The sequence below is a fragment of a genome, unplaced genomic scaffold, assembly GCF_019419815.1.
Source record: "Pyrus x bretschneideri cultivar Hongxiangsu unplaced genomic scaffold, Pyrus_bretschneideri_v1 Contig1, whole genome shotgun sequence".
Lineage (NCBI taxonomy): Eukaryota > Viridiplantae > Streptophyta > Magnoliopsida > Rosales > Rosaceae > Pyrus > Pyrus x bretschneideri.
The window spans coordinates 8,408,742-8,525,364 of record NW_025999390.1 but is presented as its reverse complement, the minus strand read 5'-3'; the positions used below and the strand labels follow the sequence as shown (position 1 = coordinate 8,525,364).

The 116,623-nt window shown below is 36.4% G+C and overlaps 14 protein-coding genes, 1 long non-coding RNA gene, 1 other non-coding gene and 1 pseudogene across 22 annotated transcripts; 8 read left to right on the top strand and 9 right to left on the bottom strand.

The window, feature by feature from the left end:
• The first annotated feature begins 20,193 nt into the window (after positions 1-20,193).
• LOC103967940 (cation/H(+) antiporter 15-like) lies at positions 20,194-23,781 on the top strand. Its single transcript, XM_048585222.1, has 3 exons — positions 20,194-20,299; positions 20,389-21,128; positions 21,772-23,781. Exons 1-3 carry the CDS (start codon positions 20,194-20,196, stop codon positions 23,095-23,097), a joined length of 2,172 nt encoding a protein of 723 aa, XP_048441179.1. The 3' UTR covers positions 23,098-23,781.
• Positions 23,782-24,498: 717 nt separating this feature from the next.
• On the bottom strand, positions 24,499-29,581 carry LOC103967925 (annotated as a pseudogene).
• A 5,370-nt stretch (positions 29,582-34,951) lies between these two features.
• LOC103967926 (diacylglycerol kinase 2) lies at positions 34,952-40,948 on the bottom strand. Its single transcript, XM_009381256.3, is given in 9 exon segments — positions 34,952-35,332; positions 35,851-35,988; positions 36,579-36,743; positions 36,838-36,957; positions 37,093-37,169; positions 37,243-37,609; positions 38,543-39,034; positions 39,036-39,766; positions 40,578-40,948. Coding segments are annotated over 8 exon segments (2,127 nt in total). The 5' UTR covers positions 39,654-39,766; positions 40,578-40,948; the 3' UTR covers positions 34,952-35,182.
• A 1,124-nt stretch (positions 40,949-42,072) lies between these two features.
• LOC125476931 lies at positions 42,073-45,692 on the top strand. Of its 2 annotated transcripts, XR_007258216.1 has the most exons (3): positions 42,097-42,660; positions 43,465-43,525; positions 43,629-45,692. It is a non-coding gene; the product is annotated as an uncharacterized LOC125476931 (long non-coding RNA). The 2 variants fall into 2 exon arrangements; XR_007258215.1 differs by having other exon boundaries at positions 42,073-42,660; positions 43,465-45,692.
• Positions 45,693-47,064: 1,372 nt separating this feature from the next.
• On the top strand, positions 47,065-51,357 carry LOC103967927 (putative SWI/SNF-related matrix-associated actin-dependent regulator of chromatin subfamily A member 3-like 1). The gene is made up of 3 exons (XM_009381257.3): positions 47,065-48,689; positions 49,466-49,757; positions 50,443-51,357. The coding sequence occupies exons 1-3, from the start codon at positions 47,130-47,132 to the stop codon at positions 51,243-51,245; spliced, it is 2,655 nt and encodes an 884-aa protein (XP_009379532.2). The 5' UTR covers positions 47,065-47,129; the 3' UTR covers positions 51,246-51,357.
• A 1,203-nt stretch (positions 51,358-52,560) lies between these two features.
• On the top strand, positions 52,561-53,002 carry LOC103967928 (histone H4). The gene has a single exon (XM_009381258.2). The coding sequence runs from the start codon at positions 52,576-52,578 to the stop codon at positions 52,885-52,887; it is 312 nt and encodes a 103-aa protein (XP_009379533.1). The 5' UTR covers positions 52,561-52,575; the 3' UTR covers positions 52,888-53,002.
• A 2,033-nt stretch (positions 53,003-55,035) lies between these two features.
• Positions 55,036-55,124, top strand: TRNAY-GUA. The gene is given in 2 exon segments: positions 55,036-55,072; positions 55,089-55,124. It is a non-coding gene; the product is annotated as a tRNA-Tyr (tRNA).
• A 75-nt stretch (positions 55,125-55,199) lies between these two features.
• On the bottom strand, positions 55,200-61,115 carry LOC103967929 (fatty acid amide hydrolase). Of its 2 annotated transcripts, none has more exons than XM_048583601.1 (19): positions 60,543-61,115; positions 60,106-60,215; positions 59,701-59,761; positions 59,148-59,344; positions 58,773-58,902; positions 58,382-58,459; positions 58,101-58,248; positions 57,756-57,868; positions 57,398-57,473; positions 57,222-57,293; positions 57,091-57,139; positions 56,811-56,885; positions 56,582-56,662; positions 56,350-56,453; positions 56,165-56,257; positions 55,999-56,067; positions 55,842-55,906; positions 55,631-55,692; positions 55,200-55,518 (listed from the first exon to the last, which is right to left on the bottom strand). In XM_048583601.1, the coding sequence occupies exons 1-19, from the start codon at positions 60,643-60,645 to the stop codon at positions 55,357-55,359; spliced, it is 1,848 nt and encodes a 615-aa protein (XP_048439558.1). In that variant the 5' UTR covers positions 60,646-61,115; the 3' UTR covers positions 55,200-55,356. The 2 variants fall into 2 exon arrangements, with proteins under 2 accessions (XP_048439558.1, XP_048439562.1); XM_048583605.1 differs by having other exon boundaries at positions 56,811-56,882.
• Positions 61,116-67,719: 6,604 nt separating this feature from the next.
• Positions 67,720-71,963, bottom strand: LOC103967930 (filament-like plant protein 3). 3 transcript variants are annotated; one of them, XM_048583599.1, is made up of 5 exons: positions 71,617-71,963; positions 70,848-71,099; positions 70,318-70,498; positions 68,516-69,840; positions 67,720-68,201 (listed from the first exon to the last, which is right to left on the bottom strand). In XM_048583599.1, exons 2-5 carry the CDS (start codon positions 70,956-70,958, stop codon positions 68,037-68,039), a joined length of 1,782 nt encoding a protein of 593 aa, XP_048439556.1. In that variant the 5' UTR covers positions 70,959-71,099; positions 71,617-71,963; the 3' UTR covers positions 67,720-68,036. The 3 variants fall into 3 exon arrangements, with proteins under 3 accessions (XP_048439556.1, XP_009379536.1, XP_048439554.1); XM_009381261.3 differs by having other exon boundaries at positions 70,848-71,002; positions 71,617-71,962; XM_048583597.1 differs by lacking the exon at positions 71,617-71,963 and having other exon boundaries at positions 70,848-71,491.
• A 1,661-nt stretch (positions 71,964-73,624) lies between these two features.
• On the top strand, positions 73,625-77,780 carry LOC125480871. The gene is made up of 4 exons (XM_048592121.1): positions 73,625-73,761; positions 74,983-75,105; positions 75,186-75,275; positions 75,449-77,780. The coding sequence occupies exon 4, from the start codon at positions 75,771-75,773 to the stop codon at positions 77,640-77,642; it is 1,872 nt and encodes a 623-aa protein (XP_048448078.1). The 5' UTR covers positions 73,625-73,761; positions 74,983-75,105; positions 75,186-75,275; positions 75,449-75,770; the 3' UTR covers positions 77,643-77,780.
• A 2,394-nt stretch (positions 77,781-80,174) lies between these two features.
• LOC103967931 (TOM1-like protein 5) lies at positions 80,175-88,915 on the top strand. Of its 2 annotated transcripts, none has more exons than XM_018642251.2 (11): positions 80,175-80,503; positions 80,681-80,756; positions 81,623-81,736; positions 82,396-82,474; positions 82,709-82,807; positions 82,897-83,010; positions 84,115-84,272; positions 84,785-84,860; positions 87,131-87,216; positions 87,998-88,159; positions 88,333-88,915. In XM_018642251.2, exons 3-11 carry the CDS (start codon positions 81,636-81,638, stop codon positions 88,688-88,690), a joined length of 1,233 nt encoding a protein of 410 aa, XP_018497767.2. In that variant the 5' UTR covers positions 80,175-80,503; positions 80,681-80,756; positions 81,623-81,635; the 3' UTR covers positions 88,691-88,915. The 2 variants fall into 2 exon arrangements, with proteins under 2 accessions (XP_018497767.2, XP_009379537.2); XM_009381262.3 differs by having other exon boundaries at positions 81,618-81,736.
• A 91-nt stretch (positions 88,916-89,006) lies between these two features.
• On the bottom strand, positions 89,007-94,596 carry LOC103967934 (probable glycosyltransferase At5g03795). The gene is made up of 4 exons (XM_048583576.1): positions 94,222-94,596; positions 93,846-94,099; positions 93,325-93,673; positions 89,007-89,747 (listed from the first exon to the last, which is right to left on the bottom strand). The coding sequence occupies exons 1-4, from the start codon at positions 94,555-94,557 to the stop codon at positions 89,079-89,081; spliced, it is 1,608 nt and encodes a 535-aa protein (XP_048439533.1). The 5' UTR covers positions 94,558-94,596; the 3' UTR covers positions 89,007-89,078.
• An 815-nt stretch (positions 94,597-95,411) lies between these two features.
• LOC125477395 (probable glycosyltransferase At5g03795) lies at positions 95,412-95,945 on the bottom strand. The gene has a single exon (XM_048584608.1). The coding sequence runs from the start codon at positions 95,943-95,945 to the stop codon at positions 95,412-95,414; it is 534 nt and encodes a 177-aa protein (XP_048440565.1).
• A 1,908-nt stretch (positions 95,946-97,853) lies between these two features.
• Positions 97,854-99,343, top strand: LOC103967943 (TOM1-like protein 5). The gene is made up of 3 exons (XM_048584082.1): positions 97,854-97,985; positions 98,769-98,930; positions 99,106-99,343. The coding sequence occupies exons 1-3, from the start codon at positions 97,963-97,965 to the stop codon at positions 99,341-99,343; spliced, it is 423 nt and encodes a 140-aa protein (XP_048440039.1). The 5' UTR covers positions 97,854-97,962.
• Positions 99,344-99,453: 110 nt separating this feature from the next.
• Positions 99,454-103,396, bottom strand: LOC103967933 (probable glycosyltransferase At5g03795). The gene is made up of 4 exons (XM_009381265.3): positions 102,964-103,396; positions 102,605-102,858; positions 102,083-102,431; positions 99,454-100,470 (listed from the first exon to the last, which is right to left on the bottom strand). Exons 1-4 carry the CDS (start codon positions 103,312-103,314, stop codon positions 99,802-99,804), a joined length of 1,623 nt encoding a protein of 540 aa, XP_009379540.2. The 5' UTR covers positions 103,315-103,396; the 3' UTR covers positions 99,454-99,801.
• Positions 103,397-104,139: 743 nt separating this feature from the next.
• On the bottom strand, positions 104,140-108,710 carry LOC103967932 (probable glycosyltransferase At5g03795). The gene is made up of 4 exons (XM_009381264.3): positions 108,382-108,710; positions 108,042-108,301; positions 107,313-107,661; positions 104,140-104,837 (listed from the first exon to the last, which is right to left on the bottom strand). Exons 1-4 carry the CDS (start codon positions 108,661-108,663, stop codon positions 104,169-104,171), a joined length of 1,560 nt encoding a protein of 519 aa, XP_009379539.2. The 5' UTR covers positions 108,664-108,710; the 3' UTR covers positions 104,140-104,168.
• A 1,333-nt stretch (positions 108,711-110,043) lies between these two features.
• Positions 110,044-115,973, bottom strand: LOC103967935 (DDT domain-containing protein DDB_G0282237). Of its 2 annotated transcripts, XM_009381268.3 has the most exons (12): positions 115,875-115,969; positions 115,682-115,743; positions 114,862-115,037; positions 114,424-114,596; positions 112,972-113,393; positions 112,842-112,902; positions 112,353-112,699; positions 111,792-112,228; positions 111,522-111,687; positions 111,281-111,442; positions 111,094-111,182; positions 110,044-110,489 (listed from the first exon to the last, which is right to left on the bottom strand). In XM_009381268.3, the coding sequence occupies exons 3-12, from the start codon at positions 114,972-114,974 to the stop codon at positions 110,339-110,341; spliced, it is 2,121 nt and encodes a 706-aa protein (XP_009379543.2). In that variant the 5' UTR covers positions 114,975-115,037; positions 115,682-115,743; positions 115,875-115,969; the 3' UTR covers positions 110,044-110,338. The 2 variants fall into 2 exon arrangements, with proteins under 2 accessions (XP_009379543.2, XP_009379542.2); XM_009381267.3 differs by lacking the exon at positions 115,682-115,743 and having other exon boundaries at positions 115,875-115,973.
• Between the last annotated feature and the right edge of the window lie 650 nt (positions 115,974-116,623).

Below are 116,623 nucleotides of genomic sequence, written 5' to 3'. Positions count from 1 at the left end.
ATACTTCATGTGCCATGCTCTGGTATTCTGCTTCAGGACTTGATCTAGCAACGACCTTTTGTTTCTTAGTACGCCAAGAGACTATATTTCCTCCAACAATAACAAAGTATCCTGATGTTGATCATCTGTTAGTTACACCACCAACCCAATCAACATCAATGTAGCCTTCAACGTCTAGATGATCATATTTTGAAAACATTAATCCCTTCCCAGAAGCTGACTTTAAATATCTCAAGATATAGTTTACAGCATCCATGTGTGTTTCACTTGGTGCATGCATAAACTGGCTCACCATGCTAACTGCATATGTTATATTTGGTCTAGTATGTGCAAGATATATTAATTTACCAACAAGTCGTTGATATCTCTCTTTGTTGGTAGGTATATGATCAGGATATTTACCAAGTTTATGATTTTGCTCAATTGGGATATTTGCTGGTTTGTTTGATAGCATCTCAGTTTCTGTCAAAATATCAAGAACATATTTTTGTTGTGATAGAAATATTCCTTGTTGTAAGCAGGCCAACTCAATGCCCAAGAAATACTTTAAGGCACCGAGATCTTTCATCTCAAATTCACTTGCGAGATACTTTTGTAGTGTTGCCTTCTCTTCTAGATCATTTCATGTAACCATCATGTCATCCACATAAACAATAAGAGCAGTAATTTTACCTTTCTTATGTTTTAATAAAAGATGATCTGAGTTGCTTTGCTTGTATCCGAAAATTTTCATTGATTTGGTAAATCTCCCAAACCAAGCTCTTGGTGATTGCTTTAAACAATACAACAACTTTTTTAGTTTAGAAACGTGTTGGTCTAATTGGGATCCAACTTGCATCCTAGAGGAAGCTCCATATAAACTTATTTTTCTAAATCTCCATAAAGGAAAGCATTTTTGACATTGAACTGTTGCAAAGGCCAGTCAAGGTTTGTTTCTAAGGATAAGAGTACATGAATAGTGCTGATCTTAGCTACAGAGGCAAAAGTCTCTCCGTAATCAATGTCGTATGTCTGGGTGTAGCCTTTTGCCACTAGTCTTGCTTTGTATCACTCAATAGTGCCATATGCATTGAATGTTCCACCTGCAACTAACCAACTTTTGATTGAGTGTCATAGCATCAAATAACCAACTTTTGACTTGGCAATTTTCAGCTCGCCACTTGTTATACAGTGGGTCTGTTACTGCAGGGTGTTTGGTATCACCGCAAACGTGCCCATATTTTTCTCGACCAGCAATTTTCATCCCTATGACTTGATGCCATAGAGAATAGTCGTCATCATCAAGTTTAATTCCTGCAGAGAAATTGGAATTATCACTTTGAATGGTGACAACTTGTGTGGTGGAGTTTGATTCACCTAGTGTGAAGGACTGATTTGTTGGGTTTGATACTTCATCATCACTAGCCATTGTGTAGGCTTAGGATCAGTGAAGTTGAAATAACAGATAAAACTGATATGAGAAAAATGAAGAATAACTTGCTTATGATGGTGATCGAGATATGACTATGGCGGAAGCTTTTTCTGGTTTTGAGGTTTAAGGTCAGTCATGATCGACTGCTCTGATACCATCTCAGAAATAATGGGTTGTTAGTTTGTTTTCATTTTATTACATTGGCTCCGTAAGGAGCTCTTTATATTACAACCTACACAACTAATATCTAAAATCATTAACTACATGTTCCCACCTCACTTGACAGCATTTATGTGAATAGTAATTAACATTGACAATTGCCATGTCCATGTTGACAGACATCAGTTTTTTCTGTTGACAATAGCAGCTCTAGCAGCTCTTGTTGACACTAATTACAATTAAAAATTACATCTCTATAAAACAAACCATAATTACAGAGAAGATTTTGAATTATTTAATTTTTATTTAACACACACAACTTGATCAGACAGGTGTAACAAAATTCATCAAGCCGAGGCTGATTGATGGAAGAAATATAACAAATTCACCATGACGAGGTTGATTGGTGGAAGAAATATAATTAACTCGATGACTGCCATAAGAAAGTTAAGGTTCCATCGTAAAATCAATTAGCAATATGAAAAGTAGCCCAATTACTTATAAGCACATTCAAAGTCCCTTGTTTCTCCGATACGGAATTCATACTCTCAACACGTCATCTCACATGTGAAGAGTTTTCAATCCTAACACGTGGACAACACAAACAAAATAACGTGGAGTTCGTATGAATGTTGGGCTTCACACGAGAGATAACTTGTTTTATAACAATGTAGAAATATGACTCTTTATGAATTTTGGTAAAGTATTACCATATATAGGGTTACGTCAATCTCTGTTAAGTAGGAATCATACATTAATTACAATTACAAATTGAATTACTATAATACAAACAACTATTGCGAAGAAGATTCCAAATCAATTAACTTTAGTTTAAAAGATTATATCGAGTAATTAATATAGAGTACAAGTTCAATACGGTGTATTCAAATTTATAAAGGAAAACTACTGAAAATGACTTGAAAACTTTAAATGTTAGCCAAAATTTATCTAATAATTTTATTAAATGGTGAGAACAAAATTCAATACTAAACCAATCTAATTAAAATGGTCCCAACACTAAGTTCCCAATTTTACCTTGACGACAAGCTTTTGTCCGATTAATATCACTCTTCATTTATGAATCTCTCTATTATTCTGTCTCCTCCATTTCTTACGAAACGACAAGGAAACTGAAATCCCGTTGGCCCTCCCCTTCCTCTCGTCGACTAAAGATCAAAGTGGAGATTCTGATTCTTCTTCTTCTTAGTTAATCTATTAGTAAACAGAAGTTTGTTTCGGCCGTTGATTTCAGCGGCAGCTACTAGTTGGGCGTCGTGGGCGAGCTAAGTTGGGATTCGACGAGATCGATGGCGATAGGGCTGATAACTGATGGAGACTCGAAGATCAACTGTCGCATCTTAGCCACGACAAAGAGATATGTTATCTACGGTGATGAAAATTAGAGAAAATAATAATTTTCAAAAATTCAGATTCCAGAAAACGTGTAATGGGTTGTAAAGGGTATTTGCTGGATGTGACTTTTGGAAAACATATTTATGTTGCATACCAGCTTGTAAGGTCATCTCCAACTGAGGGCTGACTAGAAGCCAGATGGCTCGTTTTAGTCCTGTCACAAAAAACCGTCTCCAACTAAGGGCCAAATGGCCAAACATAATTTATTATTTAAAAACTACAACTTAAATTCAAATCCAACGGCTAAGTGACGTCAGCTAGCTGTTGGATTTGAATTTTTTTTTTCTGTAAATAGGGTGGATATTGGGTTATAATTCACACAACTTTGAATTCAATCTATTTCAATCTCTTTCAATTCAAGTTTGTAATGAATTCCAATTGGGGGTCCTCATCTAATTCCAAATTGGAAGAAAAATGGGCGCAAATGAGACGAGAAGATGAAGAGTTTGATGAAGAAGTTCAAGTAAGGCGCAACAAACAAAATAGAGCAGCAACCATGGCTGCGGTCAAGGTGTGTTAGCCAATTGAGGAACAACCTCAATGGGGTAGCTCTATTGCTGGTCGCTCTTACAAACCACGAAACAGAGCGATGACGCATGCCAATCTGATGAACAACTACTTCAACCCCAACTCGGTGTACACATAAAAGGATTTCAGATGTCGCTTCCGGATGAGGCATTATGTCTTTAAGCGTTTACTTCGTGATGTCCAGCAGGTCAATCTATACTTTCGACAGAAGCAGGACAGAGTAAGCCGCCCTGATTTCTCACCTTATCAAAAGGTTACTGTTGCACTCTGAATGATGGCCTATGGCTCCTCAGCTGATTCGATTGATGAAACCCATGGTATGTCTAAGTCTACATGCCTTGATAATCTTGAACAATTCTATGACACAATTGCTCAGGTTTACAAAGACGAGTACCTCTGCGAGCCAAATCAAGAAGATCTAAATCGGCTCATTCGCAAAGCTGAAGACCGTGGGTTTTCGGGCATGATAGGGTCATTAGACTGCATGCATTGGGATTGGAAGAATTGTCCCACCGAATCACAATGAGGCTTTAGCGGAAGGTCGAGAAAACCAACTGTTGTGTCAGAAGCGATTGCCTCATATGACACATAGATCTGACATGTTTTCTTTGGAGTCTCTGGATCCCAAAATGACATTATAGTTCTTGGGCGTTCACCCATCTTTAATTGCCTGACGGAAGGTAAAGCACCTCAACTTGACTACTACATCAACGACCATCAATACAATATAGGGTATTACTTGGCAAATGGCATCTACCCAAAGTGGGCGACACTTATCCAAGCAATTCCAAATCCTAGGAATGACGCGGAAAAGTTGTTTACCTTACACCAAGAGGCATACCAGAAAGATGTTGAAATAGCTTTCGGTATTCTACAAGCACGGTAGAAAATCATCAGTGAACCGGCAAGAGGGTGGAGTCGAGAAAATTTGAACTCCATCATGATGTCTTGCATCATATTACACAATATGATAGTGGAGGATGAGTGAGATAGGTATATTGATGGAGAGTCTGATGACGACCAAGACAATCCAAATAGGTCAAGAAGGGCTTGTGCAAAAATATATAATGGGCCTAATTTGCCTTTTTATCCAAGAAATGGTAGTATCTCTATAAATGAGTACATGAGGCGCTATAGAATGATACGTTTTCATGCCACAAACAACTACCTACAACAGGATCTTGTTGCACATCTTTGGGCAAAAAAAAGCATGGAGTAGGCGTTTAAGTTTTATATTGTTAAATGTTTTTTTTATGTTGTATAATTTTTATCTTGGTTAATGTTATTTAATGTTGCTTCATATTGTTTAATGTTGTTTCATGTTACTTAATTTAATTTAATGTTGTATAATGGCTTAAAAAGTTATGGGAAAAAAATAGAATTAAAATCTAAAAAAAAATATGAAGCAAATTTTGTGAAATAGGAAAAAAATAGAATTTTAAAAAAATATGAAACAAATTTTGTGAAATAGAAGTTATAGGAAAAAATGGAATTTAAAAAAAATAGGAAACAAATTTTGTAAAATAGAAGTTATAAGAAAAAAAATAGAATTTAAAAAAATATGAATTTTTTTTTTTTGTAAAATAGAAGTTATAGGAAAAATTTTGTAAATAAAAAAATAAAATAAAACTGTAAAAAATAAAAAATAAAAAATAACGGCTAGCTGATGTCAGCTAGCCGTTATATTCAAAATTTTCCATGCTATTTGTGTCGGTTATAACCGACAATATTTCTTTTATTTATGTCGGTTATAACCGACAGCAAAACCAACAGTTTTTAAAAAAATTCCAGCCAACCCTTTGGTGCTTTCAAATTCTGTGAGGCCCACAAGCCCTCTGGCCTAGCCCTCGGTTGGAGACGGTTTTCAGGCTATTTTCGACCCTCTGGCCCTCTGGACCCTTCGGTTGAAAATGACCTAACTTTTTGCACACGCACATTGATTTCCACATATATGATCGATGTATTTAGTGTGTGTGGCATGGTTGATGTATGCAGAATCTTAGTTACTAGCTAGGCCATCTCCAACTGAATAAGGATCAGATGGTTCTTTTTGTCCTTATAGCCCTCCAATAAATTAATATTTTAATGAACAATGTAGGACTATATTTCTTACCAACTTCAATCGAGGGGTCATAAGCCAAATATAGCCCTGTGAAAAGAAAAAATCATCTCCAACCGAGGGAGATGATTACTAGAGGGCTATAAGGACAAACATAAATTATGTTTAGCCATAGGGCCAAACATAATTTATTATTTTAATTGAATTACTATGATTACTTAAACTAAATTACCTCAATCATTAAGGAACCAGCAATAGGGTGGAGTCAAGAAAATTTGGACTCCATCATGATGTCTTGCATCATATTACACAACATGACTGTGGAGGATGATCGAGATGGGTATATTGATGGAGAGTCTGATGACGACCCAGAGGATCCAAATAGGTCAAGAAGGGCTCGTGCAAAAATATATGATGAGCCTAATTTGCCTTTCAATCTAAGAACTGGTACTATCTCTTTAAATGAGTACATGAGGTTGTAACAACCCAAAATTTATTTCGAAAGATAATTACTAAGATATGCCTAAAATTAAACCCTTGTGTATTTGCTACCAGTCACAACAATTCTTTTATTTGAATTTGATTATTCACAAAATCTTTAACCAAATCTATTTACCAATAACATAAGATTTATTTTTAAACTAATCACCAAATTTCTTTTCTTAGACAAATTTTCAATAAAAGGTTACTCTCAGTTATTTTATGGCTACATCTAACCTTCTTGTTAGACTACCTACGTACCTTACGAAGGGATCAAGCCAATCGTAGTTCACAATTCATTTTTAATCCATTTTCGAAAATATTCAAATAACAAAAATATCCAACATTAGTTTTAATAAGCGAATGGATACCAAATACATATATTAGAATATCAAAATTTGCATAAAAAGGCAGTATCGGCCTATTAGCCACGCGCCGCTGCAGGTGGCGGTTTCCGAAGAACAGAAATCCAGTTTTCCGACGAACTTCAAAAATTACCAAATTTTATAGGGTTATAGAACACAACAAGGGGAAGACTTTTTATACTTAAGCCGAATGATAATTCGGCCAGGAATTACCTGAAATCTGGTAGGGATCACTAGAAACCCTCGAAATGGGTTCCTTTCAATTCGACAATTTCTGAGCTCTAACGCCTTACATCTCGGTTGGGATTTGTTACTGAGTTCGAGGTGAGTGAACTAATGATGGTGGTCAACGATGGAAAGCGCGGAAACGGTAGAATCGACGTTGTGGCTTTGGGACACCCACGATGTAAGTTCGTCGTGAAATAATACCAAATCAACTTGATTTTAGGTGGAAAATTGAATAGGGAGTAACGCCCTGATGATTGGTGGTGGTAAATCATCTCAATTCGTTGGAAAATCAACGAATTTCACCGGAAAATATACCGTGTCGCAATGGGGGAAACAGGTCGCCCCGATCACCTGGTTTCCCCCTTCCTCCTTTCCCTCCTTTCTCCCTTCCTGATTGGCCCGTCCAATCCCTCATTTCCCTCATTTATCTCCCTCCCTCTTCATCACAGCTACACATGTGGCATCTTAGATTTTGTTGGATTTGTAACACCCCGCCCCTGAAATACTTATTTTCGGGAAATAATTTCGATGATAGGCCCAATTTAAACTCTTGTCTAATTTACTACCATTAATCGTTATTCCTTACTTCAATTCCTTAATTCCTCACAAAACTATATCCCTATTTTAATTATCAAAACATATGATTAAATTATCAATTGAATTCCCAAATTTCTTCTATTAAAACAACTTCTCAACAAAATATTAATTCTCGATTGTTTAGGGCTGCATCTAACCTCTGTTAGACTACCTACGTACCCTTAAGAGGGTTCAAGCCCTTCATAGTTCACCATTCACTTCCTAACTCATTTCCGAAAAACATTCAAGTGACTAACAATCAATAACTAGGTTCAAACAAGGGAGTCACACCAAATGCATATCAAATATGGATTCAGAATATCGAAATTAGCTTAAAAAGACGGCATTAGCTCACTGGCCACGCGCCGCTGCAAGTGGCGGTCGACCGCCCCAACTCTCCGAAAAATTTCACTATTTCTAAAAATTTCCAAAATTTACAAAAATACAGAGAAAGTGAAAGGGAACAACTTTTATACTTGGGCCAAAGTCCAATTCGGCCGGAAAACACCTTAAATTGCCCATGAACCGTCGGAAACCCTTAATTTTGGGTGTTCTTAATTCGACTCCAAAACAACTCCTACACCTCAACCAATGCTTGGGCCTTGCTTACGGGGTTAAGGGAAGTCTATTGGTGGTGGGGATTGATGGTAATCGTTATCGGAATCACCGAAAAATGGTGAAACCCGCCAAACAAACCAGAATTTTGTGGCTTCAAATTTTAAAATTGGGTTAGAAATTTAGAAATATAACACCTCAGGGACGTTGGGCTCATCAAGATCTTTCCATGGACACCAAGATCACCCAAAACAAAGGTCAGATGAGGGAAATACAGCTGGGTCAAAATTGATGGTTCACGGGTCGAAAACGACCCGTCTCCTCCCTCATTTCCTCCTTTCTCTCCTTTCCTGATTGGCTCTCTCCCCTCCCTTTTCTCTCCCACACTTTCCTTTCCTCCCTCTCCATTGCTGCCATTTGGAAGTTTCTAAAGCTTTTTTTATTTTTTATTTTTTTTATTTTTTAACCTTCTTTCTTCTCTCATTTTCTTCTTTTCTAATTGGTACCTTTCCCAAAGTAATGGGAACCCCTAAAGTATCAAATTCCTATTTTATTTAAGAAACTTCTAACGTCCATAACTTCTTCTTTCTCGTCTCGATTCACGAACGGCCTTCGTCTACGCACTCGTGGTGTCGAGCTCAATTCGAAAACATTAAGAGTGACACCCGAAGGTCTACGGATTTTAAATAATTAATTTTCAATCTTCAAACTTCGTAACTAGTTTAATTAAAATCTAATTTCAAATAAATTAATATAAATTCTCGAAACAAAACTTTAAAATTTCTCAATTCAATTTTTTTTCATAACCATAAATCGATTATTTTCGATTTTCTTCACATATTCATATATTTAAATTTTCAGGGTATTACAAGATCCTTCCATATAAGTGGTCAAATAACCATTTTGCCCTTAATTTTGCTCGTTTGTATCTTCTTTGTTATAACTCCGTTTCATGAACGGTTTTCGCCTACACGCTCATGAGATCGAGCTCTATCCAAATATGCCAAGAAATACGACAAAACCTATAAGGATAAAATACATCCTTGTATAATTAAGTTTAGCCAACTAGGGGCATTTTCGTCCTTTCACTTTTCAAAAAATTATTCGCCGTAATTATAAATGTGTCATAACTACAAATATGACAACCAAAATACTTAATTTAATAATAACATCCAGGAATGAGATTTCACATTTTCCCCCATTTAAATTTCAATAACCAATTACATACTTCAAATAATCAGGATGTTATAGAGGCGTCATAGGATGATACGTTCCATGCCACAAACAAATACCTACAATAGGATCTTGTTGCACATCTTTCGGCCAAAAGAAGCATGGAGTAGTCGTTTAAGTTTTATGTTGTTAAATGTTTTTAAAAATGTTGTTTAAGTTTATGTTGTTAAATGTTTTTTTTTTATGTTGTATAATTTTTATGTTGTTTAATGTTACTTAATGTTATTTAATGTTGTTTAATATTGTTTAATGTTCTTTCATGTTACTTAATTTTATTTAATGTTGTTTAATGGCTTAGGAAGTTATAGAAAAAAAATAGAATCTTTAATAAAAAATTTGTAAATAAAAACAAAATCAAATATAATGGCTAGCTGACGTCAGCAGGTTACCGTTACATCAAGTGTGTTTGCAACCCGGTGAGGTCCATAAGCCCTTTGGCCTAGCCTCTCAGTTAGAGATGATTTTCGTGTCTTTTCGGCCTTTTGACCGGATCGGTTGGAGATGACCTTAGTCTTTCAAGTGTGTCTTATGCTGAATCAATTTTGACTTGAGTTGCCGCTGGCCGTTTCATAGACTTTATACATTTAACTAGTGATAATGGGTCTTATTCTAACACTATAACTTATGGCATTAAGGCACCTAAATTAGGTCTTTATCTTGCCTTGCCCCAGTTACTAGCCTTATTACCTTGCTTTGTTTCTGCACTTGAATAACGGATACAACAATGCATTTATTCTACGAGTAAAGAGTTTGGGCTAAGCATATGAGTGCAAATGAGCGTGGTCACGTATAGGGCTGGAAAAAAAAAAACCGAATTTCCCGAACCCAACTCGAAAAAAAACTGAACTCAAAAATCCCGAAACTTCGGTAACCCAAACCGAAGTAGTCCGAAACTTTCGGTATGGGATTCTGTTTCATTAAACCTTTAGTTCGGTAATCCTAAACTGAACAACTATATTAATAAATAATATGTATTTAATTTAAATTAGAAATTATAAACTATTTGGACCGTTGGATTGATTGAGATTTAATCTCAACCGTCCAATCTAAGTTATAGTGTTTCACACTCTCGCTCTCTCAAATTTCTCATCGAAGCCTCAACCCTCAACCCTTTCATCTCTCTCGAGTTCTCACTTCTTCACCTCTGTTCTCTTCTCTGCCTCTACATTTCTAAGGTCAGTGGCTACGACTACTACCATAACAGTTGCCTCTTCATGTCCTGCTGTTGTTGCCCTTTCTTCCTCTCTTCTTCCTCCTCATTTGTATCTTTTCAATTCCCAAAACCCCAAAATAGCTATTCTTTCATCTGCGTCGTCTCTGCTCAACCCAAATCCTCCGTTCCTCGCTACAAGCTTCGCTAACCTGCCATCACCGCATCAGAGCAAAAACCTATCCTTCAGGTCTTCATGATTAATTATGTGGTTTTTTTTAATGGCTTGTAGTCTTTTCTCAAAAAAATTAAATAAATAAATAAAAAATAAAAAATAATAATAATAATAATGGGTTGTAATTTGATTCTTTATTTGATTTGAATTTTGTTTTGGGATCTGTTTGTTTGATCATTTTGAGCTTTTTACAGAATTTTTATTTTTAGTTTTGTTTTGAATTGCAGAGTGATGGTGCAATTTGGCTTCATATGAATTGGATTTGGGCATGAAGGATCAATCTCGATCCGTCCTGATATCCTGAAAAAAATTTTGGGCTTCCCGAAGTTCGGGAATCTCAGAAATTCGGTTCGGTTTCGGATTTGAAATCCCGTTCCGAAATATTTCAGTTTGGAAATCAGGATGGTGGTTTCGGTTCGGTATCCCATACTGAACCCTAGTCACGTATAATGTCAAACAAAACTCATAAAACTGTGGTTTTGTAAAATATAAAATAAAATGAAATATTTTCTTTCTAACGAATACTATTTTAAAAGGTTCCCACAAATTAAAGCATCAACTTAAGAATCTTGCTGGCAATTTTGTCAAGGGAGAAAAGATAGCAAGCAAGAAACTTGGTGTGTAGTTTAAACTTTAAGATCTGGCTTTCCTTATCAACGTTGTAATTGTATCACATATGCTTAAATTAGTTTTAGAACATACTTTACAAAAATGGTTGCTATTAAATATTCACATCAAGGTTGTGGCACATCACCTCAAGGTTGTGGCACATCACCTCAAAGGTTTGTTCATGCATATGTATTTCATGTTTAACATCTGATATATTTTGACTAGTGACCTTGTCGCGTCAAAATTTCTCGTTGTTGTCCAGCTAACTGAGCACGCAATTTAAGATAGTCCACATGCAAAATTTCTCGTTGTTTGTAGAAATCAAAGGTTTTGTTTTAATAGGATTAGAGGATTTCATTTCCTTTTTAAAGAGAAAGTTTATAATTTTGTGAGGGTTTGTTTTTCCTCTCCATCTTATATCTCCCTAGGAGCATCAAGCATTCTTTCTAGGTAATATTCTTCTTTGAATATTTATACTTCTTTGAAAATGCTTGTTTAAATCTTCTTATATGCTCAATTGTTTTGGCTAGGAAATTTTACATTTTCAAAGAGTTTTTAAAACCTTGGATTGCCTCTTGTGTTCGTCATCAGAAACCCTAGTCATAAAGCCATCTTCATGCATTAAACACCCAATCATTGTAGAATAGGGTTGCATGTCATTCATGGTTTTGTTTTAATTTTATGGTCAAGTTCTTCAAGTTTCATCTTTAAACTGACCCGTTTTTTGATTCTTGTCAGTTTCTTCTTTCAACTGTTTGACTTAGAGAAACTGACTGGTCATTGAATCCAGACTTGATTAGATCATTATCATCATATCATTTTGCATTTGTTGGTATTGGTCTCGATGCCACAAGGTGAAGAGTTCAGGATGAACTGTCATCTTGTGAAGACTAGAGACAACTCCATTTCGATGCCACAAGGTGATGACCTCATGAGGAGCAACCACTTCGTAAAGACCGAAGGAATCCTTAACTCGTGCAAAATAAGGTTTCACAAAAGTAAAGCTGATTTGTCAATTAGATCTAGAAATTGAGCTTTGTGTGGATCTTTGTATAAACGTTATTTGCATTAGTGTATTTGACTCAATGAAGGATACCTCATTTTTTTACCTTCCATCTGGTACCAATTTCACAAGGTTAGATTTTATCATAAACCAAATGAAATTTAGATGCAAAAGTTTAATTGAGGATGAACATGAACATGAATTGTTGGATTTTATGTTGGAAATATTGGCGATATGGATGCTACTTCTCCAACAACAAATCACATAAGATAAATATTAGTTTATGATACTTTTCGTAGCCATAGTTAATTACTTAAAATAAATGAACAGAATAATATACTCATCTTTTATAGGGTAGAAACCGTTCTTTGTCAATCCTTGATTAGAACAAGATTTTTAGGTTCAGAAGTGTAAATTCATTGTCTTTAAGAGTAGATTTTACTCCCCTAAGACAATGTCTCGGTGTAACAGGTTATGGCGCCCATCCCTTCCAGATACAACAACCTATGATCCTCACAATAGTTGGATCAAGTGAACGACTTGATTCTTTCCCTTGGCATATAAGAGGTGAAAATTATGATAGCATTTAAGAGAGTACAAGAGATTAGGAAATGAGAGGATGGTAGGATTCTTTTCAACTTGGTGAGGTTTGTAGGAAAGAAAAAAGATTACTCCACACTAATTCTTAGCTTAAGCTTCAGTGAGAGGATAGGACAAAGTAGGCTATAATTAGGCGTTCAAAAAAAAAAAAAAAAAAAAGTAGGCTATAATTAACAAGGTCACGTTGGCCAAATAATAGGAATTCGAAGAGCATATCGCACAATCAAATGCCAACATTATAAGCCCCTTTAAATGCATCAGTTTTGATTTTACAAATAAAAACTGAAATTAGGACTTTAAAACAAATTGAATAATATTAAAGTGACCAATGACAATGAAGAGTTGTATTTGAAATACCCAGTAAAAAACTTCCAACATTTTATCCTCACCACGTACTATGAGTTTTGTTTCCAGTGATGAACATGAACCTATTTTTTAGATTGGAATTTGTGATATTACTAAATTTGGATATATGGGTTTTGTTTTCTAAGTAAAAAATTAATGTGAAGTTTAGTTTTATTTGGCTTTTTGAGCATATATCAAATGATTTTTTGGTTTTTCGAGATTGCATGACAGATTAATCAATGAAGTCTTGGAATTTTTTTTGTTGATATGTTAGTCCCTTGCAACTGTTATTACATTGCTTGTACTCGTTTTTAGGTGAGTGAAAATATCTGCAGGTTGGTTCATTGGAACTGATTATTCTGGTTCTGGCACAATCTGAAATTTAATTTAGTAGTATGTGATACTAATAACTCACACTATTTTTGAAACTAAATCAAAATAATCTACTTTATTTTTAGAACTAACAAAATAACTCACACTATTTATGAAACTGAAATAAAATAATCTACATTATTTTTTAAGTTAAAGCAAAATAACACACACTATTTTTGAAATTGAATCAAAATAAACCAACAAAATAACAAACACTAATTCTAAGACTGAACCAAAATAACTTATAATATTTATGAAATTATAAAAAAATTACCTACTATTTTTAAAAACTGTACCAAAATAACTCAAATTATTTCTAAAAACTGAATCAAACTAACTTATACTATTTCTGAAATTGAACCAAAATAACTCATACTATTTCTAAAATTATAGCAAAATTACCCACACTATATCTAAAAATTGAATTAAAATATCTCACAATATTTATGAAATTATAGCAAAATTACCTACATTATTTCTAAAAATTGACCAAAATAGCTCACATTATTTCTGATATGAACAAAATAAATAATATTTCTGGAACCACATCAAAATAACAAATACTATTTTTGAAACTGAATCAAAATTAACTCACACTATTTCTAGAACTACAACAACATTACACAATATTTTTGAAACAAAATAACCCATAATATTTCTAGAACTACATCAAAATAATCCACACTATATGTGAAACTAAACCAAAATAACTCACACTAATCTGAAAGGGAACAAAATAACAAATACTATTTTTAAAATAAAATCTAATGAAATAACCGGTCTTCGATCATGAAAAGCAAAATGAAGGAAAAGCAGAAACTGGTCTTTCGGCCTAACAAAACCTCTCCACACGTAGAACAGCATGAAGGGAAAGCATCTAAATTCCAATCCCGACTGGATGCGAGTGTATCTTAGCAAGCAAGAAAGCATACAATGGGAACATACTACCACAATTCTCCCTTTGGTAGGCCACCACCTAAGGCAAGGTGTAATGTAAAGCAGCTACTAGGAAAATTTTCACAGAAATGATTGTCTTCGAATTCATTCCTCTTAATTCATAAAGTTTGTAGATTTAGATCAGTAAAATTTTGATCTTACAGCTAAATTATTATAATTTTTAAAGTAAATTTATTTTTGTAGTTGTTTAATTAAACTTCAATGATTTAGATTTGTCCTTAATGAATTACAAAGAAGGAATGCGAAACGATCATTTTCAAAATTCACTGCAAAACGACAGAGTTTGAAATAATCTACATTAATAGCGATGTGATATGACCAGTAGATAAAGAAGCACATGGACCAAAGCTCGACCAACACTTCCTTATCCTGTAATCAAATAAACCAAATCAGCTATTTATAATGAAAACGACTGAAAAAACTTGAAAACTTTAAGTTTTAAAGATAAGGGTAATATAAAAGGTAAAGTAATAGTATTAGGATTGATTTTTTAATGTAAAAATATGATTTCTCGTTAAAGTAAACGGACTATGATTTTGTTAAAACTTCTCTATTTATATGATATGACATGACGAATAATTAATGAAGAAATTTTCAATTTTCAATTTTATTTGATATTTAAGTTTTAATGAGGTAATCGCATACTTATAAACTAGACTTTACGCATGTGCTCACGCGCGTGCAAAATATATTTTTTGAATTACAACGCGTTAGATGCGATTTACACGTTTTAAATGTATTTATATATGTAAATTAACAAAAGAAAATTAAATATTTGAAGTAAATGAATAATTTTCGATCATGCTAGAATAAACCCCTCATAAACCAATTAAAATCGTTAAATTAACATAATAAAAGCGGTGTGGATAAAATTTACATTAGGAATAGAGAAAATAATATTTAATAAACAATTAATTGAATTACATTATTATTAATCAATTATGAGGCTAAGCGCACTCCCTCCCTTTAGTATAGATAATATTATTTGTTAAAAAAAAAATCATTTGACAATTAATATAATCACAATATTATCCGCGTACGAAAGACTTTTTTTATAAAAAAAAAATGATCATTTGACAATTAATTAAATCACATTATTATACGCGTGCGAGAAATTTTTTTTAATAACCGACACTTTGCATTTTTAATTAAAAATTGAGAAATAATATTTAGGGTTAATATTTGTTTACTATCCTGAAGTTCCATAGTTTTCAACATTTAGTACATGAAGTTTTTTTATTCTAGAGTCATACCTCAAGTCTTAATTTTAGGACAATTTCATACCTTCGTTAAATTTTCTGTTAGAATTTCTATTAATTTGTGACATGACGTTTACATGAATAATAATTGGAAACCACATATCAATATAAGCCCATTTCAATATTAAAAAATTCAAAAAAAAAAAAAAAAATGAAAAACCATCGTCTCCTCCCTCATCCTCCTGGACCCTCTCCCTCCCTTTCCCCCCATCTGCACCCTCCCTTCTGCCTCATTTTTTTTTCTTGAACTCGACGCCGCCGATTTGCAGTCGGGTGAAGAGGTGAAGCGCAAAGCCCTTTATCCAACCCAGGAGCTGGGTGGGACAAAACGATGGCATTTAACTAGTGGAGGACTCCAGATCTGAGAAGCAAGTCGAGGTCGGAAGCTGATTGGAGAGGGAAGACGAAACCATATCGAGGTCGCTCTGCATCAGGAGCTTCCCGCCGACGACTCGGCGTCTGTACATTGGTCAGCGACGGCAGTGAGGCGCTGGAGAGGAATTGAGGTAAGAGGGTGCGGAGGAGGGGGTTCTGGGCCCGTTGGGGGGAGTCGGAGATGTCAGCTTGGAGTGGAGGGCGGTCCAGCGGCCGACAAAGGAGCGAACGGTAAGGGAGGAGCAGAGGAGGAGGGACAGCGTGGAGTTGATGAGGTCGAGGAGGGTTTGGAGTGGGTTTGCGGTGGCGGGGCGCGATGCATTTGGGAAATAGGGGGCCAGATTAGAACCGGGTCGGGAGGGTGAGTGCATGGCGATGAGGGAGGGGACGATGGGTTTTTTCGTTTTTTTTTTTTTTGAATTTTTGAATTTTTTGAATTTTTTAATATTAAAATCGGTCTATACTGACATATGATGCCCAATTATTATCCACATACGTACTGTGTCATTAGTTAGCAGAAGTTTTGACGAAAAACTTAACGGATGTACGAAATTGTTCCAAAATTAAGACTCGAGGTATGAGGTTGGAATAAAAAAAATTTATGTAACAAATGTTGAAAATCACGAAACCTCAGAGTAGGAAATTAAGATTAACCCTAATATTTAATAAACAATTGCGTGCTAAATGCATTTTTTTAATCGTTACCCGTGATTTATACATTTTAAATGTTTTTGTACATTTGTTTATTTTTTTTCTTTCTTCCGTTTCATTTTTTATTCTTTTCTCTCTTCCTACTTGTATTTATATTATATTTTATGATAGCCAAATTACCCTTACTGCAGTCAATTTTGCTGTCGTATTTCTTGTGGCTGAGGGGCATTTTGGTCCAACCATGCGTGGCCCCAAATTTTGGCTGCATATGCACTGTTCATCCCAGCTAAGACAAAATTATTTAAAAATAAATTTACCAAATTACCCTTGGATTATTTTATGCATTTATATTTCATGCTTTGAAATTTTTTTGGTCGAGGTGTATTTTCGTCCAATTATTTTTTGTCATCCGCATTGACACTGTTTTACACTGTGCGCTTTTCCACTGGCTTTCTATACATATAAGATAAGATAAGTGCAGGTTTATTTCTAACCGGATGAGGTTTCTGTCAAGGGCATGGGTTGGAGAAAAAAATTAGAGAACTTTAAAGAAAATCTCATAGTACTGTTTATTTTAAAGAAAAATCATATTTTTACACTAAAAAGTCAATCATGATACTATTCACTTTATCCTTTATTTTGTCCTTATCGTTAAAACTCAAAGTTTTCAAACTCTTTTCATTAATTTTTCTAAAAAATTATTGATTGTTAGGCTTTTAATTCAACTCGTGTCTTTTAATGTTTGTTGGGCATATGACAAATGAATAGTTTTGTTCTTATGATTAAATTTTACATTTTTTTTTTGTTAAATAATAGTTTATGGTGATTTTTGGTTAAATTTAACTTAGTCCAATTTTTTTTTATTAAAGCTCCCAATTTAAAGAACTAATGTGAATGTTTACTATAATAGGGATGTGCTATCCACACACTCTTTTTTTTATTTCTCATACACTTCTTATTAATTTATGTCCTTTAATATTCTTCAATTCACTCGATCCGATGACTGAAAATTAAAAGAGTGAGTGAGAAGTAAAAACAGATGTGTAAATATCACACTCCAATTAATATTAGTCAAAATAACATTATGAAAACCTAGATATATATAAAATGGATGACTTTGTGTTACTAGCTCTAACTTTATCTAGTGTACAAATGACTGAAAACAAGAATATATCATTTCGTGATACTATTCTAGTATTTTTTTTAATTATCTATAGGCTATAGTAAGTTAGGATATGTCAACGTTGACTAGGGAAAATAAGGACCCTGTTTGCGGGCTGGCACCAAATTTTAGTTAGGACTTAGGAGTCATACAAACCTATTGAATTAATTGTATGCATGAAAACCCCAAAAGTGGTCTATCCTGGATTAAGAAGAATATGGCAACCAAATTAAGCGGAAAACCATACGTTACAGCTAGCTTAGCTGCAGCTAAACAACTAATCAACTAACTGAACTAGTTGCTAAACTCCCGAAACTACAATTATTTTCAAGTGTACTTCCTATTTAATTAGTATTGAGCGCTTGTCTTCGATGCTTTTTCTTTCTTTCGTTAGTTCTCTGTGTTTGCTTTTGCCTTGGACCAATTGCAAATGATGAAACCCTAGCTAGCTAATTAATCTCTTGAATTTAATTAGAGAACAGATTTCATAGTAATTAATAATGGATTCTCCGGTTCAAGAACATGGGAATGGTTGGCAAATCTAGAAACTATAAGGGTCTGTTTTAATAAAACGTTAACACACACCACTAGATTGTGGAAGGCTAAAAAATGCCTTGCTTTCAACTCTTCCTCTCTTCTTCATCCAACAATCTGTCATCATGTCCGTTTGTTACATTGTCAAGCTTCTCCTTCCTCCTTTCCACCAACCTCGTATCATTTCTCACATTATTGTAAGTTGTAATTCTCTCTTCTTCTCAATATATTATCTCTACACATGTATGTGTGTGTGTGTTTATCTCTCCTCGATTTATTTTTTTTTTTCTACTGATCTGCATTCACTCTAGATCCGTGGCAACCGCAAGATACCAATCTGCATCATTACGTATTCATGCATGCACCTTTCATAATGTTAGAGAGATTAAATTTGGAAACTAAATTTGCAAATTAAATGATATGTCACCAATAGGAATAAACACGTTTATCAACATTTAAGTAATCAACTAATCATCAACTTCCATGTCATTTAATTTTCAAAACTTTGTCTTCAAATCTAATCTTCCTAGCATTACCCTTTTTTTTTTTATGTGACATGCTGATGCAGGTAGTATTATTAGTGCTACCACGTACTTACGCTATCAAAAGAGTTAAATCCTTACGATAGAAAATTAGCATGTATATAATTTAATGAAAATGAATGAATATACTAAGCACTCATTAATCATATTGAAAGGGTGGTGTGATTTTGGGTCCATCTGTGTTTGAGGAAACGACGTTCTAATGCGACTGTGTATTTCCATTCAAATGCACGATGACCACATATATACTTTTATTTTATGGCGTGTCATGTAACATATTTTAAGAACTTAAATTTAGTATTTCTATCATTACAAAAAAATTGATTACGAAGAACCGCATCTGTTTAATTTAGTAAGTTTCACAACAAAGATAGGTTAGGACAGATCAACGTCTTCGTTGACTTGGTAAAATGAGGAATGTACCATGTGTACTTGCCTCTTTAATTAATTTGTATTAAGCTTTCATTAGCTGTCTTTTTGTTTGCTTTTCTCTTCGATCCCAACTAATAAGGAGCTGGCTACGATGAGAAGGAAATAATATTATGGTTATGGTTGGGGTATATGTCTATACCAGTTTCAAATGATGAAAACCTAGCTAGCCGTACGTAGGTAATGGCTGCTCGGGGTCAACGACGGGGCAATGGTTGGGTAGTACTGGAGGCGAATGTAGAAACTATAAGGGTGTGTTTTAATAAAACTTTGACACACACCACTGGCTTGTGGAAGGCTGAAAATGCCTTGCTTTCAACTCTTCCTCTCTTCTTCATCCAACAAGCTGTTATCATGTCCCTTTGTTACCTTCTCAAGCTGCTTCTTACACCTTTTCACATTCCTCGCGTTATTTCTCACATTATTGTAAGTTGTAATTCTCTCTTCTTTTTAATTATCTCTTAACGTGTGTGTGTATTTATATATGTCATATGCATATATATATATATATATATATTATGCGTGAGGCAACATACATATCCTGAAGAAAGTTGAGTTTTCACCATAAAATCAATTGACAATATTAGGAGTAGTTCAACGTCTTATAAGTATTTGCAAGGTTTCTCCTTTCACCAATATGTGGATTCTTTTACTTTCACATCTTCATATATCCTACATTAATGTGTCATGCATGCACGCACTTTTCATTATTTTCTTTTTCTACATGCTGGCAGTTTGTATTGTTGGTTCTAGTTGTACGTACACTATCAAGAGAAAGTCCTTAATTTAAATAGAAAATTATCATTTTATTTATAAATTTAATGTAAATGAATGAATACTAATTGAAGCACTCATTAATCATATTGAAAGGGTGGCGTGATATTGGGTCCATCTGTGTTTGGGGGCACGGCGTTCGCTCGCAACTACGTATTTCCATTCAAAAGCACGTTGACCATAGAGACAATGGCCAATCTGGGGTTGATTTACTACATGTTCGTCCTGGGTTTACAAGTGGATTTCAAGCCAATATTCCACGCTAGAAAAAAAGTTTTGAGCATTGCCGCTGCTGGTATTCTTTTTCCCCTACCTTTTGGCTATGCCTTGTGCAGAGTCCTAACACGACAGGAGGATGGCCTTACTACTGCTACTAAACTAAAGGCTCGTACGTACGGTCCTATATTCTGGGCATCATTCTTGCCTCCACCAACTTCGGGGAACTCGCCGGAGTACTTGCACACGTGAAGCTCCTTCACTCTGACGTTGGACGAACGGCCTTGTCTGTAAGTGTTATCAGCGATCTCATCTGTTGGATTCTTCTTGTGGGCACAGTGGCCTCAACAAGTGACGGTTATCAAGTTTATACGGTCTTATCCACCTCCGCATTAATAATATTTTTAGTTTTTGTGGTTCGTCCTACCTTGTCATGGATGTTTTCTAACACCAACAACGCTTCTAACGACAACAGTACTTCATTCTACGACATGGATCCCCAAATAAGCTTCATTCTAGCCGGGGTTTTATTTTTTGGGTACTTAAGTGATGCATGCGGGGCACACTCCATTCTCGGGGCTTTCACAATGGGAGCCATAGTGCCAAAGGGAGAGCTCAAAAACGCAATTATACAGAAGGTTGACGACTTTGTGTCAAACATTATGATGTCCCTCTTCTTTTTAGTGCTTGGGATGAGAACGCATGTCCAAGAAATCATCCTTGACAAAAAAGACATACTATTTGTCTTGCCAGTTATTGTTTTGGCTTCGCTTGCTAAACTTGTTGTAACCTTCGTCGCTGCTATCATTAACAAAATGCCAATGCGCGACAGTTTCGCCCTCGGACTTGTCATGAACACCAAAGGCGTACTCTCACTAATAATCCTCAATTCTGGCAGGGACTTAAAGGTATGAATATGCATTCGCGCTTATATATAACTGGTTATCCTCAATTCTGGCAGCCACTAATTTTAGATTTTTCCTCTTGAGCAGAACTCTTTTTCAACAGGTTTTGATTGTTTACATTAATGCAAGTGTATGGGATTTGATTAATTCCTCTTGTTCATAGAATTTTAACAAAACATTTTTCATATATATGTAGCAATTTGATTTTTGTGACTGGTTTATAGATTATAGGTATAGTGTTTGATTAACGTTGGTACATATATAATCCATTTAATAGGAGTCAAACTCATGAGATGTGTTACCCATGTAATACATTTAATAATTCAACTGACCCTTATTATTAGATTCAAATTTTCCAGTTCACTATTTGAATTTTTTACTTCAATTAACGAGAATCAAACTCAAAATTTCCGATCAATTGATGAAGACCTCAAAAAAGACTATACAAGTCTCTATTTTCTTATAAAAAAAACCGAGGATTTAGTTTAATATGTGAGAAATAAAAACGGCTATATCATAAACACTTGAGGTCCAACAACATTGATGATTGACGACAATTGTTGATTTGAATTCCTTTTGTGCATTATTTATCAAATTGTAATGTTTGTCCCAGTCAATCTTATATGGCTGCATATTTGAATTTTAGGTTTTGGACCACCACACATTTTCAGTCATGATGGCTGCAGTTTTTGTAATGACTGCTGCGGTTGGACCCATTTTGAACCTGATCTACAAGCGCAATGGGACATCTAAGCAGTACAAGCATAGAAGCATAAGAAGCATTCAACCAAACTCGGAGTTTCGAGTCCTTACTTGCATCCATTCGACAAGCAATGTTTCCGGCGTCATCAACCTCTTGGAGGCTTCAAATCCCACGAAGCAATCCCCAATTTCTGTATTTGCCGTCCACCTGGTGGAGCTAAGAAGTCATGCTTCGGCCATGCTCATAGTGCACGACACATGCAACTTGAATAGGACAACCAGTGCGAGCAGTACGACTAAAAATCAAAATCACGCAAATCATGCGCACTTTTCGACATCGTCTAACAACATTGTTGCTGCCTTTGAAAAATTTGAGAGTGAGAGTGAAGAAGGCAGCGTGTCTGTCGAGGCACTAACGACGGTGTCTTCTTACAGCACTATACACGAGGACATTTGCAACCTTGCCGAGGAAAAACAGGCAGACCTTATAATTGTTCCTTTTCATAAGCAATCCACCATTGACGGAGGAATGGACAGTGGAAACGCTAGTGTTAGAGACGTCAACAGGAACCTTTTAGAGAATGTACCCTGTTCTGTGGCTGTCTTTGTGGATCGTGGCCTTGGCGATTTATCTGAAACTAAAAATGGAATTAACGGTCAAGGGCACCGTCACCACCGCTGTTCCATGCTTTTTATTGGCGGCCCAGACGACCGCGAGGCATTGGCTTATGCGTGGAGGCTGGCTAGCAATCCTATTCCAAACCCTAATATCAGGTTAACTATTGTACGATTCATTGTCGGTAAGGATGCAACAGTTGGTTCCGATCTCCTTCTCAGTAACGATAAGAATAACGGTGACCATCACGAGGAAGAAGACAATAAGATTTTGCAGGACGTAAAGGGAAACGAGAAAGAGAAGCAATTGGATGACCAATGTATAGAGGGCTTTATGCTCAATGCTAAGAATCATCCTTACATAAAACTAATTACGGAGGTAGTGAACAATGGAGAGGAAACTCTCCAACTATTAAGCGACATGGCAAGTGACTATGATCTTTATATTGTGGGAAGAGGGCAAGGAGTTTCCTCACCACTCATCACTTTTGGGCTATCTGAGTGGGGTGACTGTCCAGAGCTAGGACCTTTGGGAGATACGTTGGTGTCGTCTAGATTTGTTGCCAATGCGTCGATTATCATTGTGCATCGAGGTGCTTCTCTTGTGGATGAATCCACTGATCAACATCTTACCCAGCAGTCTATGCATGCATGACACGGCATTTTCTAAAATATATAGTGCATCAAATTGCTTTATCTCGAGTCTTTGTAAACCCTAAAAGTCGTTGAGTTGGTGATATGAAGATGATGGTTTCGACTTTCGAGTGTGTGTATATATAGCATAAAGGAAGTTTTAATGCAAAGTACTTCAGACAATTAATAATAAGGAAAAAAATAATGGAACGTAACAAATTATTAAGTTGAATTTTGGGGACACAATGATAGTATAGTTATTAAGTTAAAGTTTCTTTATAATCAAAAATTTATGAAGAAATAGTTTTCGGTGCCACCAAACTTCAATGTATTTACAATACTGCCAATATTTCTTGTCCTTGTGATTAAAGAAAGTTTTTTTTTTTTTTTTTTAGCAATAATGTGGTTCAAATTCGCCTTTGACGACTTACAATACTAAGTGACATTAAAGAAAGTTTCTCACACCCCAAACCGGGGGACATGAAATACTATAACTTTTTATATCTATGGATGCATCCAACTTCTCCTCACTGTCTAAGAGTTTGAATCATACACACAACATCCCCTACTAAACATGTCTAACAAGAATGGTGATTTTATTCCAGCAAATCACCCTCTAATCTTACAAATACACAAGTGTAGTATAATCTTGAAATTTACTTGTGTGTTTGTTTTATGCCATGGCAAAACTCCCTCCTTCTGCGATTGTTCTCTGCAAAGTTTTTTTAATACAAATATCACAAAGAACATACGAAATTCAAATAGAAACCCTTTATTGCATAATAACACAAAATGGGAACAATTCGGGTTTCAGGAATTGAAAATTGAAAGGTCAAGAGGTGGGAGAGACCCGGTGTTTTTGTTGGGGGGCGGCGGGGGCGGGGCGCGGCGAAGAATTACCATTTAATAGATACGTTGAGAGTAGAGTTTAAGATCGGAGAACCTAGCCGTTGGCGTGTGGGGGTTCTTTCCGACTTGGGGGACCGGCTGATGGCTTCACCACAGCAATTCACTTTTTCAAGGGTCGAAAAGACTTATAAAAACATTTCAGCCTTTTGTTGGCCATCCCAGGAATCAAACACAAGACGTGTAATTCTCACTTCAAATGACATTGTGTTATTGGATCGGGATGTCACAGTGATGGTTGTAGCTGGTCCGTCTAAGTCCTTAAGTGTAGGTGGATCTATATGGAAGTTTAGCCTTTTTTATTAAACACAAATTTTATCCCAACTTTTTTAATTTATGATAATTGTAACTTAAGGACTAATGTTGGTAGTCTGACGAGGTCCAATTTTACCAATGTGTGATTTATTCCTAGTGTTTCTTTCGGTCTAGAAGACTAAGAGAAAAACGTCTGTAGACGTGTCTGCAAGGCCGTTGGATTAGGGAAGAGAGCTTAGACGAGTGTGGAAGGGAAAAGATAGAAAAGAAATGGGACTTCCATATCAACTTTTGGCTCAAATGATCATTCATATGTTGGTTACAATTTCTATACAAGAATAGTATTTTGGCTATTCTTACAAATTTTCCAGTGTACAATTGTCTACAGAATAATATCCTCAACTAGTATTATACACAAGGTCAAAGCTGATACAAACGTTTAATACAGTCTTTGCATTGGTCTCGTGGTTGTAAAATGATCATTTAGAAGGAACATCAAGCTGCTACTTCAACCATGAAGCCGCTATGTTGGCCAATACAATCAAATTACAAGCTATAAACTGGAGATGGATCTGTCTCGCTCTCTACATGGACTGAAACTAAAATCTCGTGCGGCGAGAGAATGAATGAATGAAGAAGTCGCTCCTAAAACTATGGCTATTGACAACTGCACAACACACTGCTCAAAATTTGAATAGAAAGCCGAAAAAATATTGGCAAAACATCTCTGCTTGATTTTGCATGCACAAGCTACTTTACAGTCATGCCAGGAGCATTTTTTACAATCCCAGCATACCTACGGTTTTCAAGCTGGAAAAAAGTGATGAATTGAGGTGACCATTTCACACTCAAGTCATGAGATGCAACCAAGAACTCAATGTCGGAAGTTTATTCCATTACTTGAAGTAGTCTTGCCGAAGAACTGTGAGGAAATTAGGGGTTGAGCCATCCTCATCCTTCTGCTTCCATTCCCCGTTGCTTTGTATGTACCATGATACTTTCGGAGATAATGGTGTGTACAAATCTGCAAGTTTCAAGAGAAATGTAAACATTTTTTTACAAAATGCAGACTACTGCATATGGAATTGAAGCCTGCAAAATTTCAATTTAAATGCAAAGAATTCATCCATGACTCATATTCTTGCATGATGGTGCAACACCGCACATTTTACTTTAAAGATGTGCATGAGAATCCTAACCATTTCACCATCACAATCAAAATCATTGCTGGTAAACCACTACACATTGGCCTTCCCATTTGAACTACTAGACCCTGCTGGATGTATACTACCATCTTATAAATAATAGTTAACAAACCGTATATATTAAGACCTGTATTATTGAGTCAATAACCCAATAAATATTTTTTGATAAGAAACAAAATTAACAAAAAGATAAAGAATGTGCACACAGGTGACAAGGAATACCATGAACATTTACCTACCTAAAGAAACAACGGAATAGAAGCCAACTAAAAGTATAAAACACCAAACGAACAAAACTAAATAACAACAGCATCCCAATTAGAGGAAATAGCATGGAAGGACCATTCCTTAAAATCTAAAGAAACTACCCCACAGGATGCCAATAACCCCATGGACTGGTAGTATAGTCCTGCAAACATAAGTCTCTCAACTCTGAAACACTGGGGAAAACAAATCCTGACCCTGAGTATGGATCTTATTGAGTACTAGTCCCATATTGGTTGGGATAAGCATTTAACAAAGCTATACCTAGCTATTTGGTCTCTCCACTTAACAGCTTAAGCATTTAGGTTGAACACTTCAATAGATCTTACACTATTTGGTTCCAGATTTCAACATTTAAACTCAGGACAGAAAATAAAGGGGAATACTTTCGGAGGTAAATGTCAACTAATAGGATAAGGCTCTGCATCATACGTTAAGCAATAGCAGTACTGCACTAAGCTTCCAAATTACAGGTCAGTGCCTATTTAACACTTAAGAATCTCCAAATAGACATGCAATCAGATACACAAGATACAAACCTGTAATTAAAGGTGGATCTGGCTCTCTTGTACTATGCAATATAGCAGTCCCAGATAACACAGTGATGAAACCGCAAAGTTCTGATGCTATGCTGCTCACACTTTGACCCGAATAATCCTACCAAAAGGGTATACGTTTTAGATTTATAACATAATGGTTACTCTCTCTCTCTCTCTCTCTCTCTCTCTCTCTCTTGCTCACACACAAACACAATTACAAAAACACACCATGTTGACATGATGATACCTTAAACATTATTGCACTGGCAAATATTGTGAAAGATGTGAACATAGCATAATAGATGGGAGAAACAATTGCTGTGTTGAAAGTATCCAACGCCTGCAACCACAAGAGAGTGAAAACCAGCTAAAAAGTTACACATTTATGACCAAAACAGATAAGATAAGCAAGTGGTTTATACAGGTGATGAATGCAGCACTTCATGCATTCACATGCTTACACAAAAAGAAAATATTAGATAAAATTCATGTATAGTTGGAGGGGGGGCAGATTTCATTTATTACCAATCTGATGCAGATAATTTCTGCTCAGACTACTTTCCTTTTATGAGAATGTGAAACAAAGATTTTATTGAATTCATATGTAAAAGTTCAATGCAGAGAACGAGATGTGCACTGTACACAGAGCAAAATTCTAGCAGTCTTCTGGTGAAATCACACAAGAATAACATAACCTCCCCCTCTTAAAAGAACTCTTCAATTTGTACAAAGGGATGTTCAAAAACAAAATTTATCCCACATCATCTCATCCTCTCCCCTTAACTATCAAATATCCTCCTAATTCTTTCCAATCAAACTACCCAAAACATATTCTGTAACTGACGTTGGTTAGCTAACAGTCTGTTAACAGGGGATGTTTGTGTTATAAAATTCAAGCATCAAGCAGTTGTACTTTGACTTATGAAGGTGCAAAGTTTATTCTAAATGCATTAAAAGGTAATAATTGCATTGGGTTAATCCTTATAGCCCAGGGTTTAGCTCACAAATTTTGGGCTCAACCCAAAACCCAAGTTCTAAACCCTAAGCCACAAGCTCTGCCTACCCCCACCCCACCCCCAGGTCCCCAACAACCCCCCACCTTATAGCCCACGGTTTACCTCACAAATTTTGGGCTCAACAACCCAACCACACCACACCACCCACCCCACTCCAAAAAAAGAAAAAAACAAAGCCTTATTCATTATAAAAGAAACACAGATACATATATATATATATATATATATATATATATATATATCGAGACATAATCATTAAAAAAACAAAAAAAAAAAAGAAACAGAAATGAAAAGGACACAAAGCTGCCATGATGCAATGTAATAGAGCATACCAAGACAAGACCATGTTTAGATAATTCAATTGAGTGATGATACAGGTAACTGGAACCATTCCAAAAATCCATGTTTGGAAGTATATTAGCTGGTTTGTGCCCTCTAATGTGAGTTTTATTAAATGATGATATAGGTAACTGCAACCATTCCAAAAATAGAAATGACAAGGACACAAAGCTGCCATGATGCAATATAATAGAGCATAACAAGATACGGACCATGTTTAAATAATTTAATTGAGTGATGATACAGGTAACTGCAACCATTCCAAAAATCCATGTTTGGAAGTATTTTAGCTGGTTTGTGCCATCCACTGTGAGTTTTATTGCAATCCCAATTGCTTTTACACTCATAACCTGCAATAGGGATAATTAATCAAATGGGCAAGCCAATGTTACTTTAAAAGTGAAGTAATGTAATTTTTTGTGCATGATGAAGAAATCAAAAGTTGATGAAATCGTTATATTTGAACTAAAATTTGGCAAGAATGGTAGAATAACTCACTGTTAATGATCCTATTATAGAGCAGATTCCTATATAAATCAGTATATTAGTTTGGCCATAGCGGGGAGCGCAGTACAACATCAGTACTAACATCACAGCTACCACTGAGGCTGTATACAAAAGAAATGCTGAAGGCAAGAAAGCGAACAATTAGAAGAGAAGAAGAAGGAGACTGAAATAAGCAGCCATTAGTTAGTAACCTTTTAGGAGCATACCAGGTTGTATTGCTAATTCCAGATTTCTTGGACCGAACTGAGAGATTGCTCTTCAGGTGAATGGAGTACAATCACAGTTGAACCCACTATACATAAAAGACACCCTAACATTCCCATTTTCTGGAGTTTCTCCTTTAACAAAAAATGTGCTAAAACAGCACTACACATATTCATCCATGGTTGAAATTGTCAGAAATATGGTTTGACGATTGAAATGTACAAAATCATAGGTACAATCAGATATGTAATAGATTGGGAAATACGGAATGTACCTAACAATAATACTCAATGCACCTAGTGGTGTTACAAGGACAGCAGGTGCGTAAACGTATGCTACAAAATTGGCTAGCTCTCCAATAACCACTGTCAATTGTCCAAAATTACGATGATCATCAACATGCAATATTCAACATCCAACCCCGTCTAGCAGCGGAGAAATGAATTGAATAAAAGAAAGGGTCAAAATTTCCAACTGAAATGAAATAGTGGGAATAAAACTTAACCGCAATCTAAATGAAATTTCGAATAGCATAGCATATCCCAGGTCATAAAAATCTTGAATTTCTTCAAATCATCATAACAGAGCCCTAGAATTAATTAAATTAAGCAGAACAACTGAACAAGGAATAAGGAAAACTTACTTGTTACCATTCCTATCCACCATAGAGGCTCCTTCAGATACCCATATCCTCCCACACCTTTCATACATTAGCAACGAAAGCGAAAAAACAAGGAAAATTAACAATCAGACACAGTCAAATCATCATAAATATAAAAAAGAAAATGCCTTGAGAAAAAAAAAATTGAAAGAACATACTGGCAGCAGGGCCGTTGACGCTGGCCCGGATGAGACCCTTCTTCTTGAAGATAAAGCTGGAGCCAATGAAGGCGCTCGAGACGACGGCCAAGATGAAGCCTTTCAAATTGCTCGAGTACATTGGCTTGGTAAATTTTTTTTTTTTTTTTTTTTTTGGAGGGGGAGGGTAATAATTTGGAGCTATGAATTCAGAGGAGGAGTAGGGAGTGGAAGGAGTAGTAGGCGGAAGGCAAAATTGCCAAATGGGTGGGGTTGCGACTGGAAGAGGGAGCCGGAGCCGGAGCGACACTCATTCTACATACAAGAATTCCCAATTACCTAAATCGAAACCCAAAACCTCGAAATTTCTTTCTTTTTTATTCGCCTCTGAACAAGAAGAATTGGGAATTGGGAATTGGGAATTGAATGATGGAATTGCTACACTACTCCTCCATTATTTTTTGATGAGAAAAATACATTTGGAATTTGAATAAAAATTAAAATTTATAAATTAGCATGTACTAATTCTCTTATTTGAATTCTTAAATATAAAAATTTAAAATTTTCAAGTGAAAAAAAATTTAGAATTTGAGACCTCTAATTCCTAAGAGCAAGCCCAACGTGGGCAAATGCTCGGAGGACAGGGGACAAAACAGGGCCCGAGGCCCCTTGGACCAGCTCCAGTGTGGGCAAGCCTGAGTGAAGGTGGAGGCCCGAGCTCCGGGCCCGTGGAGAATTGCCAGCCCGAGAGCCTGAGGCCATGTGACGTCAGCGCTGATGTCAGCCTAGCGTCAGGCATTATTTAATTTTTTTTGTGTCAGGCGCGTGCACCCCACTCTCGCGAGGGGGCGCGTCGCCGACACAAAATCAAAAAAAAAAAAAAAAAAAAAAAAACTTTTTCAGTTACCATTGGGAAGCCACGTGGCTTCCTACGGTCTGTTCAATCTCAACGATTATTTAATTTGAACCATTCGATCTCAATGGTCAAAAAAAAAAAAAAGTCTTATTTAATATTCACTGTTCGATCTGAGATCAACAGTGGATATTAATATGCTTTATAAATAAAAAAAATAAAAGAAAAAATAGTTTTAAAATTAAGAAAAGTTACTGCTGTGACACGTGGCACAATCTGGAGTGTTGGAATTCAAATTTTTTTATATCCAACGGCAGAGATTAATTAATTGAATAAAAATTTTAAAAAATTCAAAAAAATTCAAAAAAAATCTGAAATTTTTTTAAAAAAATTGTTTTTACTTTTCTATAAATACAATTAAAATTATTTTGTATTATTTTATAAATAAAAAAATGCTAATATTTTATTGCATATTGCCAGGGCTATTAAAGTGTAACGGTGGAGATGCAAATGCTATTGCCAGGGCCATTACTATTCATTAAGGGCAGTTATTGTTCATTAGGTGGATTGAATAGTGCATAGCCTGAGGGGAGGACTCCAACGCTGGAGTTGCTCTAAGTTTAAATTCCATGTAAATAGATGTTATTTGCCAAGTTCTATGATCGAGAACTTAAAAATAACAAATTACGTATTTAATTACATTGTTCTTTTAGGCTAACCAAACAAGAAAATTCACAAATTCTAGAAAATAAAATCTAGTTAATTCAATTTTCATCATTTTAAAATTCCTTAGTAATTTTAAATTTATTCATCCAAACATATTGTTAATGTGAGGTTTGATGCTTTGACAAGACGAGATGCATCTGATTTGTGGGAAATTGTCTCTCTCAAATTTGAAACAAAGAAAGATGGTGTGCTTTCTCAGCTGCAAGTCCTCAGCCCCTCCTTCCTGAATCCCGCCCCGTCAATTGTCATTTCTCAACCGGGCCATGTGCCATTGTCGTACCCATTTTATTATTCGGGAGCGATGGTGGTTGAATTTTAGTTTAATTAGAGATTTAGAGGATGTATTCAATTGGGATTTTGAGGGATTTTAATTCTTTTAATGAACTTAGGGGTATTCAATTGGGATTTTGAGGGATTTTAAATGATTCTCTAAAATTTAATGTGTATTCAAGTAGAATTTTAAGATAATTTATTAAAATCTTTAGAAATCTGGATGTATTCAATTAGAATTTTAAAGAAGTTTATAACATTTCAGGTGTATTCAATTAGAAATTGATTTTAAAGAATTTGAGAAAGTTGAGGAATTAGAGGGAGATTTCGTAGTGTATTTTAAACATCCACAAATCTCATCTCTCTCCATTAGATTTCGAGGGAATTGAATCAAAATTTTATATGGAATCTTTACAAATCCATTAAACTCCATAAAAATCCGTGGATTTATAAATCCATTAAAGTCTCTCAAATTCTCAATTGAATACACCCCCTTAGGGTGCGTTTGTTGCACCAGACTATCTCGGACTGGACTAGCTTCAGGGACTAAGCTAGATTGATTTAGTGAAGCGTTTGGTGCTGTGTCGAACTAAAAAACAGGACTCATATATTATAATATTAAATTTATATTTACAATATTTTATCATTAATTTAATCTATATATACTAATATTTTATTATTAAATTATCATTTTCCTTTCTATAACCATCTTCTGTCTTTTTATTTTGGTCAAGCTTTTAAGGGAAATTTTATTTGAACTCATATAACCTTTTTTTACACCAACTTAAACTTTAAAAGTTAATTGTCTTTTTTACCCTAGTACATAATTATCATCAAGTACAAGATGAATTTAATCATACAACTAAAATTTATCAATAAACCCAAACAAACACTAAAGCGCAAACAAATCTACAACAGCAACAATGGGAGATGCCATGGTGCTGAGATCGTCCAGGGGAGATGCCATAGTGTTGAGGTCAAACAAATCAAATGACATGCAGAAGAGGATTCTATGGCTCGTTCCTTTGTCTCCCCATGCACTTGTAGTCTTGTACTAGTATATTTCCTATGACATATCGGACAGAACAACCATGAATCGTTTAAGTTGAAAATGGCGAGGGCTTGGAAATCTTGGGGCAATTAGAGCTTCGAAGAGAATAATTATCTCTTTATCCAACTCACCATCACAAACATATATGATATATCCTCTTACCTTTATTTTCATCCATGAATGCATGTGGTAAATCAAACTCAACGATATGAAATTTCATCCAACAAAATACATCCTAAAGATAAATATTCATAACTAAAAATAGTCAGTTAAATCCTGTACTTAATTGATAGATAGTCACAACCAAGAAGGGACTTCAACTTAAACCAAAGAGGGAAGAAAAATAAGAATAAAGAAATAATAGCATTTAGAATTCAGATTCAGACTATTTGAAACAAACAAAAAACCCTTAAACTAGTGCGACAAGCTCTTTTGCAATATGATTGCAAGGACGATCATATTGTTTGTATTAAGAATTTGTCCACTTTTTCATAGTCCCAACTTGAAATGGACTTCTCTTTGCAAATTTTGGGTTTTTATTTCTAAATGAGTGTACGGATAAATCTACAAATTGAATTGGGTTTGTGAGGGTAATTTAGGTAGTAAATATGGGTTTAAAGAGGTATTGATAGTTTAATTAAAGTTAATATGGGTGAAAGTAGTAAGTTTGGTGTAGAAAGAGGTTTTATGGGTTCAAATAAAATTTCACAACTCTTAATCATCTTCCTTTCTCATTTTTTTGTCCGCCCACTGCATCCTTCCCCTTTCCCCTTTCTTTGCCATTTTATATGTGCCACTGTCTCTTTCCTTTTTCCCTTTTCTGTCTCGTTTCACCTCCAATCACTTGCTCTTGTCCTCCCTATGTTTCCCCAAGTTGCGTTGCTCTTCAAGTTCCCAATTCCCCCAGAAAACCCCAACTCCTCCCTATGAAGCTTAGGATCGCCAATTCGAATGGCGGCCATGGCAAGTTTTCCCGTTCAACTCCCTCTCTCTGTCCCTTTGATTTTCCGTCCAAATCCCTCTCTCTCTTCCCTCTGCCTCTTTTCCTATCCAACTCCCTGGGTGATAATCTGATTTTGGATGGTCTCAGATTCAAAGATTTTAGGTCGTTGGTGATGCGGTCACTGAAGATGGCTGCTTGAGATGGATTTGGAAAGACAAGAGGGCAACGACAACGTCGACAAGTAGTCATAGCTAATACCATGCTTTCGGACTACATTAGCTAACGACAGTTAACGAGGTCCTGAGTCAAACACTAGACTACACTAAATGCTAGTCCAATCCAGTCCAGTCCAGTAAGAGTTAGGGATGTCAAACAAACACACCCTTAGTCTCTTCTATATGGTTCAAAATATGCTAAAGGATTTACACGCATATACCTAAGCAATAAAGAATATGTATGAAGGAGCAAGGAATGTAGCAATAACTCATGAGGGATAAATTGAAAGCTTTCCCATAACTATATGGTTACACAATTAGGCTTAACTTTAAGTCCTTACCTATCTCTATTAGTAATAGATGAGTTAACATGACTATTCAAGATGACATCTCTTAGTGTATGCTTGTTGCAGATGATATAGTGCCTATAAATGAAACGCAAGAGGGAATAAATGTGAAGCTTAATCTTTGGCGGGAAGTGTTAGAATCTAAAGATCTTAAGTAGGATAGAGACAAAATAGACGGAGAGCAAGTTCAATGGGAATACGAGTCCAAATGAGATGAGAGTGAGCATAGTAGATTAAGAAGTACTAAAGAGTAAACACTGCTTTCATTCTCTTAAATTTATCTTGCAAAAGAACAGAGAATCAAATGAAGATCTCAACCATAAAGTACACGTTGGATGGATGAAATGGAAAAGTGCATTAGGTATGTTGTACAATCATTGTCACCTAAAGCTTAAGAATTTTTTTATACGACAGCAATAAGACTGTCAATGTTTTATGGCACGTAATGTTAGGGGGTGGGGTCAAAAATCAACGTGTGCAAAAAATGAGTGTAACATAGATGAGAATGCTTCGTTGGATGTGTGGGCAAACGAGGTAGGATGTGATTAAGAACAACAAGGATATCCGAGGTAATATAGGAGTGGCCACAATTGAAGATAAGATGAAAGAAAATCGATTAAGATGGTTTGGACACGTGAATTGAAGATCTACGGATACTCTGGTTAGAAGATTAAGATGGTTTGGACACGTGAATTGAAGACCTACGGATACTCTGGTTAGAGATGGGAATATAAGAGTAAGACTTAGAGCAAAAGGGGTAAAGGAAGACATAGGAAGACTTGGAAAGAGACTTTTAGAAAAGATGTGGAGTACCTAAGAACTAACGGAAGACTTGATGCAACACCAAACGTTGTGAAGATCTAGGATTCATACAACCGACCTCATTTAGAGAGATAAGGCTTAGTTGTTGTTATTGTTGTTTTTGTTGTTTTTGAGCTTTGGTCTTTAAATTTGGGACTAATTGATTGTCTATTATTGGCACTTCAAAAATCTCATTTTGCACTCCTCATAAGTATATTTTTTACATATTTGCAAAAAACTCTACATATGTTCCGCCCTCATTGATTGGTGTTTTAGAAGAGAAAACTCTTGTAATAGTATTGTGACTCTATTCATCTACAAAGAGAGAGCTAATTTACAAGATGTTGCAAGCCTATTAATAAGGAGAGAGCTAATTTACATGAAATCATACTAAACTAAGAATCCCAAGATTATATGAATATACTCAAAAGTCAATACTATCCCTCAAGTTGATGCATGTACAGCACATGCCCAAATCGTGTAAGAAACTTGAAAAGTTATAACTTGAAACAGTCTTTGTGAGAATATCTACCAACTGATCTTCCGTGAGGATACTATCAACTGATCGATATCTATCAACTGATCTTCCGTTACTATTGCAAGTACTTCAATTATAAAACAAAAGGCATCATAGAAATGCAGAAAAATGGAGTTTCAACCAAATGTCAGTTATTATCATATCACAACGTTACAAACAAAAATCTCTCTCAGTCTCTCTCTGGGTTTACAAAAAAATCTGTTTCTACAAAAGAAGCAATTCCAAAAATATGTAGGCCACTGAATCAGCCCAAAATACAGGTATGGAAACCGATGAGGACAAAAGAATTGTTAACAAAATTAGAAGACCGGCGAAGAGAAGCAGAGTGAATTAAGTGAGCTGGAGGGCCATCTGCTGGAGAAGTATTTTCTTCTGGGATGCATTGATGATGCCTTTGCACTCGGCATCTAGTAAAACGTCGGTCATAATTGCAGCCGCATGCCCTCTGGGCTCTTCTGAAGCTCTCCTCAACATGAACATCTGAAAATAGAATGACACAGAAGAAGACAACCAGTTCAATGTCCGTCTAATTATAAAGAAAATATAAAGGACAGATATGGGTGTGTATCTGTTGAGATTCAGCGTTTTCTAGCAATTTAAGGGTTCTGGAATCGATCTTTCTTTCATACACCAGTGTCGAACAAACCCCCTAAGTTCAGACCACAACAACCAAACAAAAAAGCATTCTTTAGTTTCCATTAGGGTTTGATTGTGTGCATAACCAAACATTTGGGGTTTGGTATCATTCCCTGGCTATGGTTGGCTGAGAATAACACAAATAACCCTATCACCCCACCAAAATCTGCTAAAATTTTGGCGAACCACCTCATGTTGGTAGAATATGAGTACGGCCCATTGATCATGTTCGATTCTTGCCTGAATGTGTGATAGATGTTCCAAACATAATAACACATAGTATACATCTCTAACCAATCCTACATGATGAGGTATATTTGTGTGCACCACAAGACATGATCACAGGGAGCTTCAAATTGTACCTGTCCGTGATGTGTAATCTCTAAGCAGCCAGGTTGTTGTATATATGGTTCTCCATCTATTTGGACTGGGAAAGGACTGGAGGCATGTATTCTTATGACTTTCCCTTGGGCTAGTCTTCTAGCTTGTGAAAGTCCAACCTGTACAGCAAAACAACAAACATTAGCTTCTTCCATTCATTCAATCCACTAGGTTATTCTACTTGTTCAAAAAAGAAACATGACCTCTAGCCCAAAGCCTGAGCCGAAGTCCCCACTCCCCCCGGCGCCACTTTTGGTGGAAGAACACCACCTTATAACGAAAAGGGAGTAGGTAAAGGATCAACTGCGGACACTCCTAAGAATTGGGCTGCTAGATTTTTTACTTTCTTACTTGAAACCCAATTTACACGATGCAAAGTTTTTGGTTTTCTCTCTTTTTTCTCCACTGGTTTTTTTTAATTGTTTTAATTAAATAGAAATTCAGATTACTTCAAATGATGTGGCTGTCCACATCAGCTGCCACCTAAGGTTGCACAAAATTGTGGTACAATAGATAGTAAGAATAGAATTTCCGATGTAAACATACAATGACATCTCAAAGAAAGAATTATGTAAATAGACTTGTGCTTTTGATAGTTTATATTTATATTATTCTGCAATGGAGGGTGTATGTGTTGAGAATATAAGTTCCACATCGGGGAGAGGAGACATTATGAATGAAAAACAGAAAATAGACATACTATACAAACCTGAAGTTTTCCAAGGTGCCAAGCTCCACATACACATACAACTTCAAGCATTTTATCGTGCATCAACTGAAGATTGAATTCATCATCATGCTCAATATCGTTTTGCCAAAGATTTACTCCACCCATGTAGCTACCAATGTTGAGCACAATTAGACCCTCAGAATCCTGGGAAAAGAAGAGAAAAATATGAAAAAGGAGTCACTTCAAAAGGAATGAAAACAGCTTGAAACATAATAACAAAAATTTCATAAATGTAAACCTTTGGAATATCTATGTCTTTCCCATCAACTTCAAGCCAAACTTGCCATGGTAGGTCAGCACAGGTTCGGTCCATTATATCTCTGGCCCCTTCTTTGGCATATCGTAATTTATTTACAAACTGTTCATAAAAGCAACCATCAGTGAAGCCAAATCACGGAAATGAACGATGACAAATCTTTCTCTAAAATTTTGTTGCTTAGGAAAGCATAAATAATGGCTGATAATGAAAGCATCACACCAAATACGAAGGTACCTGACTACTGAACTTCTCAGGATTTATTTCTCGGGTCACATGAAATTCATATGCAACCTTCGCATCACAACCAATACCTTTCAAAGAAATGAGAAAATGTCAAACAGATCCCACAACCATAACTAGGTAATAGTAAATGTAGAGAAATACCTAAATAGTTCATCATAAACTTGGACTGAACTTTATTCGGATCAGCTTCTGATTTGATGTTTACCTTCCAGCGATCTAGCATGGTAACTGCAGCATGGTTAATGTCATGCAACAGCGCGGTTAAGCCACCTTGTCCATCAACCATAGAGAAGCCTTTTCCCCATTGCAACACCCTTGACAAATCATTTCCCGTACCTAGGGGAAGAATAGCAACAGGTGGGGGTGATTCAAAATTATGCCTCTCGATCGCATCAAGAACCCATGCAACAGTACCATCTCCACCACATACCAAAACTCTAAAATATTGCACATCATTGAACAATTCCAAACCTGCCTCGGGCCCTTGGGAAGAACTCAGTTCAAAAACCTGCAATTTAGAAATATAGTTTGGCTAGTTACTCCTAAAAACCATGATATGAAAAATGCAAAAAATAAAAAATAAAAAAAAATTAAAAATTATAACACACATATCAATCACTGAATTAAAAAAAAAAAAAATTGGCAATTTAATATTGGAAGACATACTACTAATATTATGCTCTCAAAATAGAAGATCCAAACAACTGAATTAAAAAAAATTAATCTGAATCCAGCATGGGAAAAGTACAAAAACTTTGAATGCAACTCGGACTCCAAGCAACAAGAGAAATTTTATTGTTCTGCATTTTCCTCCTTATGACTATTCTAAGCCTCACATCAAGCTATTAATATCATATCTTATTTGTTTCATTGTATGAGGGAAAATAAAGGCAAAGGAAGAGAGAAGGTGGTCAAGGGTAAACCCCGTCTCAATTCTCCTAGGAGAAAGATGCAATGCTGCATCTATGTGCTTATATTTTGGACAAGCAATAGAAGTTACACAAGTGATAATAATGACAATGCAAACTATAGCCCCAAATATCAAACCAACTACGTACATTCAAATGAACGCATACAAAGATGTGACCAACTACACTCATTGTTCCCTTAACTGTACCACAAAACCCACAGCTACTACATTTGGGCAACCTTGTGCCCAGAAAACCATGATGCAACCATGGCATCATATATAATTTGAAAAAGGAAGGGAAACAAAGGCAGACATAATGAATTTTCTCGAGGTCACTAAGTATCAAGTTTCATTCAGAAAACAAAAATATGTATATGAATTACAGCAGACTGTAAGTTATCTGACGCAAATTAAGAGCTACAACACAGCAAGGGAACATTAGACGTCAAAGATCACATTTTGTTGCCCGTCTAAAACAATGTAAAGTTAAAATCCATCACAGTGAATGATGCTAAAAAGGCACAACATTACCTGTACAGGATTCAACAGCATGTTCAGCCTTCTCCTTAAAGAAGCCCCACGTTGACCTCCACTTCTGGAATTGATAAAGACCAAAAGAGGTCTTGCATCATGTGGCAAATCAACTACTTTATATCTCTTAATTTGACCATAGGTGACAGTGTCCCCCTTATTCTGGAAAAACCCATTATGGTTGCCCTTCAAACTCAGTGTCCTATCATTCTTCTTTAAGTAGTCAAAACTCTTCTCACTACGGGATCTCTTTATACCAGTAAATCCATTGAACAGATAATCCGGAGATGCATCAGTGGCAGAGTCACCATTAGTTGCCTGACTACCATGCTTACAGTGGTGGCGTTTTCTTCTATACTGGCCACAAACAGATGAGGTTATTATTTCATCTGTGAATGAACTTAGCATTCCACGTCCATTATATTGGCCAACTTCTTTCACACACAGAGGGGAAATGATAATCCTCCGAAGACTACCCAAATCGCAAGCATCAGCCATATTCTTTTGCCATTTTGTTGTGACATCTGACATGTATGAGGCGCTGACACCATAGGCAATGCCATGTAGGAGAAGCATCGAGGAAAGGAACACCACATGGCTCATCACAATAAAAACAAATGGCCGATATCTCAGGATTATCATGCATATTAACCCATCTTTCTGACCAGTGGTGTCGAACATTGGTAAAACCAGCTTGTGCCATGCACTTGCAATCCTTTACTGTGTACTGGGAACAATAGAAATGAGCTGCTACACCACAAACAGAGCAACGATGGACAGGAGTACGCGATGAGGCTTTTGTACCTAGGTATTGAAGAAACACCAAAGAAGTCAAGCAAACACAACATGTGGATGGCTGTTCACCATTAGTAATATCTTCGATCCACGTATGATGTGATAAAGGAACTTTTAGCTTCTTCCAGACTTTCTTTTTTGCTCTAGCTGCAGCTTTAACCCATTTTAGAGATGTCCTTTTCTGCCATTTAAGAAAAGCAAAGATGATAGCTACAAGCCCGAATGACCCAGTGACCAGCCACCCTAAGAGAAATGGACCATAACCATCCGCAGCGGTCACAAACCTAGCAAGTGAAAGGCCCAAATCAACCATCATGACTTAACTCTCCACTTCCAATATCGTTCCTTGTCCCAGATTATAATACAGCTCCTTGTCCAGAACTAAAAACATGAAATTGCTCGGCAACATATAGATTATGTATAGGAAACCTGATTGTGAAAGGAATTGATTTACGAGAAACAAAATGATTAGCAAGCACAGAGAACATCAAGTAAACAAAGCAAGATTAAACTTGGATTTAAGAGTCTAAATGATTGAAGTACAAAACGGTTAGCATACAAGATACAATAGAAGCCACCAGTTCTCCATGATTATATGACGCACGAGAATAATATGAAAATTACAATAAGAACAGCAATAATCCTATTATTCTATCTTTTAAGTCGCCCTATAAGTTATATCTATCTTGTGGGAATGTAGCATCCTTGTAAACAGCAGAACCGGAAAATGTACGTGAACCCAAATGATCCATCAATATGAAAAAACTGGTAACTAAACAATGATCACCAGGTAGCTGCTATACCAGATTTAATGATGAGTGTCAAAATTCTCCACCTATATTGTATTCAAATTTTCCCACAAATAAAGGGCGGCCCCAAGCCAACAAGGCTTCCCGCTTTGCAGGGCTTGGAGAAAATGTCCATCTACCCTTGCATTGCAAATAAGCCGTTTTCACGACTCAAAATGGTGACCTTTCGGTCACAAAGAATCATAATATTGCAATAATAATTACAAATAAACAATTCAAACAATAAGTTATGAAAAACCACCACACCTCCTTCAAGCAGAACGAAAATATGAAACAATGTATTTGCAGGCCACAAATAAACAATTCCAAAAGAAATAAATACATGCTGAGAAATCAACTATCAAACAAAAAATCGATAGAAAAAGAGTGGGATCTAGAAATGGAGGATGCAATTCAAAGAAATCCAATTTAGATCCACAAGGTGAAAGTACCTGAAGAAGAAGACGATGAAACCCTAGCGATTGAGAAAGTGAATTTTTTTTAGAGAGAGAGATAGAAGGAGAGAGATAGAGGACTTTCGAGGGTGCGGGAATTGTGGTCGACAACGATCACCTGAGATATCAGAGTTGGAGTTGAGAAAGGGAATTGAATTCAGATGTCATATATTATTATTGTAATTTTCACAAAATTATAATATAAAAGTATTAATTTTCTTACGAGAGTGGAGGAAAGGAAGTAAATAAATATATATATATATATATTTTTTTTCACAAAAAAAATAAAAAATAAAAAAATGGAAAAAAGGGACGGACGAAAAAGAGGAAAGAAAAGGGCGCGCATTTTCATTTTCGCCTACTGAAAGCAAAGAATGCGGCTTTGCTCTTTTGCCTTTTCGGAATTCAACGCGAACGCACGTAACCCGTGGGAGATGGAGGGTATGGCCCCCACCCCAATTACAAAAATGTTCTTTTTGCTTTTGAATTCTTCTTTGAAAGCTTGAAAGAACCACTTCTGTTATTGTTTATTTTTAACGAAAATGATATTTTTATTTTAAAAATTTACTTTTAGTATTATTTACTTACAACACATTTTTGTCATTTTGATTCAAATTTAAAACCTAAAATTTTTAAGTCATTTTCATTAGTTTTCTTTCTTTTTTTCCTTTTTTGAACATGCTTTTGGAACTTGGAATTCACCCATCCCTTTTTCTTTTTTTCTTTTTTTTTTACATTTTTTTATTTCGATTCCTAACAATTAGTAACTAGATTTTTGCTTACTTCGATTCTTAGTTTGTAAACACCTTTGAGATTCAAAAGTTCTCAACTTTTTTTTTTTAACAAACGGTATTATTTACACTAAGGAGGTGAGGAAGTTGGCTAAACCTCACAATAAACTAACAATAATGTGGTTTAAATTCGCTTTTGGTTAGAATTGAACATAAGAACTCTCACTTATAAGTGAAGAGTTGTATCACTAGACCAAAGTTCTCAACCTTACACTTTTGCATTTGATTTTTAAAATTTTCTTTTTGGATCAATATTTTAAAACTAAAGAGCGAGAGATTTAGACTAAGATACATAATGAATCAATTATAATAAATTATATCAAACACACCGTTCGTAGAAGTTAAATGTAATAACTGTCACTTAAACGTGGATTGAAATATAACTAACCAAAATATTAAGTGATTGCATTTGCTTTTATTTTATGTTTTTAATGTAAGGAATATTACTGTATTAATTCACACTCAGCATGTGAAACCTTGTCCCTGGAATTATTTAAAATTAGGTATTTTGTATTCTTAGTTTTGACGAGTTTATATGTGCGGCATTTATTTTTTTCTTAAAATGTTTAAAAGATGAAAATGCCCTTCTTGTGCTAAACGGGATTTTACATAGATGTATTTGATTCTTTCAAACTTTTCTACTGTTCTTGGCATATTTAGATATTACATGTTAGTAAGCGTAATCGGAATGAAGTTTGAAATTCGAACAAAAAAATTACGAATTTTCTAAATAAAAGGACATTTTGATAAATTCAAGCGGAACTTTCTGGAAGCCAATGGCTTCCTTTTTCTTCTTCCCTGCGTGCAAAACCAGCAGCTCTGCTGCTGCGTTCTTCTCCTCTTTAATTCTCCTTCACTCCAAAAAACTTCATTTAATCATAGCTTTCTCGTACGGCAACGAAATCATGCAAGGTCGAAGTCTATGTATTCGTAGCGAAGCCCTCTTCAATTTGATACCAAACCCATATGCTGGAACCAAGCGTGCCCATATATTGAAGCCCAGAAGCTTCGACGGTTTTCGTGGTTTTTTTTTTTCGCCGCCGGAGATAGGTCTCGACCCAAGAGAAAAAATACTCCTCTCTTCATGCGCTTCCAGGATATGTAAGCGGATCTTTCGAATTTCAGGTTTCATTTTCGAATAAGTTTGAGATTTATGTGTTTAACTCGAAATTCTGGGGTTCTTGTTGAGGAGTTGTGGTGGTGACGTTGATTTAAGAGCTTAGTAGCTAAGTGGTAGATGGATGAACAACTTTGGAGGAGTTTGGAGGGCAGGACAAGAACAAGGAAAGGTACATTAATTTTATTGAATTGTTTGTAGTCTTTGGCTAAAAGAGGAAGAATTAAGCATGATATAGGTAAGCTAACACATTGAAATAGAAGTTAAATATGATTCCTGGATAGTTTGGGATTGCCCTGAAATTGTAAATTGGATTAAACGAGTACGGGTTTTGCATTGCAGAAAACTTAACCATTTTGCAGAGAGAAACTTTGTTTCAAGTAGCCTACTTTGGCTCTTGATTTCTATGTCCTTGTGAGTTCCTTTTGATCTAATATTGTGTGTTTTGAAAATAGACATGTCCATGATCAAAACCCATCTGATTTCTCTTAATTCCGTTGAGTTTTGGTTGACCAAAAACTATGTTCAAATTTGAGTCACAAAGCTGCGGACGGCAAGTTCTGCATTTCTAGTTTTGGGATCCATTTTATAGTTGGCATTACTTCCAATTTAGAGCTCCGTTTTCTACCAACATTATGTGGTTATAAATTACACAAACAAGTCTCCAAAAGCATTTAAGTTTGTACCATTTAGTTAAGGATTGAGCGTTCAAAAGTGAGTTTAAATTTGGTTGATCAAAGCAGTTTTTATGCAGCTTTTGTGGAGGAGTATTGTTTCTATAGTACTCAATCATTGTCCTGTTTTTCTTTAAATTACTTTTGCTTTATATTAGTGTTGTTATTTGAAGTAAAAGTTGTACTAAAATAATGTCTATGCTACACAAGTTAATAATTTGTAATTACTCACTTCCATGCTTGCTAATATGCGTTTACTTGTGTTTGTTTTCATTTGTTGACGCGTTTGTAAATTGGTTTAGATTCAGGTGTTGTGCTAGAAAGTTTGGAGGACTTGTGTTGACAAAGGTAGTCAAACACGAGGTAGGAGGTTCTAGGGAAACTCCATTATAAGTATTATTCTTTATTATTTGTATTGTTATGGGATCTAAATATTGTTTGATAATTATTTGGATATGATTGCCAGCTAAATACCTATATGAACTTAGCATTACTATCTAGCATGAGATAGAAGAAAGTCAGAAGATGAGTCAGGTACTTTATTAGATTTTTAGTAGAAATAGTAATAAAGGGAATTCCTTGTGTTGTGCTCCATATGATTAGATGCTTGGTTGATACGTGGAATCGATAGCGTGTATGCGTACAATTATGTATAATGTGTGATGAATTTACTAGCATCAAGTAGCAGTGGTACATGGATGGTCCTGCTTGGTATATCCGCGATAGGGGACCATACGTATTTCAGGGGTGATCATGCTTGTTATATCTGTGATGGGTGATCACCACCTATACGATTAGACTATGTTTATGATTCTGCTTGGTATATCTGCAATAGGGACCATACGCATTTTAGGAGTGATCATGCTTGGTATATTCGCAATGGGTGATCATTACCTAGAGCTATAGGATACAGTCCTGCTTGGTATATCCGCGATCGGGGACTGTTAGGGGTGATCATGCTTAGTATATTATATCCATGATGGGTGGTCACTGCCTACGTTATTAGACTATGACTATGGTTCTGCTTGGTTTATCCGCAATAGGGGGATCATACACATTATAGGAGTGATCATGCTTGGTATATCCGTGATGGGTGATCACTACGTAGAGTTAGGATGTGGTCCTGCTTGGTTATATATGATGGGAGACCATACGTACTACAGGGGTGATCATACTTGGTATATCCGCGATGGGTGATCACTGCCTGCACGCTTAGATTATGCATATGGTTCTGCTTGGTATATCTGCAATGAGAGAACATACGCATATCAAAGGTGATGAGGATTAGCGGTACTTGGAACATTTCGGTAGGTGCCATATTTTAGTTGGATTTTGTTAAGTGGTTCGGAATCCTTGCTCTTACTCATTTTCATAAGTTAGACTGGAACCCTAGATTCGAGTGAATGGGGATTAACCACACTAGCTCTTGTGAATATAAATGAAATTTACCATGTTATTACTTATAATCAAAGTAGGGAATTATGTAGAGTTCTTTAATTATATTCATGAAATGATTTGTTATTTCATTGATTAATTAACGAGTCAGATGTTAATATCGTGCATCTTTGATTCATGGAATTGATTAATTGACGTGATTGTGGAGTGTTGTTGGATATGATTGTTATTATTCTGAATAGATTAGTAGATCAATGTGGTTTGAGAATAATATTGTGCTCCATTGGTTCTTTGATATGTTACATGTTGTGGATTGAGGTATCATGTTGAAAACATAGTGATTTATATTATGGATGGAAAGGAAATCTTGAATGTCATGTGGGTTTGTTATGCAGCTCTGGACCTAGTAATTTCATGCTTGTTAAGTTCTAATAAATGATTGGGGAATGCTATGCTTTTTTGCTTGAACGTACTGTGATAAATGTTGGAGTGTAGTGAATGGTGAACTACAAATGTCTTGATCCCTTTTTAGGGTACGTTGGCAGTCTAACGAGGAGATTAGATGCAGCCAAAAAGTATACGAAAATTACTACGCAATTCGAATCTTGAATTATGCTTTGTACATATCTCGGAGGTCGAGTCAGTGGGATTTACAGATGCATGATGACGTCACGTGTCGATCCTGGACATATGTTGGGATCGAGGTGTGACATAACAGATGGGAGGATCTGAGCTTGACAAGCTTTGGGTTGAAGATGAAGACTCTAACCACTTGGGACGCAGTGCTTTCATTGTAAAGCAAGTTTTTTTCCGTTGGTGTTGGATCAAAATTTCTTACAAGAAGCAATACCTCCACATGTGTATGGACTGAAATCTGCACACTTATAAATCACTCATCACGAAGAACTTTGAATGCACATTTTGAAGTTTTGTGTAAGTATGGGGTGGTTTGTGAATCATGTGGTAGCGAAAGTCTATCGTCTTTAATTTTGAAGAAATTGTATCTACACAACAATTAAGCACATTTGATCAAAGACCAAAACTACGCACCTAAGAAGTGTTGGGAGGGTTGGTCAATGGATCTCTAATGATTAAGTTAGTTTATATGAAAATAAAGAGTTCAGAGCTTAATTGAGTCGCAAAAGCTTACCAAAAATTAGTGTAAAATTGGGTATTTATAGAAGCTAGGGCCAGCCATGGTGTAAGGGATCTCACACCACGTATCAACATCCAATTGACTAAGGTGTGTCATCCGTTGGACGGAGAAGGAAATTATCCCGGTTAAATATTAAATTAATCATATATTAGAATTATCTTGTAGGATCCTTGGTTGGATTTGATTCTAATTCCTTGCTTGAAGGAATTGGTCTTCGATGAAGAAAACTTAAAGATATGAATTAATTATTAATTCTCCATTTAATTCATTTGTCTTATCTCCTTGCCAAGTGCAACAGAGCTTGAAGAAACTGTTAAGCATCACAATTCTTCTTGATGGTTGAATTGCGCGTGAAAGAATGTGTGTCTCGCTTGATTAATGAGGGTCATTCTCAACAATTCGTGTAGATAAAAATCATGTGTCAGCTCCAGGAGTCTTTGAATTATTTTTAGCTCCACAAATATTTTGTTTAATGGGAAAATGAAACAAACTCATAAATTAAAAACAAATAATCAAGAAAAATAATACCAAAAATTTATGTGATTCAGCTATGTGCCTATGTACGTCCACAAAGCAACTGTTAACAAACTTTCACTATTTCAATAATAAGTACAACAAATAATCTTGACAAGCCTACATTCAATCTTAGGCTCTTCGATTCTAGTTTTGACTTTCGATCTTAGGTCTTAGGCCTTAATTCGTTATTGAGTTTGTGATCTTAATTTGACCTTAGATATTGGTCATGGGTATTCTTTTTCATTTGCAAGTGAGAGGTATTCTTTTTCATTTGTAAGTGAGAGGTATTAGGTTCGATTCTCGCTAAAGGTGAATTTGAACTACATCATCGCAAGCTTATTGTGAGGTTAAACTCATCCTCACAAGCACGTCCTTAGCAACTAAACCAAATCATCCTCACACGTTCTTACCAATTGAATCAACCCTCGTTGACAGAGGAATACAGTCTTTTAACATGCGAGGGAAACAGAAAGTTTAAAAATGCGAAATATAAACATGTGAAATCAAATGTGATATTTCTGAAATGAATTGCATTTCATGGGAGTGTCGGCACGTACCGACCTGTTAAGCTCTGCGCCCATGCATTTCTGCATTCGGAAGTTTCGTGTTCTATATCGGAGATGATGCTTTAACGTGTCTACCCATTTGAAGCCGAGTACCGGGTGTTTGGACAGTCTTGGCTCTAAATGGTGCGTGTCATTTTCTCTTTGAACCGCACCCCTCCTTTCGATGCCGTTCAAAGTTTCAATCACCTTCAGTATACGATTGCGACACCGAATCAGAAGCCGACGCACCGACTCCTTCCCCACTCTCTCTCTCTCCTCAACCGAAAACTCTAGGGAGTCTAAACTCAAAACCGCCATTCATCATCCAAATTGTAGAAAGAAATCACATCAAAGCATGGAGGAAGAAGATCCCGTAAAACTCTTCATGTCCCTCGATCAGTGGCAAGACCCTCCGCCCGACGCCGATGACTTTGCCGCTCTTTCTTACCAGGACCAAGACTCGCAGTCACTCTCTTCTTCCTCGGACACCTTCATGCTCGGCTTCGTCATCGCCAGCATCGTCGGAATTCAATACTATTCAGGCACCATCAGTGGCCGAGAAATGGTGGGTCTTGTCCGCGAACCCCTCAATCCCTACGATTCCAACGCCATCAAAGTCCTTAATACCGAAACGCGTCAGGTGGGTCACATCGAACGCTCCGTTGCCGCCGTCCTTGCCCCCCTGATCGACTCGAATTTGATTTCCGTCGAAGGCATTGTGCCCAATGTGCGCTCTAAGCCCAACAGGTTCAAGATTCCTTGCCAAGTTCACATCTTTGCAAGGTTTGAAGCCTTTCCCTCTGCGAAATCAGCAATTTTGCAATCTGGGTTGCAGCTGATTTCCGATTCCGATGCGTCTTTCACTCTATCCGAGTCAGTGGTTGTCAAGGAGAAGAAGGCTGAGAGGGGTTCCAAGAGTGTAGATGAGATTTTCAAGCTGGTGGAGGAGAGTGCGAGCAGAAAGGGTGCCTTACAAGCATTGGAACCTCCAAAACAAGTGATCAAATCAGAGCTGTTTGTTCACCAGAAAGAAGGCTTGGGATGGTTGGTGCATAGAGAAAATTCTGGTGACTTGCCTCCCTTTTGGGAAGAGAAAGGTGGTTCTTTTTTGAATGTCTTGACCAATTACCACACTGATAAGCGACCGGAGCCTCTAAGAGGTGGGATTTTCGCGGACGATATGGGGTTGGGTAAGACTTTAACTTTGCTGTCTTTGATTGCGTTTGATAAATATGGTAGTTCAGATGTAAGCGTACTAGATGATAACAAAATGGGTGAGGATGAGTCTCTGTCTGTTTCTTTTAGTAAGAAGGGTAAGAGGGGTGCCCCAAGTAAAAAAGGTACCGGGTCATTGAAAAAACGCAAAACTGAGGATGCCAATGCTGGCAGCAATGTGGAAGAAAAATGTTTAAGTGTAGATGATAAGTCTTTGGGGTATTGTAGTACCAAGACAACATTAGTTGTGTGCCCACCTTCTGTATTTTCGACTTGGGTAACACAACTAGGAGAACACACCAGGCCGGGTAGACTGAAGGTGTATATGTACTACGGAGAGCGTACTAGCAATGCTGAGGAGCTTAAGGAGTATGATATGGTGTTGACTACATATAGTATTTTGGCTACTGAAAATTCTTGGACGGAATCCCCTGTTAAAGAGATTGAGTGGTGGAGGGTGATTTTGGATGAGGCACACATGATTAAGAATGTTAATGCTCAACAAAGTCAAGCTGTGACTAGTTTGAAGGCTAAGCGAAGGTGGGCGGTTACTGGAACACCCATCCAGAATAGCTCATTTGATTTGTTTTCTTTGATGGCATTTTTGCGGTTTGAGCCTTTTTCAATTAAGAGCTACTGGCAAAGCTTGGTGCAGCGCCCAATTGCTCATGGCAACCAAAAAGGGCTCTTACGGCTGCAGGTAATTCCATTCTACCTTTATTTTCTTTTCGTTTTTTGTTATAAACTATAAACAGATGCAGGCAATGGAAGTTTGCATTACATGCAGTTCTCTGTGCTGGGACAAGATTTGAACATAATAGATCATTATTATTATTTTCTTTCTACTTGAGAATCATCCTTACGTTATTTATGGTCTCTTCCACATATTATACAAGGTCTAATGTGGATGTGTATCTGACTTCTGAAGTGTGCATGGGTTCTGTTTTGAATGTTCTTGACATTGTATTTTATTTCACTTTTTGTTTTAATTTTTATTAAAAGCTTTTGGTAAGGTTGGGTTTCGCTCTAGACCCCACAATACGGCATCTAGATTGAAGTCAAGATGAGTTACTTGAATTGTTCTTTAGCAAATGAACTTTAGTATCTCATTAACTAATATAACCAAACTTCATTAGGCCGCTCACCCGCATACCTTCAATTTGTTATTAGGGGTCTGGGATAGCAAATTTCTTTCCTTTGAAATAAGTACTAGATGATCAGAAAGATATGTTTGATGACATGGTTGATCCATGATTTAGCTCCAAGACTTTGTTTTCTTTATAAAGCTAATCAAATACCTTAATAGTCCTTGGATTTAATTTTCATGCATACCTTTTGGTGCTTTATTTCTTACTTTTTTTCCCCCCTATTATTTAACAGTTAACCAAAAATTAGTTACACAGAATCATGTTATCTGTTTTATTTTTTATTTTTTTCCAAAAATCCAACTTCCTAATACGTTTTGTGATAGTTCAGGTTCTAATGGAAACCATTTCTTTGCGAAGAATAAAAGACAAAGGGCTGATTGGATTACCTCCGAAAACTTTAGAGACTTGTTATGTGGAACTCTCTGGTGAAGAACGTGAACTGTATGATCAGATGGAAGGAGAAGCAAAGAGTGTTGTGAGGAGTTACATTGATGCTGATAGTGTAATGCGCAACTATTCCACTGTACTTAGCATCATCTTACGACTTCGGCAGATCTGTACTGATGTGGCATTGTGCCCTTCTGATCTCAAATCACTTCTCCCTTCGAACAATATTGAAGGTATTTGAAAGGATGTTATAATTGTGCATCTTGTTTATATTTGTTCTATGCAACTTCACTCACATGCGTAGTATCTTTGGCTCAATGGAACCCTTTCACTGCTGTATTTATTTACAGTTCTCTCAGTCATAATTTTTTTTTCATCAGTCAACCTTATTTAAGTTTGTCAGGATTCTGTTCTACTTATTTACCTTCTTGGATTCACCCTCTGTTCAGTACTTGTACACTCGCTTTCCCAAATTGGTAGCTCCTGAATTTCACGTCCAACTCTCTTATTAGTAATATGTTTCCGCCATACCCTTTGGAAACTGGTGTCTGTGTTTGGTTTTTAGATTTATTATTCAAATTTATTAGTACTTTGAGCTGCTGCTGCTCAATTTTTGTAGTGTCATGTGACTTAGTAAATTTTTAATGTAATGAATGACGCTCACCTGTGCATATGCCACCATATTATTTGTTTCCTATAATCCTATTAGATATCATATACCTTTCAAATATAAGTATGTATGACAAGTTCGAAAGAAGCTCAATGTTGATATGTTCAGCTACTAATGAAGTATCTTGGGAATATGCATTTTGGTATCATGTAACATAATTCTTTAGTGCAATGTTAGTTGCAATGTTCTGAGTTAATATCAAATTTCTGTTTCACATGTTATGTTATTCTGAACTTAATTCTACGCAGATGCGTCCAAGAACCCTGAGCTGCTGAAAAAGATTGTTGAGGTGCTGCAAGACGGTGAAGATTTTGATTGTCCTATTTGCATTTCTCCGCCAACAGATATTGTTATTACTTGTTGTGCTCACATTTTTTGCCAAGCTTGTATTCTGAAAACCCTTCAGCGCGCAAAGCCCTGCTGTCCCCTTTGCCGCCATGCTTTATCACATTCCGATCTGTTCTCAGCCCCTCAAACAGCTTCGGACAGCGACAACACAGCATCCTCGAAAGCAACCGTGTCTTCAAAAGTAAATGCTCTCTTAAAACTTCTTGTTGCATCGAGGGAGCAAAACCCACTTACGAAATCAGTAGTGTTTTCCCAGTTCCGAAAGATGCTGATATATCTTGAAGAGCCACTCAAATCAGCTGGTTTTAAGACTTTGCGGTTAGATGGGTCCATGAATGCAAAGAAAAGGGCACAAGTAATCAAAGAATTTGGGATGACGGGACAAGATGCACCCACAGTTTTGCTTGCAAGTCTCAAGGCTTCAGGAACAGGTATAAACCTTACAGCTGCAAGTAGAGTGTATTTGTTGGAGCCATGGTGGAACCCAGCAGTTGAGGAACAGGCTATGGATCGCGTTCACCGGATTGGGCAGAAGGAAGATGTGAAGATTGTGAGGATTGTTGCTCGAGACAGCATTGAAGAGAGGATACTAGAGTTGCAAGACAAAAAGAAGAAACTTGCAAAGGAAGCTTTCCAGGGGAAGGCTGCAAAGGATCGGAGGGACGTAGGGGCCGAGGATCTTCTTGTCCTCATGGGCATGTGAGTTGGTACAAGTGTGCAGGCAAGGCATGGTACATCTTCTCTTTGCAAATGTTTTTGCAGTTGTCATTGCGCACAATGTACATATTTATGAAGATAGTTCCTTTTGTTATGCACTCAATGTGAGCAAGCCCGAAAACGTGCTTTGTGCTTTGCTTTCTGAAGCATGAAACTTCATTAAAAAGGGTACAAATGAAGTACGAACACTAGCCGAAGCAAACTAAAGAAAAACTACTGCAGATAGTAAAAAGGCTGAAACAAGTTCTGGGAAAACCAACGAAAAAAAAAACAAACTTGCAGCAAGTGAAGCAGGGAGACCATCTGGAGAGAACAGAAAACCAGTCCGGTAACCGACTCTTTGCTTCAAGACGAATGCGAAGCCCAGGTCACCACCAAAGGGTGAAGCAAAATCACCATAAAAGTGAAGCCATATCTGGTCTAAGACCATCTCAAATCATTGGGAAAGAACTTAATTTAGATATTAAACCAACCCAATTTTTCTCAAAAAGTTAGACATAAAATAAGTTAGGGGTTAAAACTTAAAATTTGGGCTAATTTAACCTACAATTTAGATCAGAGTTAAAAGGCCCGCCTATCAAAATTTAGGTTTTAAACTAACTTTCCATTTAATACTACGGTCTACTGGTAAATAAGGGTTTTAGGTTCGATTCTCGTCAAATACGAATTTAAACTAGATTATTGCTAGCCTATTGCGAGACAAAATCAACCCCTCCCACTTAATGTAGATAATATTGTTTATTAAAATAAAATAATAAAAAAATAACTCAATCATTTTTCAATGGTTGGGTTTAAAATAAGTTTTAAGTTTTATTTAATATTTAACTACATTAAATTTAAAAGCTAAGATTGAATATAATTAAATTGAACATATCTTAATTAAAATTAAAATTCTCTCAGTTAAATTAAAAATTTTAATTCAAATATTGAAAATGATCAAAATCGCGTAGTGCGATAATTAAAAAAACTAAAAATATAAAACTCAAATTTCAAACCCCAAATCCCTCTGCGCTCTTGGGCTCGCCTTTGAAACGCCGCCAAGCCAACTGACGCTAAAAAGCACAATCCGTGCCATACCAAAGGCGAATCCCTCTCAACCGTAGATTTACACACCATCAACGACAGAAATCCACTTTCACAACATGACGCGGATCGATGCTCTCAAGCCCTCGATGAGCACCTGCATCCAACGGCCAACATCAACCCCGCCAACCTTTCAAAGTTCCAAACCCCTAACCCCAACAATTTAAATACCCAAAACCGCAACCACCCCACCAAAAATCATACTTTCTCAACCAAAATATTCTCCCGAGAAAATGACAGGCCGAGGGAAGGGAGGCAAGGGCTTGGGCAAGGGAGGGGCGAAACGACATCGGAAGGTTCTGAGGGACAACATCCAGGGTATCACCAAGCCTGCGATTCGGCGTCTCGCTCGTAGAGGTGGCGTGAAGCGTATCAGCGGTCTGATCTACGAGGAGACCAGAGGAGTGCTCAAGATCTTTCTGGAGAACGTGATTCGTGATGCCGTGACTTACACCGAGCACGCGAGGAGGAAGACTGTGACCGCCATGGATGTGGTGTATGCTCTCAAGAGGCAAGGAAGGACCCTCTACGGTTTCGGGGGTTAAATCGGGAATTTCATGTCGATATTTTGGGAATTAGGGTTAATTGTTTTTCATGGTAGCATTTAGTATTGATGCAATTTGTACCTTTACTTTCAAGTAATATAAGTTCGATTTGTTAGTAAGGCTTTGTCCTCAATTCTATTTTATGGATCCGTTTTTGTTTTCCTGGTAATTTTTTGTTATGTGATATCTGTTTGGTTGCTGGGAAAATTGTTCCAGCAGTGGGAAAGTACACTTGACACTGATGATTATTACGATTACTTGTGTTAAATTCGTAGTCCAAAACAATTGAAATCACCCCGCGTCTAGAACTTGGATTTGAATATTGGTATATAATCGTTAGGTAATCAGTTGGAGAAGTAGGTTCTAGCTGATCGGTTTCTTAAATTTGGAGACTGAAGGCAACCACCTCCACCAAATCAGTTGGGCCGCCATCGCAAGGCCACCGTTAAAGAAAATGAATGAACAGAACGATTGGATGAACGAAAAATAGGAGTGAGGGAGAGCTACTTGTGCGGTCATAATCTTATCAAATAGTGCAAAATGCACTTTAAAACCACATGACACTAAAGCAAGGCCACCGTCAAGAAAGGTGTCGTTTGGTATGCAAATGGGATTAGACAGGACGGAACGGTGGTTCCATGTATGTTTGGTATGCATAGGACGGAACATGATAGTTGTTTCGTTATGCGTTTGGTACGCATTGGACGAAACGGAACCAAAAGATTAAATGATTGCGGAGCCATAGCCGGAGGTGCAGAGACTACGAGGCTTCCGTCGACATTGTAAGCGTTCATCACGCTCAGCAAACTCTTCGACACCTACAAAAAACAGAAAAACTCAAATCCAAATCAGACAAATAAGAAATCTTTCAGACCGATTTTGAACAAATTGTCAGGAAAAACCAAGCAGGTACCTCTCGAATCGGCGATTTGGCGATGAGGGATGAAGCTTTGGTTCTGAAAAGAGAGCGGGTTACCAAGTAGTTGTTGTCGTAGAGGTATCGGTCAACGATGAAGGCGATTTGGACGGGGGTGACCATTCCCTTCCCCAAATTCTTAATTTCTTGCCTTTGGATGGCTTCCCCATTTTTTGAATATTGAGAGATGCCGTGGAAAACTAGGGCTTGGATGGAAGCGAGGAGGAAGGAGACAGAGAGGTTGAGATCTGATGAAAGAGACAATGGGAGAGGGGTATTTTTGTCTTAAAATGTTATAATTTTGTGTTTCACGGATGTGGAATGAGTCGTTCCAAGGGGTGAGGCGGAACGAAAATTCACCCAAAACTCGTTCTATGAACAGCGCATTCCACTCGTTTTAGACGCACCAAATATAGGACGAACTCCTCGTCCCACTCTATTCCGTCTCATCCTATGTATCAAACGGTACAAAACGAACCAACATAACAACTGGATGAACGAAAAATAGAAGTGAGGAGAGCTACTTGTGCAGTCATAATCTTATCAAATAGTACAAAATGTGACTTTAAAACCACAACACTAGTGTGCTGCTGAGGAGAGACGTGATGGGCCAAAAGTAGGGGGTCATAGTTGAAGACTTTGAGACAAGAATTGACAACTGAGTAAAAAGGGGTATAAAGCATGGATTTGTGATGAGCTCGTGGATAAGGTGTGACAAAAGCTCAGATAAGGGCACCAAAATGTCAAAGTAAAGAAGATAGATAAAGACTAAAGAAATATAAAGGAACCACCCCTCATAGTTAGGGAGTTGCTGAGATTAGCGTCAGCGACAAAAGCTAGGGTTTGTTCTTTCGGCGAGAGAGAGAGATTTTATACCACAAACTAAATGAATTTATACATCGGAATGTATCAAATGCCATGATATTCAAATCTTTGTAAAATATATGAATTTTGGAATTAGGTTTTAAAATTTCTAAACTTATTCAGATTCCAAATTGAAAAGTAATTTGATTTTAAAATTTGAAATAAAAATGGAAAACATTATTTCGTTATTTTTTATTCAATTTTTTGAATATCGCCCCTATTTCCTTTTTTTTTTTTTTATGGTCAAATCACCCCTAATTTCTAATTATGGGTGGGAAACGAACCAACACTATTTCAGTTATGAGGGAGGCTTATCAATATTCTTGATATAAGGATAATTAGAAACAGCCTTGCTCTTTAACATCAAACCGACCTTAGCTCAGTTGGTAGAGCGGAGGACTGTAGTTGTAATATAACAGAAATCCTTAGGTCACTGGTTCGAATCCGGTAGGTCGGATTACCTTTTTTCCTTTTTTTTTTTTTTTTTTTTTTACCATGTTATATATAATTTCTTCCACCTTTTTCTTCGAAACACACACAAATAGTTCTCATTTTATTAACTTAATTCATAATTATAAACACACAAACACTCACTATTCATCAATACGATTTGGTCTTGGTGTTACCATTACAAATTGAACAATCTGCTGCTAAGTACCTGCCAACTCTTCCTTAATTACAAAACTTAATTATTTTTGTTGGTGCAGCACATCGTAGTAAACTTCCGGCTCTCTGTACTCAGAGACATACAGTTCCTGCAGCGCAAAGGCTATGTGAATAAGCGTTGCCTCAGACCATGGCTTCCCTATCAGTTGCAGACCAATAGGCAGCCCTGCTCTGTCGTATCCAACCTATCAAGGAAACAAAACACAAACACACAAAAATTATCCACTTAATATTAATCTCAAGTAATTAAAAGCTTGTGTATAGTAATGACGAGATGATGCGTGCATGCATGCATACCGGAACACTCACTGCCGGTAGCCCCAGAAAGTTTCCTGCTATAGAGTATCGAACAAGCGCAGCTGCGTAAATGAAAACTGATTAGATTCCGTTGTAAGCGCTTTTGTAATCACATCACTCTACTGATGTTATCAAAACATGAAAGCAGTTGATCGATGGTGCTGATTTAAGTAGCGGATCTGTGACTCCGGGCGTGTAGATTCGTTCATACCTCCATTTATGTAGTCAAGCTCGCCGGTTTGTAGAGCATCATCGAAAATCGAGTAGGCAGTTACCCTGTTATGTCCGTAATTAGATTCAATCGAAAACACATGTTTCAAAATGTCATCTGATGTTTCATGTGTTATCTCATAAAATCAGTCTGTTACCCTGTTGTCGGAGAAACAATCACATCTGCATGAGCAAATATATTCATGTGAAACTGCATCTGCCGGTTCCTGTGGATATACAGAACACTTCTTAATTGAATATATGGGACGTAAATTACGCGTTTGAGGTTTGATTTAGCAGTTCACGATATATTCCAAAGATTACCTGATTCTTTGAGCCTTTATATACTCTTTACTGCTGAAGGAACCGTAGACCGCAAGTGCTACCCTTACATCCCATCCCAACTCTTTGTAATCCCTATTTTTATGAGTTTGTTATGTCAGCATTTTGGATTTCTTGTCTGTTAGAAAAGGAGAGTTGAGAGAAAACCGTGGTGGTCAACAACGTACAGATTTTCCAGAGAATTACTGAGCGAAGCGGTACACTCAGATCCGATTGTTGTATAATGTGCCAGGCGCATCACCTCAATCTCTGGTACGGTCACCTCTACAGTCTACAGATGAAGAAGAAGAAAATCAAAAAAATTAGAAAGTAATTGATAGCGGCTCCTGTATTGACTATGTAGTAATCATGGAACAAGTTTTCACAGTGCTTCTGAAGCAAGCAATTGACAGCGAGTACCTTCCATCCGTATTGCTTGTGAAGCCTGTCCAGGGCATTAGAACAGCATTCTCTGATATCATCACTGCAATCATTAAACCACTAATTGAGCCAATTAGTGGTTTTGACAATCAAATAACGGAATGTTAGCGAGAACTCATGTAATACATAAAAACGAGCTATCATTTATCTTTGAAATGTAATTTTTCATCATATATGTGATAAGGTAGAGAAACTGCTGGTCACTTACCTCTCCGTACTTTGCCAATTTTATACCGGATATAGGCTTTGTTGGGTTCAACAGCGGAAAATATACTTTGGGCTGCTGGAACATTTTCAATAAAAAATCACAAGCATGGAAGAAAAACAACTAAGGTAAGCAAAGGTGAATGCTAAGACTGCTGCGAAAACAATGAGTCTGAAATTGGATACTTAAAGCAAATGCCAATTATCCGATACTAAGTTCACAACAGGAAAAGACGTATATGGTAACGAATAGCTTTAATCAATATGCAGAACATCATTCTTACTGATACAGTAGGTTGATGTGGCGGAAGTCGCGCACTAATAGCTGCATAGCTGCAGATCGTGCAATGAAAGAGCTGTAACCTCAATATCATAAAAGGGCTCTACAAACACATAGAAAAAGAGCATTACTTACACTATAAATGCGTCCTCAATAGTGCCTGCTAGTATTCCAACCATCCCAACCGTCCAATTTAGAGGAAGAACGCTAAAACAAAATAAAAAAACCAAGTCAGTATGGAATGATGGTAATAAACCTTCAAACAAATGAAACAAGAGAGAGTACTAGATGAATATTGAACAACTAATTACCCCGAATGAAGTACTCGCCCAAAGGTTGGTTTAAAACCAACAACACCGCAAAGAGATGCAGGCATCCGTACAGATCCTAATCATATGTTACAAATGAAATACACTGTTCAGTTCCAGCACGATACGTATTTATCTCCAACACACAAACACACATGCAGGCATGAGGACATAAGTTTTCCAAATTTCCCTACTCCATTGTGTTAACTCTGCTCTCCTTTCACCTTCTGGTTCTACCTAAAGATGGACCCTTTTGCTCTTCTCTCACAACGTTATTAAAATGACGTTATCGATGATAATTAATGTGATAAATGAAAATTATATTACAACTTGAACTTCTTCCATGAGAGAAATAAGTTACCTCCTCCATCAACACCAAGAGCAACAGGGCATAATCCGGAAGCCACCACTGCAGCAGATCCGCTAGAAGAGCCTCCAGCTATCTTGCTGCGATCATATGGATTTCTGGTCGCCCTACAGTACAGCAGACTTCAAATAAACATGCTGACAACAGTTGAGAGATCACAGAACTAACTGAGAAAAGAAAATGACAGCGATATTTTTCCGGCAATTAGGGCATGGAGTCTAGTATCTCAGTTGATATTGACTCAGAACAAAACAGATATTTTGATAAAATTGGAAGACCTCTATAGGATAGGAAGAATTCTCTCTGGTAATATAATGTGGAGTATTAGATCGATCTTACCCGTAGTGGGGATTTATCCCACTTGTTCCAGCTCCAAGTTCATGCATATTGGTTTTCCCAACAATTATTGCACCACATAATCTGAGGCACTTAACACAGCATGCATCATCTGTGCAAGGTCTTAGTTTGTGCAGCCATTTTGTACCTCCTAGTAATCGGTTTTCAGATTGTGAAACTGTTATTTAAATTTGAACTAAGGAGACCATGATTATAGTGTGTACAATATGAATGTTGGCTGACATGAATTGTCCTGTCAACGGAAAACCTGAAACGTAAGTTACCTGTAGTGGGATACGGTAAGCAATCTATTTCATCCTTGATTGCAATTGGTACCCCATCCAGAGCTGAAATAGGCACTCCTGGAAAGGAAGCGTAATACGGATGATATAAGAGTGTGTAGCAGGATTTGGCAGGGAATAAGAAACAATAGTTGGCCCATACGACTTGGAAAAACCACCAAAGTTTAACATGCTTTCAAAACCGAGGAGTCTTGATTTTTAAGTATCTGCGACTGAAACTTCCCAGTTTGAGAGAGAGAGAGAGAGAGAGAGATGAAAATCAGTGTAGAAATGCATTTCATTACAAGGTGAGTAGTAAAAAAATTCTCAATTCGACCGCAAATGCTGGTGTATTACCATGTCCTCAAGAATACGATTAAGTCTCCACAAGTACCTCGTTCATACCGAAGAGTGGATTCAGTTGCTTGCTTTAAAATATCTTCAGCATCGTAGTTGATAAAAAATGACATCTGAAATGACGGAGTAGAAGATTCACGGATGGCAGCTATAAGGCGCTCCACAACCTGCAGAAATAGCAGAAAAAAGGCCTATGAGGGTATGGAAGTACAGAATACGTTTTATTTTTCATTGTAGTTGGGGATTTATAACTAGGAAACATAAAAACTGAGTCGAAACAAAAGAAAAAGTGAATAAGGGCTAATCTCTTTGGCCTTTGGCTCTGATCAACACAAATAACTATGAAAACAGTATTTGAAGTATGCAGAGAGTATTGAAAGAAGAAAAGAACAGTGGCAAAAATATTACATACCGTTCGAGGAGTTACATCTCCAGAGGTATAGGCTCTTGAATAATCCGATATTGTCCAATAACGAAAAGAGGAGTTTAAACCATTAAATGTCTTTTGACTCTTTCCTAAGGACTGAGGCAGACATTCCATTGCCTGCTGAACTTGTTCGGGTGGAGACAAATCAGCCCCTACTTGTTTGACATCTTGTTCTTCTTCATCTGCATTAACAAGATTTTAAAACTAATCTCATTACAAATCGCAAAATGAGACGAAATTCATCACTGTGTAAAAATCATTTCTAAGACAACAGAGGGTGAAGTTGAAATGGATGCAAGTGCTATTTTCCACAAAAAAATCAATTTCCGCTCAACGGGATTAGGTCAGTAACTCCATTGCCAACCAGCTTTAGCTTATGTAGCAGCTGATTGAAATTTCATTTGTAAGAGTAAGTAGTAATTTGGTACCTTAACATTAGATTATGTACATAATACATATAATTAAAGTCCCGTTTGATGCAAAGTGACAGACTACTTCAGAGGGATTTAGTGGCATAGATAAATTCAATAATACATACCGTCAAATGGATGTATGGGAACATACACAGGTGCCTCCTCCATCTCAGCATTTGAGACCAGCTGCAAAGTTCAGAGAGATCGTCAGCAACTGAGAACGGATGATGGGCGTGCAGTGATCAACTAGATATAGTGGCTCCTTCGTTACAAAAATGTTGTGCAAATTCCTTTTAGGGAGTTGCATATAATGAGCAAGCATTTCGGTGGAAACAGAAGAACCTTAATACTGAAGTACAACGGTGACACATCCAACCCGCCCAAACTGACTGATCCAATCCAATTTTAATCGGTTTATTGGATAGGATGGCGGATTTGCTTGTGACAATCGAATGCTTTCATGTTTTTTCCCCTACCAGGCAAACAGATAAATGGAAAAAACAAGAGACATATAAAAAGTGGGTGTGTACCTTATGAATTAGGTTATCTCTTTTGAGTATGTACAAGATCAAGGTTCCAAAGATCCGGGACTCCAAAAACCATGCGAACACCTTGACCAGAAATCCAGCCACACGAGGGGCTACAGAGCAAATGAGATTTACATTACACAAATCGAAAATTTCTAAATTTCACTAAAGCACATGCTTTGAAACAGTAGATTAAGGCAAATCAAGCACAGAAAATCATTGGAGATTTTCTTCAGTGTTAATCCAGTGATTACCACATTTGAGAAGACTGATAATTAATAGACAACCTGCAGCTTCTTTGACAGTCTAAAACGATATATCGAGTCGATGATCAAATTATAAAAAAAATTAAAAGTAAAAAGAAACAACATAATTAAAGTAGCTAGAAAAGAAAAGAAAGAAGATATATACAAGTAGAAGGGGTAGGGAAGGGAAGGGACCTTTGACATTGGCTCGCAAGTAGGTTTGGGAGCTCCCTGCGCTAAGATCTACTTCCTTTGCAGCCTGGTAAACCACTCTACTCTCCTTCTTCATCATATTCATATTAATTCCTCTGTTTTAATTCCCACAATCAATATACCCAAACTATATATATATATATATTTTTTTTTTTTTACAAACACACTTGAAGAATCAAAATACCAACACAACCAGTATATTCCCCAGTTATATACGTATGTGTGTGTGTGTGTGTATTACTGGGGAGGAGAAAAGGAGGGAGGGATGGCGGAGAAGGCAAGAAACTCTAACAACTGGAAAAGAAGATCCCTATGAACTATGAGCCTATGATGATGATGATAATACTTATTAATACGGAGAGGAAAATTGTTTGTAATTATTTATTAATATATAGCGGAGAGGGACAGACGCCAGACTAAACCTGAAAGAGCCTAACTGCCTAACATACAACTACCCTCTTGCTTGCTTTTGTTCATGGATGGATGATTGCATGATTGCTTGAAAAGGCAGAGGGAAAGTTAAGTATTAGTTAGAGAGAGGGGGGGGGAGAGAGGGGGAGAGAGGGAGAGAGGGGCAAGGAAAGAACGTGGAGTTAGTAGTACGGAGTTGAATTATTTATTTCTCCGTCGATGCAATCGAAGACGATCCGACGTTTTTTTTACAGTAAAAAGCACATTTTCTCCTCCACCTGCTGTGAACAACTCTTCCATATGACATTGTGGCGTGGTATTTTATGTCAAAATTAAAAATAAAAACGTCAATAAAAACTTACACGTTATTATTTTATTGGTATGAGACGTTAATGAAATTATGTAGTTGTCATTGAGAATGAATCTCACATTGATGAAATGAGGGATCTCGCATGAACTTATAAGTAGGTTGGGCTACTCTCCATATTGGTAATTAGTTTTATGGCAGAACCCCAACTTCCTTCATAGAATCAGAGTCAGATTGTCCCACGTGTGAAGCCAAACAGCCACACATGCTTCACATCATCCCGTTGAAAATGAATTCTACATTAATAAGAATAAAGATTTTGCATACGCTTATAAATAAATTAAATTACTTCATATATTACAATGATTTTACGACAGAACCCAACTTTCTGTGTCATACCAATCATTGTCTGACTCTCACCTGCTGCCTCCTTTATTTTTTAATTCTTACGTTGATAAAACAATTTAATAATTTTACGTTTGGTTGTCAAGTAAGTACGCAAATTTCCACTTATTAACAATTTTACGTTTGGTTGTCTGGTCAAGTACGCAAACTGCAAAGTCGAAGTACTGATCCTAGTGCCTTTTGTGGGAATCTGGCTATTTGAGGTGGAATATCCGCTTCACATGAGCATTTCTGGTTCGTTTTCTTATTTAGTGTTCGTGTTTATTTATTGGTGCTCAAAATAATACACATCAACGTCCCAACAAGAAGGTTGTTTCCTTAATTAAGGTCGCATATAGACACTACTGCGAAATCATGTATTAGTGTCGCTATGATAACCAACAAGAAATGTATATTACCGTCGGATATTAAACAAAATTCGACAGAAAATGGATGCAATGGCGGATATAATAAGCGACAGAATTGCCAAAGTCAGGAAATGAATTTTCGGATAGAAAATATTCTAAAACCGATATAAATTGTGTCGGATATAACTAACAGAGAATATATTAATAATGAATATATAAGAGCATTCTCTGTCGGATAAAACGGACAAAAAATATAAAAAACCAACATAACTTGTGTCGGCTATAACCAACAGTGAATATATTAATAATAAGTAAGAACATTCTCTGTCGGATAAAACTGACAACAAATATACTAATAATAAAAAAAATATAAAAAGGACATGAGAGCATTCTCCCTTCTCCTTCTCGTTGAGCATTCTTCTCCTCTTGTGTTACTATGAACTTCACATCTTGCACAATCTGTATTCGAGGCAAAGAGCAGATTCAGAACCCAAACTAAAAAAGCCTACACCATGACCCACAATCAATTGGTTTCATGTAGATATCGACTATCTTTCAGTTCAAAAGATGGTTGGACATATTGAAAGATATTAGAAAAGGGAATAAAAATAAAAACAGTTTCAATCTGAAACATTTGCATCTGTTCTTTTCCGCAAATAGTTATCACCTAACCATAGACATCAATTAGCAGCCTTCGCAATTTACACATGTTTTCAATGTCTTATAGTGCACATCCAATATCAACATCAATCTACAAATCTTATCGACTATACCAAGGTGTAACACTAGTTGTTTTAATATATATCAAAATAACCCTTTCAACAAAAGCTATGTTCCAATGTTTTTTTGACATAATGTACAACTAAATAGATACTTACATATCCCCCACCACCAATGAAAAATGTCCCGAACACTCTCTGATGGTCATGCCGCTCTTGACACCAATGTTAGGAGTGGGGAGGCGTAGCTTTGTGGGGCATTCACTGTCCCTAACCTCCTCCGAATCCAAAGGATAGTCAGCCGATACATAGTCTTCAAGAACAGAGACAGTTCCAGGGAAACATCTCCCATCATCTCATAAGGTTTGGCAAGAAAAACATATAGGTGAACAACAGAAGCAATGCCCATCTGTGCAGGGTGAAAACGCATAACTGTCAAACTAAAATATGTTGCATACAGATGGTAAAATGAATAAATCTTTTGTCGCGTAACCTATGTAACATTATTGAGAAATGTAAGACAGTGTAATTCAGAATACTAATAACAGAATAAAATGAGAATTGAGAAGAAAAAAAACTAATAGTGACGATTTTGTTGACCAATTAACCCTTAATTTTATAGCAACACCTTTAGGCGAGAAATAATAATCTCTCAAGACCACATCAACTCATAAAGTTTTAAGGAAGAATAAATTATCATTTAAAAGACTACGACAGTAAAAATTGAGTGAAAAGACACAATTATGGCATGCAAACTGTTACCCAATGAAAGATTCTAATGAGCAAAAGGGAGGAGAAAGAACAGATGAAGCAACGGCACAAAGAATCAGAGAAAGAAAAAATCCAAAAACCACATAACGGGAGAAGGGAGAAGGGAGAATGCTCAACAAAAATTATAAAAAGGAGAAGGAAATGAGGAAAGGAGAAAAGGGGGAAAGAAGGGGGAAGAGAGAAGGCACCGGCACAAGAAAGAGATGGAGGGGTTTTATTTTGAAAATTTTTCATTATTGTCGGTTTTAAAATTTTCATTACTGTTGGTTAAAACTGACGATAACATTTTTTAAAATAAAAACCGACAGAAAATTTTCATTACTATTGGTTATAACCGACAGAAAAAAAAATGGCGGCAAAAATCCCTCCAAAATTCCCTCCCAAAATTTTACGATTTAAAAAAATAAAATAATAATTGTTTGGTTTAATAAATAAATAAATAATATATATTTAAATAGAATACATTTTTAAAAATTAAATAAATAATTGTTTGGTTTAATAGATAATAACTCATGTAAAATATGCGATAAAGAAACAAAAAGATAATTGTACAACGAAAATGCTATCACACAAACTAAATAGTGTCTAATCAATACTTTAAAAACATAAATAAAAATTTAGCACAAATTACTTTTCCCACATATGCATTCTACAAAACTAGTTTTAATGATCTAACCGTCAAACTTATTTGTAAATACTATAAGATCGCATACATAAAAAATCACAAAAAAAAAAAAATATTCAGAGATTAGGTAACAGAACAAAAGTTTTTGACGGTTATAAACGAAAAATTACAATTTAACGGTTATTTTAGCTCCAATTTTTTTGATTTTTTACAACTACACTCCTCGACCCCATAAGAATGCATTGAATGAATTCGATCTTCAATTTAAAATATTTACACTAGTGGATACCATAAAATCTTATTTTATACTTGATGGAAGTATAATATTAACTCTAAGTGTTTGTTTAACCTACCGTTTTGATGTGATATGCATTCTACGAAACTTTTTTCAACAATCCAAAAACTTATTTTTACACACTCCGAGATTGCATACGTAAAAAATCGTAAAAACAAACATTCAGAGATTACGTAACAGAACAAAAGTTTTCGACGGTTATAAACGAAAAATCACAATTTAACGGTTATTTTAGCTTCGATTTTAATGATTTTTTTTACAGTTATACTCCTCGACCCTATGAGAAGGTAATGAATAAATTTGATCTTCAATTTAAAATATTTACACTAGTAGATACCATAAAATCTTATTTTATACTTAATGGAAGTATAACATTAACTCTTAAGGGTTTATTTAATATACCGTTTTGACGCGATACACATTCTACGAAATTTTTTTCAATGATCTAACCGTCAAACTTGTTTGTACACACTCCGATATCGCATACGTAAAAAATCACAAAAAACAAACACTTATATATTAGGTAACAAAAAAAAAAAGTTTTCGACAGTTATAAATGAAAAATCACAATTTAACGGTTAGTTTAGCTATGATTTTGATGATTTTTTATAGCTACACTCCTCGACCCCATAAGAATGCATTGAACGAATTTGATCTTCAATGTAAAATATTTACACTAGTGGATACTACAAAATCTTATTTTATAATTGATGGGGAAGTATAACATTAACTCTTAAGTGTTTGTTTAATCTACCGTTTTGATGCGATACACATTCTATGAAACGTTTTTGAACGATCCAACCGTTAAACTTGTTTATACATACTCCGAGATCGCATACGTACAAAATCTCAAAAAACAAACATTCAGAGATTAGGTAATGGAATAAAAGTTTTCGACGGTTGTAAACGAAAAATCACAATTTAACAGTTATTTTAACTCTGATTTTGATGATTTTTTTACAGCTACATTCCTCGACCCTATGAGAATGCAATGAATGAATTCAATCTTCAATTTAAGATATTTACACTGGTGGATACCACAAAATCTTATTTTATACTTAATGGAAGTATAACATTAACTCTTAAGTGTTTATTTAATCTACCGTTTTGACGTGATACACATTTTACAAAACTTTTTTCAATGATCTAACTGTCAAACTTGTTTGTACACAATCCAAGATCGCATACGTAAAAAATCACAAAAAACAAACATTCAGAGATTAGGTAACAAAACAAAAATTTCGATGGTTATAAACGAAAAATCACAATTTAACGGTTACTTTAGCTCGGATTTTGATGATTTTTTACAACTACACTCCTCGACCCTATAAGAATGCATTGAATGAATTCGATCTTCAATTAAAATATTTACACTTATTTTGTACTTGATGGGGAAGTATAACATTAACTTTAAGTGTTTGTTTAATATACCGTTTTGATGTGATATGCATTCTACGAAACGTTTTTCAAGGATCCAATCGTCAAACTTGTTTGTACACACTCTAAGATCGCATACGTAAAAAATCGCAAAAAAAAAACAAACATTCAGAGATCAGGTAAAAGAACAAAAGTTTTCGACGGTTATAAACGAAAAATCACAATTTAACAGTTATTTTAGCTCCGATTTGAACTACACTCCTCGACCCTATAAGAATGCAATGAATGAATTCGATCTCAATTTAAAATATTTACATTAGTGGATAAATCTTATGTTATACTTAATGGAAGTATAACATTAACTCTTTAAGTGTTTGTTAAAATATTTAAATCATGTGTTTATTTTTTTATAATCAATATAACATTTTAAAATAATGAAATAGTCAATTTATGTCGGTTATAACTGTCATAATACTAAAATAATAACCGCCATAAACTAAAATAATAAAATAGTCAATTTATGTCGGTTATAACAGCCACAATCAACTAAAAACCGCTAGAATATGTTAAAAATAAATTTATATTGGTTATAACCGCCAGAATACTAAAATAATAACCTTTAGAAACTAAAATAATAAAATAGTCAATTTCTGTTGGTTATAACCGTCACCATTAACTAAAAACCGCCAGAATATGTTAAAAATATTTATTTAAAAAAAATTCAAAAATACTGGCGGATATAACCTACAGGATTTTATTGTTATCTGACATTAACTGAATGATGTGTCGGATATCTTTTATCTGACATAATGGCTTATTAAACCGCCACCATCATCCGACACCTAAAACTAATATTGTAATAGTGCGAACTTATCAAGCACATATAATAATAATAATAATAATATTGTGATTGTATTCATGCGATTACAAGTAATGATGGTACAAGAAATCTAAGGATAATAACATTAAGAACAAGGAATTAACAATCTAAAAGTTATAGTCACTTTAGTACTACGATGTAGTGGTATTCCTCTTTACTTGTAAGATAGATTAATTCTCGCCAAAGATAAATTTAAACCATATTATTGCTGGCTCATTGTAAGATTAAGTCCACCCCTCTCTCTTAATGTAAATGATATTGTTTGTTAAAAAAAAATAAACATCACATACCACAATTAAAATTGGCCCAATTTTCCCGCCTCTACCCAGTAACCCAGTAATTCTTTATCCTTTCTCATAAGCCCAAATAAAAGAGCGAGCACATCTGCCCTCTCGACCCTATGGTTCACCATTTGCTTGGCGCATATATTTTGCCCTCTTGAAAACCTTCTCATATATATATGTATATTTATATATATGTAGGGTGTGAGGAATTTGGCTAGCCACACAAAATCGCCCACTTACAAGTAGAGATAGATACCATCTGATTGTAATACAAGTAGATAAAAACACCTCTTTTAATTTTATCAAGAGGCTTGTATCTTGAAGTTACAAACGACCATTATAAATGCACATAGGAGCAGTCTACAACTTTAGACCGCGATCGACATGTCTCTTTTAATATTGTCCAATGCCTTATGAAAGCATGCTTGGTCCCTTATTGTTTGCTCTCAACACGTCATCACACGTGTGACAAAGTTTCATACCTAGTACACATATACAAATAGGATGGCGAGAAGCACGTGTGATTCACACATGGACCAACATGCACCTCATGCAAAGTACTTTTCCTGGAGTGAGAAACAATGTATTTGGCCTTTATTCAATTCCTTGAAGTTACAACCTTGAGAGTAAATTTATTATGAAATGTCCCACAATCTAATACTTTCCGCAAACAACCATTTAGTGTTATGATCTAGTGATATTTTTAGGTTCCATTTTAGCTAAAAGCGAATTCAAATCGAATTGATATTGAATGTATTAAAAAAAAATCCATAAACAATGTGCCTTACAATGTATTATTGTACTGTACCTTGTTTCAACATTACCACCACGTGTGTAAATACAAACTGTAGATTGAGGGGCATTGATTCCACAGTTATTGCTATACAATGAATCTTAAAAGACCTATCTACAATTTTCCTCTTACAATTCTCGCGTGCTGCTTTCAAAATCTAGCAAAAAGCTCACTAAATCCATTAAACCCACCAATATTTGAAGGATTTGGCTAATCATCTGCTGTTTTCAAAATTTATACTAGCCTCAGATTTGGGTGTAAATCATGCTGTTCCACACTGTATTCCCGCGCCGATGAGCTCCGATGGCCTTTCAGAGTCCACCAGGAAGTCCTCCAGTGTTGCAAGTGACTTCAACTGTTGGCCAAGAGATGCAATTGTTTTCTGGCACTCCGCATATTTGTTCGCGGCCAATGCTAGCTCCTTCTCCTGTCACAAACAAGAACACAACATCAAAAACCAACATATCTGAAAGATAATCTCTAATCTCTTTTATTATTCTTACTTTGATTAGATCGCATACCACCTAAGCCTAATTTTATTCTTAAACTATACCTACACCATATATTGTTTCCCGATGAGTCCATAATGTTTAGCTCTCTTTTCTACTCAATCCTACCATCCATCTACCATTCTCATTTCCACTACATATGTATTCCCCTCACTTTTCCTTCTATTCCAACATGCATAGTTTCACTTACTATAATTTGAAAATTGGGTTTAGCGTGTTCAAGAAAACCGACCTGCTTTATCTTCAATTCACCATTAGTACTGCGCAATCGTTGGAGCTCAACCTCACGCTGGAGCTCAGCTTCACGTTTCATACTTAATAGCTCAGTCTCCAGTTTTTGGCATTTGGCTACATTTTCAGCTGATAAATCTCGCTCCTTAGAAACCTCTTCTTCCAGTGAACTAGCCTTTAAAAGCAAGGAGTTGTATTCCTTTTGAACAGCTCTTAGTTGTGACTCTGCAACTTCTCTCATTGTTTGATAGGACTTTACTTCTTCCTGTGCATCATACATCGAGTCATTTGCATGAGCCAACTGTCTTTTAAGGTCTTCCAACTTCGTATCAGCCTCCATAAGTTGACTCTGTGATGTCTCAAGCTGCTTTTGACACTCAGTCAGAGTCATCTCGAGTTCCACTTTTTCTGCTGCCATCTTCTCTAACTTCCCCTCAAGTTCCACGGTCCTTTGTATCATGGTTTCAGGTTCAGTTTTTAAAGGGTTTTCCCTAACGCTAGGTTGACGACAGTTGTCATTTTCTGTATCTGGAGTTGCGGCAAGCCTTTCCATTTCAAGAAAATCATCCATGAGATTGATTTCTACTGAAGGGACATATTTTCCAAACCTCTTCTTGTTCTTAAACTGGCCAGGTTCTGTTATTTGAGCAGGAGCCCGTGAATCTGAATGACTTGGATCATGCTCCAAGCCACTCACTTTGTGTGTATCGGTATCCAGATCAATTGCCACTATCCTCTCCCAACTATCTGACTGGCTATCTGTAAAAGATTCTGCACAAACTGAGGATGCGGAAAAGGATTTGTGATCATTAGCCGGTAATGCTTTGCGAGTCAAGACTTTTAGCTTACGGCACTCAGCTTCAAGCTTAGCCACTTTTTTTATGCTCTCTAAATATTGCTTGCTGGCTGTTTCAGCAGCTTGGGTGCTCAAATCTCTCTCAATAGTCCTGACTTCTAGCTCCTTCACTCGAGAAAGAAGCTTAAGTTGAAGATCAGAGTTCTCTTTTTCAGTAGCATCAAGCTTTGAAAGCAAATCAAAATCAATTGAGGCAGCAGCTCCCGATTTAGCAGTTTGAAGTTGTGCTTCGAGCTCAACAATCTGACTCTCAAGCATGGACTTTGAACTTTCCCACTCACGAGTTCTTTTGGCAACAACATCATTGGTATTCTTGTCTTGCTCTTCTCGTGCCTGTCGAAGCTGCCTCACGCATTCTTTCAGCGCTCCATCGAGATGACCAACTCGGTCTTCAAGAGCTGATTTTTTCTTATTTGCAGCCTCAAGCTGCTGTCTTAAACCAACCGCTTCATTTTCAGCCTTCTCCCAGCCTACCATTATAATGGAATAGAGGAACAACTAATGAGACCCTTTTTAAAACAGGGAAATGCAATATAATGTAAAAGTATCGACGACACCCATTGTACAAATACTTGAAGAAACATTAAGAATATGACTTTCATGAAATTCTTGTTCTTGGAAAACGAAAACTGTTTCAGCAAAATCCAGTAATGGCAGATTGCATAAGTATGCGAACAATGCGGATATATAGTCATCAAATACCATTCATAACAAAATGTGCCTTGAAATAGGAAGAAAACGCAGTTGAGAAACACTTTAGCTTTCTATTTATATCGTTTATATGTTTTCTCTAATTTCGGTTATTAATTTTGAGACTCGCATCCTTAGAGTTTCCTTTTTCAGAGTAAAGAATACAGATTATGCACAACAAGATTCAAGAAAGTAGCCTAAATTTCAAACTGCAGTAAAATATAGTGGGATAAAATGGAAAGCAGAAAAGTTAAGACCTGAGACAGCTTCTTCTGCAACCTTAGCATGCTGCTTTACCAAATCATCTTTGGCACTACAGTTAAGAAGAGCAGCGGATAATTTCTCCGTCAAAGCCTCAACACTCCCATTAACTTGTCGATCATCGGGTGGAGCTTTAGAAGTGACTTCCGGCGATAGAATGCTATGAGTTGGATTTGCCTTTGACATCAAAGTAAGAAACATTGGAGTTTGGTCAATAACATCACTTGAACAGAGAAATAATCATGCACTTGGAGGACAAATATTCAGGTGGAACTCAACAACACAGGACAGCCTTTAACTTTTTGACAATGAATTCACTTGCTTTTTTTTTTCACCTTGTTAGAGAGAGAAAGAGAGATGAAAAAATAGTTTTGTGCAACCGAGAGAAACAATGATTTAAGTAACAAAATGTTAAGCAGAAACATTCACATCTGCAACATTCATGCAATTCGACAATCCAATCAGTAATCATACTTCAAAATGCAAACTTAACTGTACGAGAACAATTATTGCGAAAGCCATAAACCTGATCATCAGAAAATCTTTCAGAGTGAGAAGATATGGATCCCGAACTCTCAGTGTCGCCAGGACTCTTGTCTGATGACTTCCTTTGCCACAGCCGACTCCGCCTGTCCATCTGGAATATCAGCAACGCCGCAGCATCTCGATCAGAGCCTTGGCCTACATTATCATCAAAGTTTCATGATAATGTTATGCACCATTAGAAAGCAACAGGCCACCTTGACTCGAGACCCCAGATACACTGTTGTGCTTGAAACTTAAGGTTCAAACAAAGATACGATAATTTAAATCAGAACCCAGTTGAGTAACTTGCTGTATAGCAAATGTTCGATCGTCAGCAGAATTGCTTAGAACTCACTTAAAATATACAGTCCAAATTTTGATCCAACCAACCTCCACCAGTATTCCAGCACCAACTACCAAGTTACCAACCCAAACAAAGAAAGAGAGAGAGAAAGACCTAGGACTCTGTCTCTATTTGTATGTAGATTCAAAGTACCCCTTAATTAAAAAGCAATACAACTGGGATGGAACACACTTGCTTAGCTTGCTTGCTGATGCTGATGAGTCCTGACCCTTCACCCACCCAACGGCCAAGGATATCCCAAGAAACTGGAAATAGATATACTACCAACTAAACCCAATCCATTTGTAGTCACTTATCAATTACAAGGAATATATATATAAATATTCAAAAGATATTGTTTTCTACAAGTATAAATAAATTGAAAAAAATGAATTGAATGGCAGTAAATAAGTAGAAGACAACCAACCTGCAGATGCTGCACATCTCAGGACTGAGGAGGAGGAGGAGGAGGAGGAGGAAGCAGGGGCAAAGCTTCTTTCTTTATTTCTTTTAATTTTGATTTAATTTAATTTTAATTTGGAAGAGAGGTTTTTCTTCTTCCAGGTTGAGGTCCATGGAAAAGGACAAATCTGTTTTATCATCATCAACACCTCTGCCTTTGTCTTCTTTCTTTCTTTCTTTCTTCTTCCTTGAGCTTAAATGGTGGCGTGTCACCCTCATTCCCGCCCATCAACCTCTCGCTCTCCCGTCTACTGTATCATTCATCCCCTTACTTTCCAGCAACGTCTCACTTTCCCCTTGTTCTCTCCAACCAGTAAGGTCGCGCCACTTAATCCCTGGAATTCACCAACACACAAGCTATACCGCTATGTCGTCTTCTGCGTCAATGAAATAAGTACACATGGATAAACACTTACATACGTCTCTATTTTATGACAGAGATTCGCTACCCTTCTAATCTTTTTACCTTTTCATGATTTCCTATCTAAACGGTCACGGTTAAGTCATGTTAACATCTTATATTGATTTTTTTATAAAGATAATAAGAAAAAAAAAATATATATGAGAGGAGGAGATGGAAGTAAATGGAAATAGGAGGTAGATAATCTTCATTCCTATTTCAATTGTATGCCACATCACTGTAATAGTGTGCTCATGATATATAAGTCCTTCAATGCAACTAGACCCCTGTCTCGTCATAATGATTTATAAGACATGACTACACTATTATTCTGACATCACATGCAAATGAAAAAAAGACATGTGTAAGTGTTTGTGTATATTTTCTAATTTTATTGACTAGTGTACCTGTGTCATATAAATTTTTTAATTAATTGATTTACCTCATGAAACTGTCATTTAGTCTCATTTCACCCCCATTAAATTGGTTTTGTCTTATTTTCGTCTCATTTGCTCTCAATTCACTCTATTTTTGTCCATTTTGTCAAGTAAATGTTAAATTAAAGGGTAGTATAGACACTTCATTTGTTACACAAGCAGAGATAAGTCACTTTATTGGTCGCGTGGCACTTATATGAGAAATTTGGTTGATCATCACATACTTATGAGGGGGAATGTGAATTGTAACAAGAAAAGTTAGGGACACAACTTATAAGGTCGGTGAAAGAGGAGAAAGAAGTTTAGCCTTGAGAATCTAATTCTTGAGTTCTGTTGATAACTAATATTCTTGGCAACGATGACAATTCGTCGTACAATTGGAGAAAATCATGGGTTTGAATTAGAGTTGTTAAAAAACGGAAATTAGATTGTTTTAGTGGGCATATTAAAGGCAAAAAGTTGTGTCAAAATGAAATGTCCATACTACTCTTTAATTAAATATTTACTTGACAAAATGAATAAAAACAGGGTGAACTGAGACTTAATGAGACGAAAATAACACTTTCATAGTGCATTTGTTGTACTGGACTATCTTGGACTGAATTAGCTTTAGAGACTAAATTGGATTGGCATGACATGGATTAAGGCGTACTACAATTGTGAAACGTTTGATACAGTATCATACTAGTTAGGACTAGATTTTAATTTTCAATTTTTAGTTATGAAAACTCCTGATTGACCTCATGAACTTCCAAGCTAATCATACTTATTTTAGAAAACCCACATCACACGTATTCCAGAGAACCCAGATCCTAAAATTAATCTAGTCTAGTGTAGTGAAATCTAGTGAGGGTAAACAAACACCCCGCTAAAATGAGACTAAATAACAGTTTGAGAGCAATCAATTAATAAGTTTAAAAAATAAAAGGAAAACTAATGAAAATGATTTGAAAACTTTGAATTTTAACAATAATGACAAAATAAAAGGTAAAATTAATGGTACCATGATTGATTTTTTAATGTAAAAGTGTGATTTTTCGTTAAAATGAAAAGAATATCGTCAAGCTTCCAAAAATATAAAGCGGCAGTTTTCCCTCCTGTTTCTCCAGTTCGCTTGCAAATGGGTTGTAACCTTTCCCTATTCCATCAAGTCGACAACTACCCTGTCATCGGACCCTTAACGTAATTTCCCTCCCTCTCTCTCTCTCCCTCTCCCCCTCAACCAGTCTCAAGCAGCGCACGTAAACTAGGCTCAAACCACAACCACATTCAGGTCTCTATCTCTCTCTCTCTAACTGCATTTTCGCATTTTTCATTATTTGGAATTTATATATTTTGCTTTTTTGATGTTGCCTGTTCAATTTCTAGAATTTCTGTGATCAATGTAAAACCCCACTCCAATCTCTCTCTCTCTCTCTCTCTCTCTTTCTCTCTCACTCTCTCATATTATTATTATTATTTTTATCATCATCATCATCATCATCACGTATTCACAATTTGTTTGGTGAAAACGTGATTATTAGAATGTGATTTTAACTTGATTGATACTGAGTTTATGGCAGTTGAGAAAATCCAGTTTTTGCTGAAAATTGGTAAATTATGGTTGAGAATAATCCTATTTTCCCGAAATTCCTATTTTCTAGATTCAAAGATTGGATTGCAAAATTTGCAAATGACTACTTGAGAGGAATCATTTGCAATTTGTTTAGGTGGTATTAAGACCAACTTTTATGGACAGTAAAAATGTTAGATAGGAGTGATTAGAAATGCACTACAGTCTACATGAGCGTTACAAAGTTATGTACGAGAGAATTGGAAATTACTAATCCAATTCAACATAGATTTGGAACTTGGAGTGGTAATTTCCAAATCTCTCTTACATAACTTATGAAATGATCATGTTGTGCATTCCTTTCTCGAGATTTGGAAGTCCCTCGCCTAAACATTGGTAGATGATAAATTCTTTGTCAGTATGCAACACTAACACTGCCACTTGTTGAATAATCAATCAATTTCATGTTTTTTTCTTCTCAAATTCTTTCGTTTAATGGTATAAGCCTTCTTTGTTAAGTAATTAGGAATCGGATAACAAAAATGGAAAAAGGAAGGAATCGGAAAACTTAGAAACAGAGGGAGTAAGGAAGGGAATGGGGTCAACTACCCCTAATTGATATGATTCTTGATTTGGTATTTGATTAAGAATTTCAAAAGGAAACCTATAGTTTTCCGAATTCATATGTGTAAGTAAACGCGGGGGAAAGTTAGGGAGTGAAATGCTTCACATACCTACACTTTAGTAAACGCAGGAACTTAAAAAATAAAACGATTGCAATTCTTATTCCTTGTAAGTACTAAGTAAACATTGATGTCAAGTGATCAAAATCAAATTCAATTACCTACTGATGTTAGTTAGTGATATCTGAATTTTCTTCCTTTATTATAACTCAATTCATTGTTTGTAAACTTCATCTTTGTTGGAAATGCATGCTTACAGGTTCGGTTCCAGTGATAAAGCATGAATCCTGTGGAACTCTTGTCTGATCTCTATGCATTGAGACAGTTATATGGACTCCTCCAAAATGGCGAAGGCTGGCCGCAACATATAAATTCAAACAATGTAAGTTAGCACTCTATGCTCTTTTGGTTTATAACATGACTTTCTATGTTCTGTTGGTTCCTGATATCATTTTCGTGAAGGTGGAAAAAGCTTTGGACACGAGAGCGCGACAATTGTTAAAGAATCTTCTAGATGATGCTGCTGAAAGGATTTTGAATACTCATTTGAAGGTACTTTTGAGGCATCGGTGCACTTCTGCAGTATTAGCTCTGCTTTGTGATTTTCTTCCCTGCTTCTCCCTTGTGAATTTATAATTTTCTACGACATAGGATTTATGCGGTATAATTAATTCATCCGGTGACTTTTATTTCTAACTTTGTTTCTAATGTTCTTGGTTTTGCAGATGATAACAACTCAGGCAGCTGTTAGTAGCAAACCTGGCCCCTCTCAACCAGAGCAACCCAAGGCTGTGCCTAAGAAGAATTCTCCTATTTCCCCAACAGTGACAGTGAAATCTTCTCCTAACAGAGTCTTGAATGATGATGCAAAGGATTCTAAAAAGTACACGTTCGCACCTGAGGAGGATGGGTCACTGAAGAAGCTGAAGCCTGAGAGAGAAATTGCGGAGTCTAAAGTAAGCAACTCATCGGACCTGCCTGAACAGAAAAAGAAAGTGTGTCGAATCTGCTTAGAAAACAATCTGAAGAAACAGTACTCAGCCAAGGATGCAAAATTCTCCAATGACAGAGTCAAGGTACCTGACGAAAACAGTGTTAGTCAAGATAAGCAACATGATTGGCGTAGTCATCTCAATGTTCTCGATGAGCATGCTAAAAGGTTACAAGAATCTAATACAAAGTCCACAGAGAGAGGGAATGACATCAGTGAAACTCTTGGAAATCCAAGCATTGTTAGTTTTGGTGTTTGTTCCCCAATATCTCCAACAAGAATGGCTAGCAAGCAAGAAGTCGGTTTGTACCCTGATTGGCCAGAGCGAGGAAAAGTCAGATGAGGGCAGTGATTACTCTAAAGTAGTTGCAAATGCAATCGAACAAATTGAGTTGCGCATTTTGGCTGTGCAGTTGAGTTCTTTTGGGATGGCGAATTCTTTCAACAACGATGCTAATGAACATTATTCTTTCAAGCGTGACATTTCATTTAGTCCTTCTACTCCTACTCCTACAGCGCAGATAGAAGAACAGGTAGCTCCTACTACTATTAGTACTACTATTACTAGAAGAGAGCTGAGTGGTATGGATAAGTCTTTTCCTTTGTTGGGTGGAACTCAGTTGCTAACTCGTCAGGCGAGTCAATTACTGTCTCAAGATCCGACAGGGAGGTATGCTTCTAATTCCAGGGAACATGGTTCCTCTAAGGGCCTGATGGAGAGACTTGGATCGCGGAGGTTCCCTCCGAGTCAACCAGTGAGTCGGAATGAGAAGATGGCAGGTCATGTGAATGGTCTAAGGGTCCCTCCTCCAAATCAGGCTTCTATGCACGTTAAGACACCTGATCAAACATGGAAAACCACTCCAGTCCAAAATGCAACTACTAGAAAAATAGGGGCTGCAAGATCTAATCAGTTCGTGCCACCTGAGTCCATAGTTTCTTCAGTTGGACATGGACCTAGTTGTAAGAAGTTGATGAGTCAAACTCGGAAAATTAGTCTAGTGACAAACAAGAGACATCATACAATGACCGTGAAGCCAATTTTGTTAGATGAACACAAGCCTAGTGGGACACACAAAATGTCTTCTGCAGGCCGACAGAAGAAGAGAATGCCACGAAAGCAAGTGTTGGATATGGAGGAGGAGACTAGCTCAGGTTGTACTGATTCCGAAACTTGGTCGACGTGGACAAGTGAGACAAATTCTGAAGCTGAAAGCAGCGCTGATAGTAATGAATACTCAAAGGAGGATTCCTGGAGTCGAGGCCTATCTAGGAGACGTACTCGTGATAATCATATGAGAATGAGAGGTGATCTCTCTTCCTCAACAAGGTCGATAAATACGGCGGCAGAAGTAAATGCTAGTAGTAGTTCACGGAATAGTAGCTGTAGCTCATCAATGGAGGAGGAGGAGGATAATCTCTATAGCCGTAAAAGATATCCGGAGAAGTCCGTTGGACGATTTAGGAGGCTCAAGAACAGGTTGGGACTCATATTTCACCACCATCACCATCACCATCACCATCACCACTATGACGGAAATGGTAATAGTGATGATGATCGCGGCCATTCTGGGTGGAAACACCTACGGAGGAAGATGTTTGACAGCCACAAAAACCCGCATGGCATCCGAGAAAGCAGAGGGAGCAAAAAATCATTGGTGAAAGTGAAAAACATGTTGCATAATAAGCAGGGGGAGGTTGGGCATTTTCATGCTCTGTTGGAAGGGCTGTTGAGGCACATAAGGCATTCGAAGAAATCAAGTAACTACTTGTCAAAGGGAGGAGTAGGAGGAGGAGGAGGAAGAAGAAGTTGCATTATTAGGAAGAAGAAGAAGTTGCATTGGTGGCAAATGTTTCGACGCAGGCGAGTCAAGATGCAGCCTAATAAGGCTAAAAGAGGGCGTGTCAAGCTCGGATTCACCTGCTAAAAGACGGCCAAAGCTTAAAATGAAGTAATTATAAGTTTGCTACATTCATCCATTGAGATAAATGAAAATATGCACAAGATTTAACAGTTAATTTGTATAGTTGTGTACCTTCATTAATCACATATGTTAGTTTATGACTCGTAATTGTATATAATCATTGCTTTGTATGATTTTATTGGGCCTTCCGACAAGAGCCATTAGATATTCTTAGTACATTTATCGTTCGTTGTCAAACCCTATAATGGAGGGGATACAATACGAGGACTTTCCAAGAGGTCATCCTATCCTAGTACTACCCTCATTCAAGCTCGCTTAATTTCAAAGTTTCTGTTGGAATCCGGTTTCGATGCATGTGAATTGGTATGATTGCATTCGACCATTCATGCCTGGTAATTGTTAAAACCATTGCTTTGGCCATGGTGCATGAACTTTATGGCCCTCCTCTCTACCAGAGCAGCTAGATATTATTATTATTAAATTAATCGGCCATCATCATATCCCAAGAGCCCCGAGTCCTTGAAACGAGAAAACAAATTGAGTGGTGATATGCCATTTCAATGCCTTATTTCTCTGCTCATTTCATATTTACACTCACCATAAAAAATGATAAAAATTATTATAAATTAAAAAAAAAAAAAAACAATTATCACTAAATGAAAATACCCAAGAACTCTAAATATCACCAACAGCAGCCTACTCCCTAGAAAATTTTCAGAACCGTCACTACCGACTCCCCAAATCCCCAACACCAAGCGCCCCTCCTCTATCGCCAACCATCGCAGCACCGCCACGTCTCGAAAACCGCTACAGTACCCAATTTTTATCGTTTCCAATTTGAATTCAGACCACACAAGAGAGAGCGTGATTAAATTGACACACCCCGACCTGGGATGTCTACTAAGACTCCGAATCGAGCTGTGTTGGCCAACACCTGGAAGGTGACGAAGCCATAAAGTATATTGATGTGGATGATGTGAATAAATTTAAACCTAAAAGTGCCTAAGTACAAGAGTGTATTGTGAGCGGGAATAAACCCAATTCACACGTGATGACAAAGCATAAGTATAGTATAGTAAAATAAGGTCAGAATTATATTATCGATGATAATCGCCTACACCAAGATTTGTCAATAATCCTCGTCAGTACAGAAACTCTGATACTAACACCTGAACGGACGAAAAATAATGATGAGTGAGCCTAAAAATAAAATTTTAATAAAAACCTTTAACATGTGCTTTATTGTGAGCCTCGAGGCTTTGCTTTGTCAAATCCGAATTCACCCTCTTCCTAATAAGTTTAATTCATGAACTTCCTTCCCAGGAAAGCCTGTGGGGTTCATGATATTTTTTTTCTTTTTCTTATTTATGATATTTTAGGTTTGTTTTTATATCAGTATAAAAAGAATCAATATAACTAATAATTATGTGGTAGGACATGATTGGTTGGTCTTTAGGTCTTTAAAGGTCATTTTAGACTAGGATAAATTTGTCAATAAGAGTATCAATTAATCGTGAGTATGAAAATAAGACAATGGGATGGGCTTAATAGCACTCAACAAATGAGCCGCTAAAAATAGGCAACAAATTAAGAAAAGTAAAAAAAAAAAAAAGGGGATGCAACACTAAGACTCTTAAGAGGTCACCTATCATAATACTACTTTCATCTGAACTTGATTACTCTCATCTGAACTTGCTTAAGTTCATAGTATGCCTGTGAGTTGGTATGATCACATCTGTTAATTTATGCCTCGTAATTGTATTCAACCATACTTTGGGCATACTCCAAAACCTTATGGCCTTCCTCCCTACAGGAATCGCCGAAACGAGAAAACAAACGAGCCGCTAAAAATGGGACTATTTTTGCTCACCACCATTTAGTGTGATGTATACTCATCACCTTATTTATTAACGTTAGATGAGTTTGAATTTCGAGATTTGTGTAGCGGATAAGCACAAATCTCAAAATTCAAACTCATCTAATAATAATAAATAGAATAATGAGTATACATCATACTAAATGATGGCGAGCAAAAATAAGCTAAAAATAGGCAAAAAAAAAAAAAACAAAAAAACATAGAAAAAAAAATACAACACGAAAACTTTTAAGGAGGTGAACCATCCTGACATCACTCGTCTCTCGCCCAAACTCCGCTAAAAATAATTTTCTTCTAGTTGTGAGAAAACCCAAACCCAAGTTTTTACTTTTTCGAGGAAATATAGAGCCCGATGGGCCCTGGCGGTGCCAATACTTCGACAACTCCATATATTATATTATATCAATCATTTATCATTATCATTGGAGGTGGATTGTCTGCCTTCTTATTTTCATATTTTTTTCATGTTTTTTTATTTGTGTGGTCACAGTTAAATTACGTCAACATTTTATATTTTTATAAAAAATTTATATAAAATATTAAAATAACTTAACCGTGATCACATATCACAAAAGAGTATAGAAAAAATATAAAAATAGGAGAAGACACAATCCACCTCCTTTGTCATTTCCATCTTTTTAAGCTTAGCAAGTAAAGTAAGAAGGAAAGACTGGACAAGATTCGTCATCCCACCTCAAGCCCCTCTGGCTATCTAAACTTTTCCTACTTCTTTTAACATTTTCTATCACCTTTTATTTATTTATTTAAATTAAACTTATTTAAGTAAGCTTTGTAATATTATTAAATACATAATTTGTTGTTAATAACAGGAATCAATCATATTATATATGCTCTACTACCAAATCAGTGTAAACTCTGTTCGATTTGATCTGTGTGGGTTTTGGGTACATGGAGAAATGCTTAAGCTCTTGAGGATTTACCAGCTCATCTGCATCTTCTTCCTCTTTCTCTCCCTGTTTCTTTACTGGTAATACATACATACATATATATATATATATCGTCCTTTTTTTCTTCTTCTTTCGTCTCGGGAGTGAAATCCAAGGGTTTTCCTTTTCCTCCCTTCATTTTCTTCAATTATATTTATTGAATTTAATTGTTTTACTATTGTTCTTAAGAAAAATATGTGAAAAATGTTTGCTTGCAGAGTAGAGTGCCATAGGCATATGAAGTGCCATCAGTTTTCAGGTTGCTGCTGCTGACATTCCAATTCTCCGTCTCAGGTTAATTCTTTTTGATATTTTATTTACTTTTTTATTTCTTATTCAGTATATAAAAATGTATGTGCATATGAATGGGTCGTAGTATTGAAGAAAATTCTTCTAGTTGGTAGGTTGGAGTAATAGTCAATTGAATGGCTGTAGGATCGACTACTTATGATTTTTTCTGTGACCGAAATGCAGTAATTTAGAGTTTGAAGTTACTTTCTTAGGGTCTGGTGGCTGTTCTTTGGTTATGTTTGACTGTTTTGGGGTATAGTGATTAGAGCCTTTGTGGGATAAAGTTCCGATCTTTGGCATTCTTATGAAATTTGGCTTCTTCATTGTTTTGGGAAGCACTAAATTTGTTTTATTTTTTTTTGCAAATTTGGCGGCTTTTGTTTCAGAGGATCTGTTATTGTAACAAAATTTACTTTCTGAATCATGGAACTTAGTTTGGGTTTCTAGGGGCATCTCGTCCTCTGACATTTCAGACCTACAGTTTTTTACTCTTGAAATTGGATTTTTATAGGAAAGTTCTTTGCATTCTTAGTTCGGGGTTTTATGTGAAGATTGTATGACAATTAGCCTTGTAGCCTAATGAGACAATAATGGATGGTCGTAATGGTCAAAACAGATGGATTTGGTTGGGGGAGGGGGGGCGGGGGGTGAATATTATGGGAGGATAGTTGTGTCCATGTTTATCAATGATATATGACAAATAGACACTTGTGAAATCACAAGAGGCGTGCAAGTAGGAACAACATAGGATGCATAGGCACTTTTTCCTTGAATATTATGGGAGGATAGTTGTCCTTGAACTTATACCTCAATGATTGAATTTATCTTTAGTTCCTATTCTTACTTTCTCTTCACTTTTTAAAGTCCAGAACGAACCAAACGATGGCTGCTGAGCTTGTCAATTCTGCTACAAGCGAAAAACTGGCTGAAATGGACTGGACGAAGAATATTGAAATATGTGAATTAGTTGCGCATGATCATAGGTATAATTTCTAAAAGCTTCCAAATCTCTCTCTCTCTCTCTCTCTCTCAGAAGAAAGGGTAACACATTATGAATGCATGTGTGCTTGTTATTTTGATTTGTAGTCCTAAGATTTTTCTGAGTTCATTAATTACGACCTTTAATTTTCTTGGGAAGGGGGACAATGTATTAGAAGGTATTTCTGGTTCAGTATATAGTGCGAACCGGCTTAATGCCATTTTACCTATCCATACTTTATGGGCGACATGTTTAATATGATGTTGATGTTGCACATAATTTGTTTGTATCTAGGTTACATCATTGTTATTGGGACCTTAGGATATTTAAGTTTGACAAAAAAGGATTGAATTTTTTTTCATAAGCATTTGTAGCTAATCCCTTAAGAACTATACACATTTGTATCTAGGTTTCATCGTTGTATTGGGACTATACGACTTTGTCGAAGAAACCTATGACCTTGAGTTGGAAGTTCTGAATCAACTAATATGTATTATATGTTGATTTGAGTATTGTATCTGGAAAGTTCGTCTCAGATGTTCCCTTTCTAGCCATGTACAAGTTTAATAAATTGCTTTCTCATTACCTACACCTAACAGCTTGGAAATTGAAATTTAAGCTGAAATTACTTTATAAGTACTTATGAATTTTGGGTTGGCACAGGCAAGCTAGAGATGTCATTAAAGCAATCAAAAAACGACTGGGGAGTAAACATGCAAATTCTCAACTTTATGCAGTTATGGTGAGTAATTGCCTGATTTTGTGATGATATTTGGTTTATGTTACCCATCATGTTGGTTGTTTTTCTTGTACCTTCCTACCCTTCTCTTTTTCCTTGAATTGTGCACATCAAGGGACATTCAAACCTGAGTTTTTATTTTTATTTATTTATTATTATTATTTTTTTAAATACTTAAATTTTTCTAATGTTATGTAGTTAGATGTAATATCATCCATTTATCCTTTTATTTTGTAGTTGCTGGAGATGTTGATGAACAACATAGGAGAACATGTTCATAAACAGGTGGTTGATGTTGGGCTTCTCCCTATTCTAGTAAAGATAGTCAAGAAAAAGGTGTAAAATTGTTCTCATTTACTCTATAGCTAACAATTGGCTTGATTTCATAATTAATTTATCCAGTTCGCATGTTTATGTGGTTGCAGTCAGACTTGCCAGTGCGAGAGCGCATCTTTCTACTTCTAGATGCCACACAGACATCCCTTGGTGGTGCTTCTGGGAAGTTCCCACAGTATTATACTGCTTATTATGACTTGGTGGTACGTACAAACAAGTAATATACATACTCAGACTCTCATTTTATGACTATGAGAACAAACCAACCTAGAATTATTCCACATGTAGGTTGGTTTAGATTCTTGGCATGTTGTAGCTGGAGAATAGAGTAGATTTTACCAAGTATGTCATGTGAACTTCGAGGTCTATAGATAATAGAGCTCTTTGTTATTTGTTCTTCACAATCAATTGTAAATTGTAACACAAGCATTTGGATGTATTAGTTTCAAATATTTGAAGACTTTGCCATTTTATTATGGGTAGAAATCAAAGTTATGCCATATAATTGTACGTAATCTTGTTGATGAAGAGACCAATTTTGTGTGTGGCAATTAGGCCATTTTAAGAAAGTAAGGGTTGATGGAATGATCCAGATGAATAAGTTGGATGATTCTGGGGGAAATGGTGCGGAGTGATAGGCTTTTGAGGTGGTAAACTAGTGGTGGTATGATGTTGACGTAAAGTTTCCAGTTGACAACTAATAATACTTTTTCTAAGTTTGAATGCAATCATCAGTTTGCAGAAGATTTTCTTCCTCATGAAAAGTCCAGTTTTGAGTTTAATTTTAACATACAATTGTGTTCTGGAGAGCCCTCATAGTTTCAAATCTGTTTTCCTTGCACCAAGCACATGCCAATGTCCAAATAACATCTCTTTTGCTAATATAATTGATCATATACTGGAAAGATCTCCGGGGACTGCGGATAGCTCACCCGAGGGCCCATATTGGGTTCAAATATGAATGCTGTCTTTTAAATTGTTTAGCTAAATACGCGACCACACACACTGAAGTTTCAATAATTTTCAAAATTACAAGTTGTGAGGCATGCTGCACATGATAGAAAAATGTCTATTTTGGCCTCCTATAGGTGAAAATTGTTCTGAAACTAGATTAGTGTATTGGTAGGCGTCATGGTTGTAATCTTTCATATAATTGAAACATCTGCTTCTTGGTCGACTTCTAAAGAACATATTTTGCAGTTTTTTAGTACGGTGATATTTAGGAAATGACTATATCTTGTGTCTTAAATTTCTGAGTACTTTCACTTAGATGATATCCTAAGTTCTACAGAATTAAATATTTTCAGAGTGCTGGACTAGAGTTCCATCAAAGGCCTCGTCAGGTCACTACGAATTGCCCAACGCCACAATCAGCTAAGAAAAGTTCACCTAATGGTGAATTAGCATCATCTATACATGAAGGGGCTGCTCCTCAAGCAGAGCCACATATTGTTCCTGAATCTAGGTACCATCCACATTTATTTTGAATACACTTGGGCATTCAAATGGTTTGGACTGCACTAGTCAACAGTTTAGAAAAAACCAACATTACTATAGTCTGTCATTCTTGGTTATCCATCTCTTATTATTAAAACTAATGTACATAAATATGTTTTTCCAATCTGGTGACTGAAATTAACCGATGCAAATTGCGAACGTTGGTGCTCTCATGTGAAGCCATTCATTGTTGACCTATTTAGTAGGCCTGTATATTTCCTCGTAATTAATAGTTAGGCCTTCACATTTTTCTTATCGTAATGCAAATGAGAATGTATTCCATTACTCAAAAATTCTAAAAACCTTACAGCGAGTTGTTCTTTGTGTATCCATTTTTGTTTCTTCTGAATTTATTTGTACCGATGGCTCGATAAATTTTGTGAATGAGGGGCTAAGCATGTTATGATGGGTTTTTTTTTTTGCTTAGTGTGTGTAGTTTGATAGCATGTGTTTTGATTTTTCTGTACTTATTTCATGCAGTATTATTCAGAAGGCTAGTAATGCATTAGATGTTTTGAAGGAAGTTCTTGATGCTGTTGATAGTCAGCATCCTGAGGTATGATTGTGGAGTGTAGACTACCGTTTTCTTTTTAAATTCTGGAAAAGATGAGTTGCACACTTGCACAGTGTGTTTCATTGCCATATGACACAAAAGCTGTTGCATGTTCATATCTTTCCTTGCCTTTTAAGTAGTCCAGTTTACAATGGTTTAAATTTTTTATCACTTAGCTGGTTTGTTTCTTCTTTATGATTGACTTGCAAAATATGACATATATAATTACTTGAAGAGTCAAAGTTAGTGCTTGATGATGGGAAGTTTGTGTTAGGAGGTGGTTTTCTTATCATAACTGATATTTAGCTTAAAAGTGAATTTCAACCCCAACCTCACATATGGAAATGAACAGGAGCCTTGTGCATGCCAAAAGTTGTCTAATGGAATTAATTTATTGCTTTAGTGTGGAACTCTTCCTTGTTAATGTCTAATGTGGGTGGACAACGTAAGCTGCATTGCCTATTCCTTTTCCGTCTCTTACGAAAATCTGTCCCTTTTTTCAAGGATTATTATACTTTCCTTGGTTCTGTACTTTGGGGGTACAGTCCAATTAGAGTCCTCGTACTTTTACAGTGTGCCTACTAGGCATGCGTATGGATATATATAGTTCAGGAGAAAGATGTAGATTACTAAAACCACTGTTAGAAAACAACAGTACATGACATTTTACGTTTACATGCAAACAACAGGCATGCATTATATGCAGAAAGTAATAAGCCTTGGGTTAGTTGACTTACTAAACCTTTAAAATGAAGGAGGCTATACAGCTAAAGGAGTATTGGCGTTGGGAGGTACTTAAAAAGTAGGTGAAAGATGGAAGATGTGAAAGTTGATGAGAGGGATGTGTGACCAGAACAAAGTGAAAGGGGATAAGTTATAGCCTATTAAGTTTAAAAGGAAATGGCACGACTTAAAAAGTATTATCAGGTAGTTGAATCATTGTTGGTTTGGTTTTACAGGTCCCCAGAGTGACCAGTTATCATTAAATGGAGCCGGTTTGTTTGGATTGTGACCCTAGTGTGAAAATTAAGAGAGAACGGAAGAAAACCAACCCGGGTTGTGTTGTTCGGTTTAGCTGATTTGTCAGTAAGGTAGCCCACCCCTACAAACAACTCCCTTCAGCATGGTTTGACCAGTTGAGAACAATAATGGTTACTCATGACAAGACTAGAAGCGGGAGTGAGCATTCAACATTCTTTAAATAGAGAGAGACAGATCATGACATTGCAATTTTGATTGTCTGCGTTGATGACATTGTTGTCACTGGGAGTAAGAGTTGGGGCATTCAAGTCTAGTCCTTGATTTTGGTCAAATTTTCTTACTATAGAATTAAGCTAGCTTTGTTGTTTCTAGGTTGAAGACTTGAAGTTTAAAGATTAATGTAAGGTATTACTCGTCTCAGAGGAAGTCTGTTCTTGACATTTTAATGCGTGCTATCTTGGCTGGAAACTTGTGGTCAGAGATATGGAGACTATTCAGAAATTAATGTCCGAGTTTGGTGGCTTAGTTGATAATTCTGACATGAATAAAGGCTCATAGTGGAGCTAATTTACATGACTATTACTTACCCAGATATTCTCTATGCAGTCATTATGTGAGTCAATCTTGACCAACCACGGTTTGTCACATGAACGCAGTTGTACGCATTCTGTAGTATGCGATAGCTATATCAACTAATGTAACCTAGCTGTTCTGCTATATTAAATGGTGACATCATGATCGTCATGTTCTTTTCTGATGTTATGGCGAATTCTTTAGAAATACAAACAGAAAAGTAAAAGATGAAACTAAAAAAAAGTCCAGATGTCCATGAGATAACAGAAGGTAGGAGAACTTTGCAAGACTATTTACTGTTTCTTGCAGGGGCCTTGCTTACATTCATGTAAGCCATACAACAAAATATATTGATTTTCTTAGGAAAATGTAAAACAGATGTCACCTCATAACTCTCAAAGGGAATTCATTCATGAAAACTCAATTGTGCAAAATAAGCCATCGAATGAGGATGTGTGGATTCATCTTTGCCATAACCTGGTTGTTCTTAAGCCACATTTAGTCATTTTTCCATTGCATTGTGTCCTCATCTTTCACGTTGGACATGGGGTTACCCCTAGAGGCATGTACCTTGTATTAAAATGAATCAAATGATGATTATCAGATTATGACATAATTACATTGCATGTCTGGTTGGTTGACAAGTTGATGTTTAAAGGTGTCCTTTAATGTTTAAATTATCTTCTGTAATGTTGACTCTTTGATATATGTTTCTCTAGGGGGCAAAAGATGAATTCACACTTGATCTTGTGGAACAATGTTCTTTCCAAAAGCAAAAAATTATGCATCTTGTGATGACTTCTCGGTAAGGCTTCTATTATTCTGTAAAGTATAACAATTTTCCTTTTTTATTGGTTGCATAGCACTGTACTCATACTAAATTTTGTTGATATGGTAATTAAATCTCATTAGGTACATGATAAGTTTAACTCTAGACAGGGCGAGTTTGTTCCCCCAGATACTGAGTTGCTTCAGTTACCTCATTAGCAATACGTAATTGGATTTTGTTTAAGGATACAGGGATAGCATTACTTTTTAAATGTCACGAGAAGTTTCGCCTGCTTGGGGTGGTGTTTTGATGTTTAATCTAAAGCTGAAGAAATATGTAAAGGCGAATGAAGTTTTTCCAATTAGGTGATAGTAATTGGACTACATAAATTTCTTGTTGAAATCCATAGTTGCACATTCAAGTGCAGATATATAAAACCTAGATGGCTCAAGAGCCTTGGACGTTGTTAAACTGTATTACTAATTATGCTCATTGACATTTTGGTTTTAGCTCTAAGGGAAGAACTTCCTATTTTCTATGGTGGTATAGTTGATATTGCAAAACTGGAAAAACTGTGGGATTGAGAACACTTTCCGAATTGTTTTGTTTTCAACTTCGAAGGATGGGATATTGGAATGTGGTCTTAAATATTTGTATGGCTCTAATGGGATTTGTAGTTAGTCCTTTAAAATATGATAGTTTGGTTTAGGGGACAAGTATATGTACAGATGCTACCCATTCTTTAAAACAAACATGCCTGCATGTATAACCTGTAGTACTTGTAGCTCCAACTGAACCTTGTCTTTAATTTTCCTAGGGATGAGAAGGCAGTTTTTCGGGCTATTGAGTTAAATGAGCAGCTCCAGAAGGTTCTTGCAAGACATGAATTCCTACTTTCTTGTAAGCCTACACCAACTGTTAACCATCTTAACCAAGAGGAGGCTGAGGAGGAAGAGGAGGCTGAGCAGCTTGTCCGAAGGTATGTTCAACTACATGGGCCTAAGGTTTTCCTTGTATAAACATTTTTATTCTTTATGATCACTGCAAACTATGGTTTGAAAAAATATCATACAACTTCGGTATGGGGATGTCTACAAACATGTATGATTTGATGATCTGAAATCAGTTGTCTTTTACTGAAAAACTTTACAGGCTACGGAAAGGAAAAGCTTGTGTAAGGCCTGAGGATGAAGAGCAATCAGCCGAGCGCCCCCACTTGGGCTTGCTTGGATCAACCCAGCCAGCAGAACGGCTGAACCGTCCACTTATACGACCACTTTCGTTAGAGCCATTGCATGAATCAAATGGGCATCTTCAGCCTGCAAATGGGTTTCTTCCACCTGCAAATGGGCATCTTCCACCCCCACCTGCAAAACACATTGAGAGGGAAAAATATTTCCAAGGGACCAAGCCCGATGGTTCTGGTTTGGCTGGCCATGTGAGGGGTCTCTCATTACATAGACGCAATGCCAGTAGCTCTCGCAGTGGAAGCATGGATTTCAGCGAATGACTGTTGTACTCGAGGGGCCTCTCATGTATGACCAGGTTTTTTTTTTCTCAAGTTTTTTTCTTTATATATTGGTAGTTGATATGGGGATGGTTTCTGATCTGTTAGTGTTGTGGAAAGCTGGAGAACATAGCTGCCATATTTTATCTCATGTTTTCATATGTGATCTTATCTTATGACCTCAGGTTTGTCTTATGAATATATATATGTCTATATGTTATATCTCAACATTTATTAACAGCTTATGTGCCCGCAACTGCCTGCGTCGAACTTATTTTGTTAGACGTACGTACGCATAGGTCCGTGTAAGACAATCGGATGATACGCAGCAACAACCACGTCGAAAACATCTTGAAGGATTTCTTTTTATTAGCTAAATAGATGAGCTCAATTAGGTGAATGTATCTTGAATGCGAATGTTTAAGCGTCTGAGCCAGACGGAGTGAACAATCATGTGGAAAACATCGTATCTCTTTGGGGGTCCATTCACCAAAAAATGCCGTTGCACTTGTTTCACCCTCCTCTGCATCCGGAGGTACTGTCTGCTCGATATGGCTGTCAATATGGTCTTGATGTCGGATATATTCTTGACCGGAACTTGTACAGAAAACGAGTTCCAGTTCAAAACATCGCTGAATGGAGGAACGTAGCCATCTGAAATCAACACCGGCACACACTCGGCGTAAATTGCTTCCACCACTCTTGGACTCGCTACTTCGTACCCGCTAGGGCATAAGCAAAACTTGCTGCTCTTGAACATGTTCTCGTACGACATTCCCTGAGGAAGTTTGTCGTAAACTAACACGTCTTGGTCTTTGCCTTTCCATTCGTTTAGGAGAAGGTACCTGATGTGGCCGTGTAGACCCCCTGCATAGAAAGCTAGTGTGGATCGCTTCGATGGAGGCTGGCCGCCGATTCCTGACATTTCCGATGTTTTCAGATTAATCTCTGGAAGTGACGCATCTTTCGACGGATTAAATCCTTCTGAAGTGTTCGCATTGCACATAACTCTAATGGAGTTGTGGAATAAATCAGGGACGAAGGATGTCGTAAATGGTCCCTGTAAAATGAACAAGGACTCGGTTATATTATCGACCAACTAATACACTCATACCGTCGCTTAGCAATAAGAAAATTAGAAGGAAAAAGAAAGAAGAGACTGAGTTAGGTACTGAGTTAGGATTAGAATAAGTTTAGAGTTCGATTCTCTTTAATTTAATAAACAAAAACCAAAGTCAAGATAAAAAAAAAAAAAAAACAAAACAAAATTCTAAGGGTGCTATTTTTGGTACTTCAACAATCTCATTTCTGCACTTCTCACAAGTGCATTTTTCTAAATAGAGAAGCTTAGAATGCATAATGAGATATTTGGAGTGACAATAACATAATTTAAAATTATTGAAATAAAAAAATTCAGGAAATACATAGTAATGACACCATCAGAATGAGCTCTTACAAAAATGGCACAAGTTGTAACAACTACAAAATTGACCTGAAGGAGCGATTTAAACAATGTGGAAGACAATATATCAGCCAAATATCAACAACATCTTAACAACGTTATTGAAGTATGGATACCAAATATTGATGTCATATCAACAAAATTTATTAAATATCGATGAAATATATACAGATTACTGAATAAGAAAGGGTCATTTTTGTATTTATTTCAACTTGGTGTCATTTTTGGAGGGTACAACACTTGGGTACTGATTAAACATTACCCAATTTACTGACCCTCTTATTGTTAAATTATAGAGAAAAAACTTATAAAGAATTTTATGTTATGTATTCTTCTCTCTGTGAGGGAATTTTACATTATGTATTCTTATCCCTGTGGAGACATATTTATAGTGATACAATCCCTTGTAGGGCAAGGAAAATAAAACCCTAATCTCTTTACAAAGGAAATAAAATCCTAAGGACCTTCTATGTGCAATAGGAAATCTTCTCATAAAAGGAAAATAAATCACTGTACTAATATTAATGGTTTGGGCTTTGTAGCACCATCGTTTGCTTCAGGCAAAGAAAGTGTCTTTGAGCCAGTGGGGCGCGCTTGATGAGTCATCATCAAAGACTATTGTGATTTTCAACGAGTAAAAGGGTAGTAATAAAATTCAAGAATGTGGTGAAACTTTGCTCTCTACATTGTATATGTTAAAGAAGATATCTCAGATTAATTATAGTAAATATTGTAAATCTGTAAATTAGTTATTTGCTTACCTGTTATGGTTTGTTTTCCTTGATTGTAGGCAATAGTTTAGGATCAGGAATGTATCTGTTTCCTATATATCTTGTAACCCTAGCTTTCGGTGAATACAAGAAAAACCATTCTACTATATTACGTTTCTAGATGGTATCAAAGCCATCTAACGTCACCACCATCCGAGAGCCTACCACTTTTCTGCAGGTTGTCTACCATCCACAATGGCGTGCTGCCATGCAACACGAAATTGCTGCTCTTTAGGCCAACAATACCTGGTCTCTCGTTCCACTTCCCCATCACAAAAAGCTGATTGGCTGCAAATGGGTGTACAAGGTTAAGCTTAAACCTGATGGGACCATCGAGCGTTACAAAGCCCGGTTGGTTGCCAAGGGCTATAGCCAAATAGAAGGGGTTGACTATCGTGAAACCTTTGCTCCGGTTGCCAAGTTAACCACTGTTCGTGTGCTCCTTAATGTTGCTGTTGTGTGTCAGTGGCATTTGCACCAACTGGATGTCAACAACGCCTTCTTGCATGGTAATCTTGACGAGGAAGTGTACATGCAATTGCCTCCTAGCTTCGGACGAAAGGGGGAGACTTGTGTATGCAAGCTACACAAATCCTTATATGGTTCAAAGCAAGCCTCAAGACAATGGTTCATCAAACTTTCCACCGCTCTCAAGGCTGCCGGATTTCATCAATCATGGTCTGATTATTCCTTGTTCGTCCGAAGTCAGCAAGGTAACTACATTGCTTTGTTGGTATACGTTGATGATGTGATTCTAGCAGGAAATAATCTGCAAGAAATTGAAGCAACGAAGTAGTTTCTTTCGCAACAATTCAAATTGAAAGACTTAGGCCAACTTAAATATTTCTTGGGGATAAAGGTTGCACAGTCCAAAAATGGCATCACCTTGTGCCAACGAAAATATGCATTGGATATATTAGATGATGCGGGATTTTTGGGTGTCAAACCTTCAGGATTCCTTGTGGAGCAAAATGTTTTTCTTACACAAGCAGAAGGAGAACTTCTGGTTGATGCTTCATCATATAGGAGACTTGTGGGTAGGCTAACCTACCTAACCATAACAAGGCCGGACTTAGCCTATGCTGTGCACATGTTAAGTCAGTTTATGGAAAAGCCTCGACAACCACACCTTGAGGCGGCACACAAAGTTCTCAAATACATCAAGAGTGCACCGGGACAAGGCATATTTTTGCCATCCAAGGGATCCTTGCAGTTAAGGGCATTTTGTGACGCTGACTGGGCTAGATGCAAAGACACAAGAAGATCGATAACAGGTTACTGTATTCAACTTGGTCAAGCTCCGATATCCTGGAAAACAAAGAAGCAAACTAGTGTCTCTCGTTCCAGTGCAAAAGCCGAGTATCGTTCCATGGCAGCCACATGTTGTGAGATCACATGGTTAAAGAACATTTTAAGAGATTTAAAGGTGATTCATTCACAACTAGTCACGTTGTTTTGTGACGACCAAGCAGCCATATACATTGCTTCGAACCCGGTATTTCATGAAAGGACAAATCATATAGAGATTGATTGTCATTTGGTAAGAGAGAAGATTCAAGGAGGACTGATTCGTATGGCATACATACGAACAACTGACCAACCAGCAGACATCTTCACCAAACCGTTGAGTTCTACACAGTTTGAAACATTGCTCAGCAAGTTGGGTGTTATTAACATACACTCCAACTTGAGGGGGCGTGTTAAAGAAGATATCTCAGATTAATTATAGTAAATATTGTAAATCTGTAAATTAGTTATTTGCTTACCTGTTATGGTTTGTTTTCCTTGATTGTAGGCATTAGTTTAGGATCAGGAATGTATCTGTTTCCTATATATCTTGTAACCCTAGCTTTCGGTGAGTACAAGAAAAACCATTCTACTATATTACGTTTCTAGAGTATCTAACATAGAAGGACAAGAAAAATCTTCTCCAATCAAAATTCGGTTGAGCATTACAAACTTCAAAATAGTACCCATTCACAAATTTTGAGGTATTGGAAACAAAGGTTTTGCCAATCATGCTTTCTTCAGGCAAAGAGATCATATACCTTGCTTCATATATATCTCTAAACTACGAATTGCAGTGGTCCTTCATATACATATGCAAATTGAAACAAACGTACAGAAATACAAAATTTGAGAAAAAGATAGTAGGGCCAGATTGTGCTACATTGGCCTTATGTGCATTTGGAAGCTAATAAAGGGTAATTTTATTATGAAGCAAGGAGTTGGTAACTAAAAAGAAAAATTAAGTGATTTTCTTAATGCTTTTTTAGCCACCTATATATTGTATTTACGAGTAAAGGTAAGATTATAAAATATTCAATTTAAAGTGCATATAGCTTATTTTTTTAAAAAAAAAAAATTAGCACACGTAATTAGACGATAACATATGATGTACATACCCAATCGTGACAGGACAACATGAAATGATCGGCACCGTGGCTTCGGTTCCAGAAGGGATGTTTGTGAGAAATGAGATTGATGTAGTCGACCACAGCAAGCTTCATGCCACTTAGATCAAAGGTTTCAGGCATGTAGATATACTGAACCATGTTAACCACACTGAATGGAAGGAAATAAACAAGTGCCTTGTGAGGGTCTTTTGTACGGTACAATTTGCCCTTCTCCATCTCATGAATAAACCTTCCCTCCGATGAATATATACTCCTGCATGGTCCGTCGTGAAATATTGGAACCTCTCCTTCTTCGTATACGTAGATCTTGAACACATTCTCCATCTCTAGGTAACTCCTGCCAACGTTTCCTTTTATTTCACTTTTAATTATTATATTGTATAACAACAATTAATTAACTAAATATTTGTTAATAATTCTGATTCAGACGCTTAATTGTGTTGTTAGGTAGACTATAAATCTAAATCATTAATTAATCAAGTCGAGTTTAATTTGTCTATATAACGTACCTGTGGAAGGCGTTAGGGTTGTGGTATATGGGGCCTCGAGGAACATAATTAGGGTCTTGATGTGTGGATGTTTTATTCCTAACTTTAGCAGCTTCTCTAATGGCAGACCTTGCTCTACTCAAACTTGCTTCTACTTTATCAAGCTGGCTGCCGCTGATGAACACTGTTCTATTGGCAACAACATTATTATCCACTGTATTAATCACGTCTCCTCCTACTTTCTGGATTATCGTCTCTTGCAACACATCAGCTGCCTAATTAATGACAAAACACAAGATTAACTTAAGATATGTATAAAGACATGATTAAGAAATTAACATACAGAGAGAGAGAGAGAGAGAGAGAGAGAGAGAGAGAGAGAGAGAGAGAGAGTCACTGATATTTGAGGGGCAGGAGCAGGAGCTGGAGATGGGGCGGCTGTATTTAGGTTATTTAGTGAAGAGAAACTAAAAAGTAGAGGTTGTGGTGGTGGCTGAGTGGATGTTAAAGCAGCAAGAGAGTAAGTAGTAGTAGTAGTATTAATATCACTACTACCACCAGCTGAAGCTGCAGCTACTTTCCATGTTGTCTCTGAAGAAGAAGAAGATGAGGAGGAGGAGGGGGAGGAAGCCCTTGAGATTACCAACAAAGATACTGCCAAAGTTAATACGAGTATTAATCCCACTAAAACCGAGGATAAAGATGAAACTGGTTTGTTACGACTGGGCCTCATTTTTCTCCAGCTGATGATCTCTTCCTAGTGTCCTAGCTAATTCCTTAAAGGCTAGCTCCATATACATCCACCACACATGCACAGCACTAGTGTCTATATATACATATCCTATCCATAGGTATCTACTAAGACCAACTCTAATGGTTGAGGTTAAATACTAAATTTCAAGCCAAAATCATTGGAGAATAAAACCTATTTTTATGGGTTCAATACTAAATTTTTAGCCTAAAAAATTTAAGCTTTAACCCACAAAAACAGTTTTTATCCTCCAATGGTTTTGGCATAAAATTTTAACCCGAGATTATTGAATAATGAATTTAGACTTTTGTTTTTTGGTAACTTCTTTAAAAATAAAATTTATTTAGATTATCCTATAATTTATTATTATGAACATTTTAACTTAAAAATATTTGGAATCCGATAAATAATGAAAAATTATTAAATATGCTTCAATCTTGCAACAATTACTAATACAAGTATTTTAGCCATCTGATTTTGTTTGGAATAGGAAGAAACAGTTTTGGATGTGGGTAGAAAGAAAATGAGAGGGAAAAATACTTCCAGGAAACCAGGACGGATGGTTCTGGTTTGGCTGGCCATGTGGGGGGTCTCTCGTTACTTATATCTTATGACCTCAGGTTTGTATTATGAATATATATCTCTATATAATTATGTTATGTCTGAAAATTTGTCAACAGCTTATGTGCCCGCAACTGCCTACGTCGAACTTATTTTGTTAGACGTACGCGTACGCGTAGGTCTTCGTAAGACAATCGGATGATATATATGCGGTAACAACCATGTGGAAGACATCTTGAAGGAATACTTTTTATTAATTAAATAGATGAACTCAATTAGGTGAATACATCTTGAATGCGAATGTTTAAGCGTCTGAGCCAGATGGAGTGAACAATCATGTGGAAAGCATCGTATCTCTTCGGGGGTCCATTCACCAAAAAATGTCGTTGCACTTGTTTCACCCTCCTCTGCATTCGGAGGAACTGTCTGCTCGATATGGCTGTCAATATGGTCTTGATGTCGGATATATTCTTGACCGGAACTTGTACAGAAAATGACTTCCAGTTCAAAACATCGCTGAATGGAGGAACGTAACCATCCGAAATCAACACTGGCACACACTCGGCATAAATTGCTTCCACCACTCTTGGACTTGCCACTTCGTACCCGCTAGGGCATAAGCAAAACTTGCTACTCTTGAGCATGTTCTCGTACGACACGCCCTGAGGAAGTTGGTCATAAACTTGCACATCCTGGTCTTTGCCTTTCCATTCGTTTAGGAGAAGGTACCTAATGTGGCCGTGTAGACGCCCTGCAAAGAAAGCTAGTGTGGATCGCTTCGATGGAGGCTGACCGCCAATTCTTGGCATCTCCGATGTTTTCAAATTAATCTCTGGAAATGACGCATCTTTCGACGGATCGAATCCTTCTGAAGTGTTTGCATTGCACAAAACTCTGATGGAGTTGTGGAATAAGTCGGGGACGAAGGACGTCGTAGTTGGTCCCTGTAAAATGAACAAGGGCTCAATTATATCATCAACCAACTAATACACTCAAACCGTCGAACTTAGCAATAAGAGAACTAGAAGAAACAAAATGTAATATTTCAACTAATAAATTTGATTTAGACCTTAATTAGTTGATGTGTGTTCTATTATAACGACCCAATTGACTGAAGATGTAACAAAAATGAAAGGAAAGGTCAGTCGTGATTAGGGAGGCAGAGTGAAGTAATGAGTTAAGATTAGAATATATTATAGAGTTCAAATATTTGTTTTTTAATTTAAAAAAGAAACAAAACAAAATCAAAGATTGCTATTATTGATATCCTAAAAATTGTATTCCACACTTCTCATAAATATATTTTTCTTTATGAATATGAAATGTTTAGAGTGCACAATGAGATTTTTGAGTGTCAATAATAGCACCCAAATAAAATAAAAAAAAGAAAAAAAAAAAAGAAAGAGGAAATGCACAATCATGACACCTTTAAAACGAGCACTTACAAAATTACATCAAGTTGTACCGACGACAAAAATTACTCGAAGGAGCGACTCAAACAGAGTGCAGGACAATGTTGGAACCAAATATCAACGCAATGACAATTATATTGCGACCAAATATCAACGTTATATTGACTTATAAATATGCAAATAGCGACGCTATATTATCAATATCTACCAAATATTCATGAAACATTTACTGAATATAGATAGCCGTTTTTGTACCAACGTCAGTTTTGTAGGAGCTTATTCAAAAGGTGTTATTATTGTGCATTTCCCACAGAAATTTCGAAGTATAAAAAGAGAAAAAGAAAAACATTGGATACGGAAAAGGACAACGGCCACTAAGGCACTTGCCACTTGATAAAGAAATTCTCTGTATTGTATTGCTGGTACCACAAACAAACACTTCCTAATTTCTAAAATATGAATTTTGAAAATTTGTTTTGGTAAAGGACTTGCAAATTTGCAACAACCAAATAAAAATATTAAAATTGCAGTATCCTAAGGTCGGACCTCTGAAGATCAAATGCATATTAACCTACAAGAGTATATTAGTTTAGATCTATATGTTTAAAATATTTAACAACTTAATAAAGCAAAACAATTAAGAAAATTAGTTTTTTATGGTTCATTAATAATGATAATAATCTATTTCCAAAATAAATAACGATAGTAATCATGAGAGATATTCTATCTTCTATGAAAGAAAAATAATTGAGTGACGATGTTGGGATAAAGACATCGGTTGAGGTCAATAATAATTATATATCTTGTAAGAATTATTGGCATTTTGTTAATAAGTGTTAACTAGAAAATAAAATTAAAATAAATACTAAACAATAGACACCACATAAATTCAGAGATATACCAGAAAAGAAACAAAGAAGAATATTATTATTCGATGTATGAAGTGCTCCCCCCACCCACCACATTCCTAAAGGAAGTTTCAACCTCGTGAAATTGAAGTTTGGTGCCACGTTGACATCGCCATCGCAATTGGACCAGTCACTACTAAATATTAACCATTATACGATCGTATATATGAGAATACTCCAAATGTTTTAAACCCTTGTTTAAAATTAATTAAGATCCGGAATATTCCATACTCTAGAACGACCTAAAACTTTGGTAATTCCTACTTAAGTCTTCCATCATGACTAATTTTTATTTTTTCCATCAAAGAGAACCTAATCATGACTAATCATTATGAGATAATTACATTGCATGTCTGGTTGGTTGACAAGTTGATGTTTAAAGGTGTCCTTTAATGTTTAAATTATCTTCTGTAATTTTGACTCTAAGATATATGTTTCTCTAGGGGGCAAAAGATGAATTCACACTTGATCTTGTGGAACAATGTTCTTTCCAAAAGCAAAAAATTATGCATCTTGTGATGACTTCTCGGTAAGGCTTCTATTATTCTGTAAAGTATAACAATTTTCCTTTTTTATTGGTTGCATAGCACTGTACTCATACTAAATTTTGTTGATATGGTAATTAAATCTCATTAGGTACATGATAAGTTTAACTCTAGACGGGGCGAGTTTGTTCCCCCAGATACTGAGTTGCTTCAGTTACCTCATTAGCAAAATACGTAATTGGATTTTGTTTAAGGATACAGGGATAGCATTACTTTTTAAATGTCACGAGAAGTTTCGCCTGCTTGGGGTGGTGTTTTGATGTTTAATCTAAAGCTGAAGAAATATGTAAAGGCGAATGAAGTTTTTCCAATTAGGTGATAGTAATTGGACTACATAAATTTCTTGTTGAAATCCATAGTTGCACATTCAAGTGCAGATATATAAAACCTAGATGGCTCAAGAGCCTTGGACGTTGTTAAACTGTATTACTAATTATGCTCATTGACATTTTGGTTTTAGCTCCAAGGGAAGAACTTCCTATTTTCTATGGTGGTATAGTTGATATTGCAAGACTGGAAAAACCGTGGGATTGAGAACACTTTCCGAATTGTTTTGTTTTCAACTTCGAAGGATGGGATATTGGAATGTGGTCTTAAATATTTGTATGGCTCTAATGGGATTTGTAGTTAGTCCTTTAAAATATGATAGTTTGGTTTAGGGGACAAGTATATGTACAGATGCTGCCCATTCTTTAAAACAAACATGCCTGCATGTATAACCACTAATACTTGTAGCTCCAACTGAATCTTGTCTTTAATTTTCCTAGGGATGAGAAGGCAGTTTTTCGGGCTATTGAGTTAAATGAGCAGCTCCAGAAGGTTCTTGCAAGACATGAATTCCTACCTTCTTGTAAGCCTACACCAACTGTTAACCATCTTAACCAAGAGGAGGCTGAGGAGGAAGAGGAGGCTGAGCAGCTTGTCCGAAGGTATGTTCAACTACATGGGACTAAGGTTTTCCTTGTATAAACATTTTTATTCTTTATGATCACTGCAAACTATGGTTTGAAAAAATATCATACAACTTCGGTATATGGGGATGTCTACAAACATGTATGATTTGATGATCTGAAATCAGTTGTCTTTTACTGAAAAACTTTACAGGCTACGGAAAGGAAAAGCTTGTGTAAGCCCTGAGGATGAAGAGCAATCAGCCGAGCACCCCCACTTGGGCTTGCTTGGATCAACCCAGCCAGCAGAACGGCCGAACCGTCCACTTATACGACCACTTTCGTTAGAGCCATTGCATGAATCAAATGGGCATCTTCCGCCTGCAAATGGGCATCTTCCACCTGCAAATGGGCATCTTCCACCCCCACCTGCAAATTGGCTGGCCATGTGAGGGGTCTCTCATTACGTAGACGCAATGCCAGTAGCTCTCGCAGTGGAAGCATGGATTTCAGCGAATGACTGTTGTACTCGAGGGGCCTCTCGTGTATGACCAGGTTTTTATTTTCTCAAGTTTTTTTCTTTATATATTGGTAGTTGATATGGCGATGGTTTCTGATCTGTTAGTGTTGTGGAAAGCTGGAGAACATAGCTGCCACATTTTATCTCATGTTTTCATATGTGATCTTATCTTATGACCTCAGGTTTGTCTTATGAATGTATATATGTCTATATATGTTATATCTCAACATTTATTAACAGCTTATGTGCCCGCAACTGCCTGCGTCGAACTTATTTTGTTAGACGTACGTACGCATAGGTCCGTGTAAGACAATCGGATGATACGCAGCAACAACCACGTCGAAAACATCTTGAAGGATTTCTTTTTATTAGCTAAATAGATGAGCTCAATTAGGTGAATATATCTTGAATGCGAATGTTTAAGCGTCTGAGCCAGACGGAGTGAACAATCATGTGGAAAACATCGTATCTCTTCGGGGGTCCATTCACCAAAAAATGTCGTTGCACTTGTTTCACCCTCCTCTGCATCCGAAGGTACTGTCTGCTCGATATGGCTGTCAATATGGTCTTGATGTCGGATATATTCTTGACCGGAACTTGTACAGAAAACGAGTTCCAGTTCAAAACATCGCTGAATGGAGGAACGTAGCCATCTGAAATCAACACCGGCACACACTCGGCGTAAATTGCTTCCACCACTCTTGGACTCGCTACTTCGTACCCGCTAGGGCATAAGCAAAACTTGCTGCTCTTGAACATGTTCTCGTACGACATTCCCTGAGGAAGTTTGTCGTAAACTAACACGTCTTGGTCTTTGCCTTTCCATTCGTTTAGGAGAAGGTACCTGATGTGGCCGTGTAGACCCCCTGCATAGAAAGCTAGTGTGGATCGCTTCGATGGAGGCTGGCCACCGATTCCTGACATTTCCGATGTTTTCAGATTAATCTCTGGAAGTGACGCATCTTTCGACGGATTAAATCCTTCTGAAGTGTTCGCATTGCACACAACTCTAATGGAGTTGTGGAATAAATCAGGGACGAAGGATGTCGTAAATGGTCCCTGTAAAATGAACAAGGACTTGGTTATATTATCGACCAACTAATACACTTATACCGTTGCTTAGCAATAAGAAAAGTAGAAGGAAAAAGAAAGAAAAAAGTCAGCATGAGACAGTTAGGTCATGAGTTAGGATTAGAATAAGTTTAGAGTTCGATTTGCTTTAATTTAATAAACAAAAATCAAAGTCAGAATAAATTATAAATAAATAAAAAACCAAAAAAAAAACTAAAAACCAAAATTCTAAGGGTGCTATTTTTGGTACTTCAACAATCTTATTTCTGCACTTCTCACAAATGCATTTTTATAAATACAGAAGCTTAGAATGCATGATGAGACATGTGGATCGAGTGACAATAACATAATTTAAAATTATTGAAATAAAAAAATTCGGGGAAATACACAGTAATGACACCATTAAAATGAGCTCTTACAAAAATGGCACAAGTTGTAACAACTACAAAATTGACCTGAAGGAGCAACTTAAACAATGTGGAAGACAATATATCGACCAAATATCAACGACATCTTAATAACGTTATTGAAGTATGGATACCAAATATTGATGTCATATCAACAAAATTTATTAAATATCAGTGACATATATACTGATTATTTACTGAATAAGAAAGGGTTATTTTTGTATTTATCTCAACTTGGTGTCATTTTTGTAGGGTACAATACTTGGGTACTGATTAATCATTACCCAATTTACTGACCCTCTTATTGTTAAATTATAGAGATAGAACTTATAAGGAATTTTATGTTATGTATTCTTCTCTCTGTGAGGGAATTTTTTATTATGTATTCTTATCCCTGTGGAGACATAAACCCTAATCTCTTTACAAAGGAAATAAAATCCTAAGGACCTTCTATGTGCAATAGGAAATCTTCTCAGAAAAGGAAAATAAATCATAGTACAAATTTTAATGGTTTGGGCTTCGTAGCATCATCGTTTGCTTCAACCAAAGAAAGTGTCTTTGAGCCAGTGGGGCGTGCTTGATGAGTCATCATCAGAGACTATTGTGCTTTTCAACGAGTAAAAGGGTAGTAATAAAATTCAAGAATGTGTTGAAATTTTGCTTTCTACATTATTGCTGCAAGAGCATGTTAGAGGCATAGAAGGACAAGAAAAATCTTTTCCAATCAAAATTCGGTCGAGCTTTACAAACTTCAAAATTGTACCCATTCACAAATTTTGAGGCATTGGAAACAAAGGTTTTGCCAATCATGTTTTCTTCAGGCAAGGAAATCACATACCTTGCTTCATATATATCTCTAAACTACGAATTGCAGTGGTCCTTCATATACATATGCAAATTGAAACAAACATATAGAAAGACAAAAATTGAGAAAAAGATAGTAGGGCCAGATTGTGCTACATTGGCCTTATGTGCATTTGGAAGCTAATAAACGGTAATTTTATTATGAATCAAGGAGTTGGTAACTAAAAAGAAAAATCAAGTGATTTTCTTAATGCTTTTTTAGCCACCTATATATTGTATTTACGAATAAAAGTAAGATTAAAAAATATTCAATTTAAAGTGCAAATAGCTTATTTAAAATAAAATAAAACTAGCACACATAATTAGAAGATAACATATGATGTACGTACCCAATCGTGACAGGACAACATGAAATGATCAGCACCGTGGCTTCGGTTCCAGAAGGGATGTTTGTGAGAAATGAGATTGATGTAGTCGACCACAGCAAGCTTCATGCCATTTCGATCAAATGTTTCAGGCATATAGATATACTGAACCATAGTAACCACACTGAATGGAAGGAAATAAACAAGTGCCTTGTGAGGGTCTTTTGTACGATAAAATTTGCCCTTCTCCATCTCATGAATAAACCTTCCTTCTGATGAATATATACCCCTGCATGGCCCTTCGTGAAATATTGGAACCTCTCCTTCTTCGTATACGTAGATCTTGAACACCTTCTCCATCTCTAGGTAACTCCTGGCCAACGTTTTCTTTTATTTTATTTTTAATTATTATATTGTATAACAACAATTAATTAACTAAATATTTGTTAATAATTCTGATTCAGACACTTAATTTTGTTGTTAGGTAGACTGTAAATCTAAATCATTAATTAATCAAGTCGAGTTTAATTTGTCTATATAACGTACCTGTGGAAGGCGTTAGGGTTGTGATATATGGGGCCTCGAGGAACATAATCAGGGTCTTGATGTGTGGATGTTTTATTCCTAACTTTAGCAGCTTCTCTAATGGCAGACCTTGCTCTACCCAAACTTGCTTCTACTTTATCAAGCTGGCTGCCGCTGATGAACACTGTTCTATTGGCAACAACATTATTATCCACTGTATTAATCACGTCTCCTTCTACTTTCTGGATTATCGTCTCTTGCAACACATCAGCTGCCTAATTAATGACAAAACACAAGATTAACTTAAGATATGTATTAAGAAATTAACATACAGAGAGAGAGAGAGAGAGAGAGAGAGAGAGAGAGAGAGAGAGAGTCACTGATATTTGAGGGGCAGGAGCAGGAGCTGGAGATGGGGCGGCTGTATTTAGGTTATTTAGTGAAGAGAAACTAAAAAGTAGAGGTTGTGGTGGTGGTTGAGTGGATGTTAAAGCAGCAAGAGAGTAAGTAGTAGTAGTAGTATTAATATCACTACTACTACCACCAGCTGAAGCTGCAGCTACTTTCCATGTTGTCTCTGAAGAAGAAGATGAGGAGGAGGAGGAGGAGGAGGAGGAGGAGGAGGAAGCCCTTGAGATTACCAACAAAGATACTGCCAAAGTTAATACGAGTATTAATCCCACTAAAACCGAGGATAAAGATGAAACTGGTTTGTTACGACTGGGCCTCATTTTTCTCCAGCTGATGATCTCTTCCTAGTGTCCTAGCTAATTCCTTAAAGGCTAGCTCCATATACATCCACCACACATGCACAGCACTAGTGTCTATATATACATATCCTATCCATAGGTATCTACTAAGACCAACTCTAATGGTTGAGGTTAAATACTAAATTTCAAGCCAAAATCATTGGAGGATAAAACCTATTTTTATGGGTTCAATACTAAATTTTTAGCCTAAAAATTTTAAGCTTTAACCCATAAAAACAGTTTTTATCCTTCAATGGTTTTGGCTTAAAATTTTAGTCCGAGATTATTGAAGAATGAATTTAGACTTTTGTTTTTTGGTAACCTCTTTAAAAATAAAATTTATGTAGATTATCCTATAATTTATTATTATGAACATTTTAACTTACAAATATTTAGAATCCGATAAATAATGAAAAATTATTAAATATGCTTCAATCTTGCAACAATTACTAATACAAATATGTTAGCCATCTGATTTTGTTTAGAATAGGAAGAAACAGTTTTGGATGTGGGTAGAAAGAAAATGTGAGGGAAAAATACTTCCAGGAAACCAGGACGGATGGTTCTGGTTTGGCTGGCCATGTGGGGGGTCTCTCGTTACTTATATCTTATGACCTCAGGTTTGTATTATGAATATATATCTCTATATAATTATGTTATGTCTGAAAATTTGTCAACAGCTTATGTGCCCGCAACTGCCTACGTCGAACTTATTTTGTTAGACGTACGCGTACGCATAGGTCTTCGTAAGACAATCGGATGATATATATGCGGTAGCAACCATGTGGAAAACATCTTGAAGGAATACTTTTTATTAATTAAATAGATGAACTCAATTAGGTGAAAACATCTTGAATGCGAATGTTTAAGCGTCTGAGCCAGATGGAGTGAACAATCATATGGAAAACATCGAATCTCTTCGGGGGTCCATTCACCAAAAAATGTCGTTGCACTTGTTTCACCCTCCTCTGCATTCGGAGGTACTGTCTGCTCGATATGGCTGTCAATATGGTCTTGATGTCGGATATATTCTTGACCGGAACTTGTACAGAAAATGACTTCCAGTTCAAAACATCGCTGAATGGAGGAACGTAACCATCCGAAATCAACACTGGCACACACTCGGCATAAATTGCTTCCACCACTCTTGGACTTGCCACTTCGTACCCGCTAGGGCATAAGCAAAACTTGCTACTCTTGAGCATGTTCTCGTACGACACGCCCTGAGGAAGTTGATCATAAACTTGCACATCTTGGTCTTTGCCTTTCCATTCGTTTAGGAGAAGGTACCTGATGTGGCCGTGTAGACGCCCTGCAAAGAAAGCTAGTGTGTATCGCTTCGATGGAGGCTGACCACCAAGTCCTGGCATCTCCGATGTTTTCAAATTAATCTCTGGAAATGACGCATCTTTCGACGGATCGAATCCTTCTGAAGTGTTTGCATTGCACAAAACTCTAATGGAGTTGTGGAATAAGTCGGGGACGAAGGACGTCGTAGTTGGTCCCTGTAAAATGAACAAGGGCTCAATTATATCATCAACCAACTAATACACTCAAACCGTCGAACTTAGCAATAAGAGAACTAGAAGAAACAAAATGTAATATTTCAACTAATAATTTGATTTAGACCTTAATTAGTTGATGTGTGTTCTATTATAACGACCCAATTGACTGAAGATGTAACAAAAATGAAAGGAAAGGTCAGTCGTGATTAGGGAGGCAGAGTGAAGTAATGAGTTAAGATTAGAATATATTATAGAGTTCAAATATTTGTTTTTTAATTTAAAAAAAAAAACAAAACAAAATCAAAGATTGCTATTATTAATATCCTAAAATTGTATTCCACACTTCTCATAAATATATTTTTCTTTATGAATATGGAATGTTTAGAGAGCACAATGAGATTTTTGAGTGTCAATAATAGCACCCAAAGTGAAAAAAAAAAAAGAAAAAAAAAAGAAAGAGGAAATGCACAGTCATGACACCTTTAAAATGAGCACTTACAAAATTACATCAAGTTGTACTGACGACAAAAATTACTCGAAGGAGCGACTCAAACGGAATACAGGACAATGTTAGAACCAAATACCAACGCAATGACAATTATATTGCGACTAAATATCAATGTTATATGGACTTATAAATATGCAAATAGCGACACTATATTATCAATATCTACCAAATATTCATGAAACATTTACTCAATATAGATAGCCGTTTTTGTACCAACGTCAGTTTTGTAGGAGCTTATTCAAAAGGTGTTATTATTGTGCATTTCCCACAGAAATTTCGAAGTATAAAAAGAGAAAAAGAAAAACATTGGATACCGAAAAGGACAACGGCCACCAAGGCACTTGCCACTTGATAAAGAAAGTCTCTGGTACCACAAACAAACACTTCCTAATTTCTAAAATATGAATTTTGAAATTTTGTTTTGGTAAAAGACTTGCAAATTTGCAACAACCAAATAAAAATATTAAAATTGCAGTATCCTAAGGTCAGACTTCTGAAGATCAAATGCATATTAACCCACAAGAGTTTATTAGTTTAGATCTATATGTTTAAAGTATTTAACAACTTAATAAAGCAAAATAATTAAGAAAATTAGTTTTCTATGGTTCATTAATAATGATAATAATCTATTTCCAAAATAAATAACGATAGTAATCATGAGAGATATTATATCTTCTATGAAAGAAAAATAATTGAGTGACGATGTTGGGATAAAGACATCGGTTGAGGTCAATAATAATTATATATCTTGTAAGAATTATTGGCATTTTGTTAATAAGTGTTAAGAGAAAATAAAATTAAAATAAATACTAGATATTAGACACCACATAAAGTCAGAGATATACCAGAAAAGAAACAAAGAAGAATATTATTATTCGATGTATGAAGTGCTCCCCCCACCCACCACATTCGTAAAGGAAGTTTCAACCATCGTGAAATTGAAGTTGGTGCCACGTTGACATCGCCATCGCCCTCGCAATTGGACTAGTCACTACTAAATATTAATCATTATACAATCGTATATATGAGAATACTCCAAATGTTTTAAACCTCTGTTTAACATTAATTAAGATCCGGAATATTCCATACTCTAGAACGACGTAAAACTTTGGTAATTCCTACTTAAGTCTTCCATCATGACTAATTTTTATTTTTTCTATCAAAGAGAACATAATCATAAAAGGTGGGTGGCTAGCTAGATATCTCTAAACCACAAATTGCAGTGGTGGCCCTTTGCATGTATATGCAAAATGAAAGAGACATATAGAAAGACAAATGAGAAAATGAGAGGATTGTCAGATTGTGCTGGAATTGGCCTTATATGCATTTGGAAGCTAATAAACGGTTATTTTACTAATTTTTATGAAAACGGTTATTTTACTATTAAGCAATGGGTTGGTAGTTAAAAAGAAAAAAAATCAAGTGACTTTGCATCCCAATATGAAGATGCATTTATACTTTCATTTGTGAATAACATATCTTGACCGAATAGAATCTACGGTTGGAACTATTCAGTTTATTAATCTTCATTTGAAGATCAATCTTATAAAAAAAATTTCAAATTCGAGATTGTTTAATTATCTAATTAAATGTATCAAATAAATAGACGGGTTATCATGAATATATTACTTTGTATCTACATTGTCCATTTGTTCCATACACTTTAATGACTAAATGATCTTCTATTGAAATGATTTTGTAGGGATGGTCTCCAAATAAAGATTAAGAAATTGAACAATTTCGATTATGAAATTTGTACGGTCAAGAACGTTATTCGCAATAGAGTATGCAAGTATTATCCAATAAAAATCAAGTAATTTAAAAAAAAAAATTATTTAGCCTCCCGTATTCATTTACGAGAACACATAAGATTATAAAATATTCAGTTTGGAGTGCATATAGTTAATTATAAAAAGAAGGTAGATATAGTGTATGTAGAAGGTAATTAACAGAGGTGAGATACGTACCCAATCGTGACAGGACAACATGAAATGATCGGCACCGAGGCTTCGATTCCAGAAGGGATGTTTGTGAGAGATGAGATTGATGTAGTCGACCACAGCAAGCTTCATGCCACTTCGATCAAAGGTTTCAGGCTTGTAGATATACTGAACCATGTTAACCACACTGAATGGAAGGAAATAAACAAGTGCCTTGTGAGGGTCTTTTGTACGGTACAATTTACCCTTTTCCATCTCATGAATAAACCTTCCCTCCGATGAATATATACTCCTGCATGGTCCGTCGTGAAATATTGGAACCTCTCCTTCTTCGTATACGTATATCTTGAACACCTTCTCCATCTCTAGGTAACTCCTGCATGCCATTTTCCAATTTTTTTTTATGATATATATAACAACAACTAATTTATTAAGAGTCAGTTTGATAACCATTTCGTACTTTTTACTTGTTTGGTAACTATTTTCAGTTTTCAAAAAACTAAAAATTTAAAACTAAAATTTGAAAACTCAAGAAGGAAGTTCAGTTTTATTATTTTGAAAAACTGAAAACTAAACTTTGAAAACATAAGAAAAAAGTTTTCACTTTTTGGTTTTCACGTTTGAGTGAAAACTGAAAATGAAATAGTTATCCAATAACTCCTAAATATTTGTTAATAATTTCTTATGCTAGCTTGACTGTGAATTTGAATTTGAATTACTAATTAATCGAGTTCAATTTTTCTGTAAGTAACGTACCTGTGGAAGGCGTTAGGGTTGCGATATATGGGACCTCGAGGAACATAATCAGGGTCTTGATGTGTAGATGTTTTATTCCTAACTAGAGCAGCTTCTCTTATGGAAGACCTTGCTCTACCCAAACTTGCTTCTACTTTATCAAGCTGGCTGCCGCTGATGAACACTGTTCTATTAGCAACGTCATCATTCTTTTTAGCTGTATAATTAGTTACATCTCCCTCTACTTTCTGGATTATCGTCTCTTGCAACACATCAGCTGCCTAATCAACAAAACACCAGATTAACTTGAGATATATAATTAAGAAAATTGAGAGAGAGAGAGAGAGAGAGAGAGACTCACTAATATTTGAGGGGCAGGAGAAGGAGCAGGAGCTGCGGCCGCTGTAGTTAGGAGTGGAGGTTGTGGTGGTGGTGGTGGTGGTTGAGCGGATGATAAAGCAGGAAGAGAGTCTCCAGTTGCTGCTGAAGCAGCAGCTACTGTCGACGTTATCTCTGAAGAAGAAGAAGATGAGAAGGCGCTTGAGGTTGCCAACAAAATTACTGCCAAAGTTAATAATACGAGTATTAATCCCACTAAAATGAAGGATAAAGATGAAACTGGTTTGTTACGGCCGGGCCTCATTCCAACAAATAAGTCTCCTCCTCCAATGTCCTGATGCACAGGACTAGTATCTATACATATATACTAAAGTATTATCCGGCTTAAAGCGATCTTATCTATGAAGGTCACTTTCGTGTAATACAAAATCATCTACTAAATGTGATGTCCTATTACGAACACATGAATTCTTTGTTTACTCTACTTGAATTTTCACGTAAATTTACCATACAATTAAACTAAAAATTCAGCTATGATGGTACGTATGAATATTATGTAAGATTTGATTTACAAATATTCTTTAGATATCTATATATAAAATTTAAACGTTAATTTTTCGAACCACTTAATGAAAGAAGGTTTGCAAAACACACTAAACATTATACTTTGTGGCAGACTTATGGTAAAAGTCAAGCACCTCATAGGATAAAAAATCTAAACAGAAAATCTGAATATTTTATAGAGATAATAGGGAGCTTGCAGTGTATGACATACACTTGAAAGAGTTAGGTTCGCAATCCAAATTTGGGAAAAGAAACACGACGCATGTAGGTCTAAATCGTCACTCCAAATCACCACATGATCCAAGAGCACCATTTGATAGTAAATCTAACAAACAAAACAGCGACACCCTTCAACACAGAGATCTTGAAGAGATCCAATAATCAAAAGATAGAACCTGAAATTATGTAAATAAACAAACTAACTAGTCAAAAGGACCTCCAGCAACTCTCATCATGCCAATCCGGCTATACCGTAGCTCTGTTCCGGCTACACCTAACCCAAATCGCTTTACGATACAACCGAACTTCATCTCCATCTTGAGTTACCTTGTGATGTAGTTTAAATTTGAGACATGAGAGATTAAGGTTTATGATTCATGCTCCACGGAAGTTCTGTGTTTGTGATTTCATTACTAGTGGATTATCTTCTGACTGGCAAAGTGCTCGAGGACGTTTCCCAAAGTGGTTGGGTTTTACCTTGTTAAATTCTTGTGCACTCTAAATCCGTTTCTAGCTGTCGAAGTTGTCAAAACTTTTAAAATTGGTTATGGACTTACGTATAACCTATTCACCCCCTTCTAGATTAATACAATTGACGTGTACGCATAAATGTATAGGGTTTAGGGTTACACTTAGACATCAAGACCCAAGCTAAATGTAATATGCGGTCCAGAACCAGATCTGACTTTAGGCCCATAACTATCTTTAAAATTGGTAGAATCATTCAACCAAAACCCATAAATACATTACCGAGTTGACTTAAGACCAGAACCAGATAATAATATCAACGTAGGTCGGTAGGGGGTGGCTACTACGCGGGCCAAATAAGACCAAACAAGATGAAGGTTTCAGGTTCGACTCATTTATAGAAACCGGAATACGGAAATTTTCAAGGAAGCAATGACCATAACCTCATAATTTGATCCCTCAGATTGTAGAAATTGAGTATTTGCTCAAATTGAGTATTGAGCTAAAAAATAAAAGTCTGTCTACTTGAAGTGCTAGAGGAATGGATACCAAAAAATTGACAGTAACAAAAGAAAACCGCTCCATCCCTATTCCTCTCCTTCCTACTTATCCGTCACCGCTTTCCTTGGCCCCCCCCCTCAACTCCAGAGATACTCCCCAAAGCCAAGCAATCACTAGACTAATGGACTCAAAAACAGAACAGAGAAAAACCAAAAATGGGAGCTCAATTAGTCTTCCTTCCACTTGTTAACGTACTCTAGGAAAGCATTGGCAGGATTTTTCTTCGGTGGGGCTCTTACACGAGAAGACCTTCGCAGCACTGCTTCCTCCAATGCAACCTCTTGAACCAAGTCCTTTGATCTCTTTTCCATCTCCAGGCTGTGAAAAATTGCATTTCAAACCAAAACTATTCAGATAAACGCGAAATATACATGGCTGAATTGCTCCAACTGAAATATCACACTACCGCAGCCATTAATAACAAAAGGGACGGGGCAACAAAACTAGCCGACAACAAAAGTGATGCAATTTAAATTATAATAAAAGGGACAATTTCAAAATATATTTTTCCCTACGGGGTATAACTCCTCAATTCTATTAGTAGTTGTCAATTTTATGCATGACGGTAAGAATAACAAACGTTTCATCATGTGTTCCAACTAATTTGAGGATTCAACACAGCATCCTACCAAAACTATTTGAATTAACAGAAAGGTGTGTCTCTTTCATTCTTAACTCATATCTCTCAACAGCCTTAGTGATCACATTATTGGGGCCGGCCCAAAACATCATTTGCTCTACCTTATCAATTGAACCTTTATGTAATCATTCTTAAATCAGGATTTGAATGTTTGACATTAATCCATCATATACATGCTGACATGCTGGCCATAAATCTCAAAATTTTTCCAAACAAGAAAGGATATTTAATTGAGTGTGTTCATGCCAGGAGCATCAACTGCAAGAGGGAATGAAAACTAACCATATTCTGCTATTGAATTTTTCCAGCTGCTTTTTAAGTGCCCTCTCTCTCTCACCCTTGCAATTCAGCGAGCCGATCAACAAATACAGCTGTTCAAAAATGTCAAGTAGAAAACAAATTTAACAATAAAGAGAGAAAACGAGAGAAACGAACACAACCAATTAGTAAAATATTAACAGCTGAATACCTCTTCCTTACTACTGTAATTCCCCCACTGCTTGGAGTCAGAACTCTCAACAAATATTCTTCCATCACGCTGGAACCACCAATATCTGTTATAATTTCGGTCTTTACCCAACGAATTGGTACGTATAACCCGCTTCTCAATCTCCCGCTCATAATATTCCTTCTGCAGTAAGCAGTTTCATAAGAAGGCAAGAACAGAAACACAGGCACAGAAAAGAACTGAATAAGGAGATAGATCAAACCCTCTGTTCTTTGCTTTTCATTCCGGTGACTTCCTTTCTATCATCCCTTGACCATTCATGTGGGTCCTTCTCAGATAAACCCTTCCCATTGGGTATTGGGATGTCCACTTCCAAGTTCTGTTTCCTGGCCGTTTTCTTTGGTGCATTGTCAATTTGATTGCTCTCACTATTAGAAATGAAAAAAAGACATTGTTAAACATGAACCCATAGAAAATCATTATGATACACATACACACGCATATCAATGAAGGCTAGTAGCAGAATCAAGACCTTTTCTCTGATGCACAATTCTGTTTAGATGTTTGGATTTCACCATTTATTTTCTTTACTATGTCTCCGTTCTGTCTCATATGATTACCATTTGTTGATGCACTTCCTTTACTCTCCAAATCCACAACTTGATTGGAATCATACTCTGCTCTCGAACGATCTTTCTCTTCTCTTTTCTTTCTAGCTTCCTCCAATGCTTCCCCCCTTATTGTGGCTCCAAGTGCCTGCCTCTGTTCAACAAACTTAGCCAACTTCTCTCTAAGAGTATTTGTTTCAAGTGCATGACTGACCAATTCTCGCAAGATTAGCAATTTAGCATGAGCATCTAAAATGCCATAATGCCCCCGCTTGATAGTTGCTATGTAACCACGTAACTCAGAACTGTTCACCATATCTAGAAAATCGCACAAATACTCTGTCCAAGTAATTAGAGTTATCTGAAATTAAAAAGAACAATCAAACAAAAAAAATATATAAGAAAGAAATCAGAAGGGCATAAATAAGAAACAAGGATTCTATTGACATAGATATTTAAATAATAGATTGCAAGTGGCGTATGACCTTCAACTTTCGATTTCTTTTCCGTATGGTTGAAGAATATTCGTCATTGTCTTTCATGAGCAACCGGAGAAGAGCCGAATGAGTTTCCACAAGAAGAATCAAATTGCCCATCTTGTGGTTGATAGCATTCTCAAAATCTTCAAGAGAGAATGGCCACAAGTGCAAAAGCCTACCAAACGAAGAACAAAAATCCCAAACCATCAAAAGGTCACCAACACATTCCATTGGGACATTAAAGTCTGTCAATGGCGAAGGGCGATCCGTGAAAACTGGATCATCTGCATCTGGTTGCACCAAAAGGTCATCAATTGGATACTTGATAGGTTCTTCTGCTGGTTCGTCACCTTCTGCGAATTCAAGATACAATAACAGAAAGACGAACTTTACTAGAGTTGCAACCATGCAAAACATTTAATTTTAAGAGCAAAAACCCATGTACAGGGCTCCACCACTAACAAAAATGTAATCAAGCAAATATTTGCACTATACCTTCTATAGCTGAACCTTCAACTTTTTTCCTTTTAAAATTTTGACGTTCATGTTTTGCTTCCTGGATTTAATAAAAAATATAAGACAGGCAGATAATGTCATCACTTCAACAAGTAAATGAATATTATACCTCCTTGTTTTTCCTTCTCTTATTGCAGACTAGTAAACCATCCTTGAAAGAGACTTTGCCCCTTAAGTTCTCCGGAACACTTGTTGAGATTCCATGAATTTGTGCAAGTTTACCATGGAGCACCCAAGGAGCATTTCGGTATGTAGATTCCCGAATAAAAGATTTCAAAAAACTTCTACTAAATGGTGGCTTCTTCTGTCTCAGGTCTTCCTGATTTATTACTGAAGTTTCCATAACTTCCTTATTCCTGTCAAGCCAAGCTACCTCATATTCAACTTTTCCAACACTTTCTTCAATAACCTTTGATATTTTGCATGGATACATATCATCACCCTTTCTCCCATACATTTCAGCACCCACATATATGTGATCCTGCAACTTTGTGGCTATGATGTCAGCAAGATCTTTCAACGAAAGCATACCTGTCAGGACAAGAAATTAATGAGTTATGCAGAATTTCGAGAATGTTGCAACTATACAGAAGCATTGGCTCAAGGTCATGATAAGCACGTCTAGCTTATCATGTCTACATCAGCATCCAGATACACTTCCCAATCATGCGCAAAATTCACAATCAACCCCATGTTACAGGTAAACAGTCATTATTCGCATACATCAAGGTCTATACACTACCCTACTAGTAAGACACAAGACGCTAATGTAGGGTCCTTAAAATCCTCAGCTTCACTAAACTGGGACACAACTGTCATGCTAACATTCTTGGAAATGTAAAGAAGGGAAATCGAGATAAAATTGAACCGGAAAGGAGCATAATACCTGTTTAAAAATCTACGTTGCTAATATACATACTTAGAGAAAATACATCACAGATAAGGAAACAATCAAACTGCTATATCATCTCAAGTAGCCAAAGTATGAAATTTGATTACCCCTCACTACCAACATCAGTCTCCGACAAGGTAGAAATAAGAGATTCATCAACCAAACATTTGCCAGCATAACTATAAAACCCTACAGCATATATTCATATTGTCGAAAAAAAGGGTACAAAATTCTTATTGAAAAGGGATCTTTTCCACCAACATACTCCCCATCCAAATCTGACAAGAAAAATCTAACAATAAGCACAATTGGTGAGGTTCTCAAAGCAAGAAAAGAAGAAAACCAATGGTCAGGCATGCACCACCACATAAATTCATCCGCAACATGCATGAGGAAGATCATGTATCAGTATTTTGATATATAAGGAACTCAGATGTATGCTAAAGTGAGTAATTTATGTTAGAAGGGGAATCCATACAAGATTTCCCCTCCATGTCATAAACAGAAAGTTAGAAACTAGCCTATAGACAGACAATGCTCATTCATATAATGTCACCAAAACTGCACTTAATCTCCACAAAAAAAATTATCTGAAACTATTGAGTGGGCAAAACTTAAAGATTATTTCAAAGCACAAGATATTCATTGATCGCAGTCGAGAGTTCTTACTGTATTGGATAATCTGTAGTGCAGGTGCCATGAGCTCCTTGGGAAACTGCTGAACCTTCTCAGTAGCACGTTCTTCTGATAGCAAAGCCTCTTCATAAGTCAAATTAGTTTTTCCAGAGACTTTGCACATCCAAATTCTCTGGCGATACAAATTTATCCGGTTCAGATATTCACTGCTCCTTGTTAAGTCAGACAAACAAAAGGTTGTGACAATGCAGGAGACTTGAGAAGCTAAAGGGTGTTCTACCAATATTTTAAGAAGTCAAAGACATAACGCACTTTGGTTGACCTTGTTTGCATAAATTCCACTTAATTGCCTCGGAGACCACAGTAATGTACTAAAACTTAGAGAGATCCAAAATAAAAACAAACCTACAAAATAAAAGAAAAGAAAAACAAAAAAGCCACACAGCTTCCCAAGGCCTAAAAAAAGGATACCCGTAGTCTCGAAATATCTCTTTTGTAGTTCGAACTTGGTATACAAGCTCATGAGACTCCAAATCATCAGGCAGTTCAGCCAAGGGAAACGCCTTTCTTTTCAATAGAGGCATCCTTATTACTCAGTGCTGATGCAATGCCAAGGCACACAAACTTGCATATGGTTAATTCAGTTCCTGAAACAAGAAAACACACACAACATCCCACATAAAGATATTTCACCACATGAGAAACTAAATCGACTTAAATCATAGGGCTTGAAATTTTCACTTTCCTCGATTTCCCAATAAATGAAGCGGAGCTTAAAGAAAATAAAACCAGAAAAGCAATGTAACAAGATCCCAAGCACATAGACGCATCCCGTTAGAACGAAAAAAGAAAGACAAAGCGAACATCGGTTCATATCAACACAATCCACTCAACCAAACCCAACAATCAACATCTTCAGTAAGCACAGATCAACGAATGGCATGATATATAAGGTACCAAACACACATGGAAAAACGAAAAGAGAAAGCTTTAAGTCCATTCACCCCTAACACCTTCATCCGAAAGCTTATTGATTCAATTTTCGAAAACAAATCAAAACAAAAAATCTCTCTCGCTCTCTCCTTTGCAACACCCAATATTCTCACTAGCCAAACAGACCCAGTTCCGGTAGCCAAACAACAGAAACCCTAGATTCTAGAAACGCCGCGCTTTGTGGACACAACTACCAATTGACCAAACCAGCATGCGATTCACGTTTCATTGACAATTAGACAAATGCATTGAGGCTCAATAGGCAATTGCAGAAAATAATAAAAAATCAAAAGAATACCGGAAAAAGGAACAAATCGGCGACAATGTCGCCAAAAGTGCGTTCCCGCCACAAGCAAAACTCTGAGGAAAAAAATACACATTAATCGATGAATGCAAAGCGACGGTGCGAGTGTGTTGCGGTGTGGGTGTGGGCGGCTCTTAGCGAGTTAGAGAGAGAGAGAGAGAGAGAGGAGAGAGAGTTGGAATCTTACAATGGAGAACTTGACCCGACTGAATGTACGAAGCGGAGAATGGGAGAAGGCCAGAGAGGGAAGGGGCGGTTCTCATTTGTATTGCCTCTTGCTTTTTTTATTTATTTTTCCTTTCCCTTCCCCCCTTGCTCTCCTTTTATATATTTTTTTACGTGTGCCTTTTCCACACCATCCACGTAGGCTTATTTCCAAATGGGTTATAATGTTTTAATTTTCTCACATTGCAATTCAACGTTTTATAGTAAGATCCGTTTATAACTTTTAACATAAGTTGATCGTCTAATCAATCGTTAAAAATAAACTTATAAGCCATTTCCGAGATAGATAATGATTTTGACTTTTCCTTCTCTTATACTTTGATTTTTCTTTGATTTGTAAAGGGGTAGTTTCAAGCGAAAAGTGATTTTACCAATACAAGCCAATACTTGATGATCCAAATATGTGCGATGCAAGCCTTATGTTTATGGTTAAGAATTAAACCGCGTATACTTGACTCATTAAAGATTACATCCTTGAGCTCATTATAATCAACTAACCTACTAATAGAGGGTTATTTTCGATTTAGTTTGGTCGGTTCTCGACTCAGAAAGAGGAGCATGAGGGCGAGAAAGGAGGCATGATAGAGTGTCGTTGATTATTTGTGTGTTTTGACACTTCAGCGAGAAGATTTGATCGAGGTAGGGGTAAGCCAAATTCGCATGTCAACAACATTTCACCAAGGACGACAATTCTTATATAATTAGAACATA

What these genes read in the sequence shown, in the direction of transcription:
- LOC125480871 (XM_048592121.1), top strand. Translation starts at nt 75,771, where the DNA reads ATGCAAAATTCTCCAATGACAGAGTCAAGGTACCTGACGAAAACAGTG.
- LOC103967931 (XM_018642251.2), top strand. Translation starts at nt 81,636, where the DNA reads ATGGCTGCTGAGCTTGTCAATTCTGCTACAAGCGAAAAACTGGCTGAA. An exon ending in TTAGTTGCGCATGATCATAG is followed by an intron (nt 81,737 to 82,395) that starts GTATAATTTCTA and finishes GGGTTGGCACAG; the next exon opens with GCAAGCTAGAGATGTCATTA. An exon ending in CTGCTTATTATGACTTGGTG is followed by an intron (nt 83,011 to 84,114) that starts GTACGTACAAAC and finishes AAATATTTTCAG; the next exon opens with AGTGCTGGACTAGAGTTCCA.
- LOC103967929 (XM_048583601.1), bottom strand. Translation starts at nt 60,645, where the DNA reads ATGAATATGATGAAGAAGGAGAGTAGAGTGGTTTACCAGGCTGCAAAG. An exon ending in TCCCATACATCCATTTGACG is followed by an intron (nt 59,345 to 59,700) that starts GTATGTATTATT and finishes TTGTTAATGCAG; the next exon opens with ATGAAGAAGAACAAGATGTC. An exon ending in GGGCGAGTACTTCATTCGGG is followed by an intron (nt 57,294 to 57,397) that starts GTAATTAGTTGT and finishes ATTTTGTTTTAG; the next exon opens with CGTTCTTCCTCTAAATTGGA.
- LOC103967934 (XM_048583576.1), bottom strand. Translation starts at nt 94,557, where the DNA reads ATGAGGCCCAGTCGTAACAAACCAGTTTCATCTTTATCCTCGGTTTTA. An exon ending in AACCCTAACGCCTTCCACAG is followed by an intron (nt 93,674 to 93,845) that starts GTACGTTATATA and finishes AAACGTTGGCAG; the next exon opens with GAGTTACCTAGAGATGGAGA. An exon ending in TGTTGTCCTGTCACGATTGG is followed by an intron (nt 89,748 to 93,324) that starts GTATGTACATCA and finishes TTCATTTTACAG; the next exon opens with GGACCATTTACGACATCCTT.
- LOC103967940 (XM_048585222.1), top strand. Translation starts at nt 20,194, where the DNA reads ATGGCCAATCTGGGGTTGATTTACTACATGTTCGTCCTGGGTTTACAA. An exon ending in TTTGAGCATTGCCGCTGCTG is followed by an intron (nt 20,300 to 20,388) that starts GTATTCTTTTTC and finishes ACTAAACTAAAG; the next exon opens with GCTCGTACGTACGGTCCTAT. An exon ending in ATTCTGGCAGGGACTTAAAG is followed by an intron (nt 21,129 to 21,771) that starts GTATGAATATGC and finishes TTTGAATTTTAG; the next exon opens with GTTTTGGACCACCACACATT.
- LOC103967932 (XM_009381264.3), bottom strand. Translation starts at nt 108,663, where the DNA reads ATGAGGCCCGGCCGTAACAAACCAGTTTCATCTTTATCCTTCATTTTA. An exon ending in AACCCTAACGCCTTCCACAG is followed by an intron (nt 107,662 to 108,041) that starts GTACGTTACTTA and finishes AATGGCATGCAG; the next exon opens with GAGTTACCTAGAGATGGAGA. An exon ending in TGTTGTCCTGTCACGATTGG is followed by an intron (nt 104,838 to 107,312) that starts GTACGTATCTCA and finishes TTCATTTTACAG; the next exon opens with GGACCAACTACGACGTCCTT.
- LOC125477395 (XM_048584608.1), bottom strand. Translation starts at nt 95,945, where the DNA reads ATGCCAAGAATTGGCGGTCAGCCTCCATCGAAGCGATCCACACTAGCT.
- LOC103967930 (XM_048583599.1), bottom strand. Translation starts at nt 70,958, where the DNA reads ATGGACAGGCGGAGTCGGCTGTGGCAAAGGAAGTCATCAGACAAGAGT. An exon ending in AAAGATTTTCTGATGATCAG is followed by an intron (nt 70,499 to 70,847) that starts GTTTATGGCTTT and finishes TTGATGTCAAAG; the next exon opens with GCAAATCCAACTCATAGCAT. An exon ending in GTGAATTGAAGATAAAGCAG is followed by an intron (nt 68,202 to 68,515) that starts GTCGGTTTTCTT and finishes TGTTTGTGACAG; the next exon opens with GAGAAGGAGCTAGCATTGGC.
- LOC103967943 (XM_048584082.1), top strand. Translation starts at nt 97,963, where the DNA reads ATGCATCTTGTGATGACTTCTCG. An exon ending in CATCTTGTGATGACTTCTCG is followed by an intron (nt 97,986 to 98,768) that starts GTAAGGCTTCTA and finishes TAATTTTCCTAG; the next exon opens with GGATGAGAAGGCAGTTTTTC. An exon ending in GCTGAGCAGCTTGTCCGAAG is followed by an intron (nt 98,931 to 99,105) that starts GTATGTTCAACT and finishes AAAACTTTACAG; the next exon opens with GCTACGGAAAGGAAAAGCTT.
- LOC103967935 (XM_009381267.3), bottom strand. Translation starts at nt 114,974, where the DNA reads ATGCCTCTATTGAAAAGAAAGGCGTTTCCCTTGGCTGAACTGCCTGAT. An exon ending in TGAAGGTTCAGCTATAGAAG is followed by an intron (nt 112,700 to 112,841) that starts GTATAGTGCAAA and finishes TTGAATTCGCAG; the next exon opens with AAGGTGACGAACCAGCAGAA. An exon ending in ATTACAGTAGTAAGGAAGAG is followed by an intron (nt 111,183 to 111,280) that starts GTATTCAGCTGT and finishes ATTTTTGAACAG; the next exon opens with CTGTATTTGTTGATCGGCTC.
- LOC103967928 (XM_009381258.2), top strand. Translation starts at nt 52,576, where the DNA reads ATGACAGGCCGAGGGAAGGGAGGCAAGGGCTTGGGCAAGGGAGGGGCG.
- LOC103967933 (XM_009381265.3), bottom strand. Translation starts at nt 103,314, where the DNA reads ATGAGGCCCAGTCGTAACAAACCAGTTTCATCTTTATCCTCGGTTTTA. An exon ending in CTCCTGCCCCTCAAATATCA is followed by an intron (nt 102,859 to 102,963) that starts GTGACTCTCTCT and finishes GTCATTAATTAG; the next exon opens with GCAGCTGATGTGTTGCAAGA. An exon ending in AACCCTAACGCCTTCCACAG is followed by an intron (nt 102,432 to 102,604) that starts GTACGTTATATA and finishes AACGTTGGCCAG; the next exon opens with GAGTTACCTAGAGATGGAGA.
- LOC103967927 (XM_009381257.3), top strand. Translation starts at nt 47,130, where the DNA reads ATGGAGGAAGAAGATCCCGTAAAACTCTTCATGTCCCTCGATCAGTGG. An exon ending in AAGGGCTCTTACGGCTGCAG is followed by an intron (nt 48,690 to 49,465) that starts GTAATTCCATTC and finishes GTGATAGTTCAG; the next exon opens with GTTCTAATGGAAACCATTTC. An exon ending in CCCTTCGAACAATATTGAAG is followed by an intron (nt 49,758 to 50,442) that starts GTATTTGAAAGG and finishes AATTCTACGCAG; the next exon opens with ATGCGTCCAAGAACCCTGAG.